Source organism: Dipodomys merriami, unplaced genomic scaffold (genome assembly GCF_024711535.1).
Source record: "Dipodomys merriami isolate MVZ:Mamm:240054 unplaced genomic scaffold, mDipMer1.0.p SCAF_13, whole genome shotgun sequence".
NCBI lineage: Eukaryota > Metazoa > Chordata > Mammalia > Rodentia > Heteromyidae > Dipodomys > Dipodomys merriami.
In genome coordinates, this window is record NW_027202604.1 from 37,371,160 (window position 1) to 37,506,145 (window position 134,986).

Genomic DNA, 134,986 nt, shown 5'->3' on the forward strand with positions numbered 1-134,986 from the left:
GGCTGAGCCCTGGTGGCTCATGCCTGTAATCCTAGTCTCAGAAGGCTGAGAGTTGAAGCCAGCCAGGGCAAACGAATAACTCAGACATCTCCAGCTAACTGTCAAAAAGCCAGAAAGAGAGATGTGGCTCAAGTGGTAGAGCAGTCAGCCTTAAGCAGAAAAGACTGAGGATCAGGGTCCCGAGTTCAAGCCCCCATGCTGGTAAACACAAAAAGTCTTCAAAAGCATGAGCAGGTTCTTCAACAGCTACCATGGATTTATTTTCCTATTCTTAGATTGCTGGAGATCTTACAGATCTCCCAAGTAGGGGCTGTCATTGCCCAGGGATACTGAGAAACTTGCCCAAGGTCACACAGTTGTTGCTGGGACTAAGAACAAATGTAACTTCTTTTTGGAGACCCAGGTAAACCAGAAATGGGAAGAGACTGATAGGGAGGCAGGCTCTAGAGGCTCCGACCCCAGCCTCCGCCGGGTATTTCAGCACCAGGGCTAGTTCCGAGGCGTGCATTCCTGCCCTGACCGAAGCCCGGCTCCCGGTGCCGGTCAGAGTCGGGGTCCGGTCCGGGTAGGGTTCCCCCGCTGGCTCCCGCCCGCTCCCGTGGGGCGGGGGCCGCCCGTGGGGCCGGGCGGGGCCGTGCTGCCATCTGGAGCCGCCGCCGCCGGCCACACAGCCTCAGCCACAGTCGGGGCGCGAGCGGAGGAAGCCGCCAGGGCTGGAGGAGCAGCCGCCGCCGCCGCCGCCGCGCACGGGCCGCCCCTAGCCCGGGCGGCCGGGGACGCGGGCGGCCGGACACGCGCAGCCCCCCGCCGCGTCAGCCACTCCACCGACCATGTCTCTCGGCGGAGCCTCGGAGCGCAGCGTCCCGGCCACCAAGATTGAAATCACCGTGTCCTGCCGGTGAGCGGGCCGCGCTGGGGGGGTCTGCGGACGGGGGAGGGGGAACTAGACCCGAGGGGGGCCGGGCCGCGCTGGGGGGGTCTGCGGATGGGGGGGGACTAGACCCGAGGGGGGGCCGGGCCGCGCTGGGGGGGTCTGCGGATGGGGGGGGAACTAGACCCGAGGGGGGGCCGGGCCGCGCTGGGGGGGTCTGCGGATGGGGGGGGAACTAGACCCGAGGGGGGGCCGTGCTGGGGGGGGTCTGCAGACTGGGGGGGGACTAGACCCGAGGGGGGGCCGGCGCGGAAGACCCGGTCGCTTGCTGGCGGGATGGGGGGGTCTCCAGGGGCAGCCCCGCCCCGCAAGAGGGGCTCCAGGGCGGGTCTGCAGCCCCAGGAGCGGGTCGCGGGGCCGGGGATGGGGGGGCCGAGCTGAGTCCCAGGACGATGAAGTTTGGAGCGAGCCCCCCTGCGGGGCCCCAGGGGGGCACACGGGCATCGGGACGCAGAGGGGTGGAGGCGGCCCGGGTCTGGGCGAGGTTTCCGGCGCTGTCCGGGTGCCGGCACTGCGGGACACCCCACACACGGTGGGGGGGGTTAGGGGGCGCGATCGGAGCCCCAAGTCCCCAGAACGACCGCGCTCGGCGTCGCTTTCCCCCTAGGAGCCTGCTAGACCTGGACACCTTCTCCAAGTCTGACCCCAGTAAGCGGCCGCGGGGGCCGGGAGGGGAGTGGGGTCGGGACGCGACCCGAGGGCCGGCGGGCGCGGCGCGGGGTGCCGCCGCCCTGACGCCCCCCCCCCCCCCCCCCCGCCCCGCTCCCGCCGCAGTGGTGGTGCTTTACACTCAGAGCCGGGCCAGCCAGGAGTGGCGGGAGGTGAGTGCGAGACCCCCTGCCCTGCCCGGGCCCGCCGCACGCCCCGGGCCGACTCTCCACACCCCCACCCCCAGTTCGGACGGACCGAGGTGATTGACAACACGCTCAACCCAGACTTCGTGCGCAAATTCGTCCTGGACTATTTCTTTGAGGAGAAGCAGAATCTGCGCTTCGATGTGTGAGGCCCCGCCCAGAAGTCAGGCTTGGCCCCGCCCCCGACCTGGATCGGCCCCGGGTTCCCGTGGCCCCGCCCCCAAGCCCAGCTGGGCCCCAATCAGAAAAGAGCCCACTTAGGCCTAGCCCCACCCCACGCCCAGGTGAGCCTCGCTCCCGACCAGAGTCCAGTCCCCAGCAGGTGCTCACCCTCGGAAGCCCAAGGCTGCCCCTCCCCACAGATGCAGAGCCTGGCCCCTTCCCCGCCCCTCTCCCACGCTGGTTCGACTCTCTCCCCAGGTACAATGTGGATTCCAAAACCAACATCTCCAAACCGGTAAGCAAGCGGGCCCCTTCTGGCCCACGAAGGCGCTCAGGTGAACCCCACAACCTTCCCAGAGCTCCTCCCACCCCGCCCCCTCTTCAGCCCCCAGCCCCACCCAGCCTGCTCCTGCCCAGTTCTTCTGCTTGCACCCCTTCCTTATTGCTTCTCTTCCTTCTCGGCGGCCTCCGCTGGACCTGCAGAAGGTGAGGCTGAATGAAGGGGGCCGATGTGGGCGTGGGACAGTATGGTGAGACCAAGAAGCAGAGCTGGCCTGTGGACAGGGCAGTGGCGCTGGCAGTGTTCTGAGTCTCAGAATTACCCCAACTACAGCCAGGGGCTGCAGGGCCAAGGAGGGTTGGGCTGGGCCTTCCTCTATCCCTGCCCCAGACCTCACTGACTGTGTCCTGGAGCAGGATTTCCTGGGACAGGCGTTCCTAGCCCTAGGAGAGGTGATCGGAGGCCAAGGCAGCCGTGTAGAGCGACCCCTCACGTGAGCTGAAAGGGAAGGGATGCGGGGAGGGACGGGAACCCCTCCCAGACTTTCCTTCCCAAAGATGGTGCTGTACAGGGTCAGTGGTGGCCGGGACTGGCACTGATCAGGAGACTTCCCCATGGCCCAGCACCACTGGAGAAAGATCTCTAGGCTCTGCTCAAAGTCACTTCAGGTTTGGCAGGTCCCCTTCTCTCTTCACTCTTCCTTAAGTCTCAAGGAACCTTCCAGGTCACTCCGGAAGCTTTGAGGAACTAAACCAAATCCTCTGGCATCGCCATTACATTCCTCACAACCACATATCAACCAGTTCTAGACACCTGTTCCAGGCACTAGGGATTCACCTATTCTACCACCTGTACTGAGCACATATTCAATGTCAGCCCAGGTTCAAGGGTGGAGTCCCCCCAACACACACACACACACACACATACACACACACACACACACACACACACACACACACACACACACACACACACACACACACACACACACACACACACACACACACACACACACACACACACACCCCTCTCCAGGAGCTCATGCAATACTTGACAGGATGGTCAAGAAGCCCTCAGAGGCTGGCTTTACCCAGGGTGGAGGAACAAGGTACAGGACAATGAGAGTGCAAAGTCTGGCTCATGTGGTAGGGAGACAAGTGTGGCTGGAGGGGTGAAGGCAGGAGGGTGAGGTTGGAGAATGACCAGTTAGGGCCTTATAGCCTTTAGGACTTGAGCTTTAACTCTGCTGGGGGTCACAGCAGGGGTCTGAGCAGAAGCGTGACCATACTGACTGCTGGGGGAGAGAACAAAGTAGAAGCAGGGAGAAATTAGAAGGTTAATATACTCTGGAATGTTGGTGCTTATTTGTAATCCCAACTAATTGGAAGGCTGGGACAGGAGACAGGAGCATTGAGGTTCCTAGACAATCCTGGCAAAAGTTATTGAGACCTTATCCCAAACCAGCCAGTGTGATGGAATATGCCTATGGTCAGCTATCTAGGAGGTGAAGGTAGAAGCATCTTGATCTACAACAGATCTGACCCTATCTGAAAACAAAAGCCAAAGGAGTAGAGCGGGTGGCTCGAATGATAAAGCACTTGCCTAGCAATCAGAAGGCTCTGAGCTCAATTCTGAGTCTACAAAAAAGGTTATTATCCACTGCCACTGTACAGCTAGCTAGCTGTGAAAGAGGGAAGAAGTGGTCAGTTTCTGGATATATTTTGGAGGAGCTGACAGATTCCTGACAGAGTGAATGAGTGGAGATAAATAGAGAAGTTGCTGAAGAGGTCAAGGCCTTTGGCCTGAGCAACAGGAAAGAGAGAATCGTGCCACCAGTCCAAATGGTCTTACAGGCTCAATCCTGAAATCCTAGCTACTTCAGGAGGCTGAGAGTTGAGCATCCTAGTTCAAAACCAGCTCTGGCATGAGACTGTTATCTCTAAATAACCACCAAAAGTGGAATTGTGGGCCAAGTGGTAGAGCACCAGCTTTAAGCAAACAAGACAAAATAAAACAAAACAAAAAACTCAGGGATAATACCCAGGCAAACTTCAGTATTGACACACACACACACACACACACACACACACACACACACACACACACACACACACACACACACACACACACACACACACACACACACACACACACACACACACACACACACACACACACACACACACACACACACACACACAACGGAAGAGCCAGTTGGAAGGACTCAGCAGTTCAGTCTGACATGTTGAATTTCTTATGTTCTGTCAGGTATCAAAGGGACCTATCAAATAAACAATAAGATACATGAGATGTAGATGCTAAGGTATTTTTCTGAGGCCAAGAAACTTGTTCTTTCTTGTTATCTTCTTAAAGGAAACAACTATTATTAGTGCTTTTTTGTTGTTATTTTCTAACAAACACATACTGCTGAACAAGTGTGGGAGTTTTACATTTAACTTCTTGCAAAGCTGAAGATATTTTTCCTATCAGTCATGATAGCAATTACTGTACAAAAGATCACCCACTCACAAAAACGACCATATCGCCACACTGCAACATTGCAGGGACAAGAGTAATGGTAACGTTGAGCCAGCCAGGCTACAGAGTAAGACACCGTCTCAAAAGGAAGTCATAGCCAGGCGCTGGTGGCTCACGCCTGTAACCCTAGCTACTCAGGAGGCTGAGATCTGAGGATCGTGGTTCAAAGCCAGCCCGGGCAGAAAATACTGTGAGACTCCTATCTCTAATAAACCACCAGAAAACCGGAAGTGGCGCTGTAGCTCAAGTGGTAGAGCGCTCGCTTTGAGCTGAAGAGCTGAGAGACAGTGCCCAGCCCAGAGTTCAAAGCCCCATGACCGACAAAAAAAAAAAAAGAAAGTCATAGAGATGTAGCTCAGTGTTAGAGCACACGTTTACCATGTACAAGGCTGTGGGTTCAATCTCAAGACAGCAACACATAGGTGATAGATAGATACATAAATAACCTCCCAGCTTTTTTGCTGGCACTTTACCACTTGAACACTCAGTCTGGCATTTTGCTAATTAGTTAGAGATGGAGTCTCTTGAACTTTTCTTCCTAGGCTGGCTTAACACCTCAATCATCATCAGATCTCAGTTTCCAGAGTAGCTAGGCATGAGCCATGGGCTTCCAGTTTGCTTTTTTTTTTTTCTTCTTTTGCCAGTCCTGGGGCTTGAATTCAGGGCCTGAGCACTGTCCCTGAGCTTCTTTTTGCTCAAGGCTAGCACTCTACCACTTGAGCCAGAGCACCACTTCCAGCTTTTTCTGCGTATGTGGCAATGAGGAATGGAACCCAGGGCTTCATGCATGCTAGACAAGCACTCTACCACTGAGCCTCCTTCCCAGCCCTTGTAATTTTTTTAGGAGAAAAAAACATAGCACATTTACATGCTGGTGAGTAGAAACTGAAAACCTGATGAAATACTTAAGAGAGACAGGACTGTTGCTGGTGTGATGTCTTTGCGCAGGCAAGCCAGTGTGGAATGTGGTACCCAGCAGAGGGGTAGAGAGGCACATGGGCACTTCTTTTATAGCAGCAATGGGAAGGCACAGACGTAAGGGTGGTGGTGGGTGGACTTTCTCTTCTGGTTGCTGCAGTTTGTCAGGGAGAAGGAAACAAGGTCACTAGCTGACTGAGGGTGGAGGGAGGAGTGAAATTGCCATGTAGCACATCTGGAGAGGGAGAGGCCGTGGGATGAGCAGCAGGGTGGTTACCAGGCAGCATGCAGGAGCTTCAGAGGTTTATTGCCATGCGTTTGAAAGCAAGGCCAGTTCCCATGATTGCGTGTTTTCTCTGGCTATGTTCAGCAGCATGTGGGCCATAGAGGTGAGGTGGAAAGTTGGATCTAGCTAGGGCTGAGGTTCTCCCCACATCATAGTGAAGGAGGGCCTGAGCAGAGGCAGGATGCACGGATGTAGTTCTTGTATCGCTGACTGCAGTTCATGGGGGTGTGGAGGAGAACAAAAGGGAGCTAAAGAACCATAAATAACCTGGCCATGGGTCGGCAATTGGTTAGTTTACTATACAGCTGAATAGCCCCTGTTCCTATCTGCATCCTATTCTCTCTTATTAAGGTTCAGAGACTCAGGATTTGAAGATGCCAAGGAAATAATTCAGTACTCACTTTAAAACTGGGGAAAGCTGGTCTGGCACCGGTGGCGCATGCATGTAAATCCTAGCTACTCAGGAGGCTGAGATCTGAGGACCGAGGTTCAAAGCCAGCAAGGGCAGGAAAGTCTGTGAGACTCTTATCTCCAATTAACCACCAAAAAACCAGGAAGTAGAGTTGTGGTTCAAAGGGGTAGAGTGCTAGCCTTGAGCAAAAGAGCTCAGGGACAATGCGCAGACCCTGAGTTCAAGCCCCATGGCCAAAAAAAAAAGTGAGGGGAGAATTCATATCAGGGTCTGGGGGTATAGCTCAAGCAGTTCAACACTTGCCTAGTATGTGTAAGACCTTGGCTTCAATGCCGAGTACTACACACACACACACACACACACACACATACACACACACACACACACACACACACACACACACACACACACATCACATCATCACATCACATCACATCACATACCACATTGCATATAAGCTCCATGGACTAGAACCTAGCACCCTCCTGACCTGGCTTTCTCTCTCTGTCACACTTTGGATCCACATAGAAATCAGAATTTGTTTTTTAAGTTTTTTGAGCTGGGCACCAGTGGCTCACACCTGTAATCTTAGCTACTCAGGAGACTTGAGATGTGTGGATCGAGGTCCAAAGCCAGCCCTGGCAGGAGTCTGTGGGACTCTTAGCTCCAATAAACCACCAGAAAACCAGAAGTGGCACTGTTGTTCAAGTGATAGAGCGCTAGCCTTGAGCTAAATGGCTCAGGGACAATGCTCAGGGCCAGAGTTCAAGTCTCACGACTGACCAACAACAACAACAAAGTTTTTGGCTCAAGGCTGGTTCTCTACCACTTGAACCACAACTCCTCTTCTGGCTATATTTGTTGGTGATGGGACTTGAACTCAGGGCTTCGGCACTGTTCCTAAGCATGTTTTCCTGAAGGCTAGTGCTCTACCACTTTGAGTCACAGCACCACTTCTGGTTTTCTGGTGGTTAGTTGGAGATAAGAGTCTCAGGGGCTTTTCTGCTTGGGCTGGCTTTGAGCCTCAAACCTTAGATCTCAGCCTCCTGAGTAGCTAGAATTACAGGTATGAGCCACCAGTGCCAGACATATAGGAGGCTTTTATCAACAAGGTCCTTAGGGAAGGTGAAACTATCCTTATAAACACTGTTTAAGTACATGGTTTAAGCACATGTCCCTCTTTTGTGTATATATTGGCATGTTTTGTTGAGATAGTATCTCATTATATAGCCCAGGTTGGCCTTGAACTTCTGATCTACCTGCTTCAATGTCCAAAGTCCTGAGATTACAGGCACGTACCACCATCTTTGGCTCCTAGCCTAAATAAATAAATAAACAAACAAATAAACTGTTCATGGTCTTCAGAAAGCACAGAAGCGCTGACCTAGCAAACCAGCCTTTTGCCTTGGCTCAGAACAGAAATTCCTCTCCCTTCTTCAGAGGACTACGTCACATGCCTCTGGCTTCCTGGCTTTGACATTCCACTTCCTCCAGGAAGCCCTCCGAGGGCTGACAGAGCTGGAAACTGTGTAGGTGACAGGGTCTGCTACGAAGGATACACACGTCCCTATCTATAATGCTTACAGTTGCTCTTTCTTCTAAGCATTCATTCAGATTCTCCACAACCTTTCACAGTGGTCTTTATTCCCATTCCATGGAGGAGAAAAACAGTACCTTGCTGAGGGTCAGACAGCTTGAAAAATCATAAAATTCATTCTAAATTGCCTTTGTCCCACTACTCTTCAGAGATTTCCTCTAGGCTAGCCTAGCTCCACAGCAGGCCCCTCCCAAGTCAACACACGGCCTTTCTCCACCGGTACAGGGGGACCCACATAGGGAACTGTCAATAAAGAGCAAAGGGTCCCAGGGGCTCAGCCAACCCCAGATTGGCTGCCCCAACCCTTGTTGCCTACTTCCCTTCTTTTCTGCCTTTTCTGTGCCCAGGGGTGTACCAGGCAAGAAGTGTGGGACCATACTGCTGACTGCGGAGGAGCTTAGCAACTGTCGGGTCAGTAAGAGCCACACACTATGCTAGACCCAGGAGCTCCCTTCTCTCACCCAGACTCCCTTCAGTGGACCATAGAAAGGCTGGGGAAGAGCTGGGTGCTGGTGGCTCAAGCCTGTCATCCTAGCTACTCAGGAAGCTGAGATCTGAGGATCGTGGTTCAAAGCCAGCCTGGGCATGAAAGTCCATGAGACTTTTTTTTTTTTTTTGGGTCCAGTCATGGGCCTGAACTCTGGGCCTGGGCACTTTCCCCTCAGCTCTTCACCTCAAGGCTAGCGCTCTACCACTTGAGCCACAGTGCCACTTCCGGCTTTTTTTTTTCCTGCATATGTGGTGCTGAGGAATCGAACCCAGGGCCTCATGCATGCAAGGCAAGCGCTCTACCACTGAGCCACCTTCCCAGCCCCAGTCCATGAGACTTTTATCTCCAATAAACCACCAGAAAACCCGAAGTGGCGCTGTGGCTCAAGTGGTAGAGTGCTCGCCTTGAGCTGAAGAGCTGAGGGACAGCGCCCAGGCCCAGAGTTCAGGCCCCATGACTGGACCAAAAAAAAAAAGGCTGGGGGAAGTCTGGCTTTCAACAAACTCCCTCTCCATCCCTAGGACATTGCCACCATGCAGCTGTGTGCAAACAAGCTTGACAAGAAGGATTTCTTTGGGAAATCAGACCCCTTCCTTGTGTTCTACAGGAGCAATGAGGATGGCACGTGAGTCACATGCCCCCGTGCTCCGCAGGCTACGTATGCAGCCAATGCTTAGCCATGGGGATCTTGGAAATCTGTATGAGGGTTGGGCTCTATCTCTGAACTCAGTCCTACCTCCAGGCAGGTTCCAATCTCCTGCTCCCTTCCAGGTTCACCATCTGCCACAAGACAGAGGTTGTGAAGAACACACTGAATCCCGTGTGGCAACCCTTCAGCATCCCTGTGCGGGCACTGTGCAACGGAGACTATGACAGGTCTGTCTCAGAACAGCTGAGTGAGCAGAGTGACCAGAGTGACCAGAGCGGCAAAGAAGGGAGGTTCCTGGGCCCTAGAGTGAAGAAATGGGTAGATGAACAAGTGAATGAGCAGATACATGGAAGGGTGGTCAGATGGGCAGGGAAGCTGGAGAATGGTTGGACATATGTGAATGGAAGTGTGAAAGGATCATTAGAAGCTGGGCACTGGCGGCTCACACCTGTCAACCTAACTTCTCAGTTTGAAGCCAGACTAGGCAGGAAAGTCTGTGAGACTCTTATCTCCAATTAACCACCTGAAAACCAGAAATGGAACAGTGGCTCAAAGAGGTAGAGCACTAGCCTTGAGCACAAAAGGCTCAGGGACAGCACCCAGGCCCAGAGTTCAAGCTCCAGCACTGACAAATAAATGAATAAATAGACAAATAAATAAATATCAGCTCAATCATTAACTATGCACTCTTAGCCACATTACCTTGGCTGTGCTTCCTTCCCTCCTTCCTTCTTTCTTCTCTTTCTCCTTTCTTCCTCTTCTTTTTTCCTCCTTTTTTTCTTCCATATCTGCCTCCTCATCCAAAAGTATAACTAATAGTACTTACTCTTATATAGTGAAATTGCTAAATTAAATGAGATAATCTATGGAATACCAAAGTCAGTACATGGTAGAAGAATCATGGTTCTGATGGCAATAGCAATAATAGGAGGAGACGGGCACAGGCCCAGACCGATGAATAAAAAGTCGGAAGGAGGAAGGTTGAAAAATGGACAGGGTGATGGACGGGAAGATGACCAGTGTTTAGATGAGTGGGTGGGGGATGTCTCTGGGATTTACTGTGCACATTGGGCCTATGTTTGTCTTGTGTATTTCAGAACAGTGAAGATCGACGTGTATGACTGGGATCGAGATGGAAGGTAGAATTGCCCCATCTATCCCCTTCTCCTGCACTTAACCCAGATACCTCCCTGTAAGTGCGGCACAGTCCTTCACAAGGAATCCCAAAATGCCTTGGGAGCAGAGGATGATGATAGATACCTGGGGCTGGGGACAGCTGATCCAGTCTCTCCTCCCTTTTCTTCCTCTTATGGTCCCAGCTCTACCCTAGGAGCTCAGGAAGTGGATGGGGTGGGGGATGGAAACGTTGCATTCAGGCCTGACACTGGCAGCAACTGCTGCTTATCCACCCACCTCTGGCCTCATTGCAGCCATGATTTCATTGGCGAGTTCACCACCAGCTACCGGGAGCTGAGCAAGGCCCAGAATCAGTTCACAGTGTATGAGGTGAGAGCTCCAGCCCTGCCCAGTTGTCCCGGTCCTCCCGTCCAGGATGCTCGGACTCCAGCTTCCCACCATCGCTGTTGTCCTCCTCCACTCAGGTACTTAATCCTCGGAAGAAATGTAAGAAGAAGAAATATGTCAACTCGGGAACCGTGAGTGCTCCCCGGAGCTCTGGGCTCCCTGGTCCTCTTTCTGCCCCACTGACATACATGACCGTGGGGGGAGGGGAAGACAGTGGCACAGAGCACTTGGCTGTGGTAGCGATGGGCAGCAGGTGGCACTGTTGACATTTTTCTTTTTCCTTTCTTTCTCTCTTTCTTTCTTTCTTTAATTTTCACCTATGAAAAATTTTTATAGAATTAAAGTAAAAAATCTGAGGGGCTGGGAATGTGGCTTAGTGGTAGAGTGCTTGCCTAGCATGCATGAAGCCCTGGGTTCGATTCCTCAGCACCACATACACAGAAAAAGCTGGAAGTGGCTCTGTGGCTCAATGGTAGAATGCTAGCCTTGAGCAAAAGGAGCTCAGGGACAGCGACCAGGCTCTGAGTTCAAGCCTCAGGACTGGCAAAACAACAACAAAAACAAAAATTCCTGAAGTTGCATTTGCAAATGTAATATACTTTCCAAATCCAAATCCATTTCTGACAGCTTCCCCTTCCAGAACTGAACATGGCAGGACAGGCTGGCACAGGGGTGGAGTCTTGGGCCTCATGTCTCCCTTCTGATGCCCTTTCCAAAGTGGCAGGGCTGCCTCTTCTGTCCCACAGGTGACGCTGCTCTCTTTCTCTGTGGACTCAGAATTCACTTTTGTGGACTACATCAAGGGAGGGTTAGTCACAGACCAAGAACTGACAGCCCAGTAGTGGGCTTTCCGTGTGTGTGTGTGTGTGTGTGTGTGTCTGTGTGTCTGTGTCTGTGTGTCTGTGTGTCTGTGTGTCTGTGTGTGTGTCTGTGTGTGTGTGTGTGTCTGTGTGTGTATGTGTGCTTTGAACTGCAATCCTCAGATTTTCTGAGTTGCTAGAATGACAGGCGTGATCTACCAGCAATTGGGTAGGCTTTCTTATTTATCAAAGGTGTTGTATAAAGTGCAAAATGTCACCGCTCTTCATTCTCTTTGCAGAGATCCCTTCTAGTCCCACCCTGGGAAGACAACTGCCTGACCAGGGTCTTCAATGCTGGTCCCAATAACCTGAATGGCACCCAGATAAAAGTTATGGCTAGGAGCTGGGTATATATAGCTCCATGATGGAGCATGTGCTCAATACCTTTAAGGTCCTGGATTCAATCCTAGCACTAAAAAAAAAAGTTATAGGCAGACAAGGAGGAGAGGTCAAGAGAAAGGGAAAGCAAAGCAGACTATAATGGATATTTTTGCTTGGTACTGTGGGGGCAGGCAGACTTTGCTTCCCTGAACCTCCTTTTTTCTCCTATGAGAAATGGAGATTTGAATGACTACTGCAGGCCTCTACAAAGGGTTAAATCACATAGAATGCACTTGTCACAGAGCGGCTTTAATTCGTGCTCCAAGTGTGGCCTGTGCATCCACAGCATCAGAGTCACTCGGGAAATGTGTCAGTTCACCTAGACAGCCTGGATCAGAAGCTACAATTTAGCATGAGTGATAGGTGGTGTGGATGCATGTTCATGTTTGAAAAATACTGGTGTCATAGCAACTGGTCCCTCCCTACTCAACCCATCTCCTTCCCCAACAGGACACAGCTGAACTTCACCGTAGCTATTGACTTCACAGCTTCTAATGGTGAGTAATGGATAGGGGAGCAGAGGTGGGGGGGATGGGTAGAAGGGACCTAAGGAAATCCTGTCAGGGAATAAGGGTTTACCACCTCAAGAAGGCTACATTTATGTAATGCCCCACCAGGATGGAAGGAAACTATGAAGTACACAGTGGGGAGATAGTTAAATCAAGTCAGGCAAAAAGGAGTAGCTATGGGAGAGAATGGAGTAGAAGGAGAGGGTAAGTGAACAGGAGGTGAAAAAGCAGTGGGTAAGTGGAACCGAGTGGAGAGATGAGTCAGTGATTGATAAGTAGATGTATGGATGGTGTGTTGGCAGACAGACAGCTACTCTAAGTTGAGGAAGTAACAGTAGGTAGAGGAATGGATCCGTGGACAAGAGAACTGGGCCAGGTGGTAAAGCGCTTGCCTTGAGCTGAAGAGCTCAGGGACAGTGCCCAGGCCCAGAGTTCAGGCCCCAAGACCAACAGAAAAAGAGAGAATTGGGCCAGTGTGAGAACAGATAAGCAAGGGAATGAATGGAATGGACAGGGATGGCTGACTGGATAAAATGATGTGATTATAAAGATGGAAAGAAAAGGAGGATGAGTGGTGGATGGACGGGTTAATTCTTAAGAGAATGTAGCTATAAACAGACAGATGGGTAGATTGAAAAATGGATTTATGGTCAGCTACTTAGATAAATGGCTAAGTGGATGGACAGATAGAGGGACAGGTGAGTATACAGAAGGATAAATGAGCAGATGGATGTTAGGATCAACAGTGAGGAAACACACAGGTGGAGGGTGGATAAAGGGATAGATGACTGGATACATACAAGGATAAGAAGATGAATGGACACATGGGTGATCAAGTGACCACAAGGCCGGGGCTCCTGTGTCCCTACAGGGAATCCCCTGCAGCCCACCTCCCTGCACTACATGAGTCCCTACCAGCTCAGCGCCTACGCCATGGCCCTCAAGGCAGTGGGGGAGATCATCCAGGACTATGACAGTGACAAGCTCTTCCCAGCCTATGGCTTTGGGGCCAAGCTGCCCCCAGAGGGAAGGATCTCTCACCAGTTTCCCCTGGTATGGTCTGGCTCCACCCAACATGATGGATGGGTTTACCTTTCACGGGCTACCAAGGGCAGCAAGCTGTGAGAGGGTCGAGGGGGCACCGTGGGAGGGAAAAGGAAGGAGTCAGCTGGGATCAGAGTGTTCTGGGGCACACCCTGCCTGGGCTCAGCTTGGCAGGATTTTTTCTTTGACAGAACAACAATGATGAGGACCCCAACTGTGCAGGCATCGAGGGTGTGCTGGAGAGTTATTTCCAGAGCCTGCGCACTGTGCAACTCTACGGGCCTACCTACTTTGCTCCTGTCATCAATCAGGTGGCCAGGTATGGGGGCTGGGGGAAATTAGTCAAGGGACTGACCCCCAAAGGACAGTCAAATCCCTATGGGTGAACTCAGGTTTAGCCAGGCTCTGGTACTTAATTCTGTGCGAAAGCTGCCTACTAGGAATCACATCCCAGCCTTGAGATGGCCTTGAGTTCACATAAGAGAGAAAAGAGGGCACCATTGGCTCACACCTGCAATCCTAGCTACTCAGGAGGTTAAGATCTGAGGGCTGCGGTTCAAAGCCAGCCCAAGAAAACAAATCTGTGAAGCAATTATCACCAATTAACAAGCAAAAATCCAGAAGTGGTGGTGTGGCTCAAGTGGTAGAGCACTAGCCAAGTGAAATACAAGCCCCAGTACTGGCACGTGAACACACACACACACACACACACACACATACTCTCTCTCTCTCTCTCTCTCTCTCTCTCTCTCTCTCTCTCTCTCTCTCTCTCTCTCTCTCTCTCTCTCTCTCTCCCTCTCTTTATGAAACTGATTGGCAATAGTGTAAACAATGAAATTTTCCCCTGTAATGCTAGATCTGGGGATCAAGGTTCAAAGCTAGACCAGGCAGAAAAGGCAGTGAAACAATTAACCACACAAAAAAGCCAGAAGTTTAGTTGTGGATCCAGTGGTCCAGAGAGCAATAGCCTTAAGCACAAAAGCCCAGGATTAGGCTCAGGCCCAGAGTTCAAGCCCCAAGTCACTCTGACAGCCACTGAAGGGATTATGGATGTAAATGGAATCCCTGACAGGCTTTCCTTACACAAGCATAAATGCATCAGGCTGCATGTAGCATGTCACTGTTGATTTATTATTTACTATTATTCATTACATAATATATAATTATTAAAACATATCATTGGGCTGGGAAGGTGGCTCAGTGGTAGAGCACTTGCCTTGCATGCATGAGGCCCTGGGTTCAATTCCTCAGCACCACATAAGCAAAAAAGAAAAAAGCCGGAAGTGACGCTGTGGCTCAAGTGGTAGAGCGCTAGCCTTGAGCTGAAGAGCTGAGGGACAGCGCCCAGGCCCAGAGTTCAGGCCCCACGACCGGACTAAAAAATAAAAAATAAATAAATAAATAAATAAAAAAATAAAACATATCATTATATGTAATATAATTATATATTATATACTTGTTTATATTGTATATAATCATGTAATAATTATATATTATTATTCCGTTGTACATACGGGTTTCACTGTGACACTTCTATACATACATACACTATATCAACCTCAGCCCCTCTTCCTTTCCCCTTCTCCCCTTGTTAAGATCATGGGAAAAGGTGTCCTGATTTTATTTTCACACATGTTCATAAAGCACCTTGACCACATTTCCCTTGTCTGCCCTCTCTAGTCACCCTCCTGCTGTCACCCCAAGCTTGGTTCACTTTCTTGTCACTCTTTGGTGTGTGTATTCATTGGAAACCATGCAGGTTTTCACCATGATATTTCACACACGCATTATATAATATTTTAATCAGAATAATCCTTTTTTTATTGTTCTATTTTCCCCATCCCCACCCTTCCCACTACTTTTTTTTTTTTTCACTAATTTGGGTTTCTGAGCTTTTTTTTTTTCTTGGTTGCTATTGCTATTAAACATGCTGTGTGTGTGTATATGCACACACTTGTATGCACACATGCACATGTGCATGCACACACACCAGTGTCAGTCCTGGGGCTTGAACTCCAGACCTGAGCACTATCTCTGGGCTTTTCTTTCTTTTTTTTGGGGGGGTGGGGGGCGGGTCTGGTCGTGGGGCCTGAACTCTGGGCCTGGGCGCTGTCCCTCAGCTCTTCAGCTCAAGGCTAGCGCTCTACCACTTGAGCCACAGCGCCACTTCCGGCTTTTTTCTTTTTGCTTATGTGGTACTGAGGAATCAAACCCAGGGCCTCATGCATGCGAGGCAAGCGCTCTATCACTGAGCCACCTTCCCAGCCCCTGGGCTTTTCTTTCTCAAGGCTTGCACTTTACCACTTGAGCCATAGCTACAGTTCCAGGTTCTTGCTAATTAACTGGACATAAGAATGTCACAAGCCAGGCGCAGGTGGCTCACGCCTGTAATCCTAGCTACTCAGGAGACTGAGATCTGAGGATCGTGGTTCAAAGCCAGCCCAGGCAGGAACATCCGTGAGACTCTTATCTCCAATAAAGCACTAGAAAACCGGAAGTGGTGCTGTGGCTCAAGCGGTGGCTCAAGAGTGCTCCCCTTGAGCTGAAGAGCTGAGGGGCAGCACCCAGGCCCAGAGTTCAAGCCCCACGACCGACCAAAAAAAAAAAAATGAATGTCACAAATTTCTCTACCCCATCTGACTTGAAACAGTGATCTTCAGATCTCAGCCTCCTGAATAGCTAGGATTATAGGTGTGAGCCACTAGTGCCTGGTTTTAAATCTATTTATCTGTCTGTCTGTCTACTTATCATATATGTCTTTCATCTATTTTAAACAACCTAATCTTTGACAACTGTACTGATTGATTTATTCATATAGTAAACATTTGGTGAGGGATATGTATCATGAGTATGGGCTCTAGAGCTAAACTAGCTAAATTAAATCATTGCACAGGTTCTATCATATACTAGCTGTGTGGCTTTGGCCAACAGTCAACCTCTCTGTGCCTGTTTCTTCACTCCCTTGTAAAGTAAGAATAATAGAAACAATATCTATATCATGAGATTGTAGTAAGAACCAATGCTGGTGGCTCATACCTGTAATCCTAGCTATTTAGGAGGCTGGGATCTGAGGGTCAACGTATGAAGCCAACCCAGGCAGGGAAATTTGTGAGATTCTTACCTCCAGTTACCAGAAAACCAGAAATGGCCCTGTGCCTTGAGCACAGAGAGGCTCAGGGACAGCACCCAAGTCCTAAGTTCAAGCCCCATGATCCATAGGGGGAAAAAAAAAGATTGTGGTAAAGATTTGTCAATACAAGTCCAGCACTTAGAATAGAACCTATCACATCCTAAGCCAGGCACTGTTAGCTATTCCTGTTACTATTATTATAGCTGTTACTATTCAGAGGGCATCTGCTATAAGCTGGTTCTCTGGAGACACAGATCAATCAGATCTGGTTCCTGCCCTTGGGAGCTCCTGCCGTGGTGCAGGCCACAAAGACAGAAGTATAAATAAATCATTACCTTCTGTAGGCCAGCTTTTCCCAGACTTTTCTAGCAAGTCGCCTATCAGCAAAGGCAGGAGACTGCATCCCTCTGAGGGAACTGGGGGCACAACAGAAAGCGGCTAGGCTAACAACATCTTTGAAGTCTCCATAGTTGCTCCTACAAACTCATGCAGATTTTATGTTCTTCCCATATTGCATCTATGTTTGCTCTGAACTGTGTGTATGTGCACTCATGTGCGTGTGCGCGCGCCCTTCTAGGGCGTGGGCACTGTCCCTGAGCTTTTTCACTCAACGCTAGCGCTCTACCACTTGAGTCATAGCCCCACTCTGGCTGGTTAATTTGGAGATATGAGTTTCACGGACTTTTGCCCAGACAGGTTTTGAACTGTGATCCTCAGATCTCCACCTCCTTCCTGAGTAGGTAGGATCACAGGCATGAACCACTGGCACCCAGTACTGCTTGTGTTGAAGAAAAAAATCTTTTGCCAGTCCTGGGGCTTAAACTCAGGGCCTGGGCACCACCACTTGAGCCACAGCTCTGCTTCTGGCTTTTTCTGTTTATGTGGTTCTGAGGAATCGAACCCAGGCTTCATGCATGCTAGGCAGGCACTCTACTACTAAGCCACATGGTTTTTTTTGTTTGTTTTGTTTTGTTTTGGCCAGTCTTCGGGCTTGAACTCTGGGCCTAGGTGCTGTCCCTCTGCTCTTCAGCTCAAGGCTAGTAGTGCTCTACCACTTGAGCCACAGTGGCACTTCCAGCTTTTTCTGCTTATGTGGTACTGAGGAATCAAACCCAGGGCCTCATGCATGCAAGGCAAGCACTCTACCACTGAGCCACCTTCCCAGCCCCGTCACGTGTTTTAAGCGTAGTTATAGTCACCTAGCTTCACTTATGAGATCATGCAGTGGAGTGGATTTATCCTTGTGTCCCCTTCATTTCCCCCAAGGTAAAAACCCGCTAGGAGGTGCAGACAGCCCACCTCTGTGGACAGGGCTGTATTCCGCAGGCTGGAAGGCTCCAGTCTGCTGTGGATGGAGCTGCTCAGCTGGGTTACAGTAAGTTGACTTCATCCGAGGAGGGAGGGCGCAGAAGACCAGGAGAAGGAATGGCTTGTATAAATCACAGAGCCATGAACCAGCAGGTCAGTAGACCATGAATCTGATTGGAGTGTAGGAGAGTCCAGAAAGCAGGCCAGGTATGGAGCGCGGTGGAAACAAGGCTTTTGTCTCTGTTGACTGAGCAGCTTTGAACTCAGGCTTCACTGACCCCTGAAGCTGCTGCTTAATATCTCTGAACTTAATGTCTTCTCATTTTAATGAAAGCCAGGTACCAGTGGCTCACACTGGTAATCCTAGCTACTCAGGAGGCTGAGATCTGAGGATTGCAGTTTGAAGCCAGCCCGGGCAGGAGAGTCCATGAGACTCTTATCTCCAATTAACCACCAGGAAACTGGAAGCGGCACTGTGGCTTAAGTGGTATAGCGCTAGCCTTGAGCTGAAGGACAGCCCTCAGACCCAGAGTTCAAGCCTTATGACTGACCAAAAACAAAATAAAAAAACTGAAAGTTGCACTGTGGCTCAAAGTGGTAGACTGCTAACCTTGAGCAAAAGAGTTCAAGGATAGTGCCAGGCCCTGAGTTCAAGCCTCAGGCTGACAAAAAAAAAAGTCAGAAGTGGAGTCGTGGCTCAAATGGTAGAGTACTACCCTTGAGTAAAAAAGGTCAGGGTGCAGGGTGCTGTGGCTCATGCTTATAATCCTAGCTACTCAGGAGGCTTGAGATCTGAGGGTTGAGGTTCAAAGCCAGCCCAGGTAACAAGTCTGTGAGACTCTTTATCTCCAATTAACCACCAGAAAATCAGAAGTGGCGCTGTGGCTCAAGTGGTAGAGCACTCACCTTGAGCTGAGGAGCTGAGGGACAGCACCAAGTCCCAGAATTCAGGCCCCATGAACGACCCCCCCAAAAAAAAAAACGCTCAGGGACAGTGCCCAGGCTCTGAGTTCAAGCCCCAGGACTGGGAAAAAAAAAAAAAAGATAAAAAGATTTAAAAAAAAAAAGAAAAGAAAAGAAATAAACTGGGTGCCAGTAGCTCACATCTGTAATTCTAGCTACTCAGGAGGCTGAGATTGAGATTAAAAAACAGCCCAGGCAGATAAATCTGAGAGACTCACATCTCTAATTAACCACCAAAAGCCAGAAGTGGAGCTGTGGCTCAACATGTAAAGCGCCAGCTTTGAATGAAAAAACTAGACAACAATGCAAGGCCCTGAGTGTGTCCCCAGTACCAACACACACACAAACACACACACACATACACAAACAGGAATAAAGAGGATTCCCATCTCATAGAGAAGCCCTGAGGATTAAACTAGACCACTGTCTCACGCAAGCTTCTATGGTTTTGTTACACTGCAATCAAGCCTGGCTTCCCCACACTGGTCACCATCTCCTCAGCTGACTTTCCAGAGCACAGTGGCAGCCACGGGGAACCTAAGGTGGACCTCCCATGCTCCCAAGCCTTTCCCTTATATCCACATCCCCTAGCTGACAAATACCTCAGGAGTGGCCCTCACCACTGCTCCAAGTTCATCTCTCCTCTGCCGTTCCTCATGTGACTCCTACAACACCTTCTCCGTGCTTTTACCTCTGGATCTTTCTGGAACATTTTTCTCCTTTACCTTCCCATCCCTGCTATAACTCTGCCCACCAGTCACCTGGCTAACCCCCACTTACTTTCCAAGTCTTCATTGCCTTGTGCTGTAACCTCAGTACTCCCTAGTGTGCAAGCATCTGTCCCCTGCTACATACTCAGCACTGAGCTTGGTGTGGCACACAGCAGGTGTACAGTGGCTGTCTGTGAAATGAGTGAGTTGCAAGAAAAAATTCTAGGCCAGGAGGATGGGGCCAGAATCCATGAGCAGGACCCTAGGGATCCTGAACAACTCCCATCCTGGGCCCTGGGTACACTGGGCCGGAACAATATGGTTCTGCACTCATCATTGCCCTGAGGGTTTCAGAGAGTGCTGTCCAGTAGGATCGTCAACCCTGATGGAAATGCTCTGTCTTGGGGTCGGAAGGAAGTCAGGAGACCAAGGTCTGCCACTGCTTTTCTAGCTTGTTTTCTTTAAATGCATATTAAAGGTTCTGTGGTCTGTGTGTGTGTGTGTGTGCGCGAGCGCGCGCACGTGTGCACATGTGCACTCACATGCGCAAGCACGTGTAAGAGCTGGTACTGGGTTTTGAACTCAAGATGTCACGCTTTTGCTTGTCTTTTTCACTCAAGGCTGGTCATCTATCACTTGAGCCACAATTTCACTTTGACTTTTTGCTTGTTAACTGGAGATAAAGAGTCTCACAGACTTCTTGCCTGGGCTGTTTTGAACCTTGATTCTCCGATCATCTAGGATTACAGGCATGGTAGCTGGTGAGGACGCCAGTGTCCAGCTTCAGATGTCCTTCTTTCAAGAAACCTTCCCCATCATCATGTGCAGCTCCCTGTGGTCGTTTCCCACTGCTCTTTGTGGTCTTTGGGTTAATAGCAGCAGGAGAGCTTGCTTTTCCCTCCTACATGTCTGCGGTGCCTACCATAGTAGGTCTGGTGGAGCAGCAAGGACTCCAGAGGCCCCAGGTCTGCCCACTGCCCATATGCTGGCTGTGGAAGCTGTGGGGTTCCGGTGTCCTGTGGCCCCAGGGCTTTCAGCTAGCCCCTATCTTGTTCTTCCATGCAGGTCAGCAGCCAAGATCTCTGACGGTTCCCAGTACTATGTTCTGCTCATCATCACAGACGGAGTCATCTCTGACATGACACAGACTAAAGAGGCCATCGTCAGCGTGAGTCTCAGGAGGGACACTGAGGGCCATGGAGAGCTGTCTGCCTGGTCCTTCCCAGCCAAAGTGCCAACTGCTGTTTTGGAGTGTTGGCATTTGCCCTGATTCTCCAAGGGCTGCATCACAGGAGAGGAGCACTGAGCTCAGAGAAGGCAGACCTTTTATTATGGGCAAGAAGCAGGTCTATCATTTGTTCAACTGGGAGACCTTTTAACAATTACACTGGAAAGCTAATAATTTTTCTGCTCTAGAAGACACTGTATATCTTTCCAGGTTGCTTAATAGATACACATCCTACATGCTAGTAGCTCATACCTATAATCCTAGCTACTCAAGAGGCTGACATCCGAGAATCATGGTTCAAAGCCAGCTCAGGCAGAAAAATCCGTGAGACACTTAACCTCCAAAAAGCCAGAAGAGGAGCTGGGGTTCAAGTGGTAGAGTGCTAGTCTTGAGCACAAAAGCTCAGGAACAATGCCCAAGCCCAGAGTTCAAGCCCCAGGACTGGCAATAGAAATAAATGAGAATAGTCTGGAACAAAGACAACCAGCTACCGTACTCACAAGATGTACACATGACACACAGAGAGGATTCTAAATTGCCCCTCTCGTTATGGCTGCTCACCCCAGTCCTTCCCCTCTTCCCACAGGCCTCCTCGCTGCCCATGTCCATCATTATTGTCGGTGTGGGACCAGCTATGTTTGAGGGTGAGTAGAATGGAGAGGACTGGGAACTGGGGAGAACAGGAGGGGTCTGGGCACTCAGGTCCACCTCAAACGTCAGGGGATCCTGGCTAAGTCACAAACCTTCTCAGCCTCGTTTCTTCTTCATAACCAAGGCTCGTGATACTGGTCCTTTCCCCTTGTCAAGTTTCTAGGAGGGCAGATTTACTAGTAATGATGTTGATAATTCCATAAAGCAAGTCGTTGTAGACATTGCCATGGCGACTCTGGAGGACAGCTAAGAGGGAAGGGGGATGGCTGGGGTTGGCCAGAGTCAGTCAAAGGGTGTCTTTCCTGCAGCAATGGAAGAACTGGATGGTGATGATGTGCGTGTGTCCTCCAGGGGGCGCTACGCAGAGCGGGACATTGTTCAGGTAGGCCTGATGGGGAGGAGGGGGAGGCTAAGTAGCAGCCACCTTCCTTACTTTCCTCATCCTTCCGCATTCATTTGACAAGGTTGCTTCTGCTTTGGTGGATCTATGGCATAGATCTCCAAGGTCCCTGCCCTCTAGTGGAGGCAACAGGTAATAGACAATCAGCAAGCTAAACACTTGCTGTGATGGTGGTAATTGCCCTCAGAGGAATAGCCAATGCCATTATAAATACAGCCCATAGTAGGGAATCTGGCTTGGAGATGAGGGAAGGCTGTGTGAGGAAGTGACATTTGAGCTGAGTCCTGAAGGAGTTCTAAGTCTTATGGGCAGAGAAGCAGCCTCTGAGAAGTCCCAGGGGCTCCAAGCTGGGTAACAGGATCTACTGAGCTAGAGGAAGGAGCCTTGCCAGTGCTCTTGAAGGACTTGACATGAGTCAACAAGACTGTCAGACCCGCATTTTAAAGGAATCTGTCTGCTTCCTGGAGGGGAGCTTCTGGGAAGGTAGGAGGAAAATCAGAAGAGCATAAGTAAGAGTGGCATATGTTCATGATTATGTGGAAATGTACTGGAAGACAAAAGAGAAGTCCAGCAAGATTTTAAAAAAAACCAAAAAACTCTTGTCTGCTCTTCTGGCTTAACAACATGCAATTACATCAGCAGGAATATTTCAATGGACTACACAAAGCCAAATTAGAGTGAGCTGAGGAGGGACAGAAGGTGAAAACAAAGTGGGCAAGAATAAAACAAATACAGAAAACCATCCAAGATGAGGGGAGAGGGATAGTGCGATACTTGGAAAGAGATGTTAAGGCCTGAAGGAGAAACCTCCCTGCTACACCTTCCCCTGGCCATGGCTCACAGCTTCCTGTCTATGTCTGTTCTAGTTTGTCCCATTCCGAGACTATGTTGACCGATCGGGGAACCAGGTTCTAAGCATGGCCCGACTGGCCAAGGATGTGCTGGCTGAGATCCCTGAGCAGCTTCTGTCCTACATGCGCACGAGGGACATACAGCCTCGGCCCCCACCACCTGCCAACCCCAGCCCTACCACAGGTCCAGATCAGCCTTGAGGAGTCCATATATCCGATACCTCGCCATCTGCTTGTCTGCTTACCCCCTGCTGACAGCCAGAGGCACCTGGATCCTGGGCCTTACTGGGAGGGCCAGCCCAGTGGACCAGTGCTGGCTGACAACGTGTCCACCCCACGGACTGCAGAAGGGCCTGGCACTGTTACCGCCTCCCTGCCTTTATGCCAATAATAAAGCTGATCTTTACTCTGCTTCTGTGTCATGGGTCTTGGGGGGGAAAGACTAGGAAGACCAAGGGCCATATTAACAGGAGTGAGGAAGAATGGCTTCGGCCAAGCACTTCTTCAGATATTACAAATATTTTAAATAATAAGAAATATTGTGTGTGTGTGTGTGATTCTCAGGAGACAGATATATAACTTTCATTAGATTCTCAAAGGGATTTTTTTATTTTGTCGGTTGTGGGTCTTGAACTCTGGGCCTGAGCACTGTCCTTCAGCTCAAGGGTAGTGCTCTACCACTTGAGCCACAGGGCCACTTCTGGTTTCCTGGAGGTTAATTAGAGATAAGAGTCTCATGGAAGAGGCGCTGTGGCTCAAACGAAAGAGTGTTCGCCTTGAGCTGAAGAGCGCAGGGACAGCGCCCAAGCCCAGAGTTCAAGCCCCACGACCAACCAAAACCAAAACCAAAAAAGAGTCTCATGGACTTTCTTGCCTGTACTGGCTTTGAACTGCGATCCTCAGATCTCACCCTCCTGAGTAGCTAGACTCAGCTTCTCAAAAAGATTCTTGACCTAAGAAGAAAATAGTTTAAGGAAAAAAAAAAAAAAGAGGCATCAGTGACTCACACCTGTAATCCTAGCTATTATAGAGGCTGAGATCTGGGAAGCATGTTCAAAGCTAGCCCCAGCAGAAAATCTGTGAGACTCTCATGTACAATGAACCACCAGAAAACCAGAAGTGGTGCTGTGCTGTGGCTCAAAGTGGTAGACTACTTACTACCTTTGAACAAAAAGTTCAGGGACTGATGGGCACCGGTGGCTCACGCCTATAATCCTAGCTACTCAGGAGGCTGAGATCTGAGGACTGCCGGCAAGAAAGTCCATGAGACTCTTATCTCCAACTAACCACCAAAAAACCGGAAGTGGCGCTGTATCTCAAGCGGTAGAGCGCCTGTCTTGAGCTGAAGAGTTCAGGGACAGTGCCCAGGCCCAGAGTTCAGGGCCCACAACTGACAAAAAAAACAAAAAACAAAATGTACTCATTACCTGACTTAAAAAACCGTAAGCCAGGAGCTGCTGTCTCATGCCTGTAATCAGAGCTACTCAGGAGGCTGAGATCTGAGGACTGAGATTCAAAACTAGGCAGGAAATTCCATGAGACACTTTTTTTTTTTTTTTTTGGTCCGGTCGTGGGGCCTGAACTCTGGGCCTGAGCACTGTCCCTCAGCTCTTCAGCTCAAGGCGAGCGCTCTACCACTTGAGCCACAGCACCACTTCTGGCTTTTTTCTTTTTGCTTATGTGGTGCTGAGGAATCAAACCCAGGGCCTCAGGCTTGCAAGGCAAGCGCTCTACCACTGAGCCACCTTCCCAGCCCCTCCATGAGACTCTTATCTCCAGTAAGTTACTCAGAAAAAGCCAGAAGTGGTCCTGTGGCTCAAGTGGTGCTAGTCTTGGCACAAAGAGGCTCCAGGAACAGTGCCTAGGCCCTAAGTTCAAGCCCTAGGACCAGCATAAAAAAAAGAAAGGGTAACCCCTCTTATATCACCTTTATAATAACAATAAGATATAAAATTATTTAGGCTGGGAAGGTGGCTCAGTGGTAGAGTGCTTGTGTAGCATGCATGAAGCCCTGGTTCAATTCCTCAGTACCACATAAGCAAAAAAAAAATAGAAGTGGTGCTGTGGCTCAAGTGGTACAGTGCTAGCCTTGAGCACAAAGAAGCTCAGGGAGAGTGCCCAGGCCCTGAGTTCAAGCCCCAGGACTGGCAAATAAGTAAATAATAAAACACTAAGAATGTACACCATACTTTGCAATGGAGATTAGAACCGTAGTTTGCCATTGCTTTTTGGTATTAGTTAAGGTTTCATTTTTTTTCTTTTTTGTGGATGGGGTTTAGATGAATCAAAGAGAAAGTCTCAATGTACAGATTAAAGGATCTGTACTTTAATAAAAATAAAGGAAAGGAAGAATTCAGCAACTTGCCTACAGTAACAGAGCCGGTAAATGTAGTTTAGGGTACATCTGCCTGTTTGACATCACCTTCCACACCATGCTGCACTCTCCCAACCCACAGGTTCCTAGGTCCGGAATCTCACCTCAAACCCTTCCCCAAGGCCCACCAGCAGCCGCCACTCCTCCCCTGGTCTTCAGACCCACACACTCCCCCTGCACCTGCGCCTCCAGCCTCACGCTGCCTTTTCCCAGCAGTGTCTTTATCCCCAGTCCAGCTCCGCCTTTCCACAGCCACCTAAAGCTCCACCCTCGCTCTCCCGTGGTCCTCTCTTCCCGGTTACTCCCACTGTTTGTCCCTGTATTCGCCCGCCCACAGAGTCCTGACTGGGCCCGGGGTTTAGGCGTAGCCCCGCCCCTTCGACTCAGGGCCCGCCCCCCAGTCCCGCCCCTCGGGCTCCAGTTCCGGGCCCCGCCCCCGGCCCCGCCCCACCTCGCCGCCTTCCTCGGAGACCAAGGCCGGGTCCCCACCGCAGCCTGGGCGCCGGCAGGGGGGAGGAAGTAGGAGGGAAGAGGCGGAGGGGGAGGGGAGAAGGGCGGGCTCTGCACGCCCAGCCCCGCGCTCACACTCTGCGCCCGCAGATTCGCCACAAACGGCCGGAGGACGCGGGATCCCCCAGATCCTGTCTCTTCGGACGCCCGAAGCTCGACGGTGCGATGGAGGTGCTGGGCGAGTTCTGTGGGGAGCCTGGGCCGTCGCAAGTGCGGAGGAGGGCCGCTCGGGGCTCCGCGGGCGGGCGGGGATCCGTGGCGAAAGTGCTTCCGGGCCGCGCCGCCGCGCCGCGTTTACCTGAGCCGACGCCGTCGCCGCCGCCGCCGCCTCCGCCGCCGCCGCTGCCTTCACCGCGACGGTCCCCGCCGCCGTCCCCGCGCCGCCTCCGGAGCCCCCATTGTTCCGGCGGCGCCGGGCGCCAGACCCGGCACCCTCGGGGCGCCCCGGACGGGCGGCGGCCGGCCGGGCTTAGACACTGGGGCGCCGGCGGGACCGGGAGCGGCCGGGGTCCGCGCGGGAATTCCGGGCAGCGGGGCCCGAGCGTGGGGCGGCCGGGGCCGCGGCGGCGAGCGCCGCCGTCTCCGGAGTGGGGGGACTCCCCCCCACCCCCGGTCCCGCCCGGTCTTTTCCCGCCGACCTCCCCGATCGGGGTCGGAGCCCCGGCGGGCGCCCCGGCGATGAACCCCGCCTGGAGGTGGCCGGTGAGTGGGGGCCGCGGGAGGGCCGGGAAGGGTCGGCTGCCGTCGCGGAGCGCTCGGGCCCGCTCCCCGGGGCCTGCCTCCCCGCGGGAGCTGACGGGGCGGCCGCCCGCAGCCGCGGCCCCGCCGGCCGCGGGCCCTTCGGGGCCGGGGGCAGCGGCGGAACCGCCTCCAACTTTCCAACTTTGTGACAAAGGGGAAGCGGCGCCGCCTCGGGGCGTCGGGGCTGCGGGGCAGCTCGGGTCGGGCCTGGCCCCCCGCCCCACCCCGCCCCTACTTCCTCCCGCTTCCTCCCCGCGCCCGGCGCTCTGGAGTTGGGGAGGCTGAGCCCCGGGCTCTCCCCGTGGGCTCTCCGATCCGCGTTGTCGTCTCACCCGTGTGCCTCTGCCGCCGAGTCCCAGTGGGCGCTCTCGGGGCCCCGACGCCACTTGGGGAACCGGGGCAGCCAGAGCCAGAGTCGCAGCGTCCACCTGGGACCCTCCTTGGCAGGAGGAGAGCTTGTTTGCGTCTCTGTGGCGGGTTTGTGTTTAAAGACGCAGCGCTCCCGGTAGGCGGTCGGTTGAAGGTGTAGCGCTAGGGTTGTAGCAGTCGGGGGCTGGAGGAGCCCACTTGCCCGCTGGAGCCCGCGAGGAGAGAGGCCAAAGAGGGCCCAGCGTTTTCTCGGGAGCTCCGGTGGCTCTCTCCCTGGGGAGGTGCCAAGTTCCTAGTTGAACTCAACTAGGCCAAGAGAAATTGGGCCAGTCTCTGACCAGCTAGGCGTCCTGGGGTTTGAGGCCATCTGCTGCCTTTTCTTACCCAGGCACGATGGGAAAGGAACCAGCCTGGAGCTGGTGCTGCCTAGATGGTCGTGTTCTTGTTTGTAGCCTTAGGACCTGGCACTTCGTAGGTCTTCCATTAATATTGCAGGAATAGGTGAATAAGGAACGCTAATGTATTTTGTAGTCCTCAGCTAAGTGATCTCAGTTTTTCTTTGGGTCTACATCTCTGCCTCCAGAGCGCCCCAGAAAGATCTCAGAACCTGATTCTGTTATACAGTGATTGCTGGAGTCCAGGACTGAATCATTGACTACTGGTTAAAGCTTCTACAGGAGCTGAGGAGAGCCTTCACCCCATTCTTCTCAACCCTAGAATCTGGTGATTCCCTCATTCAGTTACTCATTCAACAGATTTTCATTCATTTGTTGGAAACCAGGTGTTCAATCCATTGCTAAGTACAGGGGAGATAGAAATGGACAGACAGCTCTGGTGTCTACTGCACAGCCCTCCATCTAGTGGGAGGAGACAAAGAACTTCCAGCGTGGTAAATGCTGTGCTGGAGGAGTGACAGAGGAGCATGACAGAAGTCTTTTGAAGAATGAATGGCAGCCCACCCTCCAGAGAGAATAGAGGCCTTCCTCCTGCAGACCGCCTCCCACACTGAGAGGTTATGACTGAGGGGATGGCAAGCTGCGTTGTGGAGATAGAAAGTACTGCAATAGTGAGAATAATCTAGAAAGGAAGACAAGGGCCAGAAAGTGAACAAGTGTTGTCCAGGAGAATTTAGACTTTATCCTAAAGAAACTGGATGGTCAGGAGGCTTTCAGTCTGAAGATGGGAGTGAACATTGCTACTTTGTAGAAATATCTCAGCTCTCATTATGTGAGATTGAGCTAAAGAAACTAGATGTAGGCAGAATGACCAAGGGGTCAAGAGGGCCCAGACCAAGGCCTTGGTAGAGCACTGGAGATGGTATAAAGGTATGGTTCAGAAGGAGACCTGGGGCTCAAGTAGTAGAGCACTAGCCTTGAACACAAAAGCTCAGGGACAGTGCCCGGGCCCCGAGTTCAAGCCCACGAGGGACACACAGAAAAAAAGTAAGTGGACCAGAGGTTGGTGACCCTTGTGGAGAAGGAAGGAAGATGCGAGAGTGGCGTCTGTGGTGTAAAAGTCTGGGGACTCTTTCTCAGGCCTGCGCTGACTGATCTGTGTCTTCCAGATGTGACAGCATGGGGGTGGACTTTGATGTGAAGACTTTCTGCCACAATTTGCGGGCAACTAAGCCTCCGTACGAGTGCCCTGTGGAGACCTGCCGCAAAGTATACAAGAGTTACAGTGGTATTGAGTACCACCTGTACCACTACGACCATGACAACCCGCCACCCCCGCAGCAGACGCCCCTCCGCAAGCACAAGAAGAAGGGTCGCCAGTCACGCCCAGCCAACAAGCAGTCACCCAGCCCCTCGGAGGTATCTCAGTCACCGGGCCGCGAGGTGATGAGCTATGCGCAGGCCCAGCGCATGGTGGAGGTAGACCTGCATGGCCGAGTACACCGCATCAGCATCTTTGACAACCTGGATGTGGTGTCAGAGGACGAGGAAGCTCCTGAGGAGGCCCCTGAGAATGGCAGCAACAAGGAGAACACAGAGACACCTGCAGCTACGCCCAAGTCTGGCAAGCATAAGAACAAGGAGAAACGGAAGGACTCCAACCACCATCACCACCACAATGCTCCAGCCAGCACTGCGCCTAAGCTGCCAGAGGTGGTGTACCGAGAGCTGGAGCAGGACACCCCTGACGCCCCGCCCCGGCCCACTTCCTATTACCGGTAAGGCCACCCCCACCTCCCACGACCGGAGAACTGGTCATGCAGGCCTCCGGAGCCAGAGAGCCAAGTAGATAGGAGAGTGGCAGGGATAAAGGATAGCACTGTCTTGCCAGGACAGTGAGAAGAACTGGCCCTCTGTGGAGGATGGCATTTAGCCTGCACAGCCACGTGTCAGGTCCTGCATTCACTGCTTTCCAGTCACTACCTTACTTGATTCTCACACCTTTTAGGCAGGTATTCTCCTTGCAAAGATGAGGAAGCCATGGTCCAGAAAGTATCCAGACAGGGGCTGGGAAGGTGGCTCAGTGGTAGAGCACTTGCCTTGCATGCATGAGGCCCTGGGTTCGATTCCTCAGCACCACATAAGCAAAAAGAAAAAAAAACAGAAGTGGCGCTATGGCTCATGTGGTAGAGCGCTAGTCTTAAGCTGAAGAGCTGAAGGACAGCACCCAGGCCTAGAGTTCAGGCCCCACGACTGGACCCAATGTGTGTGTGTGTGTGTGTGTGTGTGTGTGTGTGTGTGTGTGTGTGTGTGTGTGTGTGTGTGTGTGTGTGTGTGTGTGTGTGTGTGTGTGTGTGTGTGTGTACCCAATATGTGTGTGTGTGTGTGTGTGTGTGTGTGTGTGTGTGTGTGTGTACGTACATATAGGGGCTGGGAAGGTGGCTCAGTGGTAGAGTGCTTGCCTTGCATGCATGAGGCCCTGGGTTCGATTCCTCAGCACCACATAAGCAAAAAGAAAAAAGCCGGAAGTGGCACTGTGGCTCAAGTGGTAGAGCGCTAGCCTTGAGCTGAAGGGCTGAGGGACAGCGCCCAGGCCCAGAGTTCAGGCCCCACGACTGGACCCAAAAAAAAAAAGGAAGAAAGTGTCCAGACCTGTCAAAAGTCACAGGCCCATAGGAACTCAGCCTCAGTCCCCTCTGGTTTTTCTAGAGCTGCACTTTTCCACTGTACACCAGAAATCTCTTTTCTCACTGTGTGACCTTGGGAATCATAGCCGGCTAGAGACCCCATCTGCAGAGCCAGTAGAATGTAATAGTCATTCATTTCACTGTGTCCTAAAAGCAGCTTGTAAGTCTGCAAAGGCCATTTTCTCCCTATTTGTTCTATGATTGTCATCTGTCTTTTAGTATGTGTAAGCAGTAGCTCCACTGCTTCTCCAGTGGCCCTTGATTTCCTTTAGTTTTTACTTTGTATCTCATTTCTTCTTAAAGGTTTACTTGATCACAGTAACTCCTCTATTTAAAAAAGAGACATCATAAGGCTAAATTACTTTAGCATAAGGTAAACTAAGTGGCAGGAAGAGTAGTGTGGTGGTAAAACTACATTCAGAAATCATAGCTGATGGGGCTGGGAAGGTGGCTCAGTGGTAGAGCGCTTGCCTTGCATGCATGAGGCCCTGGGTTCCATTCCTCAGCACCACATAAGCAGAAAAAGTTGGAAGTGGGGCTGAGGCTCAAGTGGTAGAGCGCTAGTCTACAGCTGAAGAGCTGAGGGACAGCACCCAGGCCCAGAGTTCTTGCCCCACCACTGACAAAAAAAAAAAAAATCATAGCTGAAGGATAGCAAGAAAGTAAATGTGAAACCCTTTTTTTCTTTTAAGTATTGTTCTTAGTAAGGTGTTGTACAAAAGGGTTACCATTTCATAAGTCAGTTAATGAGTACATTTCATTTTTGGATAATGTCACCCCTTCCTTCACTTTCCCCCAGTAGCCTCTTGTCCCTGTCCACAAGTTCCACAGTTTTTGGTTTTGGTTTTGGCTTGCCAGCCCTGGGGCTTGAACTCAAGGCCTGGGCACTGTCCCTGAGCTGCTTTTGCTCAAGGCTAGCACTTCGCCACTTGAGGCACAGTGCCACTTATGGCTTTCTCTGTTGTATGTTGTACTGAGGAATTGAATCCAGGGCTTCAGTGCCTGTTAGGCAAGCACTCTACCGCTAAGCCACATTCCAAGCCTAAGTTACACAATTTATTGAAACGTCTTTCTTAGAATCTTGGCCTCCAAGGAAAAGAGAAGGTTCCGATGAGTTTGAGTGTTTTTTGGGGTTTTTTTGGTCGGTCGTGGGGCTTGAACTCTGGGCCTGGGCGCTGTCCCTGCGCTCTTCAGCCCAAGGTGAGCTCTCTACCACTTGAGCCACAGCACCACTTCTGGCTTTCTAGTGGTTTATTGGAGATAAGAGTCTCACAGACTTTCCTGCCAGGGCTGGCTTTGAACCGCGATCCTCAGATCTCAGCCTCCTGAGTAGCTAGGATTACAGGCGTGAGCCACTGGTGCCTAGCTTGTTGAGTGTTTTTTTGTCACTTGACCAGAAGGTCTGATGTTTGAAAAGGATTTGTCATAAAGGCTCACATGTAAAAAGCAGGATATTAGTTTGTGTTTTTTGCACCAGTCCTGAGGCTTAAGGTACTGGGTCCTGGGTAGCACACTACCACTTGAGCCGCAGTTCCACTTTAGCTCTTTGGTGGTTAGAGATAAGTCTCAGCCTCCTGAGTTGCTAGGATTGCAAGTGGGAGCCGCCAGCACCCTGTTTATGAAATTGTTTTTACCAAAGTACAGACTACATGAAGTTATGAAATCTCAGTTCCTTAAAGGCAGATGCGTAGGGACTCAGTGGTAAGTGTGTTTCCTCTTGCTTTCTTCCTCACTCGAGTCTTCATCTCCCTCTTCCTCTCTTCTTGTGTCAGTTTAGACCAGTTTAACCCAGTCTAATTAGCACCATGCCCATTCTCCCACTCCCAAACATGGATCCTTTTTTGGGCATCTGGTCCCTCTTAGTGACTTTAGTACTCCCAGTTTATCTCTCTGTTTTGTTTTTTTTTTTTTTTCTCCCTCCACTCAGATTCATTCTTTCCTCCTGGGGAGAAGCTCTGTTCTCAGGGGAGCAGGTCTTAGCGATTGTGAGTTGCAGTTAGTGAGGGGGCGAGGGGAGGGTGTTGTATGGAATTACCCCAGTTAGCAAAATTCCCCAAGTTTTGGAAGTGCTTTATAAACTTGAGATCACTTTTTGTTGTGTGCATTCTAATGTGCTTCCTTGGCGGGGAGGGGGAGGTGGCACCTCAGCTGGAGTGTCAGGAATTGTACATGACATTCAGCCTACCTAATCTGTGCCACAGCCTGTATTCTGGGAGCCTGGGGGGTATGTTACATACAGAATGACACCCAATGTCACATGTGTCGTGGCAGAGGAAAGGGTGAGGCGTGGTACTTAAGAGTGGTGCAAGTCCTGGGAGGCTCCAAGCAGTTCACACCAGCGCTGAGTCATACGTTTGCTCAGAGTGCAGGCTGCACTCGCCCTGGGGAAGAGGTGAAGGGCCTGCGAGGAAGCCGCTTCCTGCAGATGCGTTCATTCTGTCTCTTCCCTGCCACCCACATGCCTTCCAAAGGAGCACTACTGAGCACTTCTTTCTGTGTGGTGATGCAGACTCAATCCTGGTCCCTGCCCTGTAGTAGAGGAGTTAGACACACACACAGCCATACTGCAAGGCAAGGCAGGTCAAGTCTATTTGAAAGTTGATAATGTTAATGTTGGAGGCTGGGAATGTGGCTTAGCGGTAGAGTGCTTGCTAGCATGCACAAAGCCCCAGGTCCGATTCCTCAGTACCACATAAACAGAAAAAGCCAGAATTGGTGCTGTGGCTCAAGTGGTTGAGTGCAAGCCTTCAGCAAAAGCAGCTTAGAGGTAGTGCCTAGGGCCTTAAGTTCAAGCCCAGGACTGGAAAAAAAAAAAAAAAAAAAGGTTAATACTTATTCAGTATTGTTCTACACTAAGCACTTCACCTATATTGTCATTTCATGCTCACAACAGCAGTGTGAAATTAGTTGACATGAGCACTAACACTGTACCATTGAAGAAAACAAGGCCCAGAGAACCTCAGCTCACATACTTGTTGACCATCCTATATGGCCCAGAACCTTGGTTTTTTTGTTTTGGGGGGGGGGGTCCAGTCATGGGGCCTGAACTCTGGGCCTGGGCGCTGTCCCTCAGCTCTTCAGCTCAAGGCTAGCGCTCTACCACTTGAGCCACAGCACCACTTCCAGCTTTTTTCTTTTTGCTTATGTGGTGCTGAGGAATCGAACCCAGGCCCTCATGCATGCAAGGCAAGCGATCTACCACTGAGCCACCATTCCAGCCCCTGGGTCAGAGCCTTGTGCACCTGGCTGGCTCAGCCCATTTCCCTTCTAGCAAGTGGAGGGTAGGGACAGGAACTACATTTTGCTGGTGCCAGCTCTGTGCCACTTGTTTGAGGCTGTTCATTTTTGTGATGCCATTTAATCCTGGCAGCATCTTTCTAAGTAGGTGACATTATCCTCATTCTATCAGTCAAACAGGTTCAGAGGGTAGCAGTGCTGTTTTAGAGATCACAAATTGGCAGAGTCAGGATTTACATCCAGGTTAGAAGTTGAATTCCTGTTCTTCTGTTGCAGTTATGATATGAGTCCAGACCCCAGGAGCATGGCTAGATTGTGGCTGCCGTGTTGTGTCCCAGCTGCCTGCAGCAGCTCTCTGCTCCAGGCCTGGGGCTTCACGGGTGCTGTAGGGTGGTGTCGAACAGTGTGGTGCTGGAGATTGGACGCTGCCACTGCTGGTCACTGTCTGGGTGACCTGTCTTATTGGAAGGTTTCGTTTCTCAAAGCTACAGTTTCCTTAATAAAGACAGTAAGAAAGAGCATTGAGTGTATTGAGGCTTAGTTCAATGCCTAGCTTATAGTAAGTGCTCAGTGATTCTTAGCTATTATGATTGCTATCCATCCAGGCTGTTCAGAAAACCAACATAGTGCCTGAAGATGGCGGGAACCCTGAGCTGGTACTGTTCTGGATGAAGAAAGCCCCTGGCAGCAAGAGTCAAGGGTGTCAGCCTTTGCTGAAATGGTTTATGTGTAATTTGACAATGATATATAGCCAAGTACCTTTCTTCCCCTGATTCCTCTCCATGACCAGACTATCACATAGCCTTTAGCTGCCCCAAACGCCCGCTCTTCGCGAGCCTGTCTACGCCTCTGGAACCCAGGGGAGGTGGTGTCATGGCAGCTTTGGGGACAGGCACTTCGGAGAGGCAGGCCCAGGTTCACACGCAGCTCTGCTGCTTTCTCACCAGTCGGGTGGGCAGATGCATTAATTTCCCCCAGCCTTAGGTCCCCTTCTCTACAAACCAGGAATGACCCTGGTATCTATAGAGGCTGGGGTAGAGCTGAGGGCGGGAGAGAAGTGCCGACCGTGTGATGCTGAGTCGCTGGTGTGCACGCAGGTACATCGAGAAGTCTGCCGAGGAGCTGGATGAGGAAGTGGAATACGACATGGACGAGGAGGACTACATCTGGTTAGATATCATGAATGAGCGGCGGAAGACTGAGGGCGTGAGTCCCATCCCCCAGGAGATCTTTGAGTACCTAATGGACCGACTGGAGAAGGAGTCCTACTTCGAGAGTCACAATAAAGGTGACCCCAATGCACTAGTGGATGAAGACGCCGTGTGCTGCATCTGCAACGATGGCGAGTGCCAGAACAGCAATGTCATCCTCTTCTGTGACATGTGCAACCTGGCCGTGCACCAGGAGTGCTACGGCGTCCCCTACATTCCCGAGGGCCAGTGGCTGTGCCGCCGATGCCTGCAGTCACCCTCTCGAGCGGTGGACTGTGCTCTGTGCCCCAACAAGGGCGGTGCCTTCAAGCAGACCGATGACGGGCGCTGGGCCCATGTGGTGTGTGCCCTGTGGATCCCCGAGGTCTGCTTTGCCAACACGGTCTTCCTAGAGCCTATTGACAGCATCGAACACATCCCCCCAGCCCGCTGGAAGCTCACCTGCTACATTTGCAAACAGCGGGGCTCCGGGGCCTGCATCCAGTGCCACAAGGCCAACTGCTACACAGCCTTCCACGTGACATGTGCCCAGCAGGCCGGCCTCTACATGAAAATGGAGCCTGTCCGGGAGACGGGCGCCAATGGCACCTCCTTCAGCGTCCGCAAGACCGCCTACTGCGACATCCACACCCCCCCAGGCTCTGCGCGCCGCCTGCCTGCCCTGTCCCACAGTGAAGGTGACGAGGATGAGGATGAAGAGGAAGATGAGGGTAAAGGCTGGAGCTCAGAGAAGGTCAAGAAGGCCAAGGCCAAGTCCCGGATCAAGATGAAGAAAGCAAGGAAGATATTGGCAGAGAAGCGGGCAGCCGCACCTGTGGTGTCAGTGCCTTGCATCCCACCGCACAGGTATGTGGGCTGGACAGTTGGATGGGCAGGTAAGGGATGAAGCAGCTCTCTAGAGAGGAACTGCCAGGCCCTTGAGTGGAGGGGCAAGACAGGGTTGTATTTTTCCTGTCAGAAGCTGCATAGAAGTAAAGTTAAATTCAAAAGAGGTTATGTTAAGTAAGTCACCCAGCTTTTCCCTGGGAGCCAGAAACTTAACTTTTACTTGGCAAACCTAACAGATGTTTTGAACTGTTCATTTTGACAGGGTGGTTTAAGTTAGGAAGAAAGGATGGAACAACCACAATGGGAGGGAAAAAACAGGTCTGACTACGGAAGAGAAATGAAAAGTGGGGAAGACAAGGCTCAAGAAGTGTAGCTCAGTGGAAGAGCCGTGCTTAGCATGTGCAAGGCCCTGGATTCAATCCTCAGCACCACCATCGCCACCCCCAAAAAGTGGAATGTAACGTGCTGTTCATCTGGGCTGTTGTCCATCATTGTTCACTTTCTTGTGCTATTTGGCTGATTCTTTCTAAGTTTCTGCTGCAGCTGTAATATAGCTCATTTGATCTTAGCCAAGAAGTAAAGTACACATACTTTACCATGACACCTTCAAAGGCTCAAGCTGAGTGGGGGGATCCCAGGGTCAAATAGTACCCTAGGCTGCAGTGGCCACTGGCGTACAAGTAGAGATCTGACTTAGTGTTGAAAGCTTGGTGGCACCACTCTGCTTCAAGGCCCCCTCCCCCAGCCTTGCTTACAGGAGACATAGTCCCTGTTTGTCCCCTTTAAGGAGCTGTCATTGGTCACAGATCCTTTTTCAGAGACTCAAGACTCAAAAGGTTCTTCTCCTTGTCCCTATCTCCCAGACTCAGTAAAATCACCAACCGCCTGACCATCCAGCGGAAGAGCCAGTTCATGCAGAGGCTACACAGCTACTGGACACTGAAGCGCCAGTCACGGAACGGGGTCCCGCTGTTGAGGCGCCTGCAGACACACCTACAGTCTCAGAGGAACTGTGACCAAGTTGGGGTACCGTGTCCCAATTCCCTGTGGACTATGGAAACTAGTGCCAAAATGATGAGGGCTGAGCCTTGCACTTGTCAGAGGGCTTATGATATTTCTTCCTTTAAACTAGTCCTCGAATGGGGCTCAGAATGAAATAATACACTGATCAGCTGAACGGAAAGGCATTGTTCCTATGTGTTCATTCACTCGTTTAGCAAACACAATGAGCATTTACTCATTGCCACATCCTGGAGACAGACAGCTTGAGGAGCTATCAATAAATTCTGTGCTCTCCTTTGACTTGATCTGCTCTTGACCCAAGTTCCCAGGATGATGTTCCTCTCTTCTGGCCTCCTCTCTGGCTTTCTCTTCATTTCCTGATCCCCCTTTTGCTTCTGCAGAGAGATTCTGAGGATAAGAACTGGGCCCTTAAGGAACAGCTCAAGTCCTGGCAGCGGCTCCGGCATGACCTAGAGCGAGCTCGGCTGCTGGTAGAACTGATCCGAAAGCGGGAGAAACTCAAGAGGGAGACGGTGAGTGCTCCTGGGCCGGCCCTGGTTTCCCAGCGGAGCATGTGTCCTACGTGGCCTTGTGCCCGGTGCTGTCAGGCCTCCAGGAAGCAGTATGTGGCAGGAGGGTGTGCACAGAACCCTGGCAGGTGACCCAGTTGGCACATGCTAGGAGCCGAAGGGAAGGCCAGGAGCTGGGGGACATCTTCCTGCAGAGGGTAGACAGACCTGAGGGAACACCCCCAGTCTTGGGGATGGAAAATGAAGGCAAGTTTCTAAGCCAACAGGGATCATCTCTTCAGACCTCTTTGCCAAGAGACTGGCCTGGCTGGGCCTGGCTCTGGCTGATCAGGTCTTCTTTTCTGTGTCAGATCAAGGTCCAGCAGATTGCCATGGAGATGCAGTTGACGCCTTTCCTCATCCTCCTTCGCAAAACCTTGGAGCAGCTCCAAGAGAAGGACACGGGCAACATCTTCAGCGAGCCGGTCCCTCTGTCTGAGGTAACCGAATTGGACGAAGTAAGAATCCCTTCCCCTCACTCCATCTTCTTTCTGTTCCTCTCCCAGTTGGACCCCTGCTGCAGGTCTGGGCCAGGGACTAGGCGGGGCCCTTGAAGAGAGGGGCTGGTGGCTCTGGGGCAGAATGAACTGGAGCCACATGTATCACCTGGACTCTGTCTTGTCCCTGTCCCACCCCAAGGCCCAGAATGGGAGGCAGTCTGCACTCCTTCCCCAGAGGCAGGGACTGAGTCTGCCAAATGAATAATCCCAGGGCAGGAAGACACTTTCGGGGTGCTGAACCCTAGAACGGAGACTTAAGAGGCTCAGCACCTAAAGAACCAGCTCTGAAGCCCTAGGTCCTGACTGGCAGACTCTTCTCTCTGAAAGGTATAAAATGAGAGGCCTGAGGCAGTGCCTCTTGTACGTTTTAACGCTAAGTATACAGAGCAGCAGGAATGCAGGTGGTGTTGTTTCTAGAGGAGTCCCCTGGCCATTTAATTCTGAAGCCTCCCGCTGCTCTAGGAGGTCGATGTGCTGTATTTTTCATGATCAATCTTCAGGAGAGGAAAACAAGGCCCAGACAGGTTTAGAAGCTTGCCGAGGTCACCGAGCTTGGGACTGGCAAAGTGATGACTAGAAGCTGGCTTTCCTTTCCCCTGTGCTTCATGCCTGCCTCTTAACTGGTGGGAGGAGGTTGCTGGATGCATCTCGAGGGGAGGGGGGGTGTTAGGAGCAGGGTTCGGGGAATGAGGGCATATCTCCACTTAAGACACGCCCACCCTGCTCTCCTAGGTACCTGACTACCTTGACCACATCAAAAAGCCCATGGACTTTTTCACCATGAAGCAAAACTTGGAGGCGTACCGCTACTTGAACTTTGATGACTTTGAGGAGGACTTCAACCTCATCGTCAGCAACTGCCTCAAGTATAACGCCAAGGACACCATCTTCTACAGGGCAGCGGTGCGGCTCCGTGAGCAGGGTGGCGCCGTGCTCCGTCAGGCCCGGCGTCAGGCAGAAAAAATGGGCATTGACTTTGAGACGGGCATGCACGTCCCCCACAGCCTGCCTGGAGATGATGCCCCACGCCACCCTGAAGATGGTGGGTGATGTTATACACGCACACACAGAGGCCAGTGTCAGGGAAGAACAGCTTTCCAAAAGTCCCCCCTGGGAGCAGGCAGTATAGGCAGGTAACAGCTAGTCTGGACAGTAGCAGACTCCTCCCAGGGAAGCTCCCCAAGAAGCCAGACTGAAGGGATAGCAGTTCCTGCCATCCTGCATCTTGGTGCTGCTATTTTACTGAGACCTGTTCCTGGCGAGAAGCTAAGGGAGGAAGAGTGGGTTTCTTGCTGCCTGCCCAGGTTCAAGGGGCTGAATGGGCTGCCATGAGCCTGACTTTTTCCCCTCAACCCTTGCAATAGCAGAGGAAGAGCGGCTGATCCTGCTGGAGAACCAGAAGCACCTGCCAGTAGAAGACCAGCTGAAGTTGTTGCTAGAGCGACTGGACGAGGTCAATGCCAGCAAGCAGAGTGTGGGCCGCTCTCGGCGCGCGAAAATGATCAAGAAAGAGATGACAGCGTTGCGGCGGAAGCTGGCCCACCAGCGGGAAACTGGCCGGGACGGGTCTGAGCGGCATGGCCCCTCCAGCAGAGGCAGTCTGACACCCCACCCAGCAGTCTGCGACAAAGATGGCCAGACAGACAGTGCGGCGGAGGAGAGCAGCAGCCAGGAGACAAGCAAAGGTCTGAACCCCATAGCGAGATAGACCGCAGAACACATCAGACTCGGGCTCTGCCACCCCTGGGCAGAGCTCCTTCCTGTGAGCTAGCTGCGCTTTCTCCCTCATCCCCCATCAGGGGCCTCTTAGCTGCCTCCTCTGGCTGTTTGTATGAGTCACTGTCTTGAGTTCCACGTCCCCCAGATATCTCCCCATCTAGCTGGAGTAACGGTCCTCTATCCCCAAGTCCTGCCCTTGACATCTGCCCTTCTCACATCAGGCCCTCACCAACTCTCCTTCTCTCCTTCTCTGCTCCAGGCCTGGGTCCCAACATGTCCTCAACCCCCGCACATGAGGTGGGCAGGAGAACCTCAGTTCTGTTCTCCAAAAAGAACCCGAAGACAGCTGGACCGCCCAAGAGGCCGGGCCGCCCCCCAAAAAACCGGGAGAGCCAGATGACCCCCAGCCACGGAGGCAGTCCTGTGGGGCCCCCCCAGCTCCCCGTCATGGGCTCCCTGCGTCAGCGCAAGCGGGGTAGGAGCCCCCGGCCCAGTTCGAGCTCAGACAGCGACAGTGATAAGTCCACAGAAGACCCCCCAATGGGTGAGCCCCACCATCACCCAGCGCCCCACCCCCCCAAGAATGAGCAGAGCTGCCATTCTTCCCAGCATACCTCCAGCTACCCTTTCATTTTTCCCATAAAAGAAACAGCTAGAAGGGCCCTCAGCAGTTCTTTGCATTCCATCCCCTCATTTCTTAGTTGGGAAAACAGACCCAGAGACACTGTGACCCGTCTAGATTTCTGTCCAGGGCCCCTCTGTTGTATCACTTCACCTTTTCTCTTCTCGCCTTCCTTGGGGATCTCCTGCTGTGTAAGCCATTTGTGTTCCAAGGCCAGTAGCTGCCAAGGGAAGCAAGGGGTGGGGCAGGGCTGTGGCCATGGTGGTAGACACTGCCCAGAGCTAGTGCTCCCGGCCACAGTTGGAGGACCCACGCTCACTCCCTCTCACCCTTTTGTTCTGCTTTACATCTTCCTGACTGATTCCTTTCCTCCTCCCCCTCCTCCACCCAAGACTTACCAGCCAATGGCTTCAGCACTGGAAACCAGCCTGTGAAGAAGAGTTTCTTGGTGTACCGCAATGACTGCAACCTTCCCCGGAGCAGCTCCGACTCCGAGTCCAGCAGCAGTAGCAGCAGCAGTGCCGCCTCAGACCGGACCAGGTACCAACGCCCTCCATCCAACTCAGAGCTAGCTCCCGGCATGTGTTCCAGGGCCCATGGGCCTTTCCATGCTTCTCTGCTCAAGTGGGGGAGGGGAGGGGAGGTGGCAGCCATCTCTGTCTAGACTACGGTGCTTAAACCTCAAGGTCTCTGCAAGATAAATGGGCTAGGTCAGCAAAGAGAAGTAGCTTGGATTAAGTTAGTAGTTTGGAACTGCCTTATGGTATGGATTTGGCCTACAGACGTAGTTGGCTTGGCCAGCAAAGTATTTTATTGTTTTTTTGTTTTTTACTGATAGGCTGCATAAAATTTCTAGTCTCTATTCTCTTTTAAAAAGAGAGGATCTGAGCCAAGTCAGATGCCAGTATCTGTAATTCTAGCTATTTTGTGTGCTCTGTGTGTGTGCGCACGTGCGCGCGTGAGTGTGCACACGCGCCAGTCCTGGGGCTTGAACTCAGGGCCTGGGCTTGTTTTGCTCAAGGTTAGCATTCTACCACTTGAGGCACAGCACCACTTCTGGCTTTTTCTGTGTATGTGGTATTGAAGAATCAAACCCTTAGCCGGGCGCTGGTGGCTCACGCCTGTAATCCTAGCTACCCAGGAGGCTGAGATCTGAGGATCACAGTTCAAAGCCAGCCCGGGCAGGAAAGACTGTGAGACTCCTATCTCCAATAACCACCAGAAAACCGGAAGTGGCGCTGTAGCTCAAGTGGTAGAGCGCTCGCCTTGAGCTGAAGAGCTGAGGGACAGCGCCCAGGCCCAGAGTTCAAGCCCCACGACTGACAAAAAAAAAAAAAAAAAAAAAAGAATCAAACCCTGGGCTTCGTGCATACTAGGCAAACACTCTACCACTAAGCTACATTCCCAGCCCAGTTCTAGCTACTTGAAAGGCCAGGTTGAGATAGAGTTTGTGAGGAAACCCTCCCATCACCCACCCCTGATCTAATAATCTAATAGCTGGGCATGGTGATATACAACTAGTGGAAAGTTGATATCAGTAGGATCATGGTTCAAGTCCAACTCTGACAGAAGTCCACAAACTCCCATTTCAATAGAATCTGGGTATGGTGGCACATGCATGTCATTCTAGCTAGAGCAGAAAGCAGAAAATAGGGTCATAGCGGTGGCCCAAGTGGTAAAATTCTAAACTTGAACAAAAAACCTCAGAAACAGTGCCAGATACTGAGTTCAGTCCCTAGGTGGGACTGGCACGTGCACATATACGCACGCATGCACGTGTGCGCATACACACACACACACACACACACACACACAGAGAAAATAAGGCTGGGGGCTGGGAAGGTGGCTCAGTGGTAGAGTGCTTGCCTTGCATGCATGAGGCCCTGGGTTCGATTCCTCAGCACCACATAAGCAAAAAGAAAAAAAGCCGGAAGTGGCGCTGTGGCTCAAGTGTTAGAGCGCTAGCCTTGAGCTGAAGAGCTGAGGGACAGCGCCCAGGCCCAGAGTTCAGGCCCCACGACCAGACCTAAAAATAAATAAATAAATAAGGCTGTAGTTCAGATTCTATCTCAAAAATAACCAGTGCCATGAAAGGACTGGAGGCATATAGTAGCACACTTGACTAGCAAGTACAAAGTCCTGAGTTCAAATACCAGTACCGCCAAAAAGCAAAGGAGGAGGAAAGGGGGAAATCTGGTCAGTATCACCTTTAGACAAGTGTGCTTTCCCCTCGTTACTGAAGCAAGCTTCACCTCCCATCAACCCGACCACCACCCTAGTCCCTGAGCATGTGTGAGTTTGAACTCCTTTTTTTTTGGGGGGGGGGTCCAGTCGTGGGGCCTGAACTCTGGGCCTGGGCACTGTCCCTCAGCTCTTCAGCTCAAGGCTAGCGCTCTACCACTTGAGCCACAGCGCCATTTGCGGCTTTTTTCTTTTTGCTTATGTGGTGCTGAGGAATCGAACCCAGGGCCTCAGGCATTCAAGGCAAGCGCTCTACCACTGAGCCACCTTCCCAGACCGAGTTTGAACTTCTTTACAGAAGTTTCTACTTTCCAGAAGCCTAGAGTTTGGAGTGTATAAAGGAGAAACGATACTACCGTGTCATTTCCATTCTTGCTTTTTTCCAATTGAATTTCCATATCTTGTCCACAGCACAACACCCTCAAAACAAGGCCGGGGTAAGCCCTCTTTCTCTCGGGGCACATTCCCAGAGGATAGCAGTGAAGACACCTCAGGCACCGAGAATGAGGCCTACTCCGTGGGCACTGGCCGCGGCGTGGGCCACAGCAGTAAGTACTCTCACTCAAAGCCAGGGATGCTGGGCACCCAGTGTCAGGGCCTTGCCAGCCCTCTAGCGGCTGACCCGCCCCCTCTCTCCCGTTCCTGTGAAGTGGTGAGGAAGAGTCTGAGCCGGGGAGCCGGCTGGCTGTCAGAGGATGACGACGCTCCACTGGACGCTCTGGACCTCGTGTGGGCCAAATGCCGGGGGTACCCATCATACCCGGCACTGGTAAGCTTCCGCTTCCCTTGTCCTGCCCCTTGCTCCCCAACCCCAGCTAGTCTCTGCTTAGCTATGGAACATGGGGTTCCTCAGCAGAGGCGTGGTAGACAGATGCAGCTTGAGTGTCCCAGAGAGCTCCCCGGTTTCTGCATCTCTTCCTTTACTTCCTCTTGGCTCCGTAGGCCCTGAAGTCATTCAGCCCAGGAAGCAGCCATGGGTCAGCATTACAGCCCTAGTTGTATGATGACTGTTTTCTGACTCCACTACACAGTCTCCAGATTCCTGGCTAGGGTGTGCTTTGTGGAGCAAATGAGCTGACCCAACCTGGGCTCGTGTTATACCCTCAGATCATTGATCCAAAGATGCCCCGAGAAGGTATGTTCCACCATGGGGTTCCCATCCCTGTGCCCCCATTGGAGGTGTTGAAACTTGGAGAGCAGATGACCCAGGAAGCCCGAGAGCATCTCTACCTCGTTCTCTTCTTCGATAACAAGCGAACCTGGTAAGGAAGGGGGGCCATCTGGTATGACTCACAGCCACAGCGGCAATCCTGAGTGGTATGGGGGCGGACTAAAGAAACTCTAGCAACAGACAGACAACGGAGTCTGTCACAGAGCAGTGGGGGAGGGAGGTGGAACAGATCTTGAGCAAAGGGGTTGTGTTAGCCATGAGTCTTAACAGGCTGAGTGGGCACTAACGCACAAGTTATTGTTAGAAACCAAAGGACCAGTGACAATGACAAACCCACATGGCAGCTATAAATCTTTGCTCTGTCAAACTTGCATGTGTAGTCTGTTAATAGCCCACAGATGATAGTGAAGTCTGTCTGTAGCCTATGGGACAGGACACCTATTTCTGCTTAAGTCAGAGCTCCATATTTTTACACAAATAGCCTATGGTGATCCTAGTTCAACTGTTGACTAGGCTCACCTAGGGCTCCCCCCCCCCCCCCAGCTGTCAGCAGTCTCTTGAGGAATGGGACGTGGGTCTTTTTATTGTAGAATTCAGGGCCTTAAGTTTGCCCACTTGAGTCCCACTTCAGCCCCCTCCTGTTTTCTTGTGTGTGCCAGTACTGGGGCTTGAACTTAAGGCTTTACACTCTTGCTTAGCTTTTCCACTAGTGGCTGGTGCTGTGCCACTTGAGCCACCCTTCCACTTCTTCCAGCTGTTTGCTGGTTATTTGGAGATAAGAGTCTCTCCGATTTGGCTGCCCAGGCTGGTGCTGAACCATAATTCTCAGATTGCAGCCTCACAGGTAGCTAGAACTATAGATATGAGCCACCCTTGCCCAGCTCTTTCTTTTTTTTTTTTTTTTTTGTCGGTCGTGGGGCTTGAACTCTGGGCCTGGGCGCTGTCCCTCAGCTCTTCAGCTCAAGGCGAGCGCTCTACCACTTGAGCTACAGCGCCACTTCCGGTTTTCTGGTGGTTTATTGGAGATAGGAGTCTCACGGTCTCTCCTGCCCGGGCTGGCTTTGAACCGCGATCCTCAGATCTCAGCCTCCTGAGTAGCTAGGATTACAGGCGTGAGCCACCAGCGCCCGGCAAAGCTCTTTCTTTTTTTAGATAGTATCTTGCTAGCATTTTTTGCCCAGGGCTGGTTGTGTTGAAAGTGGGGGTCTGCTAACTTTGCCTAGGACTTTGTACCATAGTTCTCCTGATCTCTACCTCCCAAGTAGTTGAGATTAGTGGTGTGCATTATTTCCAGCTAGGACTGTCTCTTAATCTCCAAGAGATCGTGACCAGTTATTGGGACCCAGGAGGTATTTTTGAATGACTGCTTGTTGTCTCTGAGATAATTTATTTGATCTTCACCTTGTCCTATAGGCAGTGGTTGCCCAGGACAAAGCTGGTTCCTCTTGGTGTGAACCAGGACCTAGACAAAGAGAAGATGCTGGAGGGCCGCAAGTCCAACATCCGCAAGTCAGTACAGATCGCCTACCACAGGGCCCTGCAGCACCGCAGCAAGGTGCAGGGTGAGCAGAGCAGTGAGACCAGCGATAGCGACTGACCTTGCCCAGCAGAACACAACCAACAGTGCCCTAGGACCTCTCTCTTTCCCTTGCTCATTGCCCTGGAGTGGCTCCAGCCTCTGCACTGACTCATTCCTGGTCTTGGGGCCAGTCTCAGGGGAAGTTGGGTTGGGGGAGGTCCCTCCTGCCCTGAGTGCAGCTGGACTGTACAGAACACTCCAAGGGCCTGTGGTGACTTAGTGCAAGGAGAGGGGAGGTCCCACAGGTCAAAAAGAACTCCAGAGACTATGGCATTGCAAAGCAGGGTGGTGGGCCAAGGTTAGGACACTGCATAAAACAGGACCTGCCACCACCTCTGCCTGCTCATGCTAGGAGAATCTATAACTGCCTAGAGGCCTAAGGCCCCTGAAGGTGGTGAGGTGAGCGGGCATCTTCCCAGCCTAGCAGTGGGACGGATGTCTGTCGAGCCCAGAAGAGGGACACTAGGTGACCCCTCCCAAGCTGTTGTATATACTGTAATTATTGGAGAATTTAAATTATTCTCATTTGTAACTGCGTTTCCGGGTCGCGCCAGAGTCATTTGGTACTAAAAAGACAGGGCCTTGTCCCTATTTCCCTTCTCTTTCCCATAGATTCCCCTGCCTTTCAAACTGGTTTGTATTTATTTCAAAGGAAAATATATTGATTCTTAGTAAATAAAGTCTATTTAGAATTTTTTGTTCTTATACCAGAGCAAAGGGATTCAAAGGGAGGGGGAGGTGTGGTATATACCAAGAATGGTTATAATTGGGCCCAAGTGGTTGCTGGCCTCTGTGCCTGCTAGTTACACAACACTGCAGGCAGATAATAGGAGCATTCCCATTTCCACTGTACATGGAGAGCAGCATGTCCTAAACTGTAAGCACCTTTAGATACAGTTTTGTCTAATTGTTACAGTATCGATGGGTAGGTTAATAAGCTGGTTTCCAGATTTGGAAGCTTAGAAAAGTTAAGTGAGGGCTGGGAAGGTGGCTCAATGGTAGAGCGCTTGCCTTGCATGCCTGAGGCCCTGGGTTCGATTCCTCAGCACCACATAAACAAAAAGAAAAAAAAAAGCCAGAAGTGGCGCTGTGGCTCAAGTGGTAGAGCGCTAGCCTTCATCTGAAGAGCTGAGGGACAGTGCTCAGGCCCAGAGTTCAGGCCCCACAACTGGACCCCCCCAAAAAAAAGAAAGAAAAGTGAGGTTGGGAAGGTGGCTCAGTGCTAGAGTGCTTGCCTTGCATGCATGAGGTCCTGGGTTCAATTCTCTGCACCACATAAGCAGAAAAGGCCAGAAGTGACCGACAAAAAAAAAAAAAAAGTGGACTTGCCAGTGTTACCACAACTAGGATAAGATTAAGCTCAGATCTAGGTCTGGAAAGCTGCCAGTGGCTCTGTAGTGTGCCGAACCACCAAGCAGAGTCCACTGCTGCTTCCTTTTAGGACTGCTCAGCTTTGTCCTTTGCCAGAAGCAAGGCCCAAGTGCTTGTTACTAGGCTGGTACCTTCCTCCTTCTGCACCGGGGAGCAATATAGGGGTGTAAAGGGTGGCTTTCCTTCCCCAACCTGGACATCTTTTCCAATTCCAGCAACACTTTAAGGGTGCCTTCCACACACTGAGCACCTGTGGGTGGCGTCCCACAGATGACAGTCACAGAATGACAAGACTGCCCAAGCCTTGCAGCCAGTGGAGAATCAGAACACCCGTGTGGCATGACAATGCTTTCATCAGCTGAAGATGAGGCCCTCGGAGAGCCTCGGCCTAAATTGGATACCCCCATCATTGCTACAGGGCTACAACTGTCCCCGGCCCCGAATTCTGATGTCTCCTAGTTGCTTTGTCTTCCTCTAGTTAGACACGATTTGGCCGGGCGCCGGTGGCTCACGCCTGTACTATCTACGCAGGAGGCCGAGACCTGAGAATCGCGATTCAAAGCCAGCCTAGGCAGGAAAGTCTGTGAGACGCCTATCTCCAAAACACCACCAGAAACCATCCTTCCTCTGTGCAACGGCAGGTGTGCCCGGCTGAGCCGCCGCCCCCTCGGCCCCTGGGCCTGGCTCCGGAGACGCTCCCACGCGGGGGAAGGGGCGGGGGTCGGGCTGGAAGCTTCGGAGACACGAAGGCCTGGGAACCCGAGCCCAAATGAGGTCAGGCCGCCAAGGGGAGAACACACGGCGGGTCCGACGCGCGCCAACCTCGTCGGCGCACAGAGGGCCGGCCGCCGCGCCGCGCCCGAGCTCTCATTGGTGCCGCACTCTCCCTTCCTCCTCGGATTGGCTACCTCTGAGCTTTACTTCCGGTCCTCGGGAAAGCCGCTCTCCGAGGGTCCGCCCACCAACGTCACGCCCGGGCTCTCATTGGTGGCGTACTCTCACTTCCTCCTCGGATTGGCTACCTCTGAGCCTTACTTCCGGCCCCCGAGAAAGCGGAAAAACAGGCTCGCGCTTCCTTCTAAAAGCTTCCGTCCCTGTGGAGTCGCGGAGCGCGCGCCGAGGTTCTGGGGCGGGAAGCTCACGTCGGAAGGAGTGGTCGAGGGAGGGGCAAGGCTAGCAGGCGGGCGGGAGAGGAGGAATCGAATGAGAGAAGGAGGGACCTATGATGAGGCTCCGTGCTGGGGCCGGGTGGGAGGAGCCTGGGGGGCGTGGCCCTGCACGCGGGGTGTTCAGGCCGCGGCGGGGCGAGCGCTGCTCTCCTAAAGGTGGCTTCTGCCTGGTGGCTCATGAGGCACCGGACTCTGGCCTCTAGCCCGACTCTCTGGGCCTCCATCCCCTGTCCACGCTCTGAGCTGCGCCTGGACCTGGTTTTAGCCTCTGGACAGTCCTTCCGGTGGGTAACTGCGTCGGGTGTGGGGGGAGGATGGCCCCTTCTCTGGACTTTGGCTCGACTTTCCCCATCAGGGCTGCAAAGGAACGTTGGGGCAGGATGGATGGGAGGGGAAGCCCTGGTGGCAGGCCTGCTCCCCCTCTATAAAGTAGAGGTACCAAGTGCAGTGCTGCGAGGACCAGGCGATCAAACCACTGAAAAGATCACCATTTTCACTTTATAGTTAGTAAACCTCTTTTGCGAATGGGGCAGCTGTAAGACTGTACCCCAAAGGAAAGGAAACCCATGTATAGCCAGTCTCTCTGCACCCGGGTGCTTAGGTGGAGGGAGCATAGCCCTGCACACTGGAGTGGCGTACTGGAGAGCCGAGTATGGACACTGACTCAAACGGAAGAGCGCCTTTTCTGCACTGTGTACCGAGAGAACGAGGGTTGGAGTGGCAGGCCGACATTGGAGGAGCTGAAGGCCATCCGAGAATACTTCCAGCTGGATGTCAGCTTGGCTCAACTGTACAGACATTGGGGTTCTGTGGACCCCCACTTCCAAGACGTGGCTCAGAGATTCCAAGGTGAGTACAAGACCTGGGCAGAGAGAGGTTGGGGTTCTATGTGCATTGGTTATTTCTCTATGATGAGGCCTCACGGTAAAATGGAGGTTGCAATATACCACATGGGATCTTAAGGATTAAAGGACCTAATAAGTGTAAAGTGTGTGTGTGTGTGTGTGTGTGTGTGTGTGTGTGTCTGTGTGTGTGTGTAATAATTCCTGGCACATTGTAAATTTTTTTCCTGGGTGCTGTCCCTGCGCTTTTTCAGCTCAAGGATAGTACTCTACCACTTGGAGCCACAGTTCACTTCTGGTTTTGGGGTGGTTAATAGGAGATTAGAGTCTCTTGGACTTTCCTACCAGGACTGGCTTCCAACTTCAATCCTCAGATCTCTGCCTCCTGACTAGCTAGGATTACAACTAGCTAGCTGCCCACACCTGGCTCATTATTAGTGTGGCCTGATTGGATGTGACTCCATTCATTCTGTAAATAGAGAGAGCATGTGCTATGTGACTGGAGATATTAACAAAAAACAGTATGTTAATCTCATTGTGCTTTTAGTGTGCATGTGTGTACATGCCATTATTGGGGCTTGAACTCAGGATGGGTGTTGTGCCTTAGCTTTGTCTTTCAAGGCTCATGCTTTACCACTGGAGCCACACCTCCACTTCTGGCCTTTTGCTAATTAATTGGGCTTCTCTGTCCAAGCTGGCTTTGAACCACAATCCTCATATCTCAGCCTCCAGAGTAGCTAGGATTACAGGTATGAATCACCAGCGTCTGGCTCACTGTGGGTTATTGATGAGATGCTATGAGAAATGAGAGGTTAGTGTTCCTTTCTCTAAAATTTTCTTTTTCTTTTTCTTTTTTTTTTGCCTGTCATGAGGGCTGAACTCTGGGCCTGGGCACTGTCCTTCAGCTCTTCAGCTCAAGGCTAGCGCTCTACCACTTGAGCCACAGCACCACTTCCAGCTTTTTTCTTTTTGCTTATGTGGTGCTGAGGAATCGAACCCAGGGCTTCATGCATGCAAGGCAAGCACTCTACCACTGAGCCATCTTCCCAGCCCCTCTCTATCCTGGAATTTTTCTATCCTGGGATTACCTAGAGCTTTAAAAAAGTGTAGGATCTGGCCGGGCGCTGGTGGCTCACGCCTGTAATCCTAGCTACTCAGGAGGCTGAGATCTGAGGATCGCGGTTCAAAGCCAGCCCGGGCAGGAGAGACCGTGAGACTCCTATCTCCAATAAACCACCAGAAAACCGGAAGTGGCGCTGTAGCTCAAGTGGTAGAGCGCTCGCTTTGAGCTGAAGAGCTGAGGGACAGCGCCCAGGCCCAGAGTTCAAGCCCCACGACCGACAAAAAATAATAAAAAAATAAAAAAGTGTAGGATCTGATACAAGGGTGGGAGAAAGTCACTTCCAATAGCAGGTGCTTCTAACCATGCGCTCTGGTCTCCAGGTGTGCGACTGCTGCGACAGGACCCCACTGAATGCCTTTTCTCCTTCATCTGTTCTTCCAACAACAACATTGCCCGCATCACTGGCATGGTGGAAAGACTGTGTCAGTCCTTTGGACCTCGGCTCATCCAGCTTGATGATGTTGTCTACCACGGCTTCCCCAGCCTGCAGGCCTTGGCTGGTGAGTAGGTGAACCCCCTAACCTGTTTTGAACAGGGAGAATTGTTTGATTCTCCTCTCCCATCTTAACATTTCCCCATCCAGAGCTGTCCTTTCTAGGAACTCCAGTGGCGCAATCGGTTAGCGCGCGGTACTTATACAGAGCTGTCCTTTCTAAACAGATCAGCCCCTGTTCTACCGCATCTTCCATATGAATCCCTGAAGTGTCAGCACCACACTACTCTGGATGTTTGCGAGGAGACTCAGTACCTCTTTAGAGAAATACTTATACACAGTGTTCTGTACTTTGGGGTTAAGAATATGCATTCCAGAGACAGACTGCCAGACATGTCCCAGGTCTGTCACTTGAACACATTCTTTAGTATTTCTGTACTCTGTTTGTACACCTGTGTGTGAAATGGGATAATCATAGCACCTGTCAAAGTTGCTGTGAGGAGCCCAGCGCTGGTGGTCCTAGTTATTCAGGAGGCTGAGATCTGAGGATCATAGTTTGAAGCCAACCTGGGCAGGAAAGTCCATGAGACTCTTATCTCCAATTAACCATTGGAAAACCAGAAGTAGAGCTGTGGCACAAAGTGGAAGAGCTCTATTCTTGAGCAAAAAAAGCTAAAGGACAGTGCCAAGGCCCTGAGTTCAAGCCCCACAACTGATTAAAAAAAAAAAAGTGGTCTTGAGTCTCTGCTCTTAGCTTAGTAGTCATAAGATCCCAAAAATTTCATTCAGCTCTCTAAACCTTTCTTGACTTGTTTGTGTAGAATGGGAATGAATGGTGAATAAAGCAGTCAGGATGCATAGAGTGGGTTAAGAGCATAAGCATTTGGTATCCCAGACCTGACGCAAATTCCCGTCTCTACCATGTCCTGCCTTGAATATCTTCTAAGCCCTCCCTCCTTTTCTCCATTGGTAAAATGGGAAAAAGAACAGTATGTCAGCAAGTTCCTCAAGAAAATTAAGCAGGGGGCTGGGAAGGTGGCTCAGTGGTAGAGCGCTTGCCTTGTATGCATGAGGCCCTGAGTTTGATTCCTCAGCACCAAGCAAAAAGAAAAAAGCCGGGAGTGGCGCTGTGGCTCAAGTGGTAGAGTGCTAGCCTTGAGCTGAAGAGCTGAGGGACAGCGCCCAGGCCCAGAGTTCAGGCCCCACGACCGGACCCAAAAAAAAAGAAGAAAATTAAGCAGGGTAATATATGTAAAGGGCATCGCCCGTGGGTCTGTCCAGCACTGATGGAAGAACTGATCTGGTATTTTTTATGAGTCTTTTAATCATGGGTGTGAGCTTTCTTGAGAAAGTCTAAAGAACCAAAGTGGAGAACTCCTGAGCAAAGAGTCTTTCTCAGTTACCATATGAGTAGGTACTCAGAAAACATACCCATGCAAATGGCCCTGACTCCTAGTGGACAGTAGGGAGGGAGGGACATTCAGGAAAAGCATCTCTGTGCCTGAGATTTTACAAACGTGCCTGAGGATAGAAAGGCCTGAGGACACCTGACCCCTGCTCTCCCGTCTACTCCCACAGGGCCGGAGGTAGAAGCCCACCTCAGGAAGCTGGGCCTGGGATACCGTGCGCGCTATGTGTGTGCCAGTGCCCGAGCCATCCTAGAAGAGCAAGGTGGGCTGGCCTGGCTACAGCAACTTCGAGAGGCCCCCTATGAGGAGGCTCACAAGGTCCTCTGTGCCCTGCCTGGGGTGGGCACCAAGGTGAGGCTCCAGAGAGGTAGGAGCTGCCCCTTTCACTCACATAGAGTAGGAGAGTTTGAACAAGGCAGGCCTGCACGTTGTATGGAGGCCTGGCTTCTGAAGGAACAGGAAGGAAAAGATGTAAGCAGATACTTCATTAGAGAGAAAAAAAAAAAAAAGGAAGTGGCGCTGTGGCTCAAGTGGTAGAGCGCTTGCCTTGAGCTGGAGAGCTGAGGGACGGTGCCCAGACCCAGAGTTCAAGCCTCACAACTGACAAAAAAACAGCAGAAAGGAGACAAAAGGCATTGCTCTTTGAGTGGATTCTCAGAAAAGCCATTTGTATGGTTGTCCACATGTGTTGCTGTATTTATGCAGAAATTTCCAGAAGGAATGGCAGGAAGCTTAGTACTTGTTACCTTTAGGGAGAGAAATAGGAACATGTTTCTGTTTTCCAGTTTGCCTGCCTCCCCCTCCTCTTCCTCCTCCTCCTCTTCTTCCTCTTCCTCCTCCTTCTTCCTCTTCTTCTTCTTCTTCCTCTTCCTCCTCTTTCTCGTTTTCCTCCTCTTCCTCTTCCTCCTCTTTTTTTTTTGTTCTTTTTTTTGGGGTGGGGGTGGGGGTTGGTCATGGGACTTGAACTCTGGGCCTGGGCGCTGTCCCTGAGCTCTTCAGCTCAAGGCTAGCACTCTACCACTTGAGCCATAGTACCACTTCTGGTTTTCTGAGTGGTTTATTGGAAATAAGAGTCTTATGGTCTTTCCTGCCCTGGCTGGCTTTGAACCACGATCCTCAGATCTCATCCTCCAGAATAGCTAGGATTACAGGCGTGAGCCACCGGCACCCGGCTTCTTTTTTCTTCTTTCTTCTTTTACCATTCTTGGGGCTTGAACTCAGACCTGGACACTGTCCCTGAGCTTCTTTTTTTTGGGGGGGGGTGGGGGTCCGGTTGTGGGGCCTGAACTCTGGTCTGGGCGCTGTCCTTCAGCTCTTCAGCTCAAGGCTAGCACTCTACCACTTGAGCCACAGCGCCACTTCCGGCTTTTTTTTTCTTTTTGCTTATGTGGTGCTGGGGAATCGAACCCAGGGCCTCATGCATTGCAAGGCAAGCGCTCTACCACTGAGCCACCTTCCCAGCCCCTCCCTGAGCTTCTTTTGTTCAAGGCTAGCACTCTATCACTTGAGCCACACTTCCAGACTTTTCTGTTTATGTGGTACTGAGGAATCAACCCCAGGGCTTCATGCATACTAGGCAAGCACTCTACTTCTAAGCCACATTCCCACCCCCCAGTTTGTTCTTCTCTTGAAATTACACATACTTATAGAACGTTTGGTTTGATATTAACAGGTTAACTAGTAGTAAGATAATTTGTATTTGGAACTTGTCTTCTTCATAGTTCTCGGTGGTTTAGAAAATGAAATTTTTACCTAAGGATTTTTTGGGTTTGGGTTTGGTTTTGTTGGGGGGATTTTACTTTTTTTTTTTTGGTCTGTCTTGGGGCTTGACCTCTGGGCCTGGGCTCTGTCCCTCAGCTCTTCAACTCAAGGTGAGTACTCTACCATTTGAGCCACAGCACAACTTCTGGTTTTCTGGTGGTTCATTGGAGATCAGAGTATCAGGACTTTCCTGCCTGTGCTGTCTTTTTTTTTTTTTTTTTTTTTTTTTTTCCGGTCGTGGGGCCTGAACTCTGGGCCTGGGCACTATCCCTCAGCTCTTCAGCTCAAGGCTAGCGCTCTACCACCTGAGTCATAGCGCCACTTCTGGCTTTTTTTCTCTTTGCTTATGTGGTGCTGAGGAATTGAACCCAGGGCCTCAGACATGCAAGGCAAGCGCTGTACCACTGAGCCACCTTCCCAGCCCCTGTGCTGTCTTTTAACTGGATCCTCCAGCTAGGATTTATAGGCGTGAGCCACTGGCACCCGGCTGCTTCTGTTTTTTAAGGGCTTTTTATGGTACTGGAGATCGAATCTTGCTTGTTAAGCAAGTGCTTTGCCACTGAGCTACATCCAAGCCCAAAGAACTTTTTTTTTTTTTTTGTCGGTCATGGGGCTTGAACTCTGGGCCTGGGCACTGTCCCTCAGCTCTTCAGCTCAAGGCAAGCACTCTACCACTTGAGCTACAGCGCCACTTCCAGTTTTCTGGTGGTTTATTGGAGATAGGAGTCTCACGGTCTCTCCTGCCCGGGCTGGCTTTGAACCACGATCCTCAGATCTCAGCCTCCTAAGTAGCTAGGATTACAGGCGTGAGCCACCAGCGCCCGGCTCAAAGAACTTTTTTAAAACTGAGCTCCATGGGCTGGGATGTAGCTCAGTGGCAAAGCGCTTGCCTAGCAAGTGCAACGTCCTGGGTTCGATCCCCAGTACCAAAAAAGAAAAGACAAAAAAAAAAAAAAAAAAAAAAACTGAGCTCCACACTCCAACCAAACTTTAAATCTTGGTGCTTGTCCCCAGCCATGGGACTATAGCCAAGGCACATGACATTTTGGAGCTTGTGTGAGATGTGTGCGCTGACTCCTTTTCCCAGGTTGATGAGAACTGGTCCCACAGAGGTGTCCACTCAGTGGCAGCTCTTCAGATTCCTTCTGGGATGCGTAGCAGGTGGACAGTGAGTGAGCGTACGGAACAGTGCTGACCACAGGGTGAGGAAGCCGCTGCTAGCTCACCCTGGCGTCCCTCCACAGTGACTCACTCTGCTTATTGAAGGTGGCTGACTGCGTCTGCCTGATGGCCCTGGACAAACCCCAGGCTGTGCCCGTGGATGTCCATATGTGGCAGATCGCCCAACGGGACTACAGCTGGCACCCCACCACATCTCGGGCCAAGGGTCCAAACCCCCAAGCTAACAAGGAGCTGGGTGAGGAGAGGGATGCTGGGCGTGGTTCCTGCTCCCCACACCACCACGGTGGATGGGGCGGGGGGGGGGGGGGCAGTTACTGTAACCTCTTTTGATTTAGGAAACTTTTTCCGGAGCCTATGGGGACCTTATGCTGGCTGGGCTCAAGCAGTGAGTGTACCTCAGTTTCCCCTCCTCTCTAGCCCAGACCCTAACACCCTTCTTCAGCCCTGACCCATCTCCATGAATCTCCCATACCATCACAACTCTGCCGCCACCCCAGTCCTAACCTCATGACTCTTCCGTTCCCGCCCCATCCCCAGCCTTGGCCCTAATGGCTCCTCCTCCCCACACAAGCCCTTCCCCGCACAGGTGCTGTTCAGTGCCGACTTGCGCCAGCCCACCCACCATGCCCAAGAGCCACCAGCAAAGCGCCGGAAAGCGTCCAAAGGGCCAGAAGTTTAGATGGGACACGAGAGAAAGGAATTCCCCAACACTTCCACACCTCTGCTTCTTTCTCCCATCCACACCTCTTGTCTCCTGTTGGGGAAGGATCTCTGCAGCTACCTCAGGGTGACACCTCAAGGGGAGAAAGGACTCGCAGAGGAGACAGCTGACTGTGATTTTATCTTCTTACCTTTATTACAAGAAGGAACAATAAAATAGAAACCTTTGTATGGAAAATGCAGTGAGGAGGGAGAGGGAGGGGGTGGGGAGGGATGGGCCAGGGAAGCGGGCAGGCTGCCTTCCACCCTAGAGCTGGGGGGGCAGCGTGGGGGGCACTTTCTGGCTGGGATCCACACAGCAGTCTCGACAGCAACAGCCAGCCACGGGTCCTGCATGGGAGCCAAGGACAGAGTTTGGGGGGCAGCCCTCCACGCCGGGCTGGTGCCTCCTCATGGGCCACCATCTAGCCCTTGCATGCTCCCGAGCTCCTCACCTGCAGTGGTTGGTGTCAGCAGCTCCCCGTGGCTTGCCGCGCGCCCCTGCCCTTCCTGGCTGGTGCCCAGCTGCAGCTTCCTCATGTGCCGCACCACAGCTGTGGCGTTGAAGGCTTGCTGCCCAGAGAGGAGAGAGACTTGGGGACGGGGAAGTTGGTGGGCCAGGGTGTGGCACACAGGTGTTAGTGATTTCCCTGGAGCCCCTCCAGACATACAAAGCTTTGGTAAGTTGCAGCTAGTCGTATGGATTTACAGGTCGATCCTTATAGTCATTTTATGAATTTGTGCATACACATACACACACAAGGTGCACATGCAGACACAATTCATGTGTAGAAAGCACTGTCGCATTATGTCGTGGGCACAGTTCTAAGCACTTTACATGGTAATTTAATATTTACAAAACTCTGAGGCAGGGGCTAGGAAGGTGGCTCAGTGGTAGAGTGCTTGCCTTGCATGCCTGAGGCCCTGGGTTCGATTCCTCAGCACCACATAAGCAAAAAGAAAAAAGCCGGAAGTGGTGCTGTGGCTCAAGTGGTAGAGCGCTAGCCTTGAGCTGAAGAGCTGAGGGACAGCGCCCAGGCCCAGAGTTCAGGCCCACGACCGGACCCAAAAAAAAAAAGAAAACTCTGAGGCAGGCACCGTTAATACCGCTAACTTCAAAAAAGGACACTAAGGCATAGAAAGACACACACGTGCCTGCGTGTCTGCCACTTTCTCTTCAGCTCTCCTCCCTCAGCAATATATTCCTCATGTCCCCCAAGTTCAGAACAAACCAACCTCCCAAGACACGCGTCAGCCCCGGGATCCGTCCACAGCCATGGTACCACTGTCCTCAGTCCCCGCTGGAAGTTGGGCAGCCCTCGCTCTTGCCTGATCCCCTCAGCCTGCTCCCATCTTCCATCTTTGCCTCCTGTGATTCTACACCTGCAAGGCCCTCTGCTCTGTTACCCCATACAGGGTCATGGCTTGCCATCCTGCCTGCTTCGGCATAGCTTCCTCCTGGGTCTCCCAGTCTCCTCTGTGGCCTTCACGGCTTCCTGAGAGCCCTGCTGTAGGCACGCTCCCCGGGGGCTCAGCCCGCAGCATCAGCTTGCTCCATTGTGGGACACAAGGCCTGCTGGCCTGACCCCTGCCAGATTCTCTGCCCTGGACTCCTGCCACTCTGCCCTCAGCAGCTCTAGTACAGGGGCCTTTGCATACCTTGTCCTGCTACCTCAGACATACTGCTTGTGATTGGCTAATTCCTATTCGAGTGACAAGTCTGTCAGTTGCCACAGTTAGGACCTTCCTAGGCCCTCAAAGACTAGCTCAGATGCTCTTGGAGAAATATAGACTGTTCTGTAACATAGATTACTCACTATTATGGTCTGTAAGAGGTGTGTTACAACCTGAAGAAGGATGTTATAGATGTATTGACCACCAAAGACCCTCTGAAGTTGGGTAGATGTCCAGGAGCATTTGTTGAATGAATGAGTGAATGAATGAAGTCCTTCAGAGAGTCCTGTGTGCTGGATTTGGTTCCAGGTGCCATGCAAGCTGGGCCTAGATGGGGGCGGGCAAGGAGTCCTTGGGAGACCGGGACCCAGGGCAGAAAGGGCATGGCTGCTCACCTTCCACTTGCTCTTGGCAAAGTTCTTCTTGATCTGCTCGCTCACAGACTGGTGGATATTCTTATCCAGAGCCGTGTCTCCTGCAATCCTAAGCGGGGATTGTGGAGGGTTAGCTCAGAGGGTAGCCCTGGGAGGGTCCCAGGCCACAGCTCAGTGCGCAGCCTGGTGGGGGGGGCGGGGGGGCATCTCTCACCATGGGTGCTGCAGGGCCTGCTCACAGGTGAACCTCTCCTCTGGGTCCTTCTCCATCAGGTGCCGGATGAAATCTTTGGCTGAACCAAAGCCAAGACAGCATAGTGGTGCCTGTGGAACCATTCCCCCCACCCCGCCCAGCAGGCTGGGCCGGGCCACAAAGCAAGACAGAGAGGCCAGGCCAGATCTGCCCATCTACCACCCTGGTCCACCTCTGAAGCCCTCCCAACCCAGGCTTCAGGCTTTCTCCTTTCTTAAAAATATGTTTATTGGGACTCCTCTTTAGGCCCCCCCTCCTGATGGATTGCTATTTACTTGTTAAAGAATACAGTGTTTGAAGATTGAGTGAATAAATGCCTACAAGTCTGTCAGACTGGGGGCCAAGCAGAGGGAAACTGGAGGTAGCAGTGTCTGATCTCAGAAGACTCCTACTCTGGGGCCAGGGAATCTGCCAGGAGACGATTGGGAGATACTACAGCGAAGAAGCAGAGACAGGACCCCCAAGGGAAGAAGGCAAAGCCCCAAATACCAGAGTCAGAGATGTCGTCCCAGTAAGGAGAGTCAAACTCGTACTCAGCCTTCAGAATCTGTTCAAAGAGTTTGGCATCGTTCTCATCATAGAAGGGGGGGTAGCCGCAGAGCCTGGGCAGGGAGAGACTGGTGCTCACTTCTGTTCTCACCAGCTCTGGGATGACTCGTGGGCAGTCCCAGGGGACCCATAGGAAGGGGGTTCCTCTCCCCTCCCTCCTGCCCCACTCCTGACTGCCAGCCCTCCACACCTCCCGCCTTGCAGTCCTCGAGGCCTTAGCACTTGATTTTCTCGGCTGAACCTTTCTTCCTCCTCTTCCACTCAGGATGCCAAACGCCAGCTCCACTGAAGACCTTTCCTTCCCTGAGCCTACCTGAAATGCTTGCCACCCCCTGCCCCTCATTTTGCCGCCTTCTCTTTACAGCATTTTTTATCACTTTTTTTTTTTTTGGCCTGCCAGTACAGTGTTTGAACTCGGTTCCTTGAACTTGATCAGCTTGCCTGCTTGGCTGGCACTCTACCACTTGAGCCACACCTTCAGTCTGGCTTCATTACTGTTTTGATTTTCTTTTTTCTTATTTATTTATTTGGTCAGTCTGGGGCTTTAATTCAGAGCCTGGACACTGTCCCTGAGCTCTTTTGCTCAAGGCGAGCACTCTGTCACCTTGAGCCGCAGCACCACTTCCAGTTTTTGGTGGCTAATTAGAGACAAGAGCCTCATGGCTTTTCTTGCCCAAGTTATCTTTGAACCAGGATTCTCAGATCTCAGCCTTCTGAGTTGTTAGGATTACAAGTGTGAGCCACCAGCTCATGTTTAGATTAATGTTCAGGCTTTGTGTAGGCTAAGGTTTTGATTTCTTGTCAATTCTGTCTCCCCAGCTATGCTGCCAGTTCCCCAAGGTCAGGTCCTTGTTCTAACTCCTAGTGCTTGGTACAGTACCCCAAGGCATTTCTACTGAAGGAAGAGATGTTAGCAATAGGTGGACGCTGCTGTGGGAGGGGAGGGGAGGAAGAGAGGAAAGCATGAGAAAGGACAACGGTGGCTCCACACCTGGCCTGGGACACAGCCCCACTTACAGGATATAGGCTATGACCCCAATGGACCAGCAGTCCACGGCCTTGCTGTAGGGCTTCTGGGCCAGGACCTCAGGGGCTGTGGAAGAAAGGGGAGCTACTGGTGATAAACTTCCCCCTTTGCCAGTCCCAGTGCCATCCCTGCCCTCAGCCTCAGCCCAGGGCTCTCCGCACCCACGTATCCTGGGGTCCCACAGGCTGTGGAGAGCACACTGCCCGGATCCTCCATCTTGGAGAGGCCAAAGTCGGAGATCATGATCTTGGAGTCCTCATCCAGGCTGTAGTAGAGGAGGTTCTCTGGCTAGGAGGGAGGGAAGGACGAGGAAGGGGGATGAGAGAAGACAGAGTCCAGCAGAACATCGTAGCCCCAGCCCCTGAGAAAAAGTGGAACCTCACCCCCATTTCCATTCCACCCCCCAAAAACATACTGGGACAGTCACAGAGCTGCCCGCTTGATGGAACACCTAAAAAAGTCAAGGAAGTTGAGGAAGCTTCTGGTTGATTTTTTTTTTTGGGGGGGGGGGAGTCGGTCATGGGCTCTGAACTCTGGGCCTGGGCGCTGTCCCTCAGCTCTTCAGCTCAAGGCTAGCGCTCTACCACTTGAGCCACAGCGCCACTTCCAGCTTGTTCTGCTTATGTGGTGCTGAGGAATGGAACCCAGGGCCTCAAGCATGCAAGGGAAGCGCTCTACCACTGAGCCACCTTCCCAGCCAGTCAGGTTGATTTTATCTCTAGCACATTCCCTGCAGGCCAGTCTGAACAAGTCCATTTTATGGACAGGAAGGCAATGCCTCCAAAGGCCTGGTGGCCATCTGACCACCAGCCCAGCTAGGATGTGGCAGGGCAGAATTCAAACCCAGTTCTGTCTCACTCCCAGGCTCCGCTTGCTCCCAGGTGGGAATGAGATTTACCAGACACTCACACCGGTCCTCGGCCAGCAGGAGGCCAGGCTCCTGGCCGCCTGTAAGCTTTGTTCTCACATTCAAGTTCTCTACTAACGGCAAGTGTGACATTTACTATCAGAAAGATACAAAACATCATTGGGGATCACGTGACAGCACAGCTCCCTTTGTGTCTTTGAGTAGCTGAACTGGAATGGAAAGGGGGCTTGGGGTCAGAGGTGTATTTTGCAGGTGGGCGCAGTGAGGGCTGAGAGTTACTTAAGGTCACACTGCATGCAGGGTTTGCAGAGGCCTTGCCCCAGGGGCTCAGTTCACCAAGCCCCCCCCCCAAGCCCCACCTTGAGGTCTCGGTGTACAATGCCCAGGTCGTGCAGGTACTTGACCGCGTCCAGCACCTGGAAGATGAGGCGGCTGGCATCCCGCTCCGTGTAGAACCCTTTCTCCACGATTCGGTCAAACAGCTCCCCACCTGACACCCTACAGTAGGTCAACACAGAAGGACAGCTCAAGGGGGAGGAGGGGCTGGGCAGCACACCTGGCCCCTAACAGCAGGAACCAGATAGAGCGCACGAGATGGGACAGCAGGGGAGCCACGTGAAGGGGCGGGGCCACTCACAGCTGCATGATGAGGTAGAGGTGGCCCCCACTCTCATAGATGTCATCCAGGGCTACAATGTTAGGATGCTTGATCCTGGAAGGAGAAGGAGGGGATCAGCGCTAAGGACCCTCAGCCACTGCCCCATTGCTTGCAACCAAGAACCCTGAGCACCGCCAGTAAAAGCCGATTCACCACAATTTACTATAAAGTCTTGGAAGGCAAGAAGGCAGAGCGGCCAGCACTGGGTTCTGAGCCCAAATCCTGCCTCTGCTGTATGTTCTTTGGGAACACTGATGAGTATATGACTTCTGGGCAGGATTGGTGGTTTGCTTTGGTTTTGTGTTTTACTACTGGGGTTTGAAGTTGGGGCCTGGCACTTGCTAGGCAGGTGCCTTACCTTATCCCCAGTCCCTGGCTTTTTTGTTTGCTTCTGATTTGCTTTGACAGTGCTTGGGTTTGAGCTCAGGGCCCTGAGCTTGTGCTCTGTGCTAGAGGCCTGCCTCCAGCCCTGAGGAAGAATGAGGTGCCATCTCCCCACCCCCACCCCCATGTGTGTTCTGGTCCAGAGCTCTGCTCTGTTCTGCTCACACTGCTCCAGCACTTGGTGAAATCCCTGCTCAGTAATACTTGTTGAAGCTCTGTGTGTCTGAGCTTCGCCACCTAAAAGTGCAGTAAATGCATATCTCCCTCAAAGAGTAGGGGTGAGGAGCATGGGAGACATGCAGGCAAGATGCCTGATACACAGCCAAGGTTCGATTTAAAAAAAAACTAATCAGGTGACTGAACGTAGCTATCTCACAAGCTTGCCATGTGACTTTGGGCAAGTCTCTTGCCCATTTATTCTCCCACCCTTATCCCCTGATAGGCCAAGGAAAACAATCTTTTCCATCTTGGCCAGTGTGGCTGGAAAACAGACTAGAAGTGAGTAAGCTAGAGTTTCACGCCAGCATGAGCAGTTCTAATCAGGGGTCATCACACCAGCAGTTTGAAACTGCAGTTTGGCTTCAGTGTGGTGGGGAAGGGGAGACCTGCTGTGGGTCCAGAGATAACATGAGCTGAGGGATGTGGGTTCAAGCCCTGACCCAGGGTTAACCGTGAGTCCTGACTGAACAGATTGAACTTCTGTAAATATAAATATCCCTGCCATCTCAGCCACATCAGTCAGGTTACCCAGTGTGCCAGCCACGTGAAACCAAAGGACCTTGAGTGCTCCCCACACCCTGCCAAGTGCAAGCTCTTATCCCCACTTTACAAGCAGCACGCCGAGGCTCGGAAAGTTTAAAGGAGTTCTCCAAAGCCGGAGAAAAGAAAGGGTGAAGGCGGTGTCCTGTGTGGCGCACGCACTTGTGCAGGACAGCGATCTCATTCTCCATGCTACCCTCTTTGCCTTCCAGGGCCTTCTTGGCGATGCATTTGATGGCCACCAGCTTCTGAGTCCTCTTGTCTTCTGCTAGGATTACCTCGGAAAAGGCCCCCCTGTGGGAAGAGGATTCTCAAGGTGAGAAACTTTAACCCTAACTTCCCTTTCACCTTTTCCCTCATCTGTAGATTGTTCCAGATGGGTTGGTGATCTGAGCAAGGCAATCAGTCTTTTCCCTGGCCACAGTAACTGTGGTGTGCTGAGAGCCAGGTATGAATGAGGAGCCATTCCTGCTGCACTGCTGAGGTCAGCTTGAAACAGGTGGCAGTCATTTTTATTTTTTATTTATTTTTTTTGGTCGGTCGTGGGGCCTGAACTCTGGGCCTGGGCACTGTCCCTCAGCTCTTCAGCTCAAGGCTAGCGCTCTACCACTTGAGCTACAGCGCCACTTCCGGTTTTCTGGTGGTTTATTGGAGATAAGAGTTTCATGGACTTTCCTACACGGGCTGGCTTTGAACCGTGATCCTCAGATCTCAGCCTCCTGAACAGCTAGGATTACAGGCTAAGCCACCAACACCCTGCTGGTGGCAGTCATTTTTGTCACCACTTAAGAAGAGCCTCCTTGAGACCAAAGACCACACCAAGGAAAGCAGACCTGAGAGGCAGTCATAGTCCATGTCCTGATAATGCGACCCCTTTTGGGCTCTTGGATCCAAGCAGGCCTAAAGTTTGCCCCTGAGATTTCAAATTATGTACTGTACATGGATAATTCATTCCTTATTTCTGCAGAAACCAATTTGAGTCCTGGCTCATTTAATAGCCCTTTAGAGCCTTGAAGACCCTTCAGCCTCACCTGAGGACATTGTAGAAATGCAGCATTCTAGACCCCACTGTATTCTAGCAAGGTTCTTGGGTAATGTGTATGCTTACTAAAGTTTAAAACACTGATGAGGGGGATTTGCTGGGCATCCTTTCCACACCTTCTTCCCCAAGGGACTAGGAAGTCCTCAGTCAAGGAAGGCATGTCCCTTGGTGACACTCCTGTCATCAGGATAACGAGTAGTTACAGCATTCTCATCACTGGCTTTACTTGGCCTTTCTCCAGTTTGTGTCCCACACTGTGTTCCAGTGACTGTCCTGAATGGCAAATTTCCTCTAAGTCGTGTGTGTGTGTGTGTGTGTGTGTGTGTGTGTGTGTGTGTGTGTGTGTGTGTGTGTGTGTGTTCACGCACATGCACTGCTCCTGGGGCTTAAACTCAAGGCCTGGGTGCTGTCCCTGAGCTTTTTTGTTTGCTTGTTTTTTGTTGGTTGTGGGGCTTGAACTCTGGGCCTGGGCGCTGTCCCTGAGTTTTTCAGCTCAAGGCCAGCACTCTACCACTTGAGCCACAGCGCCACTTCCAGTTTTCTGATGGTTAATCGGAGATGAGTCTCATGGACTCGGGGCTGGGAAGGTGGCTCAGTGGTAGAGTGCTTGCTTTGAATGCATGAGGCCCTCAGTTTTGATTCCTCAGCACCACATAAGCAGAAAAAGCCTGAAGTGGAGCTGAGGCTCAGGTGGTAGAGCAGTAGTCTACAACTGAAGAGCTGAGGGACAGCGCCCAGGCCCAGAGTTCAGGCCCATGACCAAAAAAAATCAAAAAACAAAAAAAAAGAGTCTCATGGACTTTCCTGCTCAGGCCGGCTTTGAACTGCCATCCTTAGATCATAGCTTCCTGAATAGCTAGGATTACAGGTGTGAGCCACCGGCGCCCAGCTGTCCCTGAGCTTTTGTGCTCAAGGCCAGCGCTCTACCACTTGACCTACCGTTCCATTTCTAGCTTTTGGGTGGTTAACTGGAGATGAGTTTCATAGACTTTCTAGCCCATCTGAGTTGTTTTATATTTTATTTATTTAGGCTTTTTTTTTCTAGTTCATGGAGAAAAGAGTCTCACAGACTTTTCTGCCTGAGCTAGCTTCGAACCATGATCCCCCCGAGTAGCTAGGATTACAGGAGTGAGTCACTGGCACCTGGCCTGCTCTAAGTTTTAAGTGTCTTACTGTGTCTTTTGGAGTAACATCCAGCCTTCCTAACCTGGCTGTCAGGCCCTGCAGGGACTTTCCTACTCCACCACTAGCCTCTTTAAGATGAGCCTCCCTCAGACACTCAACCACACCCGACTCAGGGCTGGTCATTGGAGCAGGGCTGGCCAGTCAAAGTAGCCTCATTTCTTCCTCCCCCACACTTCACCTCTTCGTGCTTCTACCTTGCCTCTGGGCCTTTGCTTACACTACCTCTCCTGCCTGGAAGGTCCCTCTGGACACATGCACATCTATGCGTCCTCCAATCCCTAGATTTAACGCCCTTCCCCATCAGTCTCCCTAGTGAGAAGCCACAGCGCTCTCTGGCCTCTACTCCAACCTTACCTAGTACAACACACACCTCTTGTCATTTTTGATGGGTCTGTCTCTTTTACATGTCAAGGACCAATGTGAGGGACTAATGTGAGGTTTAGGTAATGTCTGAATTCTCAGCATCAAGAAAAGTCCCCCCCATCCCCCCCCCCCCGGCTGTTTCCAAACCTAAGCCCAAGCAGCTAGCTCTTGGTAAGGGCTTGGATAAATGATCCCTCTGTTCTCCTTGACTTCCAGATTCTCATTAGGAACTCACGGTGCTACAAGAGCAGCTTGTGTCCACCCAGTGCCAGCCAGAAATGAAAAGCTGGACCAGTCTGGGCCATGGCTAGGCTTCCTCAGTGCCTGGTCTGTAGACACAGGAATTGTTAATCAACTGGCCACAGGAAGCACCGCCCTGAGCCCAGCCATCCAGGCCCAGGAGTGAGGGAGACTCTTCCCAATTCCACCCCCAACTCAGGCAGCGCTCCACCCTGACACTCACGTGCCCAGAACATCTCGGAAGTCATAAATGTCCCGGATGTCCTCTGCCTGCTTCCAGCAAGGGCCTTCCACTGCTCCTGGCATGGCCCACCGCCCCCCGGCCACAGCCAGGGCTCCTGGAAGAGGAACGGAGAGAGAAGCTGGGTAAGGTCGAGCCTCCTCTGGGAATCGATCCCTGCACCTCAGTCAGTGATTGAGCCTGCACTTACTCATTCCTTCATTCATGGATTCAGTCATCCAACATTCATTCATTCACTGGTCATTTGTTCATTGAGTAATATCTCGTCAGCAAATTCCTACAACTAGAGGAAAATCTTTCATGGTAGCAGCAAAATTCTTTAAGGAAGTCATGCATTCCTTCATTCCTTTGCTCATGCCCTCTTCCCAGCTTCTCCCTCTCCAGGTTTACATACCCAAGGAAACACTGGCGGAAAACAGGGAAAGCCAGCTTATAGGAAGAAGCACAGGCCCCCCCCCAGAACCAGCCATGTCTCAGCACCACTCTGGAAATGGCTGGGGTGTCTCCTCCCCCTCCGCCTCCCTGCCTTGGCCTCTCAGAAATCAGGTTTCCGGCAGTCTGGGCTTCCAGCAATATCTCAGCCATGTTTTTAAATAGCTCCTTCTCACGGTTACCAAGGCAACAGCAGCCACAGCTGGAGTTCCCCAGACCTCTCCCTCCTAACTCCCCATGTGGGTCCCAGCCAGCCTGTCCCGTCAGGGCCTCCGCCTGTCCTGCCCCAGCTTGGACCTTCCCTCTCCTGAGGCCTGCATTAACACCAGACAGAAAATGGGGAGATGGCACTGGAGATGGGCAGACCTGGGTCCAGGGACACCCAGCTGACACCCACCATGGGCTCCAGTTCAGCCATGAGTCTTCCACTGGTCCTTCCAATAGGCAGCTAGGCTGGGGCCCACCCAGAAAGCACAGTTTCCCAACCACCCCAAGATCACACAGTGAAGCCCACACGGAGCCTGGCCTGCTGTGTGGCTCTGGAAGGCTACTGTCTCCTCACTTTCCTCCATAGAATGAGCGGAAGTCGTCCTGACCAGAGAGAGACTGAAGTACTGGGGCGGACTCCGTTCCGGGGACCCTCATGCCTATCCCAGGAGCAGAAACAGCCGAGAAAGGAGACTGCAGGGTGCGACGCATTAGAGGACGAATCTTCAGCCCACCTGGACAACTGCAGAGGCGCCACCAGTTCCCTACCCAGCACCAAATACCCAGAACCCAAACTGCCTGGCATGTGCCACCCACATCCAGCAGTCTCTGTCCAGATGTTTCCACACCTGCTTACACTCACGCCCATGAATACACATGTGCAAACGCCTCCCCTCTGGTGTCCTCATACCTGGACCTGGCCTGTCCACCCCGACACCGCCCACTGGGACCACTCTTCCACCACAAAACAGCAGCAGGGCTGGTGCCCTGGCTCAGGGGTAGAGCACCCGCAGCAAGGGCAGGGCCCGGAGTTCAATCCCCCGTACAACAAAAAAAAATTTTTTTCCTACTGGAGGTGCAGCTCAACGTGTATAGAGCCTGGCCCAAACCACCAGCTCACACCCACAGCCCCTTCCCAGCAGCTGCGTGGAGATCCTCACCTGACACCCTCCGCCCCGGGCCCCAAACACAACGGGACGCCCCAGCTCCGACGGACGCACCCCCAGACGCCCATCCGCAACGACCCGCTGGAGGGTGCCCTCCCTCCGGACCGGGCGTCGGCACGTCGGAGAGGTAGGACGGACACCCTGACACCGCATCTCCGGCCGAATGCCCACGCCCTCCCGCCAGCTGCGCGCCGCTGCGCCCACCAAGCGCCCCGGGGCTCGCGGGACACCTGCTGGGCCTGGAGGGGGAGGCCCAGCCCTGCGCCGCCCGCGGGCGCCCCGCCCGCCCGGCCCTACCTGCGGCTGCCCCGCCGCGGGGCTGGCGCGAGGCCGAGGTGCTGGCGCGGAGCTGGGCGGTCGCGCGCCCTGGCCGCCCGCCCGCGCTCGGTGGCCCGGCTCGGCTCCCGGCTCTCCACCCGCCCGGCTCGGCTCGGCTGCGGCTGGGCTCCGGTCCGTCTCTCCTCCGCCCGCCCGCAGCTCTGATGTCAACGTGGGCGGAGCGTGCGGCGGAGCGGGGACCGGGAGGGGGACCGGGAGGGGGACCGGGCAGCCCAGGCGTTTTGCCAGCTTCCTGCCCTTGGAGCCCCAGGGGGCAGATGGGGTCTGGAGAGGGGTGTGTGTGTGTGTTGTGTGCATGTATGAGTGTGCACAGGTGTGTGTGTGTACGCGCACTCACGTGTCCATCCTGGGCCTGTCCCTGAGCTTTTTGATCAAGATTGGCCCCCCACTCCTTAAGCCACAGCTCCACTTCTAGTTTTTTTGGCAGCTAATTGGAGATAAAGAGTCTCATGGACTCTCCTGCCCAGGCTGGCTTTGAGCCAAGGTCCTCAGACCGCAGCCTCCTGAGTAGCTGGGATCACAGGTGTGAGCCACCAAGCACGGGGCTGCAAGCAGGATTTGAACTCTCCGGAAAGAAACTGGCAGGTTTCACCCTGTGGCCTGGTAGCTTTGTCCTTTCCCCTTCCCCCAGCCCAGAGCTCAGAATCAGCCCCCCATGAAGGGCTCTGAAGGGTTTGGAGGAATGAAGAAAATGGCCAGCAGGGGCAAAGGGGAGTCCAGCCCTGCACAGAGAGACGGGGACCTGGGAAAGGGGTTAAGTCCAGATCCTGAAGGAAGTGGGCCAAAGTGGACCAAGGCCCCATGTGACTGGGTGGGTGGCCGCCAGGGCCCTTGGGGGGGGCAGTGGCTGGGGGGGTGCAGAAGCCAGATCCCAGAGCTGCAGGCATGGGGCCAAGGACCTGACCGAGGTCAGTTTATGCAAGGCTCCTCGGGCAGAAATCCAGGGCGGGTTGCAAGAGGGGAGATCTCGCCAACAGAAATGGGGCTGTACTCGGCCAGCCCAGGAAGCCCTCTCTCTTCCCCTGGTGGACTTGCTGGACTTCTCCCTCCTAGATTCCTGCATTTTCCAGCTAGAGAGGGCCACAGGATCTTGCTGGTACCCCAGCTGCTTTCTACTAGCTTTGCTCTCCCTCACAGGATGGTCTGTTTTTAGGCCTGTGTCATAGAACAAGATGGCTGAGGTTCCTCCAAGGGAACACGCTTTCCTTTGCAGAACCTCGGTCTCCTCCTCTGGAGCATGAGGGCAGTACCGACATCTGCTAGAATTCTCCTGAGAATCCCATGAGGCAGTGGATGTGAGGTGCTTAGAACATTGTAGCTCAAAACACAACGATGAGACTCCACATCAACCCTGGCACAAAGAAAGGACCTTATTTGGCCAGAGACAAGTGGCAGAATCTCAGCATGACAGATAGCCTGTAGTCTAGCTAGAGTTCACAGTCTATAGCGAACTGGGGTCTATAGGCTCTCTCTGTCTTTTTTTTTTTGTCAGTCATGGGCCTTGAACTCTGGGCCTGAGCACTGTTCCTGAGCTCTTGAGCTCAAGATGAGCACTCTACCACTTGAGCCACAGCGCCTCTTCCGGTCTTCTGGTAGTTAATTGGAGATAAGAGTCTCATGGACTTTCCTGCCCAGGCTGGCTTTGAACCTCGATTCTCAGATCTCAGCCTCCAGTGTAGTTTACAGACATGAGCCACCAGCACCCAGCTAGGTTTTCTCTTTTTTGATACTAAGGATCAAGCCTGGTGCTTTGCCTAACTGAGGCAAGTGTTCTACCACTGAACGACATCCCCAGGTCTTGGTGTTTGGAGACGGAGTCCTGCTCTGCAGCTCAGGCTGCCCTCAGATTTGAGATCCTCTTGGTGCTGGGATTACGGACATGCAACACCGTGCCCTTACCTCACCTTTTTTTTTTTTTTTTTTTGGTCAGTCATGGGGCTTGAGCTCTGGACTTGGGCACTGTCCGTCCCTCAGCTCTTCAGCTCAAGGTGAGTGTTCTACCACTTGAGCCACAGCGCCACTTTTGGTTTTCTGGGGGTTTATTGGAAATAAGAGTCTCATGGATTTTCCTGCCCCGGCTGGCTTTGAACTGTGATCCTCAGATCTCAGCCTCCTGAGGAGCTAGGATGACAGGTGTGAGCCACCAGCACCAGCTTTTTTTTAATTTTTTAAGATGAGATCTCACTGTTTTGCCTAGGCTGGTTAGTCTTGAACTGAGCTCAAATGATTCTCCTGCCCACCCTCAAGTACCCTGTAAAAATATTTCTACTAAACAAGGAAGACATGATGACTGTAGGAAAATTACATAAAATGGTCAGATCACAAAAAGTTCCTTTCTAGCACTTGCCTTCAAGTGAAATAATCCGAGTGGTGCCAAGTAACAGAGTCCCAGACTGAAACCAGCTTTAGCAGAGAGGAATTTATAGTTTGCCAAAGCTGGCCCAGGAGTGAGGGGAAACCACAAGAACCCAGGGCTGGAGACTGCAACCAGAGACCTACTGCAGAGGGCTTGCCTTCTTCCCCTACAGCTCTCCTTGCCCCCACCCCCACTTTTTTTTTTTTTTTTGCCAGTCCTGGGACTTGAACTCTGGGACTGGGCGCTGCCCCTGGGCTCCTTTTGCTCCAGGCTAGCCCTCTGCCACCTGAGCCACAGCTCCACTTCTGGCTTTTTCTGTGATTAGAGATAAGTGCCTGTGGAGTTGCCTGTCCAGGCTGGCTTTGAACCACAATTCTCAGACCTCAGCCTCCTAAGTAGCTGGGATTACAGGTGTGAACCACAGGTGGGGACCTGGCTGCTCCTTGCCTTGATCTCCCCTTTCCTCTGCTGGCCAGACAGGGGAGAGAGACAGAGACAGAGAACGGGGTGGGGGGTAGGGGGCAGCTCTGGCTTCCCCGCTAAGCCCAGTGGGAGAGATGCCCCCGGTTTCACATAGAATTCTCAGAGAAGGGTTGTGGCTGCTGGAGCAACAACGTGCCCTCCACCCTCCACTTGACCTGTTGCCAAGCGAATGAGGTGCCACGCTGGAGTCACAAGGATAGAAGGGTGATCTAGCTGAAAGGAAATGGCAGGCAAGCACCAACAAATCCATCTCAGCCTGTTCCCACCAGCCCTGGGTAAGCAGGGCAAACTTTTTTTTTTTTTTTTTGTCAGTTGTGGGGCTTGAACTCGGCCTGGGCGCTGTCCCTCAGCTCTTCGGCTCAAGGCTAATGCTCTACCACTTGAGCCACAGTGCTACTTCCGGTTTTCTGGTGGTTCATTGGAGATAAGAGTCTCATGGACTTTCTTCTTGCCCTGGCTGGCTTTGAACCATGATCCTCAGATCTCAGCCTCCTGAGTAGCTAGGATGACAGGTGTGAGCCACAGGCGCCGGGCTCAGGGATAACTTCTTGGCATATTTTCTTCCCAAATGTTGTAGGCATATACACACATACACTTCCGGTGAGCAAATTTCACAGGGCTAACCCAGAAGGAGTCAAGGAAAATAAACATATGAAGAAAAAAGGAATTGTCTTTTCATCTCCTTTGTTTTCAAACAGATGACAAACTAAAACTAGGTCAGGTATGTCCCTCCTTTCCCTGCATTCTGAAAACAGAAGCCTTGTACAGCCAGGGAAGCCTCTGTCACTCCAGCCTCCCTCTATCAGTTCTTTCTTTTTTTTATTCCTGGGGCTTGAACTCAGGGCCTGGACACTGTCCCTGAGCTTTTGCTCAAGGCTAGCACGCTACCACTTGAGCCACAGTGCCACTTCTAGCTTTTTCTGTGTATGTGATCCTGAGGAATTTACAATGAATTTACTTCAGGATAGAGAAACATTTACTAGACAATGGGTTAATACTTTTATTATGTAAACAGCACATAAAATTTATAATAAGCGCCGGGCGCTGGTGGCTCACGCCTGTAATCCTAGCTACTCAGGAGGCTGAGATCTGAGGATCGCGGTTCAAAGCCAGCCCGGGCAGGAGAGACCGTGAGACTCCTATCTCCAACAAACCACCAGAAAAAAAAAAAAGTGGTGCTGTAGCTCAAGTGGTAGAGCGCTCGCCTTGAGCTGAAGAGCTGAGGGACAGCGCCCAGGCCCAGAGTTCAAGCCCCACGACCGACAAAAAAAAAAAAAAATTATAATAAGCTAAAAACCCAATAAATAATCAAAGGACATGGATGAAAGGCAGTAAACCTAGGACATTTTCTATTTCACTTGTAATAAAAAAGTACAAATCAAAAGAAGAGGTCTTTGACAGACTTTGAAATTTGAAGCTTAAAAAAGCTGGTAACACCAATAGCTATGTTCACACGATGATTGAGTACTCCTAAATCTGGTGGAGGGTACTTACTAAAGATCTTTTGGAAGTTGAGTGTAGCAGTTAACACCTGTATTCCTAGCTACTGAAAAGATGAAGGCAGGAAAATCAGGAGTTTGAGGCCAAGATAAACAAAGTTAGCAAAATTCTAAGCATATAAAGAAAAGACTAAGATTTGAGGGCTGTGGTTCAAAGCTAACTCAGGCACTGGCTCAAGTGGTAAAGTACCAGGCTTGTAGCTTAAGGAGTAGAGCACTTACACAGAAAGCACAAAGCCCTGGGCACAATTTCTAGTAACACACACACACACACACACACACACACACACACACACACACACAGAGATCTTTCAGAAAACAATTTAGCAATCTGCATCAAAGGTTTAATTAACATCCAACCGCAGCCCGATCCCCCCCCCCCCAAGACCCTCCCCTCTCCCTGCCAAATTTCCAGGCCTTTGGATCCAGGAATTTCTTGGTAGTTTCAAGTACATAATCTTTTTGTGTGTGGTGGTTGATCATGGGGCTTAAACTCAGAGCCTGGGCACTGTCTCTGAGCAATTTTGCTCAAGGCCAACACTTCTGTTTTTCTGGTGGTTAATTGGAGATAAGAGGCTTTTAACCACAATCCTCAGATCTCAGCCTCCAGAGTAACTAGAATGACAGGTGGGAGCCAGTGGCACCCAGCTTTTTTTTTTTTTTTTTTTTTTGTCGGTCATGGGGCTTGAACTCTGGGTCTGGGCGCTGTCCTTCAGCTCTTCAGCTCAAGGTGAGCGCTCTACCACTTGAGCTACAGCGCCACTTCCGGTTTTCTTGTGGCTTATTGGAGATAGGAGTCTCACGGTCTCTCCTGCCCGGGCTGGCTTTGAACCGCGATCCTCAGATCTCAGCCTCCTGAGTAGCTAGGATTACAGGCGTGAGCCACCAGCGCCCGGCTTTTTTTTTTTTTTTTTTTTTAACAATGTCACCTTCCCTCCTTCTCACCCAGTTTTCCCCTCTTATTTATTTATTTATTGGAATGTGATCTTACTAAGTTTCCCAAGGCTGGCTCCAAATGACAGGGTTCAAGCACTGCTTCTTTCCACCTCAGCCTCTTGCATAGCTGGGTTCCAGGCCTGCACCCGAACACCTGCCTTGCACATGTCCAATAGCTGAGCCACTTTCTGATTCTGCACATTCCAGGCCTGAAAGTTCTCATTTTTATCAAGTTCCCAGGTTATACAGATGTGCTCTGCACGCGGAGAACGGCGGTCCTGCAGGTAAAGTCCCGCTTGGTATCCTGCTTTTCAGTGCCTCTCCCTGCCTAATCCCAGCCTCCTCTCTCCTTCCCCTCCCCGGCACAGCTGGGGCTCAGTCACACGGAAGTTCTCACCTCTCTCTAAGCAGGCCAGTTGTTCACACCTCCTTGGACTGCTGTTCCTTTTGTCTGGAATGTCCTCCCATCCGCCTGGAATCTTCCTCCTAGAGGCTTTCTCTGCTCAGGACAGATCAAGTCCCTCTGGGCTCCAGGGCCTGGGGACTGTGTTTAGTCTTCCATTGTAACTCTTTGCCTGGGTTTGGATTGTTTTGGAGCCTCCCTCTTCTTGCAAGCAGTGGAGAGAGGGAGGGAGTGTGAAGAAGGAAAGGTCAGCAGGTAGTGGAGTGGGCTATGGGGGGAAGCAAGCTTGCAGCTCTGGGCATCTGGGCCTACTCTCCTTAGTCCTCTCCAGTGAGTCCCAGGCCCCAGGCCAGAAAAAGCCATTGCTCCTGACCATGTTCTCATAAAGTTGCAAACACCGCGTCCCTCTCAGCACCAGTCAGCAAAACCAAGAGCCTTTCTTTCTTTCTTTTTTTTTTTTTTTTTGTGTCCGTCATGGGGCTTGAACTCTGGGCCTGGGCGCTGTCCCTCAGCTCTTCAGCTCAAGGCTAGCGCTCTACCACTTGAGCCATAGCACCCCTTCCGGCTTTTTACTTTTTGTTTATGTGGTGCTGGGGAATTGAACCCAGGGCCTCAGGCATGCAAGGCAAGCGCTCTACCACTGAGCCACCTTCCCAGCCCTCTTTCTTTCTTTCTTTCTTTCTTTCTTTCTTTCTTTCTTTCTTTCTTTGCTTCTTTCTTCCTTCCTTCCTTCCTTCCTTCCTTCCTTTCTCTCTCTCTCTCTCTCTCTCTCTCTCTCTCTCTCTCTCTCTCTCTCTCTCTCTCTCTCTCCCCCTCTCTCTCTCTCTCTCTTTCTTTCTCTCTTTTTTTGGTCAGTCATGGGGCTTGAACTCTGGGCCTGGGCGCTGTCCCTCAGCTCTTCAGCTCAAGGCTAGCGCTCTACCACTTGAGCCATAGTGCCCCTTCCGGCTTTTTACTTTTTGTTTATGTGGTGCTGGGGAATTGAACCCAGGGCCTCAGGCATGCAAGGCAAGCACTCTACCACTGAGCCACCTTCCCAGCCCTCTTTCTTTCTTTCTTTCTTTCTTTCTTTCTTTCTTTCTTTCTTTCTTTCTTTCTTTCTTTCTTTCTTCCTTCCTTCCTTCCTTCCTTCCTTCCTCTCTCTCTCTCTCTCTCTCTCTTTCTCTTTCTTTCTTTTTTTGGTCAGTCATGGGGCTTGAACTCTGGGCCTGGGCGCTGTCCCTCAGCTCTTCAGCTCAAAGCTAGCACTCTACCACTTGAGCCATAGCATCACTTCCGGCTTTCTGGTGGTTTATTGGAGATGAGAGTTTCATGGACTTTCCTGCCCAGGCTGGCTTTGAACTGTGATCCTCAGATCTCAGCCTCCTGAGTGAGTAGCTAGGATGACAGGCGTGAGCCACTGGTACACACTCTCTCCCCCCCCCCCCCATGAGCATTTCTGAGTGCATGAGGATCTGTTGAGGGTCAGGCCATCAGCCCTGCGCTGGCGCAGCTGAAGGTGTGTGGGACAGAAGAAGCCGTGACATATATGCTTTGCATGCCTTCCAGGTCGCACACAGGAAGCTCTTCCCCCAAACTCCCGAGAAAGGGTCACAGTAGCTTTAGGTTAAAATTAGAGTTTTAGCTGAGTGCTGGAGGCTCAATAAGTAATCCTAGCCACTCAAGAGGCTGAGATCTGAGGACTGTGGTTCAAGGCCAGCAGAAGTAGAGCTGTAGCTCAAAGTGGTAGAGTGCTAGCCTTGAGAGGAAAAAACAAAAAATTATCGTCAGTCATGGGGCTTGAACTCAGGGTTTGTGCACAGACCCCTGCGCTTTTTTTTGGTCCATCCTGGGGCTTGAACCCTGGGCCTGGGCGCTGTCCCTCAGCTCTTCAGCTCAAGGCGAGAGCTCTACCGCTTGAGCCACAGCGCCACTTCTGGTTTTCTAGTGGTTTATTGGAGAAGCCTGCCCGGGCTGGCTTTGAACCGCGATCCTCAGGTCTCAGCCTCCTGAGTAGCTAGGATTACAGGCGTGAGCCACCAGTGCCCAGCTTCTTTTCTTTTTCTCAAGGTGAGCACTCTACCACTTTGAGCCACAGCACCACTTCTGGGTTTCTGGTAATAATTGAAGATAAGAGTCTCACATACTTTTCCTGCCCAGGCTAGCTTTAAACTGTGATCCTCAGATCTCAGCCTCCTGAGGAGCAAGGATATCAGGTGTGAGCCATCAGCATCCAGAAACAAAAAAACAGAAAAAACAAGTTTTGAGGGAACTAATTGTTTGTATGTGGGGAGTCCCGCTTCTTCCCGACTTCACAGAGAAGGCCTCCTTCCATGCAAGCACACACAGATACAGTCAGAAGATCTCCATCAGGGATGCCACTTGCTGCGGGCAGTAACTGCCTGCCCCAAAGCTGCAGTGACACTTGGTATCTGGGCTTCCAGCGTCTCTGCAGCCCAGCCTGGTGTCCAGCCCGATCCTTGCCTTGCAGACAGGTAGGGAGCATCAAACAAGACCTTTAGCTCCACTCGGCACTGTTCCTTATGCTGCAGCAGAGAATGACTGCAGCTCACAACTCATGCTGGAAAGTTCAGTCTCTTCCCTTATGAACCAGAGCGTCTGTCTTCTACCACTGGTCCTTTCATTTGTAATATCCACCTTCTCCTCCTCACACTTCTACCTAGCTCCCATCCCACTTCCTCCACAAAACTATCTCTGTTCTTGATGCCTACCATACAGATAATCTGGCCTCATGAATATGGTCATGTGTGGTTAATTAAGAGAAAAGGGTCTTAAAGCTAGGGCTGCTTGGTGTGGTGGCATCAGTTGGACACTGCCCAAGTGTAGGGACTACTGTTTCTGTAACTTGTAATGGGACCAGGGCCCAGTGAGTTATATAAGGAAAAGGCTCCACTTCCAAGTCAAAAGACCTGAGTTTGAATCCTTCCTTAACCAAACAACACAAGTAATTGCCTAAGCCTTAGTTGTTTTTGTCTGTGAGTAGTCTTGTTAGTCCCTACCCTAGGGGTCACAGAAGATTAGGTAGTTTAACAAGTTTACAACAATACATGGTACCTGGCTAACGTTTACTGCACACTGAACTGCACTGTCATAACTACAGCTGGTGTCTCATTCATTGGTGTCTTTTCTATGAGAAGGCGGTAGCACCCTGGGAACAGCCAATCACTGAAGAGTTGTAGCAGCAGAAGCAGCAGCACATCCCTGGTCCCTGCTGGTAGGAGGCAGGGCCTCAGACTGCCCCTCAGGAGAGAGGACCCTACTGTCTTGCCAAAATACACTTGTTTGTTTTTTTTTTTCCATGCCAGTCAAAAGCCTGGGCTTTGTCCTTGAGCTTTTTTGCTTGAGCCACAGCTTTACTGTCAGCTTTTTTTTTTTTTTTTTGATAATTGCTTGGAGATAAGAGTCTCACGGACTTTCCTGCCCAGGCTGGCTTTGAACCATGATCCTCAGATCTCAGCCTCCTGAGTAGCTAGGATTACAGGCGTCAGCCACTGATACCTAGCTCAGTTTGCTGTTTTTTTTTTTTTTTTTTTTTTTTTTTGGTATTTGATTGGTGATAGGAATCTCATGGACTTTCCACCCAGGTTAGCTTCAAGCCCTAATCCTCAGATCTCAGCCTCCTGAGTAACCAGGATTATTACAGGCATGAATACTGATCCCCAGCCAAAATACATTTGTATTAGTCAGGTCTTCTTTATTTATTTTATTAGCATTCCAAAGCAAACTAGCCTAAGCTAAAATCTTGTGTGGGCTAAGAAGTCTACTGGGAGATCTTGTGGCTTCAGGCAGGGCTGGATCTAGGCTTCAGCATTAGGATTGTTTCCCTCTCCACCTCCTGGCTTAGCTTTTGCTGAGCTAGCACATCCTCCCACATGAGAGGAAAGCAGTTTGATGGCTTGCCATTGAAAAGGAAGTAAAACTGCCCTCCTAAGAGCAATCTTTTCTTTTCTTTTCTTTTTGGTCATGGGGCTTGAACTCCGGGCCTGAGCACTGTCCCTCAGCTAAGCTCTGAGCTTATCTTAAGGAAGGCCTCTGAGTGGCTCAGTTTGTCACATGGCCATTCCCTGGAACGTCTGTCCAGCATAGTTTAACAGTGACAGTCTCACAAGAGATACATACAATGGATATTTATCCCATAGAGATATATTATCATTCTTTTGTTTGTTTGTTTGTTTGTTTTGGGTCCGGTCGTGGGGCCTGAACTCTGGGCCTGGGCGCTGTCCCTCAGCTCTTCAGCTCAAGGCTAGCACTCTACCACTTGAGCCACAGCGCCACTTCCGGCTTTTTTCCTTTTGCGTATGTGGTGCTGAGGAATCGAACCCAGGGCCTCATGCATGCAAGGCAAGCGCTCTACCACTGAGCCACCTTCCCAGCCCTATTATCATTCTTTATGGTTCCGTGTATGAGGTTGTGTGCAGCCTCTCCTCCCCTAACTTCCCCATAAAATGTGAACGACTGCTTTTCCCCAGGACTCACCTAGGAAGAAGGTGAGGCACAGGAAAACATCTCCATCTGTCCTTACCTCACACTGACTGTAAGAACCTCTCCCTGCTCAGCTCTTGGTGGGCTCTACCCTCTCTGTGCTGCCTGGGTTTGGTGCGCCAGCGGACGCTGATGGAACCCGTTTGTCCTCCTGAGCCACAGGGACTGCTTCAAGGATACTGGGAAAGAGCTTCTCCTCTGGGGAGCATCACAGAAGCCAGCTGACTCCTGTGCTCCCTCCATTTGACCTTGACCCTGCCTGCCTGCTAGCCAAGGCCTAAAGGGAAGCTGTGGAGGTCCTTCTACCTGGGAGCAAACCCAGCAGCACTCGGGAGGCTGAAGGAGGATCGACAGTGAGAGGCCAGCCTAGACTACATAGGAAGACCCGTCTCAAAAAAAAAAAAAGCCAGCTGAGTGGGTGGCTGGAGTGGGGGAACGCCTCAAGGCCCACGCGCACACCCCACGAAGACAAAAGACAAAAAGAAAGATGTGGGCTGAGGATGCCCAACTGGCCAATCCCAAGGCAGCACTGCTGCGGGAGCCCCACCTCTGCGGGAGCCCCACCTCTGCGGGAGCCCCACCGACACGCGCTGCGCTGCGGGAGCCCCACCTGTGCGGGAGCCCCACCTGTGCGGGAGCCCCACCTCTGCGAAAGCCCCACCGACATGCGCTGAGCTGCGGGAGCCCCACCTCTGCGGGAGCCCCACCTCTGCGGGAGCCCCACCTCTGCGGGAGCCCCACCGACACGCGCTGAGCTGCGGGAGCTCCACCGACAGGGAGCCCCACCTCTGCGGGAGCCCCACCGACATGCGCTGCGCTGCGGGAGCCCCACCAACACGCGCTGAGCTGCGGAAGCCCCACTGACACGCGCTGCGCTGCGGGAGCCCCACCGACATGCGCTGCGCTGCGGGAGCCCCACCTCTGCGGGAGCCCCACCGACACGCTCTGTGGCTTCCTTACCCGCAGCCGTGGCTGGCTCCAGGAGGTGCGCAGCAGGTTTCCTAACAGAATGCCAAAGGTGAGTGACCACCCTCACAGCCACCACGCGTGCCCTCCTACACCACCACCACCTACTCTAGTCCCTTCCCAACCCACAATGACACTCATGTCGTTGTCGACGACGACGGGGTGTTTTGTGAAAAACCACAGCAGTCACTTTATTCTTGAGTTTGCACTTTACAAAACCACAAGGGGGAAGTGTTTGAGGGGAACAGGTGGGGAGTGGGGGAGGGCAGAGGAAGAGGAAGACCCAGGAACGAGCTCCTCCCGCCCAGCTCGGGGGCCAGGCAGGCCGGGCCCGCTGGCCCCGCAGGGCCTCTTGTGTCCTGGCCGTACAGAGCTAGACCAAAAGGCCACAGCGGAGGGCTCAGCCCTCTGGAGACCGTCACCATTTGATGGGCAGTGCGGTCCAAGACTGTTGGCCCCCAAAGCAGGAAGTGGGAGGAAGGCAGCCAGGCAGCTGAGGGTTACCCATCCAGCAGCTTCAAAATGCTCTCCCGCTCCTTCAGGGTCTTCCAGGCCTGGTCCTTTTCCTTCTTAGTAGGGGTCCGCTTCTTCTGCCGGGCAGCCATGATCTTACGAAAGGCGTCCATCACTTCATTGTCCGCCATGCGGACCCGCTGTCGCAGCTCCTGCCGGCTCACCTCCTCCTTCGCCAACCTGTGAGAACCAGCCACCAAATGCCATGCGGTCATCTGTCCCAATGTGGTCCCTCCCTCTGCCAGACTGAGCCCACCCACCAGGCCAGACTGGCATTCCCTTGGACCATTTCGTGTGTTACCATCAAAGTACGGAGCCACATTTACATGGGACTCTCTGCTAAGGCACTACTTTCAGTGCTCTAAAAAACATGGGCTGGGTGCAGTTGCTCAAGCCTGTAATCCTAGCTACTCAGGCAGAGGATATGGGGGACGTGGCAAAAACTCAGCCACGTGTAAAAACTCATGAGGGGGCTGGGAAGGTGGCTCGGTGATAGAGTGCTTGCCTTGCATGCATGAGGCCCTGGGTTCTATTCCTCAGCACCACATAAGCAGAAAAAGCCGGAGGAAGTGATGCTCAAGTGATAGAGCGCTAGTCTTCAGCTGAAGAGCTGAGGGACAGCGCCCAGGCCCAGAGTTCAGGCCCCACAAGTGACAACTCAGGACACTCCACCTCAGTCAATGAGTGGGCACCACATCATGTAGCTGTCACAAGCCATGAGTGCAGCACAAAGACTGGGTGCCGCACATGCGGATGTCACCTCAGTGACAAATGGGAGGAAACAGGAAGACCACTGTCCAGGATGGTCCAGGCATGAAGGAGTCTATCTTGAAAATAACCAATGTAATGCCAGGTGCCAGTGTCCTATACCTGTAATCCTACCTACTCATGAGGCTGAGATCTGAGGATCATGGTTCAAAGCCAGCCTGGGCAGGAAAGTCCCTGAGACACTTTTTCTTTTACTTTTTTTCTTTTCTGGTCCTGAGGCTTGAAATCTGGGCTTGGGTGCTGTTCCTGAACTCCTTTTGCTCAAGACTAGCACTCTTATCATCAATCAGGCCACAACAGCATTTCTGGTATTTTCTGTGATTAATTGGCGATAAGAGTCCCATAGAGCCAAGCGTGGATGGCTCATGTCTGTCATCCTAGCTACTCAGGAGGCTGAGATCTGAGAATCGAGGTTCAAAGCCAGCCTGAGCAGGAAAGTCTGTGAGACTCATCTCCAATGAACTATCAAAAAACCAGAAGTGGCGCTGTGGCTCAAGTGGTAGAGCACTTGCCTTGAGCTGAAGAGCTCAGGGACAGCGCATAGGCCCAGAGTTCAAGCCCCATAACTGACAAAAACAAAACTCCAGTTGATCAATCATAGGTGCTGGTGCCTAGCACTGGCACTGGCACTGGCACTGGCTCAGGCTCTCCTGGGGTGCAGAGGCCCAGCCAGGTGTGACAGGTCTGTCCCAAGTCCCTACGGGTGACTCAGTGGCCGGGCCACACTGGCTAGCGCCTCCCGTGAGCTCACCTCAGCAGGTCATGCTTCTTGGTGCGGTTGTGGGCACTGAGTGCCTTCAGCTCGGCTTGCCGTTTGCGCAGCTCGGCGAGGACTTCATCTTCCGAGTCCTCTGCGGGACGGTCCTCGGACTCCAAAAGGCCCTGGGCGATCAGCTCCTCCTTGATGCGGCTCTCCAGGGACTTGGTGTGTGGCACGCTGTGGGCAGGCATGGCCCTCAGCTGGAGGGACACCACAGGGGTCCCCGCTCTTCACTTGGAGAACCCCTCTCTATCCATGTATAACTGCATCCACATGCTGCTACATAGTTATTGCACTCTTTTCTTAGCCCAAGCTTATTGCCCTACGTTTACAGATTTAAATATATTTGAAGTAAAAATAGGATTATCCTGTCTGTATTGGGTTACAATGACCCTTTTCCCTGTTTGGTCCTTTACTAGGTATACATCTTCTCATGTTAAATGTAATTCTTGGGCTGGGAAGGTAGCTCAGTGGTAGAGTGCTTGCCTCACATGCATGATGCCCTGGTTCGATTCCTCAGCACCACATAAACAAAAAGCAAGAAGTGGCTTAAATGGTATAGTACCAGCCTTGAGCTAAAGAGCTGAGGGACAGTGTCCAGGCCCAGAGTTCAAGCCCCACGACTGACCAAAAAAAAACAAAAAAACAAAAAAACAAACCGTAATTCTTACTATGATTAACAACTTCGAGTTAGATCATCATATGGAGTTAGGACAATTTAGCAAATCAAGGCCCCCTACAAGCTGGACATTCAGGCTATTCACAGGAGCCGTGGAGAACAAGCCTGGACTAAGCCTGTCTGCCGAAGTGCTAAGCCAGCACTCACATGCGATATTTTTGGTCTTTCCAAGACTGTCCTCAGCCTCTTGGTTAATGAACGCCTCCTCATGCACATGCTGAGGTGGGGTTGGGCTGTGAAGTGCAGACATGACGTCACTCACCTGAAGGGTTTGTTCTGATTGCGAGGAGAGGTGCTTGCCCCGTCTGCCCCTGATTCCTTCCCAGACATGTCCGGAATGGGGGAGTCCTCCATAGGGGAAATAATATTCTCCTAGAAGACCAGCAATGGGGCAAAGGAAGAGCTGGAGCATTTCCATTCCCTGCTCCTGTCACCTATGTGAACTGCTTTTCTCCTTTACAAACTACATGTGTTTTTACACTTAGTTTTCAAACAATAAATTTTTTTTTGGGGGGTCCGGTCGTGGGGCCTGAACTCTGGGCCTGGGTGCTGTCCCTCAGCTCTTCAGCTCAAGGCTAGCGCTCTACCACTTGAACCACAGCACCACTTCCGGCTTTTTTTTCTTTTTGCTTATGTGGTGCTGAGGAATCGAACCCAGGGCCTCAGGCATGCAAGGCAAGCGCTCTACCACTGAGCCACTTTCTCAGCCCCCAAACAATAAATTTTTCATTTCAAGTTTGGGTAACTTCTGATTTAGGATAGTAAACATTGGAATAAAACAAAATTGGCACAGGAGACATGAGTCAAGTAGTAGAATGCCAGCTGTGAGCAGAAAAAGCCAACAAAGCTGAATAGGGCACACAAAAAATTCATTAAAAATGTTAAGAAAAAATATACATAAGTGAAATGTAACAAAAGGTTCAATTAGCTTTTTACTTTTATTTTTGTGGTCAGTCCTAGGGATGGAACGCTTGAGCGCTGTCTCTGAGCTGCTTTGCTCAAGCTACACTCCACCAGTTGAGCCACAGCTCCAAGTCTGGCTTTTTTTTTTTGGTTGTTAGTTGGAGAAAAGTCTCACAGGCTTTCCTGCTGCACTGGCTTTGAACAGCAATCCTCAGATCTCAGCCTCCTGAGTATCAGCACCCGATTCAACTAATTATTTTTTTAAGTTTGCATTAGTTAATCAAGGGAGGATTCCATTGTTACATTTCCCCATTGTTGACAAGGTATTACAATGTACCTCACCCCTCCATAACTCTGCCACCCCCTTTCCCCTCCCTAAACAATTTCCACAGGCTTCAGTGTTTCCTTTTCATAGCTGTAAATCACTGCTGACACCATTCAGTCCCTTCCTCTCTCCTTTTTGGCCCATCCTCTCCTAGCACTCTTCCTGGACAGTCTATTTCTCCTTCCCCCCACTTTCCCAGCCCCCTATCTAAAATTTTTTTTAAATTTATTTACTTTAGTGTCAAAATGATTGCTGTATTTCCCATCCCACCTCTTCTAGGAAGCCTTTTCAAAACGCTTAGATCATTTTAGACATCCCTCCTTTTTGGACGGATACCAAAAGAAGAGGCCACAGAGGAGTGATGGAAACACTCAACAGCCATGTTACATGGACACCAGACGCTCAACTAAAGTACCGTGGAGCGAGGTGAGAGGAGAGGAGTGGGAGGGTGGCTTCTAAGATACAGTAATGTATCACGGTGTGATCACCATGGTGTGATTCCTACAGGCTCCATGGTGAAGAGAACCCAAAGCGTCAAACCAGACAGGGCCTGGGCGTCTTGCTGTGAACGGGCGGTGCTCACCTCCACCAGGGCCTGCAGGAGGCGCTGCGTCAGGGCGCCAAAGGGGCACCCATCTTCTGGCTGCTCGTGCTGGGCCTCCGACTTCTTCAGCAGGGCATCCACATCTGAAGCAGGCAGGGAAGAGGGCGACGGGTGGGCTGAAGTTGTGGAAAATCAAATCCTGGCCTGGAGTGGACAGGAAGGCGAGGGGCCTACCTTTAGTGTCCAGTTCCGTCAGAGGCCCCATGAGACCTTTCTTCTTGTCAGCCACGGCTGCTGCCCGGGCCCCATCCTTCTGCTCCTCCAGCAGGTCCTCCTGGGCCCAGCGCTGGGAATAATGTTTTCCTAGGGGTGGGATCTGTAGGAGAAAGATCAGTTGGCCCTGAGTGGTTAACAATGGCCAGATGCTGCCTGGAGAGGAGGCTGTCCATGCACTTGGCATTGCCAATATGCTTTTCACTCAGTCTCTCCGTGTATGTGTGTGTGCGTGCATGCGCGCGCACATGTGCACAAGCCCAGCGCTGTGGCTCAAGAGGAAGCACTTGCCTAGCATCCCAGGCCCTGTGTTGGATTCTCAGCACAAAAAGGAAGAAACAAGCACTGGTAGCCCATGCCTATAATTCTAGTTACTCAGGAGACTGAGACCTGGAAGACTACAGTTCAAAGCCAAATCAGTAAGAGTCCACCCTGAATTGACTAGTAAAATGCTAGACTGGAGGTGTGGTTTAAGTGATAAAATGCCACCCCTGAGCAAGAAACCCAAGTGAAAGAACAACGTCCCAAGCTCAAACCCCCATGTGGGTGCATGTACGGGCACGCGGTGTGCATGTACACACACACACACACACACACACACACACACACACACACACACACACACATATACAATTAAGCTGGGTGCAGTGGTATCCACCCTTAGTTCTAGACACTGAGGTTGAGGCAGAAGGGTCACTTGGTCTTTGGGCTTTAAGGATAGCCTGAGCAAAACCATGAGTGCCCATCTCTTAAAAAATGAAAATTAGGGGGCTGGGAAGGTGGCTCAGTGGTAGAGTGCTTGCTTTGAACTGAAGAGCTGAGGGACAGCACCACATAAGCAGAAAAGGCCAGAAGTGGCACTGTGGCTCAAGTGGTAGAATGCTAGCCTTGAGCTGAAGGGCTGAAGAGCTGAGGGACAGTCCCCACCCAGGCCCAGAGTTCAGGCCTCAACACCAACAAAAACAAAGAAAATTAGCAGGTGCCATCAGTTCACACCTGTAATCCTAGCTAATCAAGAGGCTGAGATCTGAGGATCCAGGTTCAAAGCCAGCCCTGGCAGAAAAGTCTGTGAGACTCTTATCTTCAATAAACTAATCAGAAAAAGCCAAAAGTGGTGCTGTGGTTCAAGTGGTAGAGCGCTAGCCTTGAGCTCAAAGAGGCTCAGGGACAGCGCCCAGACCCAGAGTTCAAGCCCCAGGAATAGCAAAAAAAAGAAAGAAAGAAAAGAAAATTGGCTTCCTGAACTCAGGTCCCTGCACTTGCTAGGCAGGCATTCTACTACCTAAGCCATACCTTCAAGCTGTGTGTGTGTGTGTGTGTGTGTGTGTTTTACATATTATAGATGTGTTTAAGGTCAATTCCTCTATTTCTCCTCCATCCTTTGTTATTGTATCTATTACATGTCTATACAATGTGTTTCCATCAGTGTAGACTTACAATTCATGATGTGTGTCTTGTATAATAAAGAAATAAAGTCAGGCGCCGGTGACTCAAGCCTGTAATCCTAACTACTCAGGAGGCTGAGGATCATGGTTCAAAGCCAGCCCAGGCAGGAAAAGTCCGTATTGCCAATAAACCACTAGAAAACCGGAAGTGGCGCTATGGCTCAAGCGGTTAAGTGCTTGCCTTGAGCTGAAAAGCACAGGGACAGCGTCCAGGCCCAGAGTTCAAGCCCCACAACCGACCAAAAAAAAAAAAAAAAAACAAAATAAAATAAATAATATGAAGAAAATAAGAAAAGATGCCTTAGAGACCTGCATGCAGGGTGAACGGGAAGAGAAGAGGCCAGCTGGTAAAGCGGGGTGAGAGCTTGAACCACAGCAGAGGGGAGGAACACAAGGGACAGGGCGGACATCAGAGACGGCAAAGCCCAGGTGCAGTCAGGGGGAGGTTCTGCCAGCAGAAAGCAGAGTCGAGCTTGGGCAGACAGGAGGTGAGAAGCCTTTACTAGCTGTATCCTGAGGCCACTCTGAGCTCTCCTGTTCTAGGTCTGTGGGGGTTTCTACCTTGTAATGCTCCGCCTCGTCTTCGGGGGGCTTCAGAAGTTCCTCCAGCGTGCGAACCTCCTCGCTGGTGATATCGGCACAGTAAGGCTCCACGGATGCCCAAAACCTGTGGGGAGAAGCAGATCCTGAGAGGGAATCCACACTCTTCCGCACTCAGCCTTCGGTCCCAATAAGCCTCCATTTCGAGGACCCCAAGATCCTCCAGCCCCCTTTTGTGTTCTCTGGCCCACAACCTGTTAGGAGCATCATTCTTTGGGATCCGTGGCACATCGATTGGGTCATCAGTGAATTCATATTCCTGGATCTTGGGCTGAAGGTTTTTGGATTTGGGTCGCCCAGGGCCAGGGCCTGGCCCATGTCCCATCTTCCCTTCCAGTTTCTGCTTCTTGGGCTTCCCATGTTTGGGGGGAGCTCCAAGCTCATGGTCTCGACCCAGCTTCAGGAATCTGCGGTCACCTTTCTTATCCTGCCAATCAGTGAGGATCTGAAATTTACAGAGATGGTCACTGAAGAGAGGGGAAGACAGGACAACTCTCCAGCGAATAACTTGAGATCTGCAATCCAAAGAGGCTCCCAGGTTTTTCCCCATTTCTTTTACTTAACAAACTCCTACTCACCCTTCAAAATGCACTTTTTTTGGTGCCTTTGTCTCATATAACTTTATTCACATACTGCTCACCTTCCTATTCACTCTGATTCTTCTTTTTATCCTCAAGCTAGTCACACACAGTTCACCAGGAAGGTCAAATAAATGACCACAAGCCAGCGTATGTCAACACTGGGAAAATCACTCTTTTGGTGAAGTCAAACATGCCTCCCAGGAAGCCTTTTTTTTTTTTTTCTAGTGGGTCATTAGGCTTGAACTCAGGCACTGCTGTCCCTGAGCACCATAGAGCATTAGTTCAAGTTAGCTCTACACCTGAGCCACAGCTCCACTTCCAACATTTTCTGAGATTGATTGGAGAGTCTTATAGACTTTCTTGCTCAGACTGGCTTTTAACTGTACAGCTCTCAGCCTCCTGAGTAGCTAGGATTACAGGCATAAGCCATGGGCACCAACTTAAGCCTCCTTCTCCTCCTTTTTTTTTCCAGTCCTGGGGCTTGAATTCAGAGACTGGGCACTGTCCTTGAACCTCTCTATATACTCAAGGGAAGCGCTGTACCTCTTGAGCCACAGTATAACTTCCAGCTTTTTCTGTTTATGTGGTACTGAGGAATCCAACCCAGGGCTTCATGCATGCTAGGCAAGCACCAAGCCACATTCTCAGCCCCTTACACCTTCATTTTAAACATCATCCAGCTAGCTAGGAAGCTTGCTCAGCACAAATTACCTGGGATTCTTGGGTGCTACAATGTAACTAACCATGCCACAACCCTCCTCAGAAAACTCTCATGAATCCCTATACCAGGAAGCTCATTGGCCCTGGCCCTGTTCCCAGGATCCACCATGATCAGTACCCAAGTTTTAGGAGCTCATGCAGTGACTAGTATCAGTTGTATCACAAACAATGTTTAGCCCAGTGCCTGTGGCTCATGCCTATAATCCTAGCTCAGGAGGCTGAGATCTGAGGATCTCAGCCTGGGCAAGAAACTCTGTGAGACTCTTATCTCCAATAAACCACTAGAAAACCGGAAATGGTGCTGTGGCTCAATTGGCAGAGTGCTTGCCTTGAGCTGGAAAGCACAGTGACACCACCCAAGCCCAGAGTTCAAGCCCCACGACCGACCAAAAAAAAAAAAATTGAGGTGCTTACTTAGTGTCAGATGCATTTTGCTGAACCTTTGTGAAAATTCTCTAATTCTCACAAAGGTTCTAGGGTAGGTTCTGCTATTGGCTAATTTTGTAGATAGGGAAACTAAGGCTTGGGGAGGAGGTACTTTCTTCAAGTCACATAGGGAAGAAATAGCAACACAAGCAAGTGCTGAAGTCAAGATTCAAATCCAGGTCTCTCCACTCTCTGTGTTGTCAAATCCCTAATGGCCAAAGTTGTCCTATGTCTCTCTCCTGACTAAGAGCATATTGGTGGCAGGAGTCCACAGAAGCTTAGTGGATGAAAACTCCTGGCCACATGCAGAGGTATTTTACAAACTAGACTCAGTCCTTCAGCCTTAGCAGATGGAGGTAACCTAATGACCGATACCCTAACTCCAACGTCTGTCTCTGCTGATGTCCCCTCTCCGGGCATCACCTGGGTTTCAGCCTCCAGCACACGCAGGCGGCGGCTCGCAGAAGACAGCAGCGTCTCCAGCTCCAGCTGCAGGGTGTCCAGCTCCTCGATACCGATGCCATCATCCTCCGAGCGGGCCAGCACCGCCGTGTAGCGGGGACAGACCTTCAGGTGGTCCACAGACTTGAAGTCGTGGAATTGCAATGGGCAGTCCTTCAGCTCACTCATGGCCCAGGAGATGAGACCCTGTGGAGCTGGAGAGAGGGCCATACATGAAATAGCACGAGAAAAACCCAGGGGAGTTTTCCATGGGGAAGGGCCTCAACAAGGAAGTCATGTTTGAGGGCACAGCTCCTACTCAGAGAACACACTGGGTACCCAGCTGGAGCAGAGCTTATCTCATTCAATTCCTTGCCCAAACCCGGAAGCAGGAGCCACTCAGATCTCCATTTTACAAAGGAACTGCAAGGGAAAGAGTAGGTGTGTGCAGTCTGAACCCAGGGCATCTCCTCTCTGCAGCCCTGACTGCCAAGGTATCACAGTGCAACGGGCTCGCCTTCTCATCTCCTGGGTTCTGCTGGGCCTTTAATTTTCAAGCCTCCAATCCTTCCAAGGTTCTCGGGGGCCGCCCAGATTCTGCTCCTCTCACCACGCCTTTCCCCCTACCCGAGGTGGTTTGGAACACGCGCTGCCCAGACAGAAGAACTAGGTCAAGCCCGGTCTCTACTTCATGTGCCCTGAACACGTTCCTACACCTGAGTCCAGGCAGGTCCCGCATGCACGATGGGCACGAGAGGGCTCGGTCTGTTTTTCCCGTAACAAGTGCGGCTCTGTAAAATGGGGTCGACCACAGTACCTACCTCCCTGGGATGTTCGGAGGATTAGGAGTTGATGCTCAAGAGCCCAGTTCAGTGCCTGGTACACAGTGGGACTGCTTAATGGCTGACCCCACCCGTGGGTCGCCCCAGGGTCCCCGTCCTAGAGAGCCCCTAACGCGGCCCCCAGGCCTCCGACGGCCCCCTGGCCGCGGAAGGGGCGGGGAGTCCGGGGCGACCGGAGCAACCGCCTCGGAACGGGCTTATGGGCGGGCCCCCCGCGGCTGACGAGGGGCGGGGAGCCGGGCGGGGAGCCCGACGAGCCTGCGGGGCCCGGGGCGCGGGCAGGCCCGGCGGGGCGAGGGCGATAGGCCCTGGGCGAACCCTAGGAACCGCCGGGACGGGGTGGGGGGCGGCGGCGCCGAGCCCCCGGGGCGGCGGGCAGGCGGGGCCCGGAGAAAGGACGTGAGTGCACACCGGAAGGAACGTAGGCCTCTGCGGCCTCGACTTGTCCTAATTTGGTGCCCAACTTGAGGTCGGGTGGGACTATTGCGTGACCGGGGGAGGCGGAGGCGGAAGCTAGAAGTAATGGAAGGCGCAAGCCAGAGCTAGATACGTGGGTACCGGGAAAGCCATAACGCAGCGCACTAATGCAGGGCTGGAAACATACCGGAAGGGCCCTGGCGTCAAGAAGTCCTAAGGAGCCCGGGGCGCTTGGGCTCGCCTCCCCCCCCCCCCGCTTAGACCAGAGATGGTATCGCCCGGAAGTCGGGGCGGAGACTGCGGCTGCGCTGCTCGCAAAAGGTCAGGCGCCGTGGGGCTGGCGACTTCCGTACTTCCGCTTTCCGGCCCAGCCAGCGCCCGCGATGGTGAGAGCGCCGGGGCCCGCTGTGGGGACCCCGCACCCCCTTCCATTCAGCCTCGGGGTTGTGGGTTGCGGGGAGCCGTCGCTTGCTTCGGAGGCCCGTGGCCGGGTGGGGGCTCGGGGCGGGTGGGGGCCGGAGGGCGGGGCGCGGACACCCGCCGGCCGGAGCGGGCCCTCGGCCGCCGGCCCGGCCCCGCCGCGCGCGTGAAATACCCCCGAAGCGGTGCAAGTCGGACGTGGGGCTCTCCGGGCTCCGGTCGTGCCTCGGGGCCTGCTGTGAGACCACCTCCCCTCGCCCCCCAGAATAGAGCCGCGCCGAACACACCCCCTGTCCCCTCTGCCCCCTCGGCCACCCTGCGGTTTCCGGGGCGAATGCCCTCCTGTCCCCCTCCTCCGGTCGGCGTGTCCAGCCTGGCTTCTGCCTCCGCGAGCGGCCCCGTGTTGAGCTGCCTAGACGGCGCCGGCCCTTCCCGGCCCGGCGGGGCCGCGTCCGGTGCTTTCTCGGGCGATCCGCCCCTGGCCGCCCGGCCGCGGCCCGCGGGGGTCCTGCGACAGCTCCTCCGTCCACCTTTTCAGTGCTCCCGCCAGGCGGGCCGGCGGCCGTCCCGAGGCGGCTTAAAGCTAGACATCGTTCACCTGGTGCTCGCTGTCCTCAGCTTCATACCTCAGTTCGAAACCCGGTTGAGAACGTGCCCGTACAGTTTTAAAACTTGTATGTTGGTTGAGCTATTTCGTGAGCCTGTTGTCTTTTATGCTTGAAAGGGCAAGTGTCGGCCACCTGCAGGGTAGAGTTTGTTATGTTTTGTTTGTGCTACTACTTGGACTTGAACTCAGGGCCTGTCTCTTCGCTCTTTTGCCCAAGGCTACTAATTGAGTCACAGTTCCACTTCCGGACTTTTGTTGGCTGATAGGAGATAAGACTTTTTCTTCCTCGGGCTGGCTTCCCATTGCAATCCTCTATTTCAGTCTCCTGCGGTAACTAGGATGGCAGGCATGAGCCACTGGTGCCCAGCTCACTTTTAGGTCTATTGTGTATAAATGTTACCAAAAACAGCCATGTAACTACTGGACTCAGGATACATCGCCATAAAGTTTTCTCAGGTCTCTTTGTAACCCATCCACTTCGGACCCCTCTAACCCAAACCACCACTCATTTTTCCTGTATTATGTTGTCTTTTCCACAGTATGGATCAAGGGCGGGCAATTTCTAAGCCAACCCTAGGGCCTTATAAGACCCTTGAAATCATTTGGTGCATGTTGGGATAAACTCTCGTGCTGCCTCTTGATGACCACTGCCTACAGCCATCTGCCCATACTGATAATTATGTGGCTGAGAACAATGTAAATGGCCCTTGACAGAGAAAAAGGTTCTGTGTTGCCAAGGGTCAAATCTAGAGCTTCATACAAGGTAGGCAAGCATGTTGCTTCTGAGCCATAGGAGTGCACCACAGTTCATTGGGATCTTTTAAAAAAATTTTCTTCTGCATCAGATGTCAGTCCAGCCCCCTCTGACTGAATGTCCTCTTCACTGCCCCTGCCTGCATTGACACTTTTTCCCCCCCAGTCATGGGGCTTGAACTTTGGGCCTGGGCGCTGTCCCTCAGCTCTTTAGCTCAAGGCTATCGCTCTATTACTTGAGCCACAGCACCACTTCCAGTTTCCTGGTGGTTAATTGGAGATGAGAGTCTCATGGACTTTCTCCTGCCTGGGCTGGCTTTGAACTGTGATCCTCAGATCTCAATCTTCTGAGTAGCTAGGATTACAGGCGTGAGCCACCAGTGCCCAGCAACACTTCTTGTAAAAAAAAAAAAAGTTTATAAATATACATATATACATATGTGTCTCACTTCCCTTTCCAATCCATTCTTCAGAGAGCCACAGTGCAGCCACAGTCACACAACTTCCTCCTCAGAAAGCCCCCAGGGTTCTTATCTTAGGAAAAAAGAAGCTAACTCAGTAGCCTGGCATTTGAAATAATAATCTTATTCAGTTTGCCATCATAGCCTCATCTATACAACTTAAAATGCTTTTCAGGTACATAAACCTTGTACTCATTACTCTCTCTGGAACTCATAATATCCTTTTGTTAGAGTATTAAGTTAGTGAATTCATGTGTTTATTTCTATAGAACATTTAGTAACAGTAAGTTAGATATTAAGCTAGCTGCAAAGTATGTAACTGAATAAAATAGGCCTCATGAATAAAGTAGATGTGGTCTATAGACTATGAGCCTTAGTGTCTAGTGAGGAACCAACTTTACAGATGAAACAAAGGATGTGTCACTGTAAATTATAATAAATGCAATGAGGGGAAAAGTCAAGACTTTTTTTTTTTTTTTTGGTCGGTTGTGGGGCTTGAACACTGGGCTTGGGTGCTGTCCCTGTGCTCTTCAGCTCAAAGCAAGTGCTCTACCACTTGAGCCACAGCGCCACTTCCGGTTTTCTAGTGTTTTTTTTTTTTTTTTTTTGGTCGGCCTTGGGGCTTGAACTCTGGGCCTGGGCGCTGTCCCTCAGCTCTTCAGCTCAAGGCGAGCGCTCTACCACTTGAGCTACAGCGCCACTTCCGGTTTTCTGGTGGTTTATTGGAGATAGGAGTCTCACGGTCTCTCCTGCCCGGGCTGGCTTTGAACCGCGATCCTCAGATCTCAGCCTCCTGAGTAGCTAGGATTACAGGCGTGAGCCACCAGCGCCCGGCTTTCTAGTGGTTTTATTGGAGATAAGAATCTCAGAGTCTCACGGACTTTCCTGCCCGGGCTGGCTTTGAACTGTGATCCTCAGATCTCAGCCTCCTGAGTAGCTAGGATTATAGGCGTGAGCCACCGGCACCCGGCTAAGAAAGACTTCTGAGAAAGGAAGAAGCCTTCTCTAATAAGCTAAACTCTGGATGACTTAAGCAAACAGGGAGGAAAGCCTGCAGACAGTTCAGTCTGTGTCAAGTCCTAAGGTGAGAAAGAACTTGACTAAGTGACCAGCATACTTGAAGCTGATCCCTTCCGCTGAGAAGATTCTCATTCTACTTTGTCTCCTGAAATCATCCTGGTCTTGTTACCAGTCAAAACCAGTTTCTTCTTCATTTGATATAGATTACTTCTAATTCTTAAACACTTCCTCCCTCCTTTTTTATCCTCTACACAGGTGAGCTATTTCTGCATGGACAATCTTTGAATTTCCAGCTCACTCACTCCGTGGCAAACTGTAGACTTGTATACACTTTTAGCATAGTAGATGGTGGACAGTCAACTGTGTGCCTGTATAGTCAGTTACTCAGCCTCAGCACCTTTGACATTTAAGGCTGGATAATTCTTGTGCATGGTAGGATGTTTAGCAGCATGTCTGACCTGTATCCACTCCATATCTAAGCACATCTTTACCTGATTATGACAGTCAGACATGTGTTTGACACATTGTCAAGTATCTGTGGCAGGAATTGTTTCCTGTTGAGAACTGCCACTTGAGACTAGACTGAAAGGTAACTTGAGGATGCAGGCTTTTGTGTTCACTTGGGAGCCAGGGGTTTGGTGCGTTTGGTGAGGCAGGTTCTGACCCTTCCCACCTCCTGGTTTGTTCTAACAGACTGCCACTCTCCGCCCCTACCTGAGTGCCGTGCGGGCCACACTGCAGGCTGCCCTCTGCCTGGAGAATTTCTCCTCTCAGGTTGTGGAAAGACACAACAAGCCGGAAGTGGAAGTCAGGTAGGAAAGTAAAAGGTCAGCGTGGGGGATGAGGGGTGCTGCACACTGGGATGACTTGTTTAGAGGGTGCTATGAGCTTAGAATTGTCAGCACAACTTCAGTTGACATTTTTTTCTGGCCTCCAGATGGTTTTCAATTTGAAGTAAAGGAAGTAGAGCTATGGGTTGGTGGGGCATGGTACATGGGAGGAGTTCCTTCAGCAAGATTGTGTGATAAAATGTATTAAGGGAAGTGGCACTGTGGCTCAAGCGCTTGCCTTGAGCTGAAGAGCACAGGGACAGTGCCCAAGCCCAGAGTTCAAACCCCACGACCAAAAAAAGAAAAAAGAAAAGGTGTATTTAGCTGTTCCTAAAGTATCTCCTATGGACTCAAAGCCACTGGCCAATTAAAAAGGGAATTCAGCTGGGCGCTGGTGGCTCATGCCTGTCATTCTAGCTGTTCAGGAGGCTGAGATCTGAGGACCACAGATGGAAGCCAACCCAGGCAGGAAAGTCAGTAAGACTCTTACCTCTAAGTAACTAACAAAAAAAGAAGCTTGAAGTGGAGGTGTGCTTTAAGTGGTAGAGAGCAACCGCCTTAAGCAGAAAATTTCAGGGACAGCACCCAGGCCCTGAGTTCAAGTCCCACAACTAACAAAAAAAAAAAAAAAAAAGGAATCTTACAGACTTTCCTGCCTGGGCTGGCTTTGAACTGTGAACCTCAGATTTCTGTCTCCTCAGTAGCTAGGATTACAGGCATGAGCCATAAGCACCGGCTGTGCATTTTAATGTCTCTCAATGCTCACATGTGGAAAGGATGCCCTTACTTCACAGAAAAGGGGATGAGATTCTAAAAGGGTTACACGCCACGGAATGTGACAGACGTGGACAGATTTCAAAACCTGTCACCCTTACTCTACAGTGTATGCATTTTTGCTGAAGGAAACATTTCCTAGCCTCCATATTGGAGGACCTGTGTTGGGAACCTTGTGTTTCTTAGACTCTCCAGTCTCAGATAGAGATTCCAGGGCATATTGTGGGTTGCTGTGACTGGCATATTGGTATTTCAGAGGCCTCTTATTTTATGATTTCAGGAGTAGCAAAGAGCTCCTATTACAGCCTGTTACCATCAGCAGGAATGAGAAGGAAAAGGTTCTGATTGAGGGCTCCATCAATTCTGTTCGGGTCAGCATCGCAGTGAAACAGGTGAGTTGTCTTGAAGAAGGCCTGGAGTTCAGAGCTTGCTCTAAACCAGGAAGGACAGACAGTGCCACAGAGCCAGTTTAATATATATAAAGAGTGTGTGTGTGTGTGTGTGCGCGTGCGCGCGCGCGCGTGTGTGTGTGTGTGTGTGTGTGTGTGTGTGTGTGTGTGTGTGTGTGTGTGTATTTTACTCGGGAAAAAATCTGCATTGGAACTTGAACCCAGGGACTTGCTCTCTTGCTTGGCTTCTTTGCTCACATTTGGTGCTGTACCACTTAACCATGCCTTCAATACAGCTTTTTTGCTTGTAATTGGAGATAAAGTATCTTGTGGACACTGCCCCAACTGGTTTCAAACTGAGATCCCCAGAACTCAGCCCCCTGATTAGCTTAGATTATAGGCAGGAGCCACAAGTACCCTGGTAGTTTATTTGTTTTTATTTTTTGCCTGTCCTGGGGTTTGAGCTCAGGGCCTGGGCACTGTCCCTGAGCTGCTTTTGCTAAAGGCTAGCATTCTACTGCTTGAGCTACAGCACCACTTCTGGCTTTTTCTGTTTATGTGAATCTGAGGAATAAAATCCATGACTTCGCCAGGTGCCGGTGGCTCACGCCTGTAATCCTAGCTACTCAGTAGGCTGAGATCTAAGGATCGCGGTTCAAAGCCAGCCTGGGCAGGAAAGTCCGTGAGACTCTTATCTACCAAAAAAAAACCACTAGAAAACCGAAAGTGGCGCTGTGGCTCAAGCGGTAGAGCACTCGCCTTGAGCTGAAGAGTGCAGGGACAGGGCCCAGGCCCGAGTTCAAACCCCACGACTGACCTTCCCCCCCAAAAAAAAAAAAAAAATCCAGGGCTTCATGCATGTTAGGAAAGCACTCTATTGCTAAACCACATTCCCAGCCCTAATTTAGTTCCTTTTACTTAAATTTGAAAAGAAATGCGTAAACCATAAGTGGAAAAACAGTTGTCACTTGCCACAATAGTGGAGGATGCCGAAAGTAAACACAAGAACAGAACAGTGTTACCAAATTCAGACTAGATACTGTTTACCAGAGAGTTTCGATCCTGAGGCCTAAGAGGGGAGTTTTTGTTTTTTCTGGGGTTTTTTGAATTGTTATTATAAAGGTGATCATGTACAAAGGAGTTACAGTTACATAAGTCAGTATAGAGTCCTTTTTTTTTTTTTTTTTTAGTATCACCCTTTCCCGCCTTTATGCGGGATACCTGGAGGTATGGAGGACATCAAGTTCCTTGCTGCATAATTGTTTTAGAAATATTGAGAGTTTAGGGGCTGGGAAGGTGGCTCAGTGGTAGAGTGCTTGCCTTGCATGCATGAGGCCCTGGGTTCGATTCCCCAGCACCACATAAGCAAAAAGAAAAAAAAGCCGGAAGTGGTGCTGTGGCTCAAGTGGTAGAACGCTAGCCTTGAGCTGAAAGCTGAGGGACAGTTCCCAGGCCTAAAGTTCAGGCCCCACAACTGGACCCAAAAATTTAAAAAAAAAAAAAAAATATTGAGAGTTTAAAAGAAGGGAGAGGGGCTGGGAAGGTGGCTTAGTGGTAGAGCGCTTGCCTCGCATGCATAAGGCCCTGGATTTGATTCCTCAGCACCACATAAGCAGAAAAAGCCAGAAGTGGCGCTGTGGCTCAAGTGGTAGAGCGCTAGCCTTGAGGTGAAGAGCTGAGGAACAGCACCCAGGCCCAGAGTTCAGGCCCCAGGACCTAAAAAAAAAAACTAAATAAAATAAATTTTTAAAAAATAAAAGAAGGGAGAATGTTCAGGGTTGTCTGATGTTCAGCGTGTGCCTACAGCTGTGCCTACAGCCAGGTAGTGTGCTTTCTGCACTCAGGACATAAGCATGGTAAAGGCAACCTCAGTACAGTGTGCCAGAATAGGAATGGGTGAGGGGGACTGCAGTAATGCCCATGAACTTAGGGGTGATGGAAAATACCTCTTTTCACTTAGCAGCCATTTGCAGTGTAGGCAGGGATTACTTCTACACCAGACCTGCCACGTCCTGTGAGCCAGGAGAGGGGAAGGGGTCTGCAGCTATGGAAGTGTTAGCTTTCTTTTCTTTTCTTCTTTCTTCCCTCCAGGCTGATGAGATTGAGAAGATTTTATGTCATAAGTTCATGCGCTTTATGATGATGCGAGCAGAAAACTTCTTCATCCTTCGAAGGAAACCAGTAGAGGTAACACCTGTGCAGAGTTCCTTATGTTCATTCCTGGAATTCTGTCACTCAGTGGCCTGGCATATTTTTTCTTTTTTTGTGTCATCGCTGGGACTTGAACTCCTAGGCTCTGTCCCTTAGCTTTTCACTCAGGAGGCTAGCACTGTACCACTTGATCCATAGCTCTACTTCCTGCTTTTTGTCAGTTATTTGGAGATAAGAGTCTAGCTTCAATCTTCGATCCTCAGACCTCAGCCTCCTGAGTAGCTTGAGATCCCCCTCCCCCCTGCTCCTGGGGCTTGAAGTCAGGGTCTGAGTGTGTATATATATTGAGTTTGTGATTACATAAATTTCACAGTATTGTGGAATAGTGATACTTAAAGTCACAAACACATTTTAACCTTAATGAGGTGCGTTGTCAATATTGTGGCCTGACCTTCTCTTTGCTCAAGGCAAGCATGATGCCACTTGAGCCACAGTGCCACTCCCAATTGTTTCCTCCCATCCCCACCACAAGATTTATTTTTATTTTTATTTTTGCTGATAGTGGGGCATGAACTCTGGGCCTGAGCTCTGGCCTGAGCCTCTCTATGCTCAAGGCTAGCATTCTACCACTTGAGCCACAGCACCACTTCCAGCTTTTTCTGAGTAATTTTTTTTTTTTGTCATGGGGGCTGAACTCTGGGCCTGGGTGCTGTCCCTCAGCTCTTCAGCTCAAGGCTAACACCCTACCGCTTGAGCCACAGCACCCCTCCCGCCTTTTTTCTGCCTATATATGGTGCTGGGGAATTGAACCCAGGGCCTCATGCATACAAGGCAAGCACTCTACCACTGAGCCAAATTCCCAGCCCCTGAGTAATTTTTTGAAGATAGGAAGCTCTCATGTATTTTCCTGCCCAGGCTGGATTTGAACCGTGATCCTCATATCTCAGCCTCCTGAATAGCACTAGCACCTGGCCAGATATATCTTATATGATGAGATGCACATAGGCATTGTACCTTTGTGTTCCTCTCCTAAGAGTATCCTCCTTTGGTCTCACTGTGTGAGATTATTTCTTGAACCAGTATTGCTGCTGCTTCAGTCATAAAGCATCCATTGCCTGAATTGAGTTGGCCTTCATCTCAGCTGGAGTGGTGGCAAGAGAGCTTGCAAGTTTGGGAAAAGTTGAGTTTATGTATTGCACATCTTCCTAAGGTCTTACAATGAAAACAGTACAATGAATTAGGAATCCTTCCCTTACTATTGGAGTTTTCTTGACTTTGTATTTGAATCCTTTCTGTAAATTTCTTGCCAGGTCATCTTTTTTTTTTTTGGGGGGGGGCAGTCCTCCTGGGGCTTGAATTCAGGGCCTGAGCACTGCCCCTGAGCTTCTTCTTTGCTCAGGATTAGCACTCTACCACTTGAGCCACAGCGCCACTTCTGGCTTTTTCTGTGTATGTGGTACTGAGGAATGGAACCCAGCATTTCATGCATGCTAGGCAAACACTCTACCACCAAGCTGCATTCCTAGCCCTCACCTCCGTTTCTTATTTGATTGAATTCTTCTAAACAAGATTCCAGTGCTTCCATTCTCCCCGCCTCTGTGCCACATCAGTCTCACAGAGATGTTTGATATACAGACTCTTCAACCTGGCTCAGTTGCTTGGGTCCCACATAGGTCTCCCCCCATCTCCAAAGCCAGTGGGCTGCTGGCTGAAGGACATGTTACTTGGGAGAAAGTCACAGCCAGCTGGGAGCATGTATGAGGCCTGCTGCGTGTCCTTGTGTGGTAATTCCCATTTCTTCCCTTTCCCTACTCACTTTCTTCCATAGGGTTATGACATCAGTTTTCTCATCACCAACTTCCACACAGAGCAGATGTACAAACACAAGTTGGTGGACTTTGTGATCCACTTCATGGAGGAGATCGACAAGGAGATCAGTGAGATGAAGCTGTCAGTCAACGCCCGTGCGCGCATCGTGGCTGAGGAGTTCCTCAAGAATGTAAGTCAGGCATCAGTGGCTCATGTCTGTAATCCTAGCTACTCAGGAGGCTGAGATCTGAGGATCATATTTTGAAGCCAGCCTAGGCAGGAAGGTCTGTGAGGCTCTTAACTCCAATAAATTACTCAAAAAACCTGGAAGTGGTGCTGTGGGTCAAGTAATAGAGTACTAGCTTGAGCAAATGAAACTCAGAGATAGCTCCCAGGCCCAGAGTTCAAGCCCTAGGACTAGCAAGAAAAGGCCGGGTGCCAGTGGCTCACCCTGTAATCCTAGCTACTAAGGAAGCTAAGATCTGAGGATCGCGGTTCAAAGCCAGCCCGTGCAGGAAAGTCCATGAAACTCTTATCTCCAATAAACCACCAGAAAACTGGAAGTGGTGCTGTGGCTGAAGTGGTAGAGCGCTTGCCTTGAGCTGAAGAGCTGAGGGACAGCACCCAGGCTCAGAGTTCAAGCCCCACGACTGACTAAAAAAAAAAAGGAAGAGAATCTAAGTTGCCCATCCAGCTTTCCTGAGTTACAGGGCAAGTTTCACATCTGCCCTGATAGCTGTGTGCTCTTATCTCCTGAGGTCCATAGGACCACTGGGTAACAACTGGCTGGCCGCCTTTAAGCCGCTGGATATTGGATGTCATTTGTCTCTTGTTAATTTGTGTGTCTTAAAATGTCTGTGACATTTGAAGGTGCTAATGCCTCACGCCTGTAATCTCAGGAGGATGAGATCTGAGGGTCGCAGTTCAAAGCCAGCCTGGGTTAACGTCTATGAGACTCTTACCTTCTATTAACTACCCGAAAACTAGAAGTGGAGCTGTGGTTCAAAGTGGTAGAGCACTAGCTTTGAGTAAAAAAGACTCAGGGACAGTTCCTAGGCTAGTTGAAGCCCCACAACCACACCCCCCCCCCCAAAAAAAATGTTCATGACGTCCTTCGTGAAGTAATTTGTGGATCGTGGGAATGTAGACCAGATAATCATTGTGTAATTCCACACCTATAGCAGACTTAAATTTTTTTTTTTTCAGTGTCTGTTTCTTAGGCTTAAGTCATGATTTTTTTTTACTTATTTCCTTCCCATCACTGCAAGACTTGCAGCTTCAGTTCCCTCTTAAGTTGTTTATGTGTCTACTCAGAAGACTACAGTCCTTTTCAGGGAGGAATTGTTTATATTGAAGGACTGACGGCAGAGTTGTTCTTGTCCAGATAGTTGGGACATGACTTTCTTTTTTTCCTTCTTCCAAAACAACCTTTGGTTTGTTGAAACATTCCACTCAGAGTTGACTGCGCTCCCTGGGTGGTAGGTTTGGTGTTTACTGCTACCAATATACATGCAGCCCAGGAGGAGCCCAGATTCCTAAATACAGAATCCACCCACTTCCCTGGGGCCTAATTATACTGTGCTAGCGTGCAGGAAGCTGTGCTGTGTGCCTGGCAGGTTCACCGAAAGGAGGATGGTGTGTTAATAATTCTCTCAGAGAAGCTGAGTAGTACATGTGATTTCTTATGAAAGCATATTGCCTGGTACTTGGTAAGCCTTCTATGATTGGTGGAAGGCCAGGGTTCTAGGAAGCCTTGGTTCCCCTGTAATGGAAGGGTGGTATAATTCAGCTTTTTTTTTTTTTTTTTTGTCGGTCGTGGGGCTTGAACTCTGGGCCTGGGTGCTGTCCCTCAGCTCTTCAGCTCAAGGCGAGCGCTCTACCGCTTGAGCTACAGCGCCACTTCCGGTTTTCTGGTGGTTTATTGGAGATAGGAGTCTCACGGTCTCTCCTGCCCAGGCTGGCTTTGAACCGCAATCCTCAGATCTCAGCCTCCTGAGTAGCTAGGAGTACAGGCGTGAGCCACCAGCGCCCGGCTAATTCAGCATTTTTGACTTCTGCGTGGACCAGGTAGTGTTGGGCTGCATTTAGTCCTTAACCATTGATTCCCAGCTTCTGTTGTAGCGTCAAGACTGTTCTAGGCACCATAGGGAGATGAAGGCAGAAAACATTTCTAAGACTTTTTGGCGTAACCCCCAGAGCTTGATAGGTAACACCAGATCCTGATTCCTCTCCTCTTGGCCAGTTCATTCCTCAGGCCCCTTGGATACGAACTCCATGTTTAAAGAACCAGATTTGACCCAGCAAACAAGGCAGTGTCGGGGGAGCTGTGGGGAAGCCCCAAACCCCTAGTTTTTCTGCAATGACATAGGTTATTGCTGAAGTCTCAGCTGGATTTAAGATTGAGCCTCAGCCCAGCCCTCACAGTTGTGAGCTCTCAGGTCAGCCCACCTTCTCAGCGCAGGCCTACCGGGACACACTAGTAACCACCACGCCCTGCTGCTTGGCTCTCTTTGCAGTTTTAAACCATCTGGCTGGATGTCGCGGCCTCCCCCTCAGCCTCCCTATGTGTGTCTGCGTGTTTCTGCGAAGGCGTCCTGGAGTCACATCCTGGAGCAGTGGCAGCGGCGGCGGCACCAGCGGCGGCGGGGAGTCTGGTTGGGTGGGCACAGATGCGGGAGGGGGTGGTGTGCTTGCTAGCTGGGCAAGAAAGCAGCAGTGGACCTTTCCCCGGGCACACGTGCATGCCTGGTCAGGCTGGCTTCTGATGGCTAGTCCCCTGGGCTGGGACAGATTTTTTTTTTTTTAAATGTCCTGAAACTTAAAACTCTGTGCTTGTAGGAGACCCTAACCTTTGTGTGTCTCTCTCTTTTTTTTTTAAAACAATTTCCACCTCCAATGGCTGTGACTGGTCCCAGTGATTGTACCTTACTGGTCGCTGTGGGTCTAGGCGGGCCTGGAGCCAGAAGGCGACTTGTTTTTTTCTCCCTGTGTCACCCCAGGTGGGGAGAGAGGTAGGCCTCAGACTCTAGTCTCTCTCCCTTGCTCTCTTATCCCGAAGCCTCCTTGGGCCCAGGAGAAGGGACCCTTTGCAGTTCCTGGGCTTTGCCTGAAGATGATCACCCAGCACTGGTTGGGGACAAGGGCTGAATCCATGATTACCAGCCATGCCTAGGAGCTGGGGCCTTGCAGCTTGTCTGTCAGTGCAGTGCCTGTGCTAGAGGTGGAGAGGTGAGCCCTCCAGAGCTCCCAGCGGCTCTCCAGCCCACTCTGGCTCCTCTGCTCCCACGCGCGCTATCTCTCTTCTGAGTCTCGTGGATCCTCCCTCCCCTAATTAAAGTTTCTTCATGCCCCTTTGGGGCCGCATGAGGTCTGTGCTCTGTGTGTGTGTGAGGAGGGAGTCTGGGCTTCTTCATTCCCCCAGGTTGTGTGGCTCACTTTGGGGCCCAGCACTCTAGTAGAATGGTGACCCATCACACCGCCCCCATTGTACCTAAGGCACCGTCCAGTCTGAAAATGTCCACTTGTAACACAGCTTTGGTGCTATTCACATAATGATGTCTGGGCCAGAAGGTAGCCTCAAAGATCCCATCTTGGATTGGGAAGGTACCTCAGTGGCAGAGTGCTTGCCTTGCATGCATGAGGCCCTGGGTTCGATTCCTCAGCACCACAAACAGAAAAAGCTGAAGGTTGCCCTGTGGCTCAAGTGGTAGAGCACTCGCCTTGAGCAGAAGAGCTGAGGGACAGTGCCCAGACCCAGAGTTCAGGCCCCACAGCTGACAAAACAAAACAGAATGAAAGATCCCATCTTGAGATAAAAAGGCTGAGGTTCCATGGGACATAGTAGTGGCTTACTCTAGTATTCCAGCTTGTGAACAAGAGGGTAAAGTGGCCCGTGCTCAAAAACGAGTTACTTCCCACATTTTATTTCTTTGGTGTGAGTCCTGGGGCTTGAAATCAGGGCCTGGGCATTAGCCCTTAAGACTAGTGTCCTTCCACTTGAGCCACAGCACCACTTCTCCCTTTTTCTGAGTAGTCTGTTGAAGAGTCTCACAGATTTTCCTACCCAGGCTGGCTTCAAACGGTGATCCTCAAGGGCTGGGAAGGTGGCTCAGTGGTAGAGCGCTTGCCTTGCATGCCTGAGGCCCTGGGTTCGATTCCTCAGCACCACATAAGAAAAAAGCCGGAAGTAGTTCAGGCCCCACGACCGGGCAAAACAAAACAAACGGTGATCCTCAGATCTCAGCCTCCTAAGTATCTAGGACAGACAGGAGCCATCAGTACCTGGCTGTGAACTTCTTTTGCTCAAGGCTAGCACTCTACCACAAGCCAAGTGCCACTTCCGGCTTTTTCTGTGTATGTGGTACTGAGGAATCAAACCTGGGGCTTCATGTATGCTAGGCAAGCACTCTACCACTAAGCCACATTCCCAGCCCCTGCCATAGTTTCTTAATCTATAAACTTGAAATTAATGTGAACTATGACAGTCCTTATCCCTGTATGTATGCTGTTCAACTTCCCAATGTGATGTGTTAGTGGTGATAGACACCAGTAAAAGTGAAGTGAGGTTAAGTAAATAGGTACATTGAAGAGTTTTGTATTTGCTGTCAGAAGTTCGCAGGCCAGGAGCAGAAGGGGTTTCTGGAATGGCTGGCTTGTGAGCTGAGTTTTCTAGCATTTCTCTCAGCCAGCTGGATCTTGTGAAGAGAACAAGGAAATGTTGAAGTGAGGAAGACCTGGGTGGGGTGGCTTGAACAGCTATTGACCCCTTTGTGACACTACCTCTGTGACCTCCTGCTGGGCTGAACTAGTTGCGCCCTCTGGTGCAAGTGGCTATTATAGCTTTGCAAGGAATGTTGAAGGTGCTCTTGGCAAAGCTGGGGGACCCAAAGAAAATGACATCTAGTCACTCAGCTTTCTCAGGACAGCATCGTTTGGGTGAGCAACTTCAAACCCTAGCTTATCCCAGATTTAGCGTCCAGCATCCTAAATCCCTAAAACCAGAGTTGCAGGCTGACTACAGATTGGGTGCTCGCCAGTCTCAGTACTCTCCTGGGACATTCTCTTGGGAAGCCCAGTTCCCACCGTGTGCTGGGTAGGAAAGGTAATCTCAGATCAGCTGGACATATCATTCACCTTTTCTGTGTTTATGTCCCTGTCCTGGGACTTGAATAGGCACTGCTAGAGTTTGCCTCTCAGACTGCTGGTGTTAGGTTTTTGGGTGACACAGGCAGACCTCCAAGTGATGGAATAGTGTTTGTGGAGCCCTGGCATTTGGAGCAGGCTGTTCTGAGATTTAAGGCTAAGTATTTAACTGCCTTAGATTTTTTTTTTTTTTTGAGTGTACTGGTCCTGGATATTGAACTCAGAGCCTGTCCTAACACTACCATTTGAGCCATAGCTCCACTTGTGGCTTTTTTTTTTTTTTATATATACCTCTACATTTGAGCCATAGCTCCACTTGTGGCTTTTTTTTTTTTTTTATATATACTTGATTGGACATGAGTCGTGGACTTTGCTGCCCGGGCTGGCTTTAGACAGAGATCCTCAGATCTCAGCCTTGTGCCTGAGGAGCCACCAGGGCCTGGCTTCTCTGACTTTTAAGGTTAGTGCATGGTCTTGGCCTAGGGGCCAGAGAGAATCATTCCGATATATTACATTTCTTCTGCAGTTGGCTTGATTTATTTTTCCAGGTTTGGGGAGAGGGAGGTCTAAGTGCGTGGCCTGAACGATCCTATCCCCATGCACCTGGGTCCCCACCTGATGCTTTGTCAGGCTTCGCCACATCAGCTGCTTCGTGTCTCCTGAGTGGACCACAGCTCACACCAGTCCCCCCAGAATGCCAGTCCTCCTGCAGTGGCTCCTGACTCTTTTGCTTAAATATTACAGGCCGAGAGGCTGTCTGATGGCTCATTTGCTTTCCTGCCCTTAGACTATTAGCTATTTTTATTTGGTAAGTCCCATCGGGTCAGCCCCTGCCCTTGCCGGGGGGGCCCCCAGTGACCCAAGCCCCAGGGCCCTGCACACGGGAGCTGCTGACACTAGTGCCCTGAGTGCCCAGCCGGTCAAGCGAGGCCCAGAGTCCCGCCCGCTGGACGTCCTCAAGCCCCGACCCCAGGGCCCTGGCGGCCCCAGAGCCTCCAGTGGGGGGAGTGGTTTCCCAGGCGACAGCAAACAGAGGGCGGGGCGGGGGCGCTGTGGGAGCGGAGGCCGCTGTGGGAGGCCGGGCGGAGCGAGGCCGGCTGCGGGGCGCATGCGGGGCTCTGGCGCCACGCTGCTGCTGAGCGCCGGGGATTTGGGGTCCGGGCTGCGGAGCCCGCCCGCCTGCTACGACCCCGAGGGCGGCCCGGGGCGGGATTGGCCATCGCCGCCGCCGTTGCCCTGGGTGCCCGGCCCCGAGTCCCCGTCGCCCGAGAGGCTGCCATGGCCGGCCCCGGCCCCGGCCCCCGCCGAGCCCGAGGGGTTGCTGGCCCGCAGCTCCGCCGCTGTGTGCTGCCTGCCCGACATGCTCGCCCAGCCCCAGGGCGCCCGGGAGCCCCCGCCCTTGGCCCCCTACATCCAGGAGCCGGATGATCTCCGCTCGCTGCCGGGCGGTGAGGCCGCGGGGGGGGGGGGGGGACGGGGGAGGGGCGGGGGGGGCAGGGCGCGGGGGGAGGGCACGGGGTGCCGCCGCCGAGCCCCGGACGCCCGGGCTGAGCCGCCAGCCTCCCGCTCCTGTGCCCGCGTCTCCTTGCAGGTTCCTTTCTCTGGCAAGGCTTCTCGAAGGCTTCTCACCACATGGGCCGGCTCAGAAATGCCAAGATCCACGTGGAGAGGGCTGTCAAGGTCGGAGGGGGCCCCAGGGTGTGTGTGTGCGTGCATGCACGTGTATGTGTGTACACAAGTGTTGTACGTGTGTATGCATATGTGTGTGTGTTGGTTCCTGTAGTTCACAGACTTATTTTCTAACATCCTTAAACCACAAACCCCCTGCACCTGTGTGTGTGCATGCATGTATGTATGCATACAAGTTTGTGTACATGTGTATGCATGTGTGTGTGTTGGTTGCTGTTTCACAGACTTACAACATCCTTAAACCACAAAACCTCTGCACCCCATACCCTTCTCAAGCACCTCCCCACTTTGACTCTTCCTCTGCTTTGGGTCCCTACCTTGCTGTCCCATTCCCTTGGGAAACAGAGATGGGTGGCTTCAACATGTCCAGCGACCCTTTGCTTGTTTGGGTGCCTCGTGTCATTCTGCACTGCCACACACTGGCTTCCTCCTGGCTTTCCTCCTCCCTCCCCAACTGGGCTGTTTTTCAGCTGCCTCTGAAGGTTCTTGGAATATTGGTGGTCCAGAGCCCCCCCTCTCTCTTGTGGGCTTCTGAGTCCAGTCAGTGTGCTGCCCCTGGGTCAGCGCACCCACTTCCACAATGCGACAGCCTGCTCTTCACACTCGTGCCGCTGAAACCATACTCTAATTTGCCTTCCTACCTCTGGTACTCAAGTCAGAAATCTTGTCTAATCCCATCAGTAAAACCATCATCTCTGTCTCCAAAACCAAATCTTAACCCTGGTGCCTTCTCTCCATCTCCGCCCTGTACACCAGCATGTTGTAACCACCTTCATTCTAGCTATTGTGATGGTTTTCCTGTGCAAACCACAACAGCTTTCTGTGTGTGTGTGTGTGTGTGTGTGTGTGTGTGTGTGTGTGTGCGCGTGCCAGTGTGTGTGTGCCAGCGCTTGGCCTTAAAACTCAGGGTCTGGGCACTGGCACTGAGCCTTTTCACTCAAAGCTGGTGCTCTAAGCTGGGCACCAGTGGCTCACGCCTGTAATCCTAGCTACTCAAGAGGCTGAGATCTGAGGATCACGGTTCAAAGCCAGCCTGGCCAGAAAAGTCCATGCTTTTATCTCCAATAAACCACTAGAAAACTGGAAGTGGTACTGTGGCTCAAGCAGTAGAGTGCTCGCCTTGAGCTGAAGAGCTGAGGGATAGCGCCCAAGCCCAGAGTTCGTCTCAGGACAGAAAAAAAAAAAAAGGGCTCCACTCTGGCTTTTTGGTGTTAATTGGAGATGAGTCTCAAAAGACTTTCCTACCCAGGTTGGCTTTGAACTGTGATCCTCAGATCACGGCCTTCTGAGAAGCTAGGGTTACAGCTGTGAGCCATTGGTTTCTGGTCTCACAATAGCGTTCAAGTGTTCTGCCACCACTTGTTCCCTACTGCCTATTCTCTATTTAGCAGCAAGCTAGACTTACAATCCTCCAACTGTTGATTGCCTCCCCTAGGCTTTGCTGCTTTGTGCAACTCCTTACATAAAACCCAAGTCCAAGTGTCAGGACTGCAGTACCCTGCATAAGCGCATTGTCCCCATTCTGCTCAGTCTGGCCACCTTTCTCCTCCTGATCTCCATCCAACCTCTGGACCTTTGCACATGATAATTCCTTCTGCCTGTACTGCCTGCTTCACCAGCCTGCCTTGTGATTGGCATTTAGACAGTGCTAACTGAACATGTCTCCATCTCTTGTTTTACAGCAGAAGAAGATATTCATGATCCAAGGCCGCTACCCAGTGATCCGGTGTCTCTTGCGTCAGCGGGGCTGGGTGGAAAAGAAGATGGTCCACCACACTGCCACTGCACTGCATCTACCCCAGAAGGATCTGGATAGCTCAACCATGGGTGACAGTGATACCACAGAGGATGGTGAGCAGGTCCCTTCCTGACTGGAAGCTGCCCCTTCCTAAGTCCTTTTCAGGGTTGTGGCCCTGTAGGCGAGTGGGGTTGGACTCTCATCCACTCTGGTCTCTGCATCCACAGAAGAAGAAGAAGAGAGTGAGGAGCTGCAGTCTTCAGACCTGTTCAACTTGGATGGTTTTCTGGAATTTAATGACGTAGATGAGACACACGCTTTGATGGTGAGGGCCCTGGGTGTCAGCTGAGGCCGGGGGATCACGGGAGGCGGTCTACTCAGAGTGAGAGCACTCATGTCCGGCTGGGCAGCCTCGTGTCCTCGAGGTCTGTTTCCCCGTCTGCATAAACATCATAAGGCCGCAGTGACACAAGACTGGCCCCTTTTATATGTATGGTGGTGGTTCCCTTCCTTCTTCTTTCTTTTCCTGGAGAAGGCTTAAGCTTCAGTGTGAAGCTGTGGACACGCATGGCAGGCCAGCACAACTTGGGTGCAGAGCTTGGCACCACCCAGATCAGGTTGAATTTCATGTGTAACTTTTATTTTTATTTTATTTTTTTGGGGGGTCCAGTCGTGGGGCCTGAACTCTGGGCCTGGGCGCTGTCCCTCAACTCTTCAGCTCAAGGCTAGCGCTCTACCACTTGAGCCACAGTGCCACTTCCAGCTTTTTTTTCTTTTTGCTTATGTGGTGCTGAGGAATCGAACCCAGGGCCTCAGGCATGCAAGGCAAGCACTCTACCACTGAGCCACCTTCCCAGCCCCTCATGTGTAACTTTTAAAATTTAACCTCAAAAATGAATTTTTAAATTCTTAGTTCTTTAATGTAGTTAATTTCTACGTTAAATATATTACATTTAATTTTTAATTTCTTTTGGAGACTGGTTCTCACTACGTAGCCCAAGCTATCTTTGAACTCCCAAACTTCCTACTTCAGCCTCCTGAGTGCTAGGAGTATGCCATTATACCTGATTTGAAACTTCTGGGAGTCATGGCTCAGGTGGTAGAGTGCTTGTCTAGTAAGCTGATTTCAATCCCCAGTATGCAAAGAAAGAATTAAAATAATTAAAAGCCGGGCACTGGTAGCTCACACCTGTAATCCTACTTCTAGAAGCTGAGATCTGAGGATCACAGTTCAAAGCCAGCCCAGGCAGGAAAGTCCATGTGACTCTTATCTCCAGTTAACCACCAGAAAACTGGAAGTGGAACCATGGCTCAAGTGGTAGAGCGCTCGCCTTGAGCTGAAGAGCTCAGGGACAGCGCCCAGGCCCAGAGTTCAAGCCCCACGATTGACAAGGAAAAAAAAAAAGATGTAAAGCTGGGCACCATGGCTACTCCTGTCATCCTAGAGTCTCAGGAAGCAGAGATTCTGTGGATCATGGTTCAAAGCCAGCCCAGGCAGGAAAGTCTCTGAGACTCATTCCAATTAACCACCAGAAACCCGAACTGACACTGTGGCTCAGAAAATGGCAGAGTGCTAGCCTTGATCAGCACTCACTCAGGGACAGCGCCCAGGCCCGTAGTTCAAGCCCCATAACCAATAACAGCAAAAAAATATATAGAACAGGTCCCAAATCCTGGTGCTAGTGGTGTTAACTAGGATGGAGAGACAGGGGTCACAAGAGCCTCTGTGCCACGTGCAATGCCCTCAGCTTGGACCAGGCAGGTCATAATGGCCATGGCCAAAGCAAGGTGCGAAGCTGTGTTCTTCTTTTGTGCATCTCAGTGTCTGCTCAAGGCTGAAGGCTGGCCTGCGCTCTGCTCACCCAGCTGTGCTCGGGGAAGACACAGCCTTTCTTCCTCTGTGCAAAGATGGTGTGTGGCTAGAGAAGGCCTTGGAAGCGTCTCCTTCCTGCCCAGCAGGGTGAAGAGACACCGCCCACACTGCCCTCCCTGACTTTATCCTCTCTCCTCACCAGTCCCGCATGGTTAGGAATCAAGTCCCCTACCTCATTTGGACCACGAGGCGGGACGTGTTGGACTGTCGCTTCCTCTCCAAGGATCAGATGATCAATCACTATGCCCGGGCTGGCTCCTTTACCACAAAGGTGAGTCCCCAGGGAGTGGACACACACACACACACACACACACACACACACACACACACACACACACACACACACACACACACACACACACACACACACACACACACACACACACACACACACACACACACACACACACACACACACACACACACAGCCCTTGGGCTGGCAGCCCCGCTCCTTGCTCTCCTTCCAGTAAGAGAGTTCCTAGGAGAACAGGAGGTATAGGATTCAGTGAGACTCAGACTCAGACAATATCTATCTAGTATGTGTAGATGAAAGAAAGAAAGAGAAAGAAAGAAAGAAAGCAAGGAAGGAAGGAAGGGAGGAAGGAAGGAAGGAAAAAAAGACAGAAAGAAGAAAGGACAAAGAAGGAAGGAAAGGAAGGAAGGAAGAAAGAGAAGGAAGGAAGGAAGGAAAGAGAACAAAGAAACCCACATCAAATGACTGTGAGCGAGGAGATAGAGAATGGGTTCAACTCACTTGCTTATCTCCTGGGCAGAGCAGAGCTAGCTGACTCCCAGAAGTTTCAAATCGGGTATAATGGCATACTCCTAGCATTCAGGAGGCTGAAGTAGGAAGTTTGGGAGTTCAAAGATAGCTTGGGCTATGTAGTGAGAACCAGTCTCCAAAAGAATTTAAAAATTAAATGTAATGTATTTAACGTAGAAGTTAACTACATTAAAGAACTAAGAATTTAAAAATTCATTTTTGAGGTTAAATTTTAAAAGTTATACATGAAATTCAACGTGATCTGGGTGGTGTCAAGCCCTGCACCCAAGTTGTCCTGGCCTGCCATGCGTGTCCACAGCTTCATTCTGACTTACTTTTTTTATTACTTAAATTTTATTCTAAAGGTGATGTACAGAGAGGTTACAGTTATATGAGTCAGGTAATGAGTACATTTCTTTTACTACCATTACTGGGACTTGAACTTAGAGCCTGTATGTTTTCCCTTAGCTTTTTCTGCTCAAGACTGGCATCCTACCACAGGTCCCTTTCTGGCTTTTTGGTGATATTGGAGATATCTGTCTCAGATTTGTCTTTCTGAGCTGGCTTTTAACTGTGATCCTCAGATCTCAGCCTCCTAAATAGCTAGTATTATAGACGTGAGCTGCTGGTGCCCCACACTTTATCTGTATTTCTTAGCAAATGGTGTCTCCTTTCTGCGCTTCATTTTCCTCATCTTTGAAGGACTCTCTTCTAAAGTTGTGGCAGGGCTGCATAATTGAGCCTGTCATTATATTACTGGTGTGGGCATGGAGGGCTTCCTGGAGGAAGCAGGTCATTTTTTTTTTTTTTGCCAGTCCTGGGACTTGAACTCTGGGCCTAGGCACTATCCCTGAGCTTCTTTTTTTAATTTTTTTTAATTTTTTTTATTTTTTTGCCAGTCATGGGGCCTGAACTCTGGGTCTGGGCGCTGTCCCTCAGCTCTTCAGCTCAAGACTAGCGCTCTACCACTTGAGCCACAGTGCCACTTCCGGCTTTTTCTGTTTATGTGGTGCTGAGGAATAGAACCCAGGGCCTCATGCTTGCAAGGCAAGCACTCTACCACTGAGCCACCTTCCCAGCCCTCCCTGAGCTTCTTTTGCTCAAGACCAGCACTCTACCACTTGAGCCACAGCACCACTTCTGGATTTTTCTTTGTGATACTAAGGAATTGAACCCAGGGCTTCATGCATGCTAGGCAAGCACTCTGCTAGTATGCCACAGCCCCAACCAAGGAAGCAGATCTTTACAGATATGAAAGACTAGGTACTGAAATAAGGACCATTCTCTGTAGAGAGGTGCCCGGACAAGCATGGGGACAGATGGGGGACACAGCCAATCAGGGCCTTGCTGACTTCTGGACTTGTGCTCTGTGTGGGAGATTTCCTTTGAGTTTTCTGGGCCTACCCCTCCCAGCCCTCTTAGCAGCTAACTCCATAGGTCGGCTTGTGTCTCAACCTTCGGAATTTGCTGTGGTTTGATGAGGCTGATGCTGACTCCTTCTTCCCACGCTGCTACCGCTTGGGGGCTGAAGATGAGAAAAAAGCCTTCATAGGTAAGGACACCCTAACCCCAGGCCAGGACCTCTCACATGGAAGGACTGGGGCTAAAGCTAAGGCCTCCCCCCACGCCTTCAGCTTCCCTGCAGATTTCCTTCCTTTCCCCAGCCCTGGCCTCCCTCAATGAGCCTCCTTGATTGACCTCCAGTAAAGATTAGGAAGTTTAGTATATATTGTAGAGCAGGCTCTAAAAGTCTGAGGTTCAGTCAGTGTGGAATCCAGAATAAGTCCCAGGCCATGGGTAAGTCCCATTGGCTGGCTGGGGTCCTAGGAAAGGCTGCAGGCTATGGGTTCCCAAAGTAGAGTAAGCTTTAACTTCAGAATGTGCTCTAAACTCACGTCAGAAGTGGAATCCAGATCGGATACTAGGTTTAAAATTATATTCCAAGTCTGAATAGGTTTGGGGCCAAGATCTGGTTCCTAGACTAAGGTTCAAAAGTGGATGAGGATGAGAAGAAATGAGAAAATGGGTCCAGGCCAGATTCTGAAGACAGACAGACCATGTGTCACATCCGGCCACATGGTGGGTCTGACTCTACAGTGAGACTGAAGCCGGGTTCTAGAGTCAGGGTAGAGTCAGGTCCCAGATCCAAAGTGGGGCAAGTCATGATCAGGTTCCAGAACCAGGACAGGCCTCTAGCCTAGGGGCTGAGCAGGATATCCCCTGCTTCGGGAGCAGAGGACTTTTGGCTGACAGCTGCCCGCAACGTTCTCAAGCTGGTGGTGAAGTCTGAATGGAACTCATACTCTGGCCAGGAAGAGGAGGCAAAGGCCCCAGGTGAGTGCTGTGGTCCCTCTACTCCCCACCTGTATGCTCCCATCATCCACCCCGCTGTTCTCCACACCTGTGGACAATCCACATCTACATGACCAGTCAGTACCCTTTTCCATCAACCTGTCCCATCTGTTGAATCATCTGCTCATTCACCTACTTACTCAACAGTCCATCTGTCCATCCATCTGTCCTTTCTTCCATCCACAATTACCTCCATATTCACTTTTTTCAGTCTGTTCATTCCTACCACCCTACTTGTCCTTCCACAGATACATCTGTCCATCTACCTATGTTTCTGTCCTGACTTCCACCTGTTGGTCCCCCAGACCACACATCCATTCTGTCCCAGCCACTGGCACACCTGTCTTCCCATCCATTTCTTAGTGCCTCAGCCCTGGTGGGGCCTGGCATGTGAATGAGTCGTACCCTAGGCCTGGCCTGGACCCTAGGGCAGACAAGGCTCATCTCTGTGGTCTGTGAGGAGTGAAAGCTGACAGCTTTCAGGTGTCCTGGGGACCCCTTCCACCTGAGCACAAGGAACATGGGGAATGGTGGGGACTTGCCCTTTCTCTCTCTGGACTTAGCTCCTAAGCAACTGTAAGAGTTGTAACCTAAGAGTTCTTCAACCAGAGTTCTGAGAAGGAAGGGGCAGCTCTGGGGGAAGGAGGAAAATCCTCAGGCAGACTGTCTCTGTTTCTGCCTGCTTCCGTCTCCTGGCCTAAGGGTGTTGGTTTCAAGGAAGACTGTTGTGTGCCAGGCTCAGGAGCCCTGCAATTTGCAGGCTCTGCATTTAGGCTTCTCAGATGGCCGTTCTGGTGTGTGGGGAGGTAGGGGATTTTAGGGCCTTGCTTGTATAAAGTTTGGGACTACTGCAGACACTGGAGAATGTCAGGCCGTCGATGGACACTAGTCCTTGAGGGCTCGGTGTCTGCTCTGAGGTGTCTGCTGGGCCTCTGATCTAGCAGCACAAATGTAGGTTAATGCTGTGTGGCTTAAGGATTATCAGTATCTCGTCAGGGTTCTGGATGGGTCTGGATTTCTGGTGTATGCTGGGATGTTAGAAGCCATGTCAGATTTGGTTTCATGTCTGTCCAGGCTCACCGAGGCCATGGTTACAGGTGCATTTTAGGACCTCAGGACCTCAGACATGTGAGCAGTCCTGGGCTGGGAGCCACGGGCCTGCTGGGCCTGTGGGCCAAAGATACCTTGGGGACTTTGGGTGGAGCCTCCAGTGAGGGCCAAGGGTGCCGTTCTAGGGTTGCAGGCCTCAGGTGAGTGGCTCAGGTCACCGTCCTGGCCTCAGTGTGGAATAATGAGAGGCCCTCCCTCCCTATCTCTGCAGGAGACAAGGAGCCTAAGAAATCGGAAAAAAAGCCGGTGCTACCAGTGACCTCCGAGTTTGTGGATGAAGCTCTGTGTGCATGTGAGGAACATCTTAGCATCCTGGCACACAAGGACATTGACAAGGAACTGGAGGCTCCACTCTGTCTCAGCCCTGAGGGCTGGTCTATCTTCCTCCATCGCTATTACCAAATAGTCCAGTGAGTACCGGAGCCGGGCAGTAGCTGTGGGAAGAGGACCAAGTGTGGCCTCTCAAGCTAGCACACACCTCATTTCTTCCCTTTAAAAAAAATTTTTTTTCTGGCAGTCCTGGGGCTTGAAATCAGGGCCTGGGCAATGTCTCTTAGCTTTTTCACTCAAGGCTGGCATCCTACTTCTTGAGCCACAGCTCCACTTCTGGCTATTTTCTGTAGCTCATGGAAGATAAGAGTCTCCTGTATTTTTCTTTCTAGGCTGGTTTTGACCCATGATTCTTAGATCTTAGCCTCCTGAGTAGTTGATGATAGCTATGAGCCACTGGTACCCAGCTAATGAGTCTTTTTTATGAAGGCAACTTCTAGAAGGCTGAGAGAATCTACCAGAAGAGACCTATGAAATGTTTCATCATAAGACACACACAGTGTTGGATGGCTCAATACCAGCAGTTAGCAATTCACTGACTACTGTGTTTCTCTACACTTTTTTTTTTTTTTTTTGGTGCTGGTCCTAAGGTGTGAATGTAAGGCCTGAGTACTGTCCCTGAGCTTATTTGCTCGAGGTTAGAACGCTACCACTTGAGCCACAGCTCTACTTTGACTTTTTGAGTAGTTATTGGAGATGTCTCATGGACTTTCCTGCCTGTGCTGACTTTGAACTATAATCCTTAGATCTCAGTCTCTGGAGTAACTAGACTTACAGGCATGAGCCACCAGTGCCCAGCTTCTACTTTTTAAAAACAAGCCTATGCTTAGTCAACCAGGTCTTCATAAAGGTTCATTTTCCACAAAAACTTTTTTCCTAAGTATAAAATACCACACCATTTTTTCGACTATTCCTGTCTCTTACAGCACCCCACATAACACTCTCTGAGCCCATCAGGTGAGCTGAGCAGATACTCAGTGCCATGAATCATGGGGAGGCTTGTTTAGTGTGCATGTGTGGGTATTTCCAGGAGGCCCTGCTGAGCCCCCTCCATCTGGCTATCCCTGATCCTGGGGTTCCCTCTCATAAAAAGCGAGGAGGTCGGGGGGTTCCATGGTAGAGAAACTGGAGAGGTTGAAACATGACGGAGATGGAGCTTTCCCAGCTATTCAGCAGTGTTTGACCCCTCTGTGGTTGTGACTCGGTTTAGTTGACATTTTCCATCCTGTAGTGAACAGGGTCCCCCTTTGTCCCTGAACCCCTGTCTAGATAGCAGTTGCTGAGGCAGATGGCTGCTGGAGTACACGCCTAGCCACTCATTTATTCAGTTAGCCAACTGTGGGAGCACAGCAAGTATACACAGATCTGCAACTACAGAAACCTTCCCTGGGGGTGGGGTGCGGCTCCGTGCATGTACTAGCCTGGGGGCCCTCAGTGCAACGCCCGGTACCCATAGCAGAGCGCTGAGAGCGGGGAACAGGCAGAGACCCAGTAGGTATATGCTGAGGCTGAGAGATGGGAAGAGAAAGCCAGAAGAGGGCGGGCCCGCATGTGCTCGAATTAGACTCAGAGGAGACCCACCAGTCAACCAGTTAAGTCCAGAATAGGAAGGAAGGAAGGGGGAGCCCCCAGAGGTCCCTGTAGGAGAAGCAGTAGTACATTTGGCTCCCACCTCAGTCAGTCACTTAACTCTTCACATTCAGTTTCCGAATGCACATGCTTCCCCAGTAGAGCTGTTGGGAGGATTTGTGATACTAAGCAGAAAACCCTTGGCATAGCTCCTGGCAGAGTGATGTCCCCTAGGAACTGCAGGCTTGTGCCAAAGTCAGAGTCTTTGTTATTGTTCTGTTTTGTGATGGTACTAGGACTTGAATTCAGGGCCTTGGGCCCTGTCCCATAGCTTTTTCTCTCAAGACTGGCACTCTACCACTTGAGCCACAGCTTCATTTCTGGCTTTTTGGTGGTTAATTGGAGATAAGAATCTCATGGACTTGGCCATGGTCCTCAGATCTTAGCTTCTGAATATCTAGGATTACAGGCGTGAGCTACAGGCATCCCGCCAAAGGCAGAAGAAGGTAGAAGATTGGAGGTATGGGGAGTGTATATGAAGTAAAAGGAATTTTCCCAACCTTCCTCACTCCCATAGTCTGGACAAATGAGGTGGTGTGGGGTGGTGTAAGGTGGAACAGGAATGGGTCTTGAGGGGAAGGTATGATTAACACTGGTTGGACCTTGACCGGGGGAGCCTGCGTCTCCCCTTGTCCCCGCCTCCCACCTGCGCCCAGGCTCTTCTGTCTAAATCACCATCTCCTCCCAGCCAGGGGGCACAACTCAAACACCTGGACACTCAGGTCCAGCGCTGTGAGGAGGTCCTACAGCAGCTAAAGGCTCTGGTACCCCAGATCGACATGGAGGGGGACCGCAACATCTGGATTGTGAAGCCAGGAGCCAAGTCCCGTGGACGAGGTAGGACTCGGCCCCTGCTTCCCACACCAGCACCCATGACGTTCACCCCCACTAGAGTGCAGAAAGGTCCATGGTGCTGGGGTTACATGAGTGCTACCATGCTGGGTACGCATTCTTTCTTTTTTCTTTCTTTCTTTTTCTTTTTTTTCTTTCTTTCCTTTTTTTTTTTTTTTTTTTTTTGTCAGTCGTGGGGCTTGGACTCTGGGCCTGGGCACTGTCCCTTAGCTCTTCAGCTCAAGGCTAGTGCTCTACCACTTGAGCCACAGTGCCACTTCTGGCTTTTTCTGCTTATATGGTACTAAGGAATTGAACCTAGGGCTTTATGCACTTTATGCATGCAGGGCAAGCTCAATCACTGAGCCACTTTCCTAACCCCCCCCTTTTTTTTTTTTTACTAGTTGTGAGACTTGAACTCTAGGCCTGGGAGCTGTCCCTCAGCTCTTCAAGCACTCTACCACTTGAGCCACAGCACCTCTTCCTCTTTCTTTCTTTCCTTCTTTCCCTCCCTTCCTCCCTTCCTCCCTTTCTTCCTTCCTTCCCTTCCTTCTTTCCTTGCTTCCTTCCTTTCTTTCTTTCCTTCCTTCCTTCCTTCCTTCCTTCCTTTCCTTCTTTCTTTCTTTCCTTCCTTTCCTTTCCTTCTTTCCTTCCTTTCTTTCCTCCCTCCCTCCCTCCCTCTCTCTCTCTTTCCTTCTTTCTTTCTTTTTTCTTTCTTTCTTTCTTTTTCTTTCTTTCTGTCTTTCTGTCTTTCTGTCTTTCTTTCTTTCTGTCTTTCTTTCTTCTTTTTTTTTTTTGGGTCCGGTCGTGGGGCCTGAACTCTGGGCCTGAGCACTATCCCTCAGCTCTTCAGCTCAAGGCTAGCGCTCTACCACTTGAGCCACAGCGCCACTTCTGGCTTTTTTCTTTTTGCTTATGTGGTGCTGAGGAATCGAACCCAGGGCTTCATGCATGCAAGGCAAGCACTCTACCACTGAGCCACCTTCCCAGCCCCATCTTTCTGTCTTTCTTTCTGTCTGCCTTTCTGTCTGCCTTTCTGTCTTTCTTTCTTTCTGTCTGTGTACTGAGGTTTTGAACTTGTGGCACTTGTTTGGCAGGTGCTCTTTCCACTGAGTCATACCTCCAGTTCCTTGTTCTATGTAACATTTTGTCCATAAACTTCTTCTCAATCAAACAAAAATATTTACTTAGAAAAAATGTAAGTCCTTAGCAAGGGGAAGAGGGTTGTAGAAAAAATGTAAGTCCTTAGCAAGGGGAAGAGGGTTGTGGTTATGAGTGAGCCCTTTCAGTTCCACGAGAGTGAGAGCTGATGGGCAGCCATGGTCCCCGGCCCTTCTCCCAGCCCCGCCTGACCTGGCTTCTGCCTTCTGTGTCCTGCAGGCATTGTGTGCATGGACCACCTGGAGGAGATCCTGAAGCTGGTGGACAGCAACTCCCTGATGATAAAGGATGGCAAGTGGGTGGTACAGAAGTACATCGAGCGGCCCCTGCTCATCTTTGGCACCAAGTTTGACCTGCGACAGTGGTTCCTGGTCACTGACTGGAACCCACTGACTGTGTGGTTCTATCGCGACAGTTACATCCGCTTCTCCACACAGCCCTTCTCCCTCAAGAACCTGGACAAGTGAGCATCGGGGCCAGCAGGGGAGGCAGTCCCATAGGCTGGAAATTACTGCTGCCAAGCTGCGTTGCACACACAGACTCGCAGGCAGGCAGGCAGGCAGGCCTCCATCCACCACCCATCCTTGGTCCTGTGGCTTATCAAGAGTATCCCAGGCTGACCGCTGTTCCAGGCCCTTGGAATTTAGGGGTGACCAAAACATGATCTCATTTCTCCAATGCTTATTTACCAAGCATTGGTGGCTCACACCTGTAACCCAAGCTACTCAGGAGGCTGAGATCTAAGAATCACAGTTTGAAACCATCCCAGGCAGAAAAGTCCATGAGACTCCATTAACCACCAAAAAACTGGAAGTGAATCTGTGACTCAAGTGGGAGAGTGCCAGCCTCGAGCAGAAAAGCTCAGGAACAGCCCACGGCCTGAGTCCCAGCCCTAGGACCGGCACAAACAAACAGAAAAAACCTCTCATATTCTAAGCAGGGGGAAACACAAGCAAAGAACATAACACATCAAATAATCTAATAGGTTAAATGATGATTTGTGGGGCTGGGAAGGTGGCTCAGTGGTAGAGTGCTTGCCTCACATGCATGAGGCCCTGGGTTTGATTCCTCAGCACCACATAAGCAGAAAAGGCTAGAAGTGGTGCTGCAGTTTAAATGGTAGAGCACTAGCCTTGAGCTGAAGAGCTAAGGGACAGCTACCAGGCCCCGAGTTCAGGCCCCATAACAGATAAACACACCATACACACAAACACACAAAAGTGATTTGCATTATGAGAACCAATAGAGAGCTGAGTAAAGCACATGAGAAATTTAAGAAGAGAAAGGCAAGGCAAGATCTGTGGTTAACTCCAGGGACTAAGCTTTCCTTGTTGAGCCCTGGGTCTGTAGCTTCCAGACTGTGTGTGCGCCTTGGGAGAGGTGAAAACCTGCTCAGGTCAGTGTCCACAGGTGGAGAGTGGAGGCTGTCATATGACACTCAGCACTGTAGCTATCAATAATTGTGATTTGAGTATGCCTTAGTCATTTTTCATATAACCCAGTGAAAACCAGGCACTGGTTGCTTGTGCCTATAGTCCTAGCCCCTCAGAAGGTTGCCATTAGAGGATTGTGGTTCAAAGCCAGCCCAGGCAGGAAAGGCTATGAGACATTTTTTTTTCTTTTTGGTTTGTTGTGGGTCTTAAACTTAGGGACTAGGTGCTATCCCTGAGTTCTTTCACTCAAGGCAAGCGCTCTACCACTTGAGCCACAGCTCCACTTTTAGTTTTTCTGGTAGCTAATTGGAGATAAGAGTCTCACAGACTTTCCTCTCTGGATTGGCTTCACACCACAATCCTAAGATCTCAACTGCCTGAGTAGTTAGGATTACAAGCATTACTGGCACCCAGCTTGTTTGTGAGTCTCTTATCTCCAGTTAATTAAGTGGCTAAGTGGTAGAGTCCTAGCCTTAAACACAAAAAAAGCTCACAGTGCCCACGCCCTGAGTTCAAGCCCCAAGACTGGCAAAAATAAACAAAACCCAGTGAGGGTCTGGGAACGTGGCTTAGTGGTCGAGTGCTTGCCTAGCATGCATGAAGCCCTGGGTTCAATTTCTCAGTACCACATAATCAGAAAAAGCCGGTAATGGCGCTGTTGCTCGAGTGGTAGAATGCTAGCCTTAAGCAAAAGAAGCTCAGGGACAGTGCCCAGGCCTTGAGTTCAAGCCCCAGGCCAGGAAAAGAAACAAAAACAATAAACAGTGAGGCAAGTTCTGCTGCTGCCTTCAGTTTGCAGATGTCAAGGGCATGCATGTTAAAAGACTTGCCGAAGAATTTCCAGCTTGTCACGAATAGGGGTGGGACTGGAACAGGCATCTTGCTCACCTCACCTTCTAAGGAGGGGAAGGCTCGCTGGACTAGGCCCCAAGGTGGTCCTGAGATATGACTGACTCTGGCTCTTGAAAAGTGTGGGACTGGGGCTGGGAAGGTGGCTCATTGGTAGAGTGCTTACCTTGTATGCATGAGGCCCTGGGTTCAATTCCTCAGCACCACATAAGCAGAAAAAGCTGGAAGTGGCACTGTGGCTCAAGAGGTAGAGCGTTAGCCTTGAGCTGAAGAGCTGAGGGACAGCGCCCAGGCCCAGAGTTCAGGCCCCATGACCAGCCAAAAAAAAAAAAAGAAAAGTGTGGAATGCAGGCCTCTTCCCAGGGGCCTCATCTCAGTTGTGTGAACCAGGTAGGCCCAGCGTGGGTGCAAGACACCAGACCTGAGCCTTGGCTTTCTCCTCTACCCTAGCTCTGTGCATTTGTGTAACAACTCCATCCAGAAACACCTGGAGACCTCATGCCATCGGCATCCGATGCTGCCTGCCGACAACATGTGGTCCAGCCAGAGGTTTCAGGACCACCTACAGGAGGTGGGAGCCCCCAAAGCCTGGTCTAACATCATTGTACCTGGAATGAAGGCTGCTGTGATCCATGCACTTCAGACCTCTCAGGACACAGTGCAATGCCGGAAGGCGAGCTTCGAGCTCTACGGGGCAGACTTTGTGTTCGGTGAGGATTTCCAGCCCTGGCTGATCGAGATCAACGCTAGCCCCACCATGGCACCTTCCACAGCCATCACTGCCCGACTCTGTGCTGGTGTGCAAGCTGACACTCTGCGCGTGGTCATCGACCGGCGGCTGGACCGCAACTGTGACACAGGCGCATTTGAGCTCATCTATAAGCAGGTAAGGTGGTGGGCCCCCCAAGTAGGAGCCCGGAGGTCCATTGTGGGGAGCCCCATAAGAAAGCATAGGGCGGGCTGGGAAGGTGGCTCAGTGGTAGAGTGCTTGCCTTGCATGCTTGAGGCCCTGGGTTCGATTCCTCAGCACCACATAAGCAGAACAAAAAAAGCCCAAAGTGGCACTGTGGCTCAAGTGATAGAGTGCTAGTCTTGAGCTGAAGAGCTGAGGGACAGCGCCCAGGCCCAGAGTTCAGGCCCCATGACTGGACTCAAACCCCCCTCCCCCACCCCACCCCCCAAAAAAGCACAGGGCTTGGTCATCAGACTCAGTTCAAAACTTAGTCTTGCCATATCCCCTGATCAGGCCTGTTCTTTAAAGCAAGAGTTAACACCTTAGTTCTTAGTTCTTAGAGTTGATCTAAGTGAAGACTTTAGCGCACAGAGAAAGTGGCACAAGTTTTAGCTATTGTCATTAATCAGGTGGTTAGGATGGTCTGGAGAAATACCAGACACTACCAAGTAGTGGCTGCAATTGCTAGCAGTAGTGGTAGCAGTAGGAGGAGGAGGAGGGAGGGACAGTAGGAGGAGGAGGAGCAGTAGTAGTAGTAGTAGTAACAGTAGCAATGGTAGTATTTGTTCTATAAAGGGATTTGAGTCTGCTAATATAGCATAGAGTCAGAGTTTTAAAAATCAGAGACTTGAAGCCTGGATGCTGGTGGCTCACATCTGTAATCTTCGCTACACTAGAGGCTGTTATTTGAAGCCAGCCCATGAGACTCTTAACTCTAATTAACTACAAAAAAACAAGTTGGAAATGGAGTACTGTAGCTCAAGTGGTAGAGCACTTGCCTTAAGCACAAGAGCTCAGACCCGGAGTTCAAGCCTGAGGATCAGCACTCAAAAAAAAAAAAATTAGAGGGGCTGGGAAGGTGGCTCAGTGGTAGAGCGCTTGCCTTGCATGCATGAGGCCCTGGGTTCGATTCCTCAGCACCACATAAGCAAAAAGAAAAAAGACGGGAGTGGCGCTGTGGCTCAAGTGGTAGAGTGCTAGCCTTGAGCTGAAGAGCTGAGGGACAGTGCCCAGGCCCAGAGTTCAGGCTCCATGACCGGACCCAAAAAAAAAAAAAAATTAGAAACTTGATTTTAAGGGTTTTCTGAGCTCTGGGAAGTAATTTTTTGTGGCAATTTAATTATCTTCTGATTAAGATTCTGATCTGCCATGGTTTGGATTCAGGGAGGGAAGATGCTAATGGTATAAATTAAATGGCCTCATTTATCGTTCCTGATTGTGTCTTAAATGAGTATGTCAGCATTTTGATTTCACAAAATGTGTTGGCCTATGCTGGTGGCTCATACATGTAATCCTAGCTACTCAGGAGGCTGAATCATGGTTCAAAGCCAGCCTAGGCAGCAAAGTCAGTGAGACTCTATTCTCCAATGAACTATCTGAAAGCCAGAAGTGAAGTTATGGTTCAAAGTGAAAGAGCGCTACCCTTGAGGAAAAAAGTTCAGAGATAGCACCCAGGCCCTGAGTTCAAGCCCCTCAGCACCAGTCCCCCCCCCACCCCCGAGAAAGTGTTTTGTTCCCTCATATTCCCAGATGTCTTTCATTAGCGATTGGTTTGGGGGTGTTTAGGCCAATGTGTAATGAAGCGCCACACCTTCATTGGTGGTTTTGTCTCTGGTCTCTTCATCTAGGACAGCCCCATTGCTTTCTCCCCATTCTGATCTTTTGAAGGAACCTACTGTGCTTTGTAGAACTGCCCCACATTTTGGATTTATCTGATTGTTTCCTGTGGTGTTATTTAACTTGCTTTTCTGCTATCTGAATGCCCTGTAAAATAGAAGTTAGGTCAACCAGCTTGATGAGGTTCAGGTTAAGCACTCTTTTGGCAAAAACACCTCAGAGGTGGTTTTTTTGTTGTTGTTTGTTTTGTTTTTTGGGGTCCGGTCATGGGGCCTGAACTCTGGGCCTGGGCGCTGTCCCTCTGCTCTTCAGCTCAAGGCTAGTGCTCTACCACTTGAGCCACAGCACCCCTTGCAGCTTTTTCTGTTTGTGTGGTGCTGAGGAATCAAACCCAGGACCTCATGCATGTGAGGCAAGCACTCTACCACTGAGCCACCATCCCAGCCCAAGTGCTAGCTTTGAGCAAAAAGAAACTCAGGAACAGTGCCCAGGCCCTGAGTTCAAGACCCAGAACTAAGGGCTGGGAAGGTGGCTCAGTGGTAGAGCACTTGCCTTGCATGCATGAGGCCCTGGGTTCGATTCCTCAGCACCACATAAGCAAAAAGAAAAAAGCCAGAAGTGGCGCTGTGGCTCAAGTGGTAGAGCGCTAGCCTTGAGCTGAAGAGCTGAGGGACAGCGCCCAGGCGCAGAGTTCAGGCCCCACGATTGGACCAAAAAACAAAAAACAAAAAAAGACCCAGAACTGGCAAAAAGTTAAAAAAAAAAAAAAAGAGGGGTTCATTTTTTTGGTTCACGTTGTAGAGGTGCAAAGTGAAAGCGCTACATCGACTGGCCTTGTGGCCAGAGTCCTGAGTGGCACAAGGACCTGGAGGCACTGGGGCTAGGGTAGGAGGTACGGAATTGCGCGTGCCTTCTAGAATGCACAAGGTTCTGGGTTCCATCCTGTCCCTCGTGTGTGTGTGTGTGTGTGTGTGTGTGTGTGTGTGTGTGTGTGTGTGTGTGTGTGTGTGTGTGTGTGTGTGTGTGTGTGTGTGTGTGTGTGTGTGTGTACTGGTCCTGGGCTTTGAACTGTGATCCTCAGATCTCAGTTTCCTGAGTGGCTAGGACTACAGGCATGAGCCACCAGCGCCCGGCTTTGTCTTTTCTTTCTTTTGCCAGTCCTGGGGTTTGAACTCAGGGCCTGGGCGCTGTCCCTGAGCTTCTTTTGCTCAAGGCTAGCACTCTATCACTTGAGTCACAGAGCCACTTCCGGCTTTTTTTCTGTGTATACGGTGCTGTGGAATGGAAGCCAGGGCTCCATGCGTGCTAGGCTAGCACTCTGCCAGAAGGCACTTCCCAGCCCAGTTGGCTTGCTGCCTTGTTTTTGAGGTATGGGGAGTTCAGCCCAGGGCCTGACCTAGTCTAGGCAGTCATTCTTTCATTGAGCTGCCTTGCACCCAAGGAGATGATGGCGTGGTGCTTGTTCCCTGCTCCTCTGGGCCATCAATCCCTACGCCCTGTGAGACTCTAGTAGTTTCCTTAGAGGATGAAGGCGGGCTTCCTTCCTCAGCCTAGAAATGGCTCTTTGGCCTGTCTCATCCAATAGCAAGGTAACATCCTCTTCACTGGGAACTGACTCATCCACCCGTGCCGAGCCCTGCCAGAGCCAGGGTGGATGGGCACTGTCTGAGTGGGCCTTGTCTCTTCCCTGCAGCCTGCCGTGGAGGTGCCCCAGTATGTGGGCATCCAGTTAGTGGTGGAGGGCTCCACCATCAAGAAGCCGTTAGCGATGTATCATCGGCGGTCGGGGACCCGGCCGGCACTCCCTCATCTGCTGACCCAGCAAAGCCTTGGGGAAGGCAAGGATTCAGGGACCCTTACCCACAGGTCAGCTTCTAGGAAAATTGCTGGGGCCAGGAGCCTGGGGCACATTGAGAAGCCAAGTTCCACTGCTACCACTTCAGTCCCTGGAAAGGGGAAGAAAGGCAAGGCAAAAAGTGCCACAGTCCGGGTCTGCCCTGGCCTCCGCAAGCGGAAACCCTCCCGGCACCAGGGCAGGGCACGATTTCACCCGTAACCCTTGCCAGCGGGCACAGGCAAGCCCACCCGCTGAGCATCTGAACAAACGCAGCCCCTGGGTTAGATCATTCCCCTCAGATACCCTCCCACAACCCGATTTGCCCTCCTGCGAAAGACCCCCCCGTAGCAAGTAAAAGCCATTGCTCACAAAGTACTTTTAGGTTTATTGCCAAATGCATTTTGTCCCCTCCAAAGCTGTCCCCCAGGCAGAGGGACTGCTGGCAGTTGTTCTGCAGGATGGCAGGGTCCAGCCCCGGGGTGGAGTCCAGACCTTTGCTGCCGCCCCGCTCTGCCTCTGCCTCCCTGGACAGCGGTCTCTGGAGGACATGACCCCTACAGCCCCTAACTGCACTCCGCAGCTCCGGTAGCCCTCACCACCGCCCAGTAAGGAGGCTGCTTTTGTCCCCATTTTCCAGCCAAGATAGCGGGAAGTGTGAGGAAGTTGTCCCAGGTTGCACAGCTCAGAAGGGACCGTCCAGAGACGCAGACCCAGGTCTGTTGGATTCCAAACCCTCTGTTCCTCCCTCCAGAGGAGGCTGGAAGGCCGCACTGGCTCCCCCGCTGCTCTGTCTTGCCCCACCCTCTGCTTCACCCTCTGCTTGTGGGGCTGCTGGTCAGCCTTTGGCCCTCCGCCAGGCCCTCACAGATTCCTTTGCTCCCACAGCCCCCTCCCACCTCCCCAGCCTCCACACCAAGGCCCAGCTGCCTTCCCCCTGTGTGCTCCGACCCCAGGGCCGGGTCCTCAGGCTGCAGCACAGCAAGCTGGTGGGCTCTAAGGTCCTTTCGACTACAGGCAAGGCCTTCATGACTCTACCCACAGCCAAGGTTCTGATGTCCTTCCCACCTGCCCCTGACCTCAAGGTGACACCCAGCATCCTGAAGCCAAGAAAGGTGGGCCTTGAACTGACTCACACCCCAGGGAGGGGGTGGGTAGCGCTGAGCACTGGGACAAGAGAGCAGGGGGGCCTCCCCCAGGCAGCCACGGACTCTGCCAGACGCCCCCTCTGAAGACAGATTCCTGATCATCTCTCCCTCTCCTCCTTCTTTCACACCGAGGCTGGTGGTCCTCAGCGCCTTCAAGCCCCCCATTGCGGAAGTGCCCCATGGCCTCTGTCCTTTGAAGTTGGACTTCTTCCTAGCAACCACAGGAAGGTCAAGTCCAAAGGCAAGTTCAAGGCCAGACTCTGCGACAGCTCCAAGGCTGAGGCATACCCCATGGAGAGGCTGAGCCTCCCTGTATTTGCACCCCTTGCTTTTGCATTTCGTAGCCTGAGAAACTCCTGTTCCGAACCCCCCTGCCCCTGTCCTGGGTCTAGCCCCAAATAAAAAGCAGTGAATAATGTATTCCAGGCTTGGCTCCACTGCTGGTGGAGGATGAAGAGCGAGCCGGGGAGGCCCCTCCACTCCAAGGGGCAGAGGACTCTCCCATGCAGCAAGGCACAAAGCCGCTACCCACAGGCAGACACGGCTTCCTGGACAGGACACCGGGGGACAGGGGGAGGGGAGGACCTTCACTATATAGATGGGGAATGCAAGTCTGGAAAAGGTGACGTGGGTTGCCCAAAATCTTGGGGCAGCAAGCGGAAGGCAAGGCACATGCGGTCACAGCCGCCGTACACCAGGATCCCCAGCCCCGCGCCGGGCAGGGCTGGCAGGGTGACACCTGGTGGACACAGGAATGACACAGAAAGGGGAAAGAGATGTCAGTGTCCAAAGCCCAGCCCTTCTCCAGAGAGGACAGGCCGGGCCCTTCTTCCAGAAGGGATCAAAAGCCACCTAAGAGTAGAATCGCCAATGAGCCACGGCCCTGAGAAGTCTGACCTTCCCTCGTGTGGTGTGTGGGATGGTGCTCCTCTAAAAACGACCTGCAACCTGTGAAGGATGTCTTTACATGGAAGATGTTGTGCAGGTGTTATTAAATTGACATCTCAAAATGAGACGGTTCTGGATTATCTGTGTGGGTCTTAAGTCTAGTGACACCAGTGTTAGTCACTGAAGATGAGAGGAGATCCAGACCTTGGAGGGCTGGGAATCAAATGAGAAGAGATTAACTGTATAGAAAGCATACACATTTATTTAAAGTGAGTCTGATGCGGCCGGGGACCTACATGAAGGAAGGCTGAAGATGCAGTCTCTTCCAATACTGGACTACTGGACAGAGAAGTTAATGAAGCGGCTAAATTCTGAGGGGAGGCTAAGCAGACAAATCCATCCAGTGATTTACTGTGCAGTGCTGAAGATGATGGGATACTGCCAGCCCTCCAGTTGGTTTCAGTAAGGTCTGTACCGTCACTTTTGACTTCCTTTTTGGTGGTTCTGTGGTTTGAACTCAGGCCTCACTCTTGCTCAGCAGGCCTGGTCACTTGAGCCATGCCCCTAGCCTCGACTTGGGCTTCTCATCCTCCACAGGAGTGGGACTTTGCACTTCCGCACCCTTCCCAGGGAGTCTTGTCTTTTAAAAACAGCAGCACAGCCAGGTGTGGTGGTGCATTCTGATTTTTTTTTTTTTTTGCTCAAGGCTAGCACTCTACCATTTGAGCCACAGTGCCATTTCCTGCTTTTTCTGTGTATGTGGTACTGAGGAATGGAACCCAGGGCTTCATGCATGCTAGGTAAGGACTCTACCACTGAGCCACAGTCCCAGCCCCACAGCACGCTCTTGTTATCCCAGGGCTTGGGAGGCTGAGGCAACTTCCTCGGTTTGGCAATATAAGCTATAGAGCAAGGTCTCATATATATATATATATATATATATATATATATATATAATGTATGTGTAAAATGTAAATTATATCACATTTATTTTTTTTTGTCAGTCGTGGGGCCTGAACTCTGGGCCTGGGTGCTGTCCCTCAGCTCTTCAGCTCAAGACTAGCGCTCTACCACTTGAGCCACAGCGCCACTTCCGGCTTTTTCTACTTATGTGGTGCTAAGGAATCAAACCCAGGGCCTTATGCATGCAAGGCAAGCGCTCTACCACTGAGCCACCTTCCCAGCCCTATATAACATTTTTTAAAGGAGGGTAACATGATGGGGAAAAACAGCACAAAGGTCAAAGTGATTCTTTTCTTTGTGCTAGTGTTGAGGCTTCAACTTAGTGGCTCAGCCCCTTAGGATGAGACATTGTCAAGGCAGAGGGACTGGAAGAGTGGCTCCATGGTGAACCACTTGGCATGCAGGAAGGCCTGCATTCCATCCCCAGCAGCCAATGGACAGCTGCACAGAGAACCCGGAGCCCTCCTAGGGGACCCTACTGTCACCTTGGTTTTGGACTTCAGGCCTCCCAAATGTGAAAACTGTTTGTTGTTTTTTTTTGTTGGTGGTGGGACTTGGGCACTGTCACTCAACTCTTCAGCTCAAGGTGAGCACTCTACCACTTGAGCAACAACCCCACTTCCAGTTTTCTGGAGGTTAATTGGAGATAAGAATCTCTGGGAGGGCTGGGACAGTGGCTCAGGGGTAGAGCACTCGCCTCACATGCCTGAGGCCCTGGGTTCGATTCCTCAGCACCACATAAGCAGAAAAAACTGGGAGTGGCGCTGTGGCTCAAGTAATAGAGCGCTAGCCTTGAGCTGAAGAGCTGAGGGACAGCGCCCAGGCCCAGAGTTCAGGCCCCATAACCAGACCCTCCCCCCCCCCCAAAAAAAATCTCTGGGACTTTCCTGCCTAGGAGGGTTTGAACCACGATCCTCAGATCTCAGCCTCCTGGGTAGTGAGGATTACAGGCATGAGCCACCCGCACCTAGCTGTTTCTGTTGTTCTAAGCCACTCAGGTTGTGCTAGGTCTTTCCCGCAGTTTATGGAAATGAATGTATTAGCAAAGCTGGTCACAGGGGTGACCAGCTTTGTGGTAAAACTTACAAAGCAGAGCAGGGCTGTGTTGGCAGCCCACACATGTAACCCTAACAACTCAGGAAGCAAAGACTGGGAACACCATGGTTCTAGGCCAGCACAGGCACAAAGGTTGAGACCTGACTGGAACAGAAAAAGCTGGAGAGAGTGGCATCGGCCTCTGTGTTAGCTACTGCAGGAAGCAAAGACAGGAGGCTCGTGATCCACATTACCCCAGGCCAAAAGTTAAGACCCTTTACAGCAAAAGAGCCTGGTATAATGGCTTACGAAGCAAAGCACCTGCCTAGCAAGCTTGAAGCCAAGTCCAAACCCCAGTACTACTACCCAACTCCCAAATATGCTGGCAGTGTGGTTCAGTGGCAGAGTGCTTGCCTAGCATGTTTGAGACCTGGGGTTTGATCCCCAGCACTGGAAGAAAAAAAAAAAAGCCTTCTCACATGACATGGTAAACAGAAATACCCTGGGTGCGTTGTCAGAAAGACTGGTAGAAGCTGGATACCAGTGGTTCACACCTATAATTCTAGCTACCTAGGAGGTCAAAATCTGAGGATTGTGGTTCAAAGCCAGCCCTGGCAGCAAAGTCCGTGAGACTCATCTCCAATAAACCACCAAAAATCCAGAAGTGGCGCTGTGGCTCAAGTGCTAGAGTGCTCGCTTTGAGCTGAAGAGCTCAGAGAAAGCGCCCAAGCCCAGTTCAAGCCCCACGACCGACAAAAATAAACATACTGCTAAGCTTGTAGGTGTAGCTCAGGTAATGTGTTCTTTTTTTTTTTGGTCGGTCGTGGGGCTTTTACACTGGGCTTGGGCGCTGTCCCTCAGCTCTTCAGCTCAAGGTGAGCGCTCTACCGCTTGAGCCACAGCACCACTTCCAGTTTTCTAGTGGTTTACTGGAGATAAGAATTTCACGGACTTTCCTGCCCAGGCTGGTTTTGAACCTCCATCCTCAGATCTCAGCCTCCTGAGTAGCTAGGATTACGGACGTGAGCCACTGGTGCCCAGCTCTGGTGGCTAATTTGAGGTTAAGTCTCATGGACTTTCCAGCCCAGGCTGGCTTTGAACCAGGATCATCAGATCTCAGCCGTCTGAGTAGCTAACAGGCATGAGCCCCTGGAACCCAGCCCTATTTCAATTTTTTAAAGTAAAATATAAGTATCTCACTTAGATGGTGAACCTAGTCAATTTGAGATAAAACCAGAATGTCATGTGGGGCTGGGAACTGTCGAGTCAGGCTATAAGGACTGGTGGGTGTGAAATCAGCTGTGGAAGATGGAAGCAGTTCAGGAGGTGGCCGTGGAGCTGGCGGCACATTGGAAAATCACCAAGTGTACTTAATTCCACAGAGGCCAGCAGTGTAGTGTACTCCTGCAGTCCCAGCAGTAACGCTTCTTGAGCCCAGGAGTGGAAGCCAGCCAAGGCAATGTAATAAAAAGAAAAAATGAGCTGGGCACTGGTGGTTTATGACTATAATTCTACTCACCAGGCTGAGATCTGAAGATCACATTTCAAAAAGCCAGCTAGGGCAAGACAGTCCATAAGACACATCCCCAAGGAAACACCAAAAAACCAAAAGTGGTTAAAAAAAAAAAAAAAAAAAAAAGCTCAAGTAGTAAAGCACTAGCCTTGAGCAACAAAACTCAGTACCCAGACCCCAAGTTCAAGCCCCAGGACTAGCACCAAAAGGAGGGGGGGAAAATGATTAAAATGATCAGCTTTCAAAGGAAGCCACCAAATACAACTGAGCAAACCACAGGCCACGGAAAGTATCTGTTTTACCAGCAAATCCGCCAAAGCAGAGCCTGAGGTAGGAGTTTTTATTATTTCAAATCCACAGAGAAGCCACTTGCCCAGCGCCACACAGTGAACCAGTGGAAAGGCTACGGCTCGGGGAGCCCCAGGCACTGCAGAGTCCTGGAGAAATAGGGGGGCAGGGGAGCCACGAGCTCCACGGGAGCGCCCGCGGGGCTGGTGCCTGGGAGGAGAAGGCGGTGCAGGTGGAGGTGCAGAGGCAGCGGGGCAGCCTGGGAGGGAGGGAGGCGGAGGCGGCGGAGCAGAGCGTCACCCAAGACCTGAGCAGAAGAACCAAGGCAGCAGATGGAGCGCCGAGGGGACGTGAGGCCAGCCCCTCTCCCCATGTGCGGCTGTCTTGTACACACACACACACACACACACACACACACACACACACACACACACACACACACACACACACACACACACACACACACACACACACACACACACACACACACACACACACACACACACACACCATGGCTGAGCACACTAATTCCCACACAGCAGCAGATGCTTGCTGGGAACTTCCCAAACCACTTTCCTCCTGGCCACACAGCTAAACACCATGTCTAGCCCTTCTTGCTGCTGGACAAGGTCATGGGATGACACCTGTAGTCCCAGGATGGCGGTGTCAGCAGGTGAAATCTTCATCCACAGAGCGTGCCCTCTCAACTGGCGGGGTCCCTGCATGGCTGCCCGCCCCTACCCTCTCCCACTCATCACACTGCACGCTGGGGGAAGGGGGAGTGCACCTCGGTACTTTGGGCTCAAGGTCAGAGCATTGAGAAATACCCTACCACACACCCCAGACTTGAGGGGCGGGCGTAGGGAGGGCTGTTGGAAGTCCCTCTGCTTCAGGGCTTCCGCTTGCCACGTGGGCAGGACGGGCCCAAGCCACACAGCTAGACGGGGAGTGAGCGCAGGAAGCCAGGAGGGCACCCGGACCACACCCCATGCTGGAAGGAAGCAGGCGCATGGGCCTGGGCACCTGTCTCCGGGGCTTGGCATTCTCAACTGGCAGGAGGAAGCGCTGGCCGAGGACGGTGCCCACTCGAGCGGCGTACGTGTGGTCCCCAAGCACCGGACAGAGCTGCAGCACCATGTGTACCTGCAGCTGATCGGGAAACGCTGGGCGAAGAAGACGGGACATGGTGGACAGCCCCCCCCCCCGTGGCGGTCCCTCCCCCTCCCCCAAGCACAAGGGCAGTGAGGGCATGGGGCAGGCAGGAGGGTGAGATCGTGGCGCTGGCTGAACTACAGGGAGGACGGTCTTCATTCCCGCCGGTGCCCCAAAGCCGGCCAGAGCTCCGACCCACCTGTCAGTGGCTGCAGCTGCACCAGGGCACAGCCGGAGCCCGCGGCCAGGACACGGAAGCGGCTGAGGGTCCTCCTGACGCCTTCCGTGATGTCCTTTCGGGATGGGCACTTGACAGGAACCCCCTGTGGGGCCAGCCAAGCCTGGACAAGGTTCCTACGCACCTGAGAGCTGCACCCGCAAGACGGCCCGGCCCAGGGGGCCACTCTCCCCCATCTCCCTCCCCAGACTCCTCTGGAAGGTGGCAGAATTGAAGAGCCCCCTTCCCCACCCGACTCACCTGGCTGACGCCATCAGTGTGTGCCAGGGCCAGGGCCACGCGGATCTTCCCCTCAGAGTGGCTCGGGATGCCATCAGTGACGGCACTGAGAAAGGGCATGAGACGTCACAGGGTGGCCCACGGGACCCCCACTCCCCGCTGCCCCCACAGCCTCTCCGAACTCCGCTCACCAGTAGGTAGCTGTGGGCCTCTGGGCCCTCCTACAGTGGGTAAAGAACTTCTGCAGGTGGCTCGCTGTCTGGGGACAACTGGAGAGTAGTACAAGCCCAGAAGGCTCCCTGGAAGAAGGGACAAACCACACAACGTGCTGTGGGCCCACTCACAAAATGGGACCCCTAGGCACTGCATGCTGGTGGCTTACACCTGTGATCCTATTTGAGAAGCAGAGATGCGAGGATCCTGGTTCAAAGCCACCCCAGACAGAAAAGACTCCATCTCCAGTTAGCTAGCAAAAAAGCTGGGCGTGGAGATGTGGCTCAAGTGGTAGAGCTCCAGACTTGAGAAAGCCAAGCAAGAGCACATGCCCTAAACTCCAATCCCACTTCCCCTCCAACCCCCACACAAACACCCCTTAGAAGGAATACTGTTCCACTCAAGACCAAACAGTAATGCCACAACCATACGTAACACAGACCTCCTGAGAAACAAGGTTTCCCCTCCCAAGCCAACAAGGTTGGGTAGTTCATTCTATTTGTTTTGCCCTGGCCCCCCAGGGAGCGCCAATTGCCAACTGTGTGCCAGGGGCAGGCGCTCCACTGTGAATTTTCTACACTCCCCCTCATCACTTACTTCCCAGGTGCTCGCACCAAGTGGAGCTCCCTAGTACCCAGGGACTGGCTCAGTTCGGGCAGCACCGACTGCAACGTCAGCTCTCCTGGCTTTCCTAGAGAAGAGGAAAAAGAGCTTCATCCCCACCCCACCCCTCCCTTGGAGACATCATCTCTCAGTCAGTACCTCCCAACACCCCCTACCTGACACGGGCAGCCCCGCTGGCTTGTTCAATGTCACCAGAGGCCCTGAAACACATTACACAAACATCAGCAAAAGCAACAGTAATCGTCCGTGAGTTTACAAAGCGCCTTCCCACGCAGCTCAGCACAGTGAACCCCAACCTCGCGTAAACCCAGTGGACGTCTCTCCTCACATAAGCCCCGCTCACTGCCACCGCAGGGCCTTTGCACTTGCTGTCCTACGTCTCACAGGGCTCAGGCTGCTTAGTGTCTTGTCTCGAATGCCACCGAGAGGTCTGAGTCCCCGGTGAGTGCCTCGCCACCACAGGGTCTCCCGGCAGAGATCGCTAGTTCCTAGAGCCCCGAGGCGACGCCTGGCCCGGCGGCGGCGGGGCTCCGGCCCGGGCCCCTCACCTTCCCGGCGCAGCAGGGCCGCCCGCAGCGCGTCCAGCAGCTCCTCCCGCCCGAGGCCGCCCGGCCGCGGCCAGCCCGGGGCCCCCGCGGGGTCCGCGCCCCGAGGCTGCGGCTGCCGCCTGGAAAAGGTGGACGGAGCAACCATGGGGCCGCGGGGTCCGCCGGCCCGGACCCCGCCCAGGCCGCCCGCCCGGGGCTCTCGGAACTCGGGGCCCCACGACGCAGCGCGGGGACCCGGCCCGCCCCCCTCACCAAGGCCGGGGCGGCGGTGATTACCGGGCCCGGGTGCCGAAGCCCGCGTGCCGGAGCCGCGCGCAGACCCCCGGCCCCCGGCGCCAGCCCCCCGAGACCCGGCCCCACACCCGGAAGCCTCCCATCTCCGGAACAAGGCCAGGGCGCATGCGTCCGGAAGGCCCCCCCACCGCTCTGACCAGCGGTGCTCCGATTGGTCAAGCCGACTGTCAATCAGGAGACCGAGCGGGCGGGGCTCCGCCGTGGGTAGTTGAGACTTTGCCTGCGGCCCGGCACGAAAAGGCGCAAACTCGTGCTCGTGCTCTTGGGGAAACTGAGGCAGCGGGCTTCCTCCCCGGCTGAGCTCCAGGTCTTCGGAGAAGACCGGAACAGGAAAGGCCGGGGCAGGGTGGAGTTTCCCCTCCACTTCCGCGGAGTTTCGGACTTGCGGCCGTCGGCGTGCACAGTCCTGTGAAGCAAGTGAGTGGATGGGCAGCGGCCCGCGGCCCCGGCGCCCGCGCCGGCCGGCCCGAGCGGGACAAAGGCGCGTCCGGCCCGGCGCCCGCGCGGGCCCCGACCCGCTCGCCGGGCCCCCCGGCGCGGGGCGCGGGGCGGGGGGGGCCCGGCCGCCGCCGGCCTCGGCCGAGCGAGGCGGGAAGCCGCGGGCGCGCGGCGTGGTGGGCGGCGCTCGGCGGGGCGGGGGGGGGTCCGCCGGCCCGGGCGCCGCGCACGCCTCGCCGTCCACGGCGGTGGGAGGAGCCCACCGGGAGCCCCGGAGGGACCCGGAGGCCCGGCGCAGGCCGTGCCGCGCGCCCGAGCCAGCCAGGCCCCGGGTTCAAGCCCCCGCGCCGCCCCTCCCTCGCATGCCCACGACAACAAAGGGGTGCGGAGCGGTGCGGACGCGAGACGGCGAACAAAATGGATTCTGTGCTCTGCTGGGTGAAGATCACGTGCAGGGCCAACTTGGGCCTGGTGGGGCGGGCCGCAGCCCTCGCCCTCAGCTGGGACTACTTGTCTCCAGTAAACTGGCCCCCAAAGCCGGAAGTAGAGCTGTGGCTCCAAGGGTAAGGGGCCGGCCTTTACCAAAAGAAGTTCGGCAACAGCACCCAGGCCCTGAGTTACTGTAGCCCAGGGGTCGGCGCACGAAAAGAAAGGAAACAACAAACACAAAGCCTGCCGAGTGCCAGTAGCTCACACCGTAATCCTATAATCCTACCTACGCGCCCTCGAGGCTGAGATCTGAGAATAGAGTTCAAAGCCAACCTAGGCAGGAAAGTGAATGAAGAGGCCCAAGTGGTAGAGAGCCCAGGCCCTGAGCTCAAGTGCCAGAACACTCTCACCCCCCACCCTCCAAAAAAAGGGCAAGGCCCTCTGCATCTAGTAACATGGAAGTGGCCCGTAGCAGGTGGTGCTTTAAAGGAAATGCACCTCTCAGTAGGGCGGCCACAGGCAGGAGATCGGAATTTGAAGCTAGCCCTGGCAGAATTCCCAAAGCCTTAATCTAAAAACAAACCGAAAGAGCCGACCACCGGTGGCACACACCTGTAATCCCACCTACTCAAGAGGCTGAGATCTGAGGATCGTGGTTCAAAGCCAGCCAGGGCAGGAAAGTCCATGAAGTGGTGCTGTGGTTCAAAGTGGTGGAGTGCTAGCCTTGAGCAAAAAGTGCTCAGGACAGCACCCAGGCCTTGTGTTCAAGATGCACAACCAATCAGAAAAAAGGGGGGGGGGTAAAGTTAGAATTCCTGAGGCCTTCCATTCCAACCTCCAGCCAGTATATGGGGGGAAGGAGGGAACATACATCTTTTAAGTTGGTGTGACTCAATCTCAATGTACTAAAGAGTAAAAGTTACTAGACTGTGTGAAGTATATGTACACACATACTCTCACTTTTTCCTCTTGGAGTTATCTCTTGGTTAAAAGTGTGTCTCTTCTAAGGCTCTAGAATATGACACATAAATTGTTTATAAATGATCGAGTTTTAGGATTTTTTTTTGGGGGGGGGGGTGTCCGATCCTGGGCCCTGAACTCTGGGCCTGGGCACTGTCCCTTAGCTCTTCACTCAAGGCTAGCGCTCTACCACTTGAGCCACAGCACCACTTCTGGCTTTTTTCTTTTTGCTTATGTGGTGCTGAGGAATCGAACCCAGGGCCTCAGGCATGCAAGGCAAGCGCTCTACCACTGAGCCACCTTCCCAGCCCCGTTTTAGGATTTTTTTTATTGTAGTTTTTCTTTTTACTGTCTCAGGGCTGAGGAGGGAATCCAGGGCCAGTACCCTACCACTGGGCTGCTCCCACAGCCCTGGTTATAGCAACAGAAAAATTGTGATGGTTAATGTTGCCTACTTAATTGGATTGAAAAGCTTAGGAGAGCATACTTAGATGTTTTTACTTTTGTTTTGCCAGTCCTGGGGCTTGAACTCAGGGCCTGGGCACTGTCCCTGAGCTTCAGGAAGCTCAAGGCTAGCACTTGAACCACAGCGCTACTTCTGGCCTTTTCTGTGTGTGTAGTACTGAGGAATCGAACCCTGGACTTCATGCATGCTAAGCAAGCACTCTACCACTCAGCCACATTCTCAGCCCAGCAGAGCATACTTTTGTTGTTGTCAGAGAAGGCTTGTTCGAACTGGATTGGCTCTTGAGGACCCAGATCTAACAAGTGACTAATCCAGGGACGGTTCAGTCTTTATTGGTTTTGTTTTGCATTTTGGTGATAGTCCTGGGGCCTGGTCTCTGGGGAAGCCGTCCGCCATGTTAGCCACGCCCCCAGCCCAGGATCCCAAATTTACATAAACTAAGGCGGTGGTGGGACTAAGGAAGCTGGGGTTTGATTGGAGGAGGTGAGTCACGTGGGTGTGGCCTCGTGGACTAGATATGGTCCTGAGTCCTTCCTGTTAAGCCTCGTCTGCTTCCTGTCCGGCCGTGACGGTAGCTGCTCCCCGCCATGATGGCCTGAAACCGTGAGCGCGATTAGCCTTTCCTCCTCTGTCCCCCGTCCGACGCTTCCTTGTCCCCATGGCCGAGGGGAAGATGGTTATAAACACTGTGACCGACATGTTTTTGCAGGCTTGAAGCCCGGCGAGCGGCGACGAGGGCGGGCCGGAGTCATGAGCGACAGCGGAGAGCGGATGTTCGACGACGACGAGCGGGAATCCCGCTCGGCTTCCGGAAGTGGAAGCGCCCCGGCCCCCCGGAAAGCCGCGGGCCGCTCCCCGGCCAGGTCCCGCTCCCGGTCCCAGTCCCGGCCCCGGTGCCCGCGGGGCTCCCGGCGGCGGTTCTCCAGGTCGCGATCCCCGCCCCGCTCCCGCCAGCGATCCAGCGGCAGGGACTACAGTCGAGACCGCGGAAGACGGCGCAGCCCCAGCCGCTCCCCCTCGCCGTCCTCGCAGAGGCGCCACGGCGGGAATCGGGAGGACCCCGACCCCAACTGTTGCCTGGGCGTGTTCGGCTTGAGCCTGTACACCACCGAGCGGGATCTGAGGGAGGTGTTCTCCAAGTACGGCGCCATCGCCGACGTGTCCGTGGTGTACGACCAGCAGTCCGGGCGTTCCAGAGGGTTCGCCTTCGTGTATTTTGAAAGCGTAGACGACGCCAAGGAGGCAAAAGAGCGCGCCAACGGCATGGAGCTCGCCGGGCGGAGGATCAGAGTGGATTTCTCCATCACGAAGAGACCGCATACCCCAACACCGGGGATTTACATGGGAAGACCTACCTATGGCGGCTACCGGCGCTGGGATTATTACGACCGAGGCTACGATCGCGGCTCTGACGATCGAGAATACTACGGCAGAGAATACTACGGCAGATCGTACCGGGGCGGGGGGTGGAGAGCCCAAGACCGGGAGCCCGTGTACAGAAGGCGGTCACCTTCTCCCTACTACACCCACGGCAGGTACACCTCGAGGTCCAGATCTCCGTCCTACTCACCCCCGCGCTACTGAAGCACCGAGTGGAAGACTTTCTGAAACCTGCCGTAGAGCTGCGAAATCTTGGGACAGTTTTGTTGTGTTTTTTTTTTTTTTTTAAGAAAAAAAAATCGTCTCCTGTTTGAAAAGTGAACAGCGCCTAGTGAAATTAGTAAGGAAG

At 51.9% G+C, this 134,986-nt stretch overlaps 8 protein-coding genes, 1 long non-coding RNA gene and 1 pseudogene across 23 annotated transcripts; 7 read left to right on the forward strand and 3 right to left on the reverse strand.

Annotated features, from left to right (window-relative positions):
- Positions 1-705: 705 nt before the first annotated feature.
- On the forward strand, positions 706-23,157 carry LOC138824784 (copine-9). Its single transcript, XM_070019046.1, has 20 exons — positions 706-898; positions 1,539-1,579; positions 1,706-1,752; positions 1,827-1,930; positions 2,206-2,242; positions 2,641-2,720; positions 8,326-8,389; positions 8,990-9,093; positions 9,240-9,344; positions 10,215-10,256; positions 10,548-10,623; positions 10,719-10,772; positions 11,388-11,449; positions 12,333-12,379; positions 13,263-13,444; positions 13,627-13,754; positions 20,612-20,714; positions 21,361-21,418; positions 21,734-21,807; positions 22,692-23,157. The coding sequence occupies exons 1-20, from the start codon at positions 831-833 to the stop codon at positions 22,875-22,877; spliced, it is 1,662 nt and encodes a 553-aa protein (XP_069875147.1). The 5' UTR covers positions 706-830; the 3' UTR covers positions 22,878-23,157.
- Positions 23,158-25,686: 2,529 nt separating this feature from the next.
- LOC138824785 (peregrin) lies at positions 25,687-45,136 on the forward strand. 8 transcript variants are annotated; one of them, XM_070019049.1, is made up of 14 exons: positions 25,898-26,262; positions 28,235-28,843; positions 34,087-35,046; positions 35,892-36,054; positions 36,432-36,563; positions 36,911-37,057; positions 37,832-38,141; positions 38,464-38,784; positions 39,078-39,362; positions 39,833-39,980; positions 42,093-42,229; positions 42,332-42,450; positions 42,789-42,943; positions 44,266-45,136. In XM_070019049.1, the coding sequence occupies exons 2-14, from the start codon at positions 28,245-28,247 to the stop codon at positions 44,447-44,449; spliced, it is 3,660 nt and encodes a 1,219-aa protein (XP_069875150.1). In that variant the 5' UTR covers positions 25,898-26,262; positions 28,235-28,244; the 3' UTR covers positions 44,450-45,136. The 8 variants fall into 8 exon arrangements, with proteins under 8 accessions (XP_069875149.1, XP_069875148.1, XP_069875150.1 ...); XM_070019050.1 differs by having other exon boundaries at positions 38,467-38,784; XM_070019051.1 differs by having other exon boundaries at positions 36,911-37,039.
- A 1,751-nt stretch (positions 45,137-46,887) lies between these two features.
- On the forward strand, positions 46,888-54,560 carry LOC138824787 (N-glycosylase/DNA lyase). Of its 3 annotated transcripts, none has more exons than XM_070019058.1 (7): positions 46,888-47,255; positions 47,573-47,820; positions 49,257-49,436; positions 50,948-51,129; positions 53,806-53,956; positions 54,057-54,106; positions 54,293-54,492. In XM_070019058.1, the coding sequence occupies exons 1-7, from the start codon at positions 47,149-47,151 to the stop codon at positions 54,398-54,400; spliced, it is 1,026 nt and encodes a 341-aa protein (XP_069875159.1). In that variant the 5' UTR covers positions 46,888-47,148; the 3' UTR covers positions 54,401-54,492. The 3 variants fall into 3 exon arrangements, with proteins under 3 accessions (XP_069875159.1, XP_069875160.1, XP_069875161.1); XM_070019059.1 differs by having other exon boundaries at positions 46,889-47,255; positions 54,308-54,492; XM_070019060.1 differs by lacking the exon at positions 53,806-53,956 and having other exon boundaries at positions 46,889-47,255; positions 54,308-54,560.
- Positions 54,554-66,089, reverse strand: LOC138824786 (calcium/calmodulin-dependent protein kinase type 1). 2 transcript variants are annotated; one of them, XM_070019056.1, is made up of 13 exons: positions 65,921-66,089; positions 64,228-64,320; positions 64,020-64,134; positions 61,129-61,260; positions 59,803-59,877; positions 59,525-59,663; positions 58,459-58,585; positions 58,288-58,363; positions 57,211-57,323; positions 56,683-56,761; positions 56,490-56,577; positions 54,876-54,993; positions 54,554-54,771 (listed from the first exon to the last, which is right to left on the reverse strand). In XM_070019056.1, exons 2-13 carry the CDS (start codon positions 64,268-64,270, stop codon positions 54,689-54,691), a joined length of 1,188 nt encoding a protein of 395 aa, XP_069875157.1. In that variant the 5' UTR covers positions 64,271-64,320; positions 65,921-66,089; the 3' UTR covers positions 54,554-54,688. The 2 variants fall into 2 exon arrangements, with proteins under 2 accessions (XP_069875157.1, XP_069875158.1); XM_070019057.1 differs by lacking the exons at positions 64,228-64,320; positions 65,921-66,089 and having other exon boundaries at positions 59,582-59,663; positions 64,020-64,102.
- LOC138824788 (uncharacterized) lies at positions 61,198-65,437 on the forward strand. The gene is made up of 3 exons (XR_011371190.1): positions 61,198-61,282; positions 63,773-64,162; positions 65,044-65,437. It is a non-coding gene; the product is annotated as an uncharacterized lncRNA (long non-coding RNA).
- An 11,188-nt stretch (positions 66,090-77,277) lies between the features above and the next one.
- LOC138824790 (transcriptional adapter 3) lies at positions 77,278-87,316 on the reverse strand. Its single transcript, XM_070019067.1, has 9 exons — positions 86,887-87,316; positions 86,048-86,280; positions 84,092-84,342; positions 83,859-83,964; positions 81,814-81,955; positions 81,619-81,722; positions 80,070-80,179; positions 79,120-79,305; positions 77,278-77,780 (listed from the first exon to the last, which is right to left on the reverse strand). The coding sequence occupies exons 2-9, from the start codon at positions 86,252-86,254 to the stop codon at positions 77,588-77,590; spliced, it is 1,299 nt and encodes a 432-aa protein (XP_069875168.1). The 5' UTR covers positions 86,255-86,280; positions 86,887-87,316; the 3' UTR covers positions 77,278-77,587.
- A 160-nt stretch (positions 87,317-87,476) lies between these two features.
- LOC138824791 (actin-related protein 2/3 complex subunit 4-like) lies at positions 87,477-99,904 on the forward strand. Its single transcript, XM_070019068.1, has 6 exons — positions 87,477-87,710; positions 91,279-91,397; positions 92,470-92,581; positions 94,670-94,765; positions 96,558-96,728; positions 99,055-99,904. The coding sequence occupies exons 1-6, from the start codon at positions 87,492-87,494 to the stop codon at positions 99,058-99,060; spliced, it is 723 nt and encodes a 240-aa protein (XP_069875169.1). The 5' UTR covers positions 87,477-87,491; the 3' UTR covers positions 99,061-99,904.
- A 1,476-nt stretch (positions 99,905-101,380) lies between these two features.
- On the forward strand, positions 101,381-124,002 carry LOC138824789 (tubulin monoglycylase TTLL3-like). Of its 5 annotated transcripts, none has more exons than XM_070019065.1 (16): positions 101,381-101,473; positions 103,272-103,360; positions 105,052-105,220; positions 105,335-105,432; positions 107,123-107,251; positions 109,181-109,295; positions 109,979-110,077; positions 111,417-111,615; positions 113,853-114,001; positions 115,376-115,619; positions 117,889-118,324; positions 121,701-121,873; positions 122,425-122,558; positions 122,730-122,956; positions 123,122-123,230; positions 123,416-124,002. In XM_070019065.1, exons 1-16 carry the CDS (start codon positions 101,389-101,391, stop codon positions 123,613-123,615), a joined length of 2,655 nt encoding a protein of 884 aa, XP_069875166.1. In that variant the 5' UTR covers positions 101,381-101,388; the 3' UTR covers positions 123,616-124,002. The 5 variants fall into 5 exon arrangements, with proteins under 5 accessions (XP_069875166.1, XP_069875162.1, XP_069875165.1 ...); XM_070019061.1 differs by lacking the exon at positions 101,381-101,473 and adding an exon at positions 102,751-103,128; XM_070019064.1 differs by lacking the exon at positions 101,381-101,473 and adding an exon at positions 102,751-103,128 and having other exon boundaries at positions 122,482-122,558.
- Positions 124,003-127,714: 3,712 nt separating this feature from the next.
- Positions 127,715-131,047, reverse strand: LOC138824792 (mitochondrial mRNA pseudouridine synthase RPUSD3-like). Its single transcript, XM_070019069.1, has 9 exons — positions 130,947-131,047; positions 130,671-130,789; positions 130,278-130,322; positions 130,096-130,189; positions 129,477-129,584; positions 129,307-129,391; positions 129,028-129,151; positions 128,700-128,839; positions 127,715-127,983 (listed from the first exon to the last, which is right to left on the reverse strand). The coding sequence occupies exons 1-9, from the start codon at positions 131,045-131,047 to the stop codon at positions 127,792-127,794; spliced, it is 1,008 nt and encodes a 335-aa protein (XP_069875170.1). The 3' UTR covers positions 127,715-127,791.
- A 110-nt stretch (positions 131,048-131,157) lies between these two features.
- Positions 131,158-134,986, forward strand: part of LOC138824793 (transformer-2 protein homolog beta pseudogene) — a 4,324-nt pseudogene continuing 495 nt past the window's right edge.

Bases quoted from the DNA above. Each gene is read 5' to 3' on its own strand.
- LOC138824784 (XM_070019046.1), top strand. From the start codon at position 831: ATGTCTCTCGGCGGAGCCTCGGAGCGCAGCGTCCCGGCCACCAAGATT. The intron at 899-1,538 runs GTGAGCGGGCCG...CTTTCCCCCTAG, and splicing joins GAAATCACCGTGTCCTGCCG to GAGCCTGCTAGACCTGGACA. The intron at 2,243-2,640 runs GTAAGCAAGCGG...TGTGTCCTGGAG, and splicing joins AAACCAACATCTCCAAACCG to CAGGATTTCCTGGGACAGGC.
- LOC138824785 (XM_070019048.1), top strand. From the start codon at position 28,245: ATGGGGGTGGACTTTGATGTGAAGACTTTCTGCCACAATTTGCGGGCA. The intron at 38,142-38,463 runs GTGGGTGATGTT...CCCTTGCAATAG, and splicing joins CCCACGCCACCCTGAAGATG to CAGAGGAAGAGCGGCTGATC. The intron at 38,785-39,077 runs GTCTGAACCCCA...TCTCTGCTCCAG, and splicing joins CAGCCAGGAGACAAGCAAAG to GCCTGGGTCCCAACATGTCC.
- LOC138824787 (XM_070019058.1), top strand. From the start codon at position 47,149: ATGAGGCACCGGACTCTGGCCTCTAGCCCGACTCTCTGGGCCTCCATC. The intron at 47,821-49,256 runs GTGAGTACAAGA...TCTGGTCTCCAG, and splicing joins CGTGGCTCAGAGATTCCAAG to GTGTGCGACTGCTGCGACAG. The intron at 54,107-54,292 runs GTGAGTGTACCT...TCCCCACACAAG, and splicing joins ATGCTGGCTGGGCTCAAGCA to CCCTTCCCCGCACAGGTGCT.
- LOC138824786 (XM_070019056.1), bottom strand. From the start codon at position 64,270: ATGAATGAATGTTGGATGACTGAATCCATGAATGAAGGAATGA. The intron at 59,878-61,128 runs GTGCGTGCGCCA...TTCTCCTTCCAG, and splicing joins GAGATCGCTGTCCTGCACAA to GATCAAGCATCCTAACATTG. The intron at 56,578-56,682 runs GTGAGAGATGCC...ATCCCCGCTTAG, and splicing joins CAGGCCCTGCAGCACCCATG to GATTGCAGGAGACACGGCTC.
- LOC138824790 (XM_070019067.1), bottom strand. From the start codon at position 86,254: ATGAGTGAGCTGAAGGACTGCCCATTGCAATTCCACGACTTCAAGTCT. The intron at 84,343-86,047 runs GTGATGCCCGGA...TGTAAATTTCAG, and splicing joins TGCTGGAGGCTGAAACCCAG to ATCCTCACTGATTGGCAGGA. The intron at 81,723-81,813 runs GTAGGCCCCTCG...TGCCTGCTTCAG, and splicing joins GACGGAACTGGACACTAAAG to ATGTGGATGCCCTGCTGAAG.
- LOC138824791 (XM_070019068.1), top strand. From the start codon at position 87,492: ATGCAGGGCTGGAAACATACCGGAAGGGCCCTGGCGTCAAGAAGTCCT. The intron at 91,398-92,469 runs GTAGGAAAGTAA...TTATGATTTCAG, and splicing joins AAGCCGGAAGTGGAAGTCAG to GAGTAGCAAAGAGCTCCTAT. The intron at 94,766-96,557 runs GTAACACCTGTG...TTTCTTCCATAG, and splicing joins TTCGAAGGAAACCAGTAGAG to GGTTATGACATCAGTTTTCT.
- LOC138824789 (XM_070019061.1), top strand. From the start codon at position 102,789: ATGCGGGGCTCTGGCGCCACGCTGCTGCTGAGCGCCGGGGATTTGGGG. The intron at 107,252-109,180 runs GTGAGTCCCCAG...CTAACTCCATAG, and splicing joins CTGGCTCCTTTACCACAAAG to GTCGGCTTGTGTCTCAACCT. The intron at 123,231-123,415 runs GCAAGTTCAAGG...AATGTATTCCAG, and splicing joins CAGGAAGGTCAAGTCCAAAG to GCTTGGCTCCACTGCTGGTG.
- LOC138824792 (XM_070019069.1), bottom strand. From the start codon at position 131,047: ATGGGAGGCTTCCGGGTGTGGGGCCGGGTCTCGGGGGGCTGGCGCCGG. The intron at 130,190-130,277 runs GTAGGGGGTGTT...CCTCTTCTCTAG, and splicing joins AGCGGGGCTGCCCGTGTCAG to GAAAGCCAGGAGAGCTGACG. The intron at 128,840-129,027 runs GTGGGTCGGAGC...TTCTTCGCCCAG, and splicing joins GCAGCTGCAGCCACTGACAG to CGTTTCCCGATCAGCTGCAG.